Source organism: Panicum hallii, chromosome 8, assembly GCF_002211085.1.
Source record: "Panicum hallii strain FIL2 chromosome 8, PHallii_v3.1, whole genome shotgun sequence".
NCBI lineage: Eukaryota > Viridiplantae > Streptophyta > Magnoliopsida > Poales > Poaceae > Panicum > Panicum hallii.
Genome location: NC_038049.1, coordinates 9,679,225 through 9,823,403, shown reverse-complemented (window position 1 = coordinate 9,823,403; position 144,179 = coordinate 9,679,225). Strand labels below are relative to the sequence as shown.

The 144,179-nt window shown below is 47.2% G+C and overlaps 2 protein-coding genes and 1 pseudogene across 2 annotated transcripts; 1 reads left to right on the top strand and 2 right to left on the bottom strand.

Annotated features, from left to right (window-relative positions):
* Window positions 1-42,089: 42,089 nt before the first annotated feature.
* LOC112872437 lies at window positions 42,090-43,018 on the top strand. The gene is made up of 2 exons (XM_025935509.1): window positions 42,090-42,335; window positions 42,629-43,018. The coding sequence occupies exons 1-2, from the start codon at window positions 42,099-42,101 to the stop codon at window positions 43,016-43,018; spliced, it is 627 nt and encodes a 208-aa protein (XP_025791294.1). The 5' UTR covers window positions 42,090-42,098.
* A 9,524-nt stretch (window positions 43,019-52,542) lies between these two features.
* On the bottom strand, window positions 52,543-83,302 carry LOC112903603 (annotated as a pseudogene).
* Window positions 83,303-127,536: 44,234 nt separating this feature from the next.
* On the bottom strand, window positions 127,537-131,733 carry LOC112902993 (AP2-like ethylene-responsive transcription factor BBM2). The gene is made up of 8 exons (XM_025972198.1): window positions 131,226-131,733; window positions 129,719-129,801; window positions 129,607-129,615; window positions 129,424-129,512; window positions 129,251-129,324; window positions 129,117-129,167; window positions 128,771-128,847; window positions 127,537-128,611 (listed from the first exon to the last, which is right to left on the bottom strand). Exons 1-8 carry the CDS (start codon window positions 131,657-131,659, stop codon window positions 127,845-127,847), a joined length of 1,584 nt encoding a protein of 527 aa, XP_025827983.1. The 5' UTR covers window positions 131,660-131,733; the 3' UTR covers window positions 127,537-127,844.
* Window positions 131,734-144,179: the final 12,446 nt, after the last annotated feature.

The following is a 144,179-nucleotide window of genomic DNA, read 5'->3' as shown; positions in this document are numbered from 1 at the left end:
CTGCTGCTGCTGTGGACCTGCGAGGCTCCTGTGGCTGGTGGCCTCCTCGCGTCCTAGGTCCGGTGCGACGCTCGGTCGCAGGTGAGGTCTCCTCTGTGGGGACGTCTGCCGGGTGCGGCCAGAACGTCGTAGAGCTGGTGACTGAGGTGTAGCCTGCCCCTGAGACTGCTCAGACTGGTCTGTCGCTGACTCTGACTCGGACTCTGCCGCTGAGACTGACTGCTCTGACTCAGACTCTGCTGCTGCTGCTGTCACGGCTCTGGTGGCCCTGGCACCTCGGACTCTGCCCATCCCTCTGCCTCTGCCTCTGGCTCTACCTCTGGCTGGCGTGTCCCTGATCTCGAACGGACGAGCACGGCCAGACGCCTGCTCCTCGGCGGCCTTAGCCACCATCTCGGCCCTCTCGGCCTCTCTCGCTGCGCGAGTCCGCTTGCGCGCGGGCTCCTCAACCACTATCTCCTTCCCCTTCCTCTTGTCACGACCCATCTCCACAACAGAAGGAAACAAGAAACCGGCGCTGCACGCTCGGACAAACTGCAGAACACGTGGCGTGCGCGGCGTGAAAGAGTGAATGCGCGAGAGCGAAGCAATGTGCGTGTGCAAGGCACGTGGGCTGCGGCACGGTGGAGATGGTTGCAATGCAGGCGGCACAACGGGCGCGGCTGGGATGGCGCGAGCGGCGATGGTGCGGAAGTGGCGGCGCGGGGGCGCGCGTGAAGGCACGGGCACGGACGGACAACGGCGGCGTGGGCGCACGCGAGCTGCAGGCAGCGGCGCGGGTGCAAGCGGCGGCGGCGCGAGGCGGCGGTGCAGTGCGTGGACGCGAGCGGGCGCGGGCGCGGGAAGGCGGCGGCGCACGGACGGCGAGCGGCGGCGGCGCGCGGACGGCGAGCGGCGGCGGTGCACGGACGGCGAGTGGCGGCGGCGCACGGACGGCACGAAGGCGAGGGGTCGAGTGGAAACGAAAGCGCGAGCAAATGGGTCGTGAGCCGGCAAGAGAGAAATATGACATGTGGACCCGGCAGAAATTCTTATCGCCGGTTGAACCGATGCTTAGGTTTTGAGCACCGGTTGATTGCGTCGGTGTAGTTTACCAGAAACACTGCCAAATCTGTATCTGTACGCCGGTTGAACCGATGATCTGACAAATGAACTCGTCGGTTGAACGATGCAAATAACAGTCGATTTTCAGGTCAAAATTGTGTTCTGTTCATCGGTTGATCCGATGCTGCAAATTTTGTATACGCCGGTTGAACGCCTGAAATGACTGAGCTGTGGCTGACACTTAGTAACGCCGGTTAAACCGATGGGTATAGATCCATTGAGCGTCGGTTTAACCGGTGAACCCAAAAACCCTCTCTCAGCTCACTTTTCTATGCTAAGTCCAATGAACTTATAAGATTCAACCAAACTCAAGTTAATGGACTTGCATAGGCGACTTTACCCCTCAAAATAGGATAGCTTAATAACTTAAATAGTTTTTCTTTTCAAAATCAAGGGTAAGTCGCAAGAGAGACAAAGTGTCAATTTAAAATGTATGAGCCATGTCATAGGAATATTGAAGGAGGAAAGCTTCAAACTCACAATGACCTTGCTCACTAGGCAATAACGCACCTAACACTTTACTCTTTTCACTTCTCATGAATTAAGATCTGCACGTAAAACAAGTCTCATTTCATCAAGTGATCTCCTTTGTGACCTTTACGCATGCAATGATAATGCAAATTACAAACACATGCGAAAGAAAGGTAAACATGAGATGCACAACTATATGACAAGAAATGCATAACGAGAATTCAAGATCTACTTGTCAAATTTGATCCCATGGAAAGCTTCATCATGATGAGCCTTTCTACAAGCCTAGAGGAAAACAAGTGGACCACCACCTCTAGCTAAACCCTTGCTCATCACTATCTTGCCATGGTTAGACAAGTGTCCTATATGTATGCATTTTTCTATATGACATGGCAACTTACATGACGTTTGCCGCATCTAACACATTTAGCTCATTTCTTAGCCTAACAAAGGTACTCTCGTCTAAAGGTTTTGTGAAAATATCCGCCAATTGCTCCTCGGATCTCACACCTTGAAGGGAAATGTCCCCCTTGGCTTCGTGATCACGCAAGAAGTGATGGCGAATATCAATGTGCTTTGTGCGAGAGTGATGAACCGGATTCTTGGCAATTTTTACGGCACTTTCATTGTCACAAAGGAGTGGAATTCTTCCTAGTTTCACACCAAAGTCCAAAAGGGTTTGCTTCATATATAGAATTTGGGCACAACATGCACCGGCAGCTATATATTCCGCTTCCGCGGTGGACAAAGCCACGGAATTTTGCTTCTTACTCGACCAAGAAACTAGAGAACGCCCAAGCAATGGCAACCCCCGGAGGTACTCTTGCGATCCACACGGCTTCCGGCAAAATCCGAATCCGAGTATCCCAAGAGATCTAACTGCGCCTTTGGGGTACCACAAGCCTATGCTAGGAGTGTGCTTGAGATACCGAAGGATTCTATTCACAGCGAAAGATGTGATTCCTTAGGGTTAGCTTGAAAACGGGCACACAAGCACACACTAAACATTATATCGGGCCTAGATGCGGTAAGGTAAAGCAAAGACCCTATCATAGAGCGATAGAGGGATTGGTCAACCGGTTTACCGTCCACATCCAAGTCGAGATGCCCATTGGTTGCCATGGGTGTCTTGATTGGCTTACATTCATCCATCTTGAACTTCTTCAAGATATCTTTAGTATATTTTTCTTGATAAATGAATGTCCCTTCCTTCATTTGTTTGACTTGAAAACCAAGGAAGAAGGTCAATTCGCCAATCATGGACATCTCGAATTCCCTAGACATCATGGTAGCAAACTCATGGCTTAGTAAATCATTAGTTGAGCCAAAGATAATATCGTCAACATAAATTTGACAAATGAAAAGTCCCCGTTGACGTCTTTTGTGAACAAGGTGGTGTCCACCCTCCCGATCTTGAAGCCTTGCATGATTAGGAAGTCACGAAGCCTCTCATACCAAGCCCTTGGAGCTTGTTTGAGCCCATAGAGTGCCTTGTGCAACCTATAAACATAATTAGGATTCCTCGGATCTTCAAACCCGGGAGGTTGCTCAACATAAACAAGTTCGTTAATAAAGCCATTTAAGAACGCACTTTTCACATCCATTTGATATAACTTAATATTATGATGTGAAGAGTAAGCAAGAAGGATGCGGATAGCTTCAAGTCTTGCGACCGGAGCAAAAGTTTCGCCAAAATCCAAACCTTCGACTTGAGAAAACCCTTTTGCCACAAGTCTTGCTTTGTTGCGTACAACCACCCCATGCTCATCTTGCTTGTTTCGAAAGACCCACTTTGTGCCGATGATGTTCTTGTCTTTCGGAGGAGCTTCGAGGACCCATACTTCATTGCGGGTGAATTGTTCAACTCTTCTTGCATGGCCATCACCCAATCCGAGTCCTCAAGTGCTTCCTCTATGCTAGTGGGTTCAATACAAGAAACAAACGAGTGATGTTCGCAAAATGAAGCATGCTTAGAACGAGTTCTTACTCCTTTGGAAGGACTACCAATGATTTGACCAATTGGATGATCCTTGGAGATGCGACCATGCTTCACTAGCGGTATTTGCGTGGATGCTTGTTGGGGTGGATCATGAGTGACTTGTGCTTGTGGTGGAACATTTTGCTCTTCTTGTTCTTGGACTTGGGGTGTTGGCGTTGACACATTTTCTTGAGGTAGTGGATCAACTTTATCTTGATCTTCATCCACTAGGGGTGCCGTGGAGATGCTTGGTGTAGATGAGGAAGGTCCTCCCCCTTGATCATTGCCTTCATGCACCTCTTCCGGCTTGATATCCCCAATGGACATCTTCTTCAAAGCTTCTTCAATCTCTTCATCCCCTACATTCTCATAGCCAACAACCTCCTCTTGGGAGCCATTAGATTCATCAAACTCCACATCACATGTTTCTTCAACTAACCCGGAGGTTTGATTGAATACTCTATATGCTTTGGAGTTTGACGCATAACCAAGAAAGAAACCTTCATCACATCTACTTTCAAACTTACCGAGCCTTTTCTTCTTATAAATGAAGCATTTGCAACCAAAGACCCGAAAGTATGATATATTTGGTTTCTTCCCGGTAATGAGCTCATATGGAGTTTTCTTGAGGAGTCGGTGAGGATACACACGGTTGGATGCATGACACGCCGTGTTGATTGCTTCCGCCCAAAACTTCTCGGACGTGCCATAATCATCCAACATTGCTCTTGCTAGGGTGATGAGTGTCTTGTTCTTCCTTTCCACCACTCCATTTTGTTGAGGCGTGTAGGTGGCGGAAAACTCATGTTTGACTCCTTCTTCATCGCACCATTCTTCAATCTTCATATTTTTGAACTCGGTGCCGTTGTCACTCCGAATCTTCACGATTGGGGAATCATATTCCCTTTGAGCTTTTCTTGCAAATGTCTTGAAGATTTCCGGAGTTTCACCCTTATCGCCTAGAAACATGACCCAAGTGTAACGTGAAAAATCATCAACGATTACTAGGCAATAGAGGTTACCACCAATGCTCTTATATGAAGTTGGACCAAAGAGATCCATGTGTAGTAGCTCGAGCGGCTTGGAGGTAGACAACATCGTCTTGATGGGATGATGAGTTGCAACTTGCTTCCCGGCTTGACACGCTTTGCATAGCTTGTTCTTGTCAAAAGTGACGTCCTTAATGCCGGTGATCATCCCTCTCTTGTGGGCTTTCTTGAGGTTGCTCATGCCAATATGAGCAATTCTTCTATGCCAAAGCCACCCAAGAGACGACTTGGTGAAGAGGCAAGTCATGGTGCTTGTTTGCTTTGAAGAGAAATCCACCAAATAGATATTGCCATGCCTAAACCCCGTGAATACCAATGACTTGTCTTTTTCATGAGTCACTACAACACCATTCTTGTCAAAGGCACACGTTAGTCCAAGATCACACAATTGAGCAATAGAAATGAGGTTAAAACTAAGTGCTTCTACAAACAAAACATTTGAAATGGATAAATCTTTTGAGATTGCAATTCTACCCAAACCTAAGACTTTCCCCTTTGAGTTATCACCATAGGTGACGTGTTCATGATCGCCGGGGTCTTCAAGTGAGGTGAACATGCTATCATTGCCGGTCATATGTTGAGAGCAACCGCTATCAAGTACCCAATGTTTTCCACCGGCTTTGTAGTTCACCTACACACATGAGAATTTATTTTTGAGTTTTCGGAACCCAAACAAGCTTTGGGCCTTGCACATGTGTGACAAGAGCTTTTGGGACCCAAAGTTGCTTGGGGAGCTTCTTCTTCGACTCCTTAGCAATTTTGCCAATGAACTTGGCCTTCACCTTGCCCTTCACTTTACTCAAGAGAAAATGATTATTTTGAAACATTGATGAGTAATTCTTGGGTAATTTAGGAAGAGGACGTGATGGTAAAGTGCACTCCCTAGTGTGGTGCCCGGTGACTTGGCAATGTTGGCAATATGAACCAGCTTCCTTGATGAAGCTTGTCTTGATCTCCGGAGAAGGAGTTGTAGCCATGTTTGGCTCCGGAAATGAACCAAGACCTCTCTTACCATAGTCACGGGCATTGTTGAAGAGAATCTCCTTGTGGATGTATTCTCCCCTTGAGAGTTTCTCCACACTACTCTTGAGGCTTGCCACTTGATCCATCAATTCCTTTTCCCTAGAAGAGGCAAGCTTGGGCACAACATTAGTGGCATATGCATCAATGAGTAGGTCATCACATGAAGTAGAAGCATTGACCTTTTCATTAACAACTTTCTCAAGACTTGGGTCAATTACTTCATAAGCAAATTCAAGTTCTTGATACTTGTGAGCCAACTCCCTATGCTCTTGTTTGAGCTTTTTGTGGCTCTCTTCAACTTGCTTAGCAAGTACAAGTGACTCATCGTGCTTTTTGAGCAAGTCATTGTACTTACTAAGTAAGTCGGAGTGGGCACGCTCTAACTTAGCATGAGTGCTCTCAAGAACTTTAACTTTGCCCTTTTCCCTCTTGATGACGGATGTATACTCATTGATGAGGTTAGTAAATTCATTTGGATCAAGCTCTTCATCACTATCATCTTCACTATCTACCTCACATACCTTGGTGTTACCTTTTGCCATGAGGCACATAGGAGGCGGAGGTAGAGATGGTTCTTCATTGGTGAGGGCGATGGTGACAATGTCTTCTTCATCACTTGAGTCTTCGCTTGATGAGACATCGGTCACCCATTCTTGTTTCTCCACCAAGAAACTTTTCTTGGTATGCCCTTTCTTCTTTGGGAAGAGCTTGGTCTTCTTGTCATGGGTCTTCTTCTTCCCAAATCTCTTGTTTTTGTTCTTCCTCTCCTCTTCTTCATCATCGCTTGAATCATGGCGATGCTTACTTTTGTTGTCCTTGCTTCTTTTGTCCGGCTTGGGGCAATTTGGACGGATGTGTCCTTTTTCGCCACAATTGTAGCAAATCTTGTTTTTGACATCCATTGGCCGGAACATTCCCTTCTTGGAGTCAAAGTTGAAGCCCTTCTTGTTGATCTTCTCATTCAAGCGTGTGAACTTTCTCATCATGAGAGCCAGTTCTCCATCATCTTCAATATCGGATGAGCTCTCATGGTGATCATCTTCTTCATTGCTTGAGCTTGAGTCTTGTTTGACCATCTTGAGCTTGCGGGATTTGTTTGTCTTGGTCTTTAGAGCAATTGACTTGCTTGAAGTTGGCTCTTCGGTCATACCAAGAATGCTCATTTCATGAGCGCGAATTTCGCCCACAAGTTCTCCAACTTCCATAGCGGCGAGATCCTCCTTTTGAAGCATAGCATTGATAATGTTATACTTGGGCTTCGGGAGTAGCATGAGGATCTTGCGGTTGATGGATGCACTGTCAATTTTGGATATTTCAAGTGCGTTAATGTCCTTGACAATGACATTCAAGCGAGAATACATATCATTGCAATTTTCATGAGCTAGCATTTTGAAGGAATCATACTTAGCTCTAAACAAGTGATATTTTTGTTCACGAACTTTGGTGGAACCTTCATGTATTTCAATGAGTTCCTTCCAAATATCACTTGCTAGGTCCATGCCATTAACTCTAGCAAAGACCTCCTCACTAATAGCTTCGAAAATTGCATTTCTAGCTCTAGCATTCCATTTTAATTGGTCGGGGGTGGGTTCTCCGGTGAATCCGACTTTAGTTGCCAACCATACTTCGGGGGCAATCGCATCAAGGTATGCGGCCATGCGAACTTTCCAATAGGCAAAGTTCTTGCCCTCGAAGTGAGGCGGCGAACCACCCATCTTGGCCATAGCTCTAGGCGGTGAAGCCTAATGATCCAAATGAGCAACGAGGCTCTGATACCAATTGAAAGGATCGATGGACCAAGAGGGGGGGTGAATTGGGCCTTTTTCAATTTCTAAAACAAGATAAAGCAACCTTAACCTATGCAAAACTAGAAAGGCACCAATTCACCAACCGGATAACTAAACAACGTACACAAGCTAGATGAGAAAAAAGAGATAAAGCCTAGCAAGGTAGATCTAACTAGTGATCCCTAAATCAAGCACATGAAAGAATTGCATGAAAGATAATGCTTGAAATAAGTGAAGTGGACAAGGGACAACCGGATTTTTTTCCCGTGGTATCGATGTGTTGGCACACACCCCTAATCCACGTTGTGACACTCACAAAGAGTATTGTCACCTCCCAAGTCACCAAGACGAGGGCGCTCACTAAGAGTCTCCGTTCACCATCCCGGTGTGGTGGAGATCAAGCCACGTACAAATCTTTTCTCCGGGCTTCCACAATCCTTGGCAAGCTCCGCGAGAATCACCTCGATCACCAAGATCGCCTAGGTGATGCCAATCACCAAGAGTAACAAACTAAGGCCTTCACTTGAGCAAGAACCAATCACAAAGAATGGATGCACACAAGCTTCCCTCTACTCAAGTCCTTAATCTTGCTTCTTGAATGATTGAATGAACGAGTGTATGAAATGTTGAAGCTCAAGGTGGCTCTTGACTATAGTATGTGTGTTTGGATGTTGCCTGGTATCAAGAGTAGTAGAAAGACCCATTGGAGGGGTATATATAGGCAGCTCACACGAATAGAGCCGTTGGAGAAAAAGCTGCCAGAAAACTGCGTAGCGCCGGTTAATCCGACGTCCCTCCAATAGTCATCGTCGGTTTAACCGGTGAATGTAAACTGCCACTTCTGAAAACTAGCCGTTACAGCTTGGGCAGATTAACCGTCGTTGCATCGGTTTGACCGGTGAGTGTAATCATCCTTTGATCAACAGAAATACCAAGTCACTGGACAACTGCACCGACGTCCATTTTCAAATATCGTCGGTTTAACCGGTGAGTCTATTTGTCCACTGATCAACTGAAAACCGAGTCTCTGGACAACTGCACCGACGTCCCTTTTCAAATATCATCGGTTGAACCGGTGAATAGACTTGTCAAACTCTGCTGACCTTGTTTAACCGACGTATATAAAACTCGAAGCGTCGGTTAAACCGGTGAATAGGTTTTTTTCTGATTTTGCCTGTTCTGACTTGAGTCTTGAACGAAATCCAAATATTCTTGAGATATAAGTTGAGAACCACTTATTTGAGCTTCTAGAAACCTGAGTGACCATTGTGTGCATCCATTTTCAAATGACCATGTCCATGCTCAAGTTACTAAGCCTAAACCCCTCTTAATAGTGCGATCACTACAAAACTATAAAACCTATACTAACCTAAGTGTCCTTCTCAACCTTATGACACTTAGGACTAGAAAGATCCTTAGTCTTGACATGTTATAGAGTTGAATGCCGAGATCGCCTTTTTGAATAATGAAAATTAGGGGCCTCTTTTGACATATAACCAAATGAGCAATAATGATCTATAAAGCTGCACAAACTCATTAGTCACAATAATGGTTGTCATTAATCACCGAAACATACCTTAAGGGCCTAGATGCTTACACCTTCTCCACCCCCCGTCACTTCCCTCACTGGAATTTGGCCGGCGATGTTCCTCCCCTTCTTCCCCGATGAGCCAAGGGCCTGATTGAAAGGATTTGAAAAGTTCCAAGGGTATCCCTGCAAAATTACAGAGCCCCTCCACAATTCAAAAGCTGTGAACTTCAAAAATGTGTAGAAAATTGTAGAAAATTCAGAAAAATATCAACCTAGTTGGGTTTGAATCCTTGTGTTAAATACTACAACTTTTGTATTGTGATGATGAGATGAATATGTGTGTTTTGTACTGCAATTTAATTAGTAGATAATAGATACTTTAATTAGATCTTTTGATCCATAGCAATGCTGAGGCTCAAATTTGAAACATGAGATGTATGTGCCATAAGTAGAACTGTTAAATTTTGGAAGCTCAGAACAGCCCTCTAACTATGAGGTTTAAATAACTTTGCTTGATGTTGATACAAGTTTCATAATTTAATTCCAGATGCATCTCTTCATGTTTATGGCTGAAAATTTTACCTTAGCTTAGTTTCAGCATGCATAATCCACGATAAAAGTTTGAGAGTCAGAATCCTAGTGTAACTTCAGTAATGAATTTAAGCTTAGATTCAAAGGAAATTCATGAACAATAGCTCTAGTTCATGAAAAATTATGAAAATATTTTGAGGTGTTGCTCTTGAGTAGTGTGACATGTCCACAAATTTTCAACCTATGATCAGGTGTAGAACAACCAGAATAAGTTGAACTTGTTATGATAATGCTATATTCCTAACTTAGGGTTCATTTAATTAGTCAAAGTAAGTCCATAATTAAATAATAACCTAGCGTTATTAAAGATAATTAGCTAGTCAAATAAATAAAGTTGTTAAATGTAATTAGTTTAATTATTTAAGATAAACAAACATGCTATCTAATACAGTTAGTTTAAATGTTTAGGGTAAACAACTATGTTACTTAATGTAACTAGGTAATTTAGTTTATACTTGATAAATGACTGCCCAGTAGAAGAGTGAATGATATGTTTGATGAGTGAACTATGTTTTCGTTGGATTGCAACTTTATTGTGAAATAGATTAAAAGTCTACGCATCTTCTAAACTGCATCGTTGACATCACATGTAGACTCAACGCTTCTCGCCGATGGAGATTATCAGATCCTCCCGGAGCCTGAAGTGGAAATTTCTGGAGACCCCGAGAACATCGTCGAAGATTTAACTGAAGCCCCGAACCCGAGTTCGGAAGAATTTATTAACGTCTCTGACTACAGCCTCGCCAGTGAAGGCAAGCCCCGGTCATAAACCCACTACATTATAACACTGCAATTCATATATATATATCTACTTATATTTACTTGTGCATTTAAGTTCCTAGGAGTTATAATGAAACCCTAGTTGCACATTGTTAGGTACCTATGTATTGAATAGAATCTGAGTCTGACTATTGCTATGCTAATAGGACTGGTAGAAGTCGAGTGATTTCCTGTCACTCGCGCGATATAGGAATTGGTTGCTTACAATCCTGCAATCACTATAAGGATGACGGACGGGGTTACGTGCAATATCATGGAAAGGAATGATACCCCGTCTGTGTTGATGAATTTGGTTAAGGTCGCAGTGTGTGGTAATGGCGGTTAAGCATTTGAAAGTACTAGCCACATGCTGTGAAATATGGTAAGCGGTAAGCCTAGTAACCAATCGGCCCAGGAAGTGGACTCGTCCCCCACCACTCGACTTTTATTGTTTATTTACATGCACCAACATGTGGGAGTACGTTCTGTAGAGCAGACGGGAATACGATTATACAGTCACGCTATAGATGTATGTCCTGCACATTGGATGTGCATATGGTCCTCCAGTCGCATGTGGTGGCATTGTTCCACGATCCGGAATGAAAAGCAAATGGTTGCTTCGGAACAACCTGTTGGTGTTCCAAGCGTGTGAGTTAGGTTTACCTTGCAAGGGTTGAAATTCGATTCAGAATCGTCCGTTTCTCGTGGAGATTGAGACTGCTTAATATTTCTGCCACATAGAGTAATAAGAACAACTTAATGATGATGAAAGATGATGTTTGATGAGAAAGTTCTACCATGTTTGAGTAGTTATAGTTGCTTACTTAGAATGAATAATCAACTAGAACCTGAAAGCTAAAATTTGGAATTAAGGATCTACTCTTTGTTGCTTTTCAGCTGAAATTAAACCAGAACCATTATAAGCCTTCATAAGTCTAGTTACATGGCTAAGTATACCATGAGACGGGTAAGCCTTGCTGAATATTAGAGTACTCAGCCTTGCAATATGACTTTATTTCAGGTAATGTCTCTGAAGACCCTACTCTTACCATGCCATGGCCCTATGCTCTTCCTGATGGTTGGTCCGTGGAATGGGACCCGTCCCCGGCCAACACTGATCATACCGAGTGATGTCATGCCAGGGCTTAGCATGATGTCCGTACTAGCGACATGTATAGTTGTCGTATTTTAAATTCCACTGCCGTGAACTTGAAACTTTAAAACTGGTTTGTAATAATTTCTATCAGTTTTGGAACTTATGCTACTTTTGGAAACTCTTGTAATATAAATGCCTGTGATGTAAAATATGATGGCAATTGTATCTCTGAACTCGCCTTCGTGCGAGGCACCTTGTTTGATCCTGCTTTCGGTGGTTTATCGGGATATTACCCGACAAGCCAAGGGGTTACACCGTTTGAAGTACGATTGGAGCCCTTGAGAGAGGACTTGCGTATTTGAGCTGGTGTAATTCAGATTGGTTCTGCCACAGCTGGTATCAGAGCTGACAAGTGTACACCGGAGTTATGATTGACTTTAAAAGTGTTTTTAGTATAAAATTGGATCAACAAAGTATTTTACAAAACTACGTTGGTGCCGTTAAGAATTGTGCTTAGTGCGTAAAGCCCTAGGGTAATATTTCATATGGGAATTAGAGGTGGCTATAGTATATGTATATAACTCTGACTTCCAGCACTACTTTTCTGTTAAACCTTAAATTTATGCACAATCAACTTTACGTTCAGTAACGACGCCTTCGACGATGAGGTAAGAAGGTAAGGATCCTCAGCTAACTGGGGAGTTAGCCTTCCTGTCGGTGATGCGAACCGAACGCTGTTTCTCAATCAGTGGCCTACTTGAGATGCTGCCAATGTACCAACTTCGGTTGACTATATTGGGAGTATATGGTTAGGCGCAAGGTATGAACAGCAATACCCCCGCATTTTGCGGTATTCCGTGAATACGTTGTTTCGATAACGTATGTTAACATCGTCTGTACGGCAGTAATTGTACAGATACTATTTCTATAGTGAACAGTAATATTTGAGGATGCTTTCATGAGTGCTGGCATGAAAGGTTCATATATATTGTGGTTTTCTGCAGGTACGCTAACTACGGTTAAATAGGCTAAAACGAATAAGATTTATCGATTAGCTATTATAGGGAGAGACGAACATATTGTGCCACCGTAACTAATCATGTAAGTCCAAACATATTTGGCAATTATTTTAAGTTGTGAGGACGCGTCGCATGTGCATGCATATCCCTTGATTTGATTAAATGAGTGGCATGGTTTGTTGTTTTAGGGATGTCTAGAGTGTTGTTAGTCCCTAGTACAGCTTTGAAATGGTCATACCAACAGCCTTAGGGTTTAATCTTTCGACCTTTATCGTTTCATCCTCAAGATCTATAACAGCCCTCTGATTTTCAGACTTTGCTGTTATCAGAATAAGTTCTTTTGTTTCTTTTACCTTGTGAGTTTTTAGCCGGATAGCTGCATTCCAGTCATTCCATAAGTCTAACTCATATTTTTCCGCAGTCTTCTCAAGGTGTATGGTTGAAAACTTGTAATCTCACCATTTGAATCCTTGTTTCAGATGGCAGAGCTTTCAAGATTCTTTTGGGATTCCGCAGGACACGCTCATACCAATGCCTCGCATTGGGAGGGTTTTCCTCGTCTTTTGTGGGAGTCTCTTCAGATGTTTGGCTACACCGAGCCTCCACCTTATGATGGAATAGAGTATGATGAAGAAGGTGTTCCTCATTGCAGAGTGAAGATGACTATTCCTCCACATCCTACTTTATCTCTGTGGCAGCCCATTGAAGTTAATGTGGTCGGTCATCGCCTCGCCGACACTTTTGAAGCGGCAGCTATGGAAGCTATCCACGTCTTTTGCGATCTGCATCCTGAGGAAGTTGCAGGACATCCTATCGGCTTATTTCCTGCAATGGATTCTCATGACCCAGAATGGACTTTTAGGGTGACATACTGTGATCACTTACTGGGAAGTCTGGCCGGAGAGACTCTACGCACTGCAGTCAGATTTATGAATGCACATAACCGCTACCAGACACTTCAGCAGCATGGTATATATCGACTGACCAACATAGCCCAAGGGTATCATACTCAGATTGGCCGGCAGAATACGCAGATTGAGGAACTCCAAGCCACTGTCAGTGCCAAGGAAGAGATTATTACACAGCGGGATGAAACCATTCAGCATCGAGAGGATCAGATTGTAGAGAGCGATGCTCTTATTGTTCAGCGCGACACTGTCATTGATTTTCTCCAGGAGCAAGTTCATGAGCTCAATCTTAATCTTGGCCAAGCTATTGACCATATCAACATGCTTCATGAGCAACTAGTGCATCCTGATGTTGATGAGTTGGAGAGTGAAGAAGAAGAAGAAGAACCTGAAGAAGTTGAAGGAGTCTCTGAGATCGACTCTGAGCATGGAGACCCTGCTCTTAGTCCCCATCATTCCTCTTCAGGCAGTCAGTCATCCGTGGGCAACCTCGATGACTTCTAGTCCCGTTTGGGTTGACGACATCCTAGGTGTATATAATGTAACATAGTGTGACATAGGAGTGAGTAGTTAGATGACCTACGAGCCACTTGTTGTAGTATATGTGGCAAACCTGTGTACGGTTTGGTTTGTAGTAAGAAACAACATGATGTAAGATGGAATAAGTTTCAGTTGGTAATGTAAATCTGAGTTGTTGTTTGGATGGTTGAGTTAACACTTTGTGAATTGGATTTATTACCCGGCATTGTTTCAGTATATGTTATTTTGGTACCGTATGATTTCTGAAAATGGAAGCAAGTATTGGTAGATGCTAATGGACAACTTCTATATTTCAGATGGTAGGCGCTACGTGCGGAACCCCGGAGGGATTCAGACCAGACCAGGCTAGTGGTTCGCAACAACCACCTCCGCCACCACCAAATCTAGCGGAAGTGATGGCCCATCAGACCGAACTCTTGGACATGCTAGTGCAGGCCCAGCAACATCAGTTCCGTCCTCCTCAACGTGGACGTGAAGAACATCCATCGACTGGTTATCAGGATTTCTTCAGTACGCAGCCCCCGCTCTTCCATAAGACTGAAGAACCCCTTGATGCAGATGCATGGCTCCGTACCATCGAGTCCAAGTTTGCATTACTCTCTGCCCCATGTTCCAAGGCAAACAAGACTCTCTTCGCAGCCCAACAGCTCCGTGGTACTGCTCGCATTTGGTGGGACAACTACTATGCCATGCAACCGGATGGACATGTTGTCACCTGGGAAGAATTCAAGGCCGCCTTTAGGGCACACCATATCCCGGAAGGTCTCATTGAGCGAAGGCTCAATGAATTTTTGGCACTTACCCAAGGAAGCCGCACTGTACTTCAATACGCACAGACTTTTAATCACCTGTGCCAGTACGCGGGCTATCATGCTGACACGGACGCCAAGAAAAGAGATCGATTCCGTCGCGGACTGAACACCAAGCTAAAGGAACGCCTGAACCTGGTTAGGGATGACAACTTCAATGAATTGGTCAACATGGCCATTACCCAAGAAGATTGTATTTCAGCCCATCGTGCTGAGAAAAGGCAGAAAGTATCGCCTGGACCCTCAAAATTACAACCTTCGAGGTATCGGTTGATCCAGAACCCAGTTTCTCAAGCTCTGCCTAGAAATGTTCCAGCAGGTAGGTGGGTAGCTAGGCCTCCTCAGCAGCCCCGATTCAACAGGCCACCAGTGCCTCAACCTCTGCAGCAGCAATGACCATTCGGCCCAAGACCAAATCCCCCGCAGGTTAATCAAGGGAATAACATCAATCGATGTTTCAACTGTGGTAGTCTCATGCATTTTGTTAAAGACTGCCCCCAACCAAGAAAAACATTCCCCGGACAGGCCTCCAACTCCAACTCCAAGAACAAGGGCAAGAGGCAGGTTATGCAAGTCCGTCAAGGAAGAGTGAATTTCACTACTCTATCGGAACTTCCGGAAGGTGCACCAGTGATGATGGGTACATTTACTCTACACCATCACCCTGCTATTATACTTTTTGATTTTGGTGCAACCCATAGTTTTATCAGTACAAGATTTGGGACCAAAATAGGTTTGGATTTCTACCCCACTAATGGAACTTATATGATGACAACCCCTGGAGGTAGAATTGCATCAAATCAAATTTGTAGAGGTGTACCAATCCAGTTGGGTAGCACTCTAATAAGAACAGCCTTAATTTCATTAAACCTAGAAGGAATGGATATTCTCCTAGGTATGGATTGGATGACCAGACATCGGGTATCTCTAGATATCTTTTCTCGAGTAGTTGAGATAGATTCCCCGGAATATGGACATACCATTCTTCATCTTCCACAGCAGAAATATATCAGCTCTTGTGTGTATGCTATAGAAGGGATCAAGTTAGAGGACATCCCTGTTGTATGTGAGTACCCAGATGTTTTTCCGGATGAATTGCCCGGAATGCCTCCAGATAGAGATGTTGAGTTTGTTATAGAGTTACAACCTGGCACAGCCCCCATTTCTAAGAGACCCTATCGTATGCCACCTAATGAGCTGGCAGAGTTGAAACTTCAACTTCAGGAACTCCTTGATAAGGGTTATATTCGTCCAAGTGCTTCACCTTGGGGATGCCCTGCTTTGTTTGTTAACAAAAAAGATCATAGTCTTAGACTATGTGTTGATTATCGTCCCCTCAATGCGGTTACTATTAAGAATAAGTACCCTCTTCCCCGTATTGATATCCTGTTTGATCAGTTAGCTGGAGCCAAGATATTCTCCAAAATTGACCTTCACTCTGGGTATCATCAGATAAAGATTAGGCCAAGTGATATTCCAAAAACAGCTTTCTCTACCAGATATGGACTCTATGAATATCTGGTTATGTCCTTTGGTCTTACCAATGCACCGGCATATTTCATGTATCTCATGAACTCTGTCTTCATGCCAGAACTTGATAAATTCATCATGATTTTTATCGATGATATTCTGATCTATTCTAAAAATCCTGAAGATCATGCTAGACATCTTCACATTATTCTTCAGCTTTTACGAGATCATCATCTGTATGCCAAATTCTCTAAATGTGAATTCTGGCTTGATACTGTTAAATTTTTGGGTCATACCATCTCCAAGGACGGTATATCTATTGATCCGAGTAAAGTCCAAGAAGTGATGGATTGAAAGCCCCCTACTTCGGTCCATCAAATCCGCAGTTTTCTTGGTCTTGCTGGCTACTACCGTTGTTTTATTTTAGATTTCTCCTGGATAGCCAAGCCCATGACAGAACTACTGAAGAAAGGAGTTAAATTCTCCTGGAATGAGAAATGTGAAGAAGCTTTCCACACTTTAAGAGCACATCTTACTACTGCTCCAGTTTTGGCTCAGCCAGACAAATCCAGACCTTTTGATGTCTATTGTGATGCATCAGGCATCGGACTTGGGTGTGTACTTATGCAGGTTAACCGCGTGATTGCATATGCCTCTAGAGCACTTCAAACACATGAGCAGAACTATCTTACTCATGATCTTGAGCTTACAGCCATTATACATGCACTTAAACTTTGGAGACACCATCTTATAGGTACCAAGTGCAACATTTACATGGATCATAAGAGTCTAAAGTATATCTTTACGCAAGCGGATTTGAATATGAGACAAAGACGTTGGCTAGAGCTTATAAAGGATTATGATCTTAAAACCATCCAGGCAAAGCCAATGTGGTTGCGGATGCACTTAGCCGCAAATCCCATTGTCATTGCTTATCAGTAGAAGTTTTCAACAACACTCTCTGCTGGGAAATGAGAAAGCTTAATCTGGAGATCGTTCCTCAAGGCAGTCTGAATCATATAGCAGTTAAGCCTATACTCCAGGATAGTATCGTTATGGCACAACTACATGATAAGGGACTTAAAATTATCAAGCAACAATTAGCTCAAGGAGAAGAAAAGTATAAATGTTTCCAAGAGGATCCTAAGGGAATTCTACGGTTTAATTGATGTATGGTTGTACCCAAAAACCCTCAGCTTCGTAAACAAATAATGGATGAAGTACATTTGTCTAAGTTTACTATGCACCCTGGCAGTACGAAGATGTACCAGGATTTGAAACAAAATTTCTAGTGGACTCGTATGAGAAGAGAAGTAGCAAAGTATGTCTCTGAATGTGATATTTGCCAGAGAGTTAAGGCCAGTCACTTAAGGATTTCTGGTACGCTACAGCCTCTATCTATTCCTTCTTGGAAATGGGAAGCTATCAGTATGAATTTTATCGTAGGTTTACCCAATACTTCCCAGAGGCATGATTCCATTTGGGTGATTGTGGATAGATTAACCAAGACCGCTCATTTCCTTCCAGTGCATACCACTTACAATGCTAAGAAGTATGCTGAAATATATCTAGACCAAATCGTTCGTCTCCATGGGATACCTAAAACGATCATCTCTGATCGTGGAGCACAGTTTGTTGCTCATTTCTGGGAGCAACTTCAACAAACTCTTGGAACCAAGTTAATCCGAAGCTCCGCATATCATACGCAGACAGATGGGCAAACAGAGAGGATAAACCAAATCCTAGAAGATATGCTTTGAGCCTGTGTAATCCAGTACGACAAGCATTGGGACAAATGCTTAGCTCTAGCAGAATTTTCTTACAATAACAGTTATCAGTCGAGTCTTAAAATGGCTCCTTTTGAAGCATTATATGGTCGCCAATGCAGAACTCCTTTACATTGGTCTCAGACTGGTGAGCGCAAAATCTTTGGGCCTGATCTTGTCACCGAGGCAGAAGAAAAGGTAAAGATCATTTGGAACAATTTAAAAGCAGCTCAATTAAGACAAAAGAGCTACGCAGACAAAAGGAGGAAACCAATACAGTTTGAAGTAGGTGATTTTGTATACCTGCGAGTATCTCCTACTCGAGGTGTTCAACAATTTGGTATCAAAGGCAAACTCGCTCCTCGCTACATTGGTCCTTTTGAAATCCTTGAAATTTGTGGACCCGTAGCCTATCGACTTCAACTTCCTCCTCAGCTAGCAGCTATTCATAACATCTTCCATGTATCTCAGCTGAAGAAGTGTATCAGTATTCCTACTGAAATCATTGATACACAAACCATCGACATCGAACCCGATCTTTCGTATAAGGAGCATCCAATCAGACTCTTAGATACCAAGGAAAGAAGTACCAGAAGAGCGACAATCAAGATGTTCAAGATCCAGTGGAATCATCATACTGAAGAAGAAGCTACCTGGGAAACCGAATACTATCTTCAAAAGAATTTCCCAGACTTTCTCAAGATTTCTTAGGTATCTATCACCTTATTATATCATTCCTATAATCTCAGGACGAGATTCCTTTTAGGGAGGAATGCTGTTGTGACACTCAGGTAAATAGTGTTGTCACATTCTAAATTTTAGTATGATGTTATATGCAAAATGTGGTAAAAGTGTGTAGAAAAATTTAAATGCTAAAGGAAGAAGGGTTGTTTATATAATTATATTTTAATAAAGGTCCTTTAGTGCTAAATGGGTAAGCATGGAGGGTAGAATTTAAATGTATGAGGGTTGTTTTGCGAAAGTCAAAAACTTGTATTTAAATCGCAAATGTAGGTGAAACTACACATAGGATATATATGTAGTGTAGTTTTAAAATAGGATTTATGTAAAGTTTGGAAATCTTGTTAAGTTTCAAATTAATTACACATCCTTAGCTCTTCTGCAAATAAGCCTTAAAGCAAAGTTGTAGATTTTGGAAAACCATACACTTTTGCTTTTGGGCCCATCTCCATTTGAGCACTGGTTTAAAAGTTATTTATGCATTACAGTAGAGTCCCTGTAGTTTCTGCAATTTACATTTGGGTCCTCCTTCGTCTACCTCTCTCTCCCTCTCCTCTGTTTTCTCTGCCGCGCGCCGCCGCCGCTGTTCCAGCCATGTGCGCCGCCTCTGCCGCCTCAGCGCCGCTCTGTGCCTGTCCACGTGCCCTTCCCCGGTCCACCGCCGCCTTCCCCGACCTCGCGCTGGCCACCCCCTGCCCTCGCCACGTCATTCGCGGTCTGCCCGAGCTGTGCTTCACGCCGCTCGCCGTCGCAGCGACTCCAGCGCCACCTCCTGCTCCCGGCAGTTCCACGCATCACTACCCTGCCTTGCCGTCGCCCTCCCGAACCTGTGCTGGCCCGCCCTTGCGTCCTCCACGTCGCACTTCCTCTGCCCGAGCTCCGCCGCGGTCGCCACGCGCGCCGCCGATGCGCCAGCTCTTGCTTCTGCTCGGTCACATCTTCTTCTTGATCCCGAGCACGTCCTGGAGTCCCTAGCACCCTCGTTCTTGCGTTGCACAAACACTTTTCCACTCAATTTTCTTTGCTCCGATCACCTTCCTCTACCCGGCCTCCGCCGCCGTCCCTGGCCATCGTCGACAGCCGCCCACATCACCCCCAAACCCGATCCAGTGCAGCCAGAGCTCCGCCGTGATCCGCTAGTGCTCCTTAACCCTGCCAATTTCGGTTTCCTGCATCCCAGCACCACTCCCTGCAGCTCCGACGAGCTCCTTCCTCCGCTGCCGCTCGGCCTTCCGCCGACCAGCCGGTGCAGAGCCTCTCCACCCCGACCCAAGGCGTCAACAGCACCACATCATCCCCCTGAAGTGATCCCGCCCCTCCTTCACCACCCTCCATCACCCTAACCCACAGAACGCCGGTCACCATTGCCGCCGGTAAGAAACCGATGTCCACTCCATCGTCGAGCACCACCCTCCGCCTTATCTTCGACCAAATTAAGTTGGGGGAAAGCATCCCCGCACTCTCCCGGTGCTCATGCACGCCTGTTTCCCCTTGTTCGCCGGTCCCTCACCGGGAACAACGATGCCCCAACACGGCCGCTGCCAACCTTCGTCGCCGGCCGTGCTCCGTCGCTGATCTTGATGCACATCACCCACCCGTGGACACAGTAGGTCTGGTAGGTCACGTAGGACCAGATCATCTCCGGCCAGGACCTCGCCGCCGGCGAGAACGCCGTGGACAGAGATGCCGGACGCCATTGAGAGCCGGCAAAGGCATATCTGTGATATCTTTTTCAGTTCTAAGGGCCTGAGTGCTAAAACCCGAGGACCCTAGTGCAAAAGCCTTTGTTATTTTATGTGAGCAAGGCTGCTGGCTTGTAAAATCTATGGGAAATTGTAGGAAATTCCAAAAATTGTCAAACTAGTTTTGTTAAAAACTAGAAATCAAAATCTACAACTTTTACTAATGAAGTTTGGTTTGAAACTAAATACTTTTGAATTAATTTTAAATCTAAGAAAAAGGGGTATTTTATACATAACTCTTACATACAAGCTTAGCTTCTTAAGATTTTTGGTAAGTAGCATCTTTAGATCATGTGTAAGCTAGTGCAAAAGTTTCAAGCTTAGTATTATTTTGTAGTTTAAGTTCTTTTGAATTTGGGCAATTCAATTTGAAATGATCTGAATTTAGTTAAGCATATTTCTAAAGCTTATTTATTTAGATCTTTTTACCATAGTCTAATATATTGACACTTAGTTCATAATTAGAATTTCAAGACTTCATAATTCTATTTACCTAAGATTTGAAGATAAATTTGGAATTTGAATTCAAATTCAAATATTTTGGTTTCTGTTTTCAGTAATCCTAGTACTATAACCATAACTTGAGTGTAAACGGTAACTTGAGATTAAACCCCTTGTTTCAGGAGTTCATGTGTATTAATTATTGGATTGCAACTTTATCGTGAAATAGAATCTTAAACCCAAACACTATCTCACTTAAATTATTGCATATCATGTAGAATCAACGACACTCGACGACGAAGACTACGAGCTAGTCTTGGGACAAGACCAAGGGTTTTCTGAAGACCCGATAAATGTCTGCTCCGGCGCATTCTCGCCGGCGGCGAGGTCTCTGGAGGGGAAGATCTAGCCTAGCAGGGCCTACGGGACGCAAGGTGCTTGGCGGTGGGTGATGTGCTCGAAGAGCGGCGGCGGAGCATGGCCGTCGGCGAGGAATGGCGGTGGCCGTGTCGGGGTACCAGCGTTCCTGGCGAGGGATCGGTGAACACGGGCAAGTAAGGTGTGCACGAGCACCAGTGGGCTGCGAGGGTACGATCTGAGTACCTAGATGAGCTGGAGGTCGAGCGGAAGGGGGTTGTCGACGACGAGGCGGCGCGCGGGCGTCTCCGGCGAGGGGCGGCTCGGGGTTAAAGCAATTCCGGCGAAGGAGAGCCGGAAGCTGGACCAGATCAGGTCGGGGAGCTAGCAGAGGAGGTGAGGAAGTGGTGGGCAGCTGGAATTTGGGCGGAGTGGAGCGGTCGCGGTGAATTTCGGCGAGGAGCACGGGGTGAGCTTCGGTGTCGCGAGGAGGAAGAAGGGAATCAGGTGAGGATGCAGGGGTTTGGGTCGGGTTTCATAGCGACGGGGCGCTCAGTGGAGGAGGAAGGGAGGGGGAGCAGGCACATGGTCGGCTTCAAGACGACGGGCGGCGCTGGCATGCTCGACGGGGCTGCGTGGCAGCCGCTCGGGATCGACGGCCCGACATGGCTGAGCGGGGGACGGCCAGTGGGGGCAGCGCGGGCGGTGGGAGGAGTGGTGGGGCGATGCGTGGAGCAGGATAAGGGCGGCGCAGACCTGCAGGGGCTCGGGAGGCGGCCGGCGGCAGAGATCACGCGCGCGGCAGAGAGCAGAGGAGATCGGGGCCTGAGGAAGACGAAGGAGGACCTAGGTGCAATTTCATAGAAATGCAGGGACCGTACTGTAATGCTCTGATAACTTTCAAACCAGTGCTCAATTGGAGATGGGCCCAAAAGCAAAAATGCAGGATTTTTTAAAATGTACAACTTTTCTTCAAGGTGCATTCACAGAAGAGCTAAGGATTTGCAGTTAATATAAAATTTAGCAAAGTTTCTAAACTTTACATAAATCCTATTTAAAAATTGCACTACATTTACATCCCATGTGTAGTTTCACCTACATTTGCGATTTAAACACAAGTTCTTGACTTTTACAAAACAACCCTCACGCTTTTAAATTCTACCTCCCATGTTCATCCTTTTAACATTAAAGGACCTTTATTAATTTAGAATTATTTAAACAACCATTTTTCCTTAGCACTTAAATTTTTAAACATACTTTTACCACATTTTGCACATAACATCATACTAAAATTTAGGGTGTGACAACACTAATTACCTGAGTGTCACAGGGGTGCCGTCACCGGTCGCTATAAACGATTTATAGGGGCGGGTGATAGCGTCACCGGCCCCTACAAATCAATTTCAGAGTTACATTGAATGTGTAGTGTGGTGGAGACGAAGTTATGCGCGAGGCTTGATGTATGCGGTTCGAACCCCGGGTGACGATATTATGTATATTTCGTCAAAAAAATTGTAACTGAATAGTAACTAGGGGCTGCAATATTTTTTATTTTTTACTTTGCTATTTTCAATTTTTTGTTGATTTTTTATTTTCTGGAAATCGATTCGTAGAGGCGGGTCAAAAAGTTATTTTTAGGGGCGGGCGTGTTATTTACCACTAGAAATTGTATTTTTAGCTGCGAGAAGTAGAAGTGGGTACCGCACCCGCCGCTGAAAACCTTTTTCCTAGCAGTGAATCTATCGATCAATCCATAGTTAAACTTCTTTGTTACCTTCAACATTGACTGATTCGGTGCTCGACTTCTCTCCACATTGAATGGATGAGTCAATCCAAAACTGAAATCCCCTAAGCCTACGAGGATCGACTAAGCGGATTGATTGATTCGGTCAGGTACCTCTAACCTTTCTCTAAAAATATCGGCTGTCTCGTGCTTTTCATCCTGCTGCTAGAACAACCAGCTGATTTGGCGAACACACTGACATGGGTCAGTCGGTGTTCTTCATGTGCTTTGTTTCCTTTCTTCGTGGGTCTCTAGTTTTTTTATGATTTGGAATTCATCGTTGGAACCTATAAAACCAAGAAAGGTACATCTTCACACATATATTGGTCCCAATTGCTATGTTGTCAATGAAATCAACAAATTATAAACAATGGTCTGGGGTCATTTTGCTTACAATAAGGTGACACTTTGACAGCTAATATCAATAAAAAAATTGAATTCTCATACAAAGTTAATTAAATATTGTTGAAGCATTTCCATGTTGAATGTAGTAACATCTATCTCAAATAGTTAATCTATTTCACAAAGATCGAAAAGACTTTGCGATGGCAGGAAGAGAAGGGTTGGCGACTAGGATTTTAGTCATCTGACTAGGTCTTGTAAATGTTTGCACGCGAGCGGGCTTATTTGCCGCTGTTGCGCCTATAATCTATTCGAACTGACGGTTCGACCCATAACCCATATAATAGAAATACCAACGGATGTAACACCCTAAATTTTGAATTAGAAACCCTAATTAAATTTTCTAGGTTTTGAAAGATCCATAAAATTTTTATTCAATTCCTTTTGATTTTAGAACAATTACCGTTAATTATAAATAACTTACTTAGCCATAAAAAGAAATATAAGGAAAATAAGCTTTGTGCATTTTCACGCCTTTTATTCAATTTCTTTTGATTTTAGAACAATTACCGTGAATTATAAATAACTTACTTAGCCATAAAAAGAAATATAAGGAAAATAAGCCTTGTGCATTTTCACGCCGCACTGCATTATTTTATTGCTTATCTTTCATTTGAATTTAAATTTCAGATTTAAATTAAAATGCATTTGAGTGCACCTTTTTCTCTCCCTCTCTCTCTTTCTCCTCTTGGCCCAGCCGAGCTCCCACTTCCCTTTCCTTTTTCTCCTGTGCGGCCCAGCCGGCCCAACCCCTTTCCTCTTCCTTTCTCCCCAACGCGGCCCAGCGTGGCCGGCCTGCCCCGCCCCCTTCTCTCCCCCTCTGCCACCGACAGACGGGCCCTACCTATCGGGGTCATCCTCTTCCCCGACCGAGCCAGACTCGAGCTCGAGTCCGACCCGACCGCGCAGCCCAGCACCACATGGCCCACATGCCGAGGCTCCCTTGGCCGCCCCTATAAGCCCCCCTCCCCGTGCCACCTCAACATTCAGCTGGCGCCCCTCGCCCTCGCGAAACCCTAGCCCTAGCTGCCGCCGCCCTCGCCAAACTTCGAAGCATCGCCACGCTGCCATTCCACTGCCTTCCCTGAACGACAAGCCGCCGCTGGAGCTTCCCTACATGGTGGGCAACTCGGTAGCCCTCTTCCCCCCTCTCTCTCGCTTCCTCGCACCCGGGATTGCTTGCCGGAGTCCCGCGACCGCGCCCCACCGCCGAACGCCCTTCTCCGAGCCTTGGCTCGCCAACCTAAGCCCCTTGCCGCTTTCCCCTTCTCGCTCTCCCTCTCCCCGGGCTTTTGCCCGAGCAAAACCGAGCTGGAAACGCGAATTCGCGTTTCTCCGGCGATCCCGCTGCCACCCGCCGCCGCAAGCCGTGTTGCCGGCCATCCAGCGTTGCCACCCAAGCCGCCAGCCGCTCCCAGCCATCCGATCTAGATCGGATGCCCCAAATCCAATCTACCTCGAGTCAGTGCAACCCCGTACTGGTCAACCCTAGACCCTTTTGCAAGTTAGCCCCTGAGTTTTACCGAAATCAACCCACGCTCCACCTTAGTTCAAAAGTATTTATAAATAGATCCTTTTTCTTTTGTTTTAACCCCTAAGCTTTTCTGAAATAGAACCCGCCGTCCCAGTCTCTGTTTTTCAATCTAAACCTTAGATTTAGAGTTTATTTATATTTTAGCCCTTGTTTTCTTTGTTCAGAGCCCTTTTAGTTTTAAATCTTTTACAAATAAGCCCCTGGAACCATATTTTAGCCTTAACTTCTTCGTTTTAACTCTGTTTTCATCGATTCTTGCGCTCACGCGATCTTTGTGACGTGTACAGTAGCTTTATAAACTTATTTTTGCTCTGTTTACATTATTTGGTGTACTATTTCTTATTTATTATACTTGCTTGCTTGTATATACTTCTATGGTGCGATAGACAGTGCGCAGTTCGAGGGTCCGCAAGAGCAAGGCTTTGAAGACGCCCCCGAGTAGTAGCAGTGCTTTGAAGAAGGCAAGTGCTCCTTGATCATATTCTGGCCCTAATAATTTTCTAAATACACATATTTACTTTATATGCATGTATGTGTCTGTGATATGATGGATCCCAAACTAAGGATATGCCTAGTTTTGTGTTGAACTTTCTTGATTAAACTTGAATTGTTTACTTTATGTTGTAGCTACGCTAGTTGCTTCTACTTAATTTTTTGTTGGTTAACTTGGAAGCTATGCTACACTTGTTTTACTTCATGTTCTCGAATACTTTATGGTGATAATTATAAGATTTCATTGTATAATTGGGATATGGAGAACCACTCAGTAAAATAGTGTAACCATAATACTATAACTTGGCTAATTAATTAGAAACTTTAGCTTATGACAATCTTACCAAAAGGGCAAGAGGGGTTGCATCGTCGGGGTATAGCTCGGTCCTCTTAAGACTTTATGATATGTGTTCCTTGGCTAAGGCACTTCTTCATTAGGGAGAGTTACGACTGTTTTGACTTGAAAGCTTAGCGGATTGTTAGGGAATCTTTGTAAAGGCCTCATAGTGAATCCATGCCACTCACCTCGGAAGTGTTTAAGGGCCTTGCAAAACCGAGCATAAAGGGAAATATGAGTTGTGGGTAAAGTGTACAACTTCTGCAGAGTGTAAACCGATATATCAACCGTACTCACGGTTAAGAGCGGCTTGGACCCTCACATGATAATTGAATTTGAGGATGATCTAAATGGATGTTTTTCAATATGTTGTGGTTACTTATCTCTTTTATTTATATAAGGGTTGGTATATACTTACACTTAGTTAATGCTTGCTAATAAAATTTGGTCAACTAAAAATGCTTATCGCAGTCAAATCTTGTCAGTTTTTCCTTGCACTTTGGCCTTGCATGTCATATAGTTTACTCCACTTGCTGAGTCAACCGTAAGTGTAAACCAGTGCTACTCAGAATAAGGTAACTGTCCGAAGTACCCTAAAGATTTTGAGGAGTTCTAGTTGTATGTCTTCTAGTCATCTGCATGTGAAGTTGAAGTTCCGCTGCTAGTTATAAACGTTTATTTGTGTGCTTAAGAGTAAGACTTTCGGTCATGTAATAAAGTACTCTGATACTCTCTTGTTATGACATTATTTCGGATATATACTTGTATCGTCTATCACGTGTGTGAACTTGATCTTGACGCACATATGAGATGCATTCGGTTGCTTTCCAAAACCAGGTGTCACAACGGACCATCCAACGCTCAACATAAAAGAATATCAAATCATCAATTAATTAGAAAAAATATGATCTTAATTAATTTGAATTTTACGCGTTATGCATAAGAAAATTATTTTAAAGAAACTATTTGTGACGCCCTGAAAATTCACTTAATAAAATCATGCGCTAGAGTAATTCGTAAAAACGGTTCGACGTCAAAACCCTAACTCTAACCGGAGCGCTGTTCCGTTTCCGCATCGCTCGCCCACGCGCGACCGTCCACCGTGATTAACGCAGACGCGACCCCCTTCCCTTTTCCTTCCCTCCTCGCGCGAATACCGCGCGCATGGCCGACCGGCCGCGACCGTTGCCGCAAGTAGCGCCGGCGCTCCTCGTGCCGCGCGCGAACCCCCGCGTGCGCGTGGCCGACCGGCCGCGGTCGCCGCCGCGACCGGCGCCGACGCGTCCCTTTTTCCCTCTCTCTCTCTTTTTCTTTTCTCCCTCCCATTCTTTCTTTTCTTTTCTTTTTCCAACCTCTCTCTCTTTCTTTCTTTCCCCTCTCTCTTCTTCCTTTTTCTTTTTCCCTTTTTCCTTCCTTCTTTCTTTTTCCCTCCTCTCTTCTTCTCCCCTCTCTTTCCCCTGTCTCTGCTCCCGAACGACCACCCGGCCAAGCGCTGCCGTGCCGCGCGCACGCTCGCCCCCGCGTGCCCCGCGTGGCCGTGCGCCACCCGTGCGCCGCGCCGTGCCCGCGCCCCGCCCCGGCCCCGCGACACCGCGCCGCCCGACGCTGCCACGCCCGCGTGTGCCGCACCGCCCGTCGTCTGCCGTGCCGACCGGCCTCCGGCCCCTAGCCACGTCGCCCCGTTTCCCCGGCCGCGCACGCCGCCGTACGCGCACGCGCCGCTGAGCCGCGCACGCGCACGCGTCCGGCCCGCGCACACGCGCTGCACAGCGCCGCGCCGCACCGCCTGTCGCCACGCCCTCGCCCTGGCCCGCGCCGAGCCGCGCCGCACGCGCACGGACGCCGCGACACGCGCCGCCGCAGCCCTTTCCCCGCGCGCGCTCGCTGTGCCCCGCCGCTGACGCCGCACTGTGCCCACGCGTGCCGAGCCGTCGCGTCGTCCCGGCCTCGCCGCCCGCGCCGCCGCTCCACGACACGGGCACCATTAAGGTGCCCCGCACCGCCCGCCTGCCCCTCCTCACCGGCCACCGCCGCCACCCACCTTGGCCGCCTATAAAAGGGGCCGGGGAGCACCCCGGCACCCCCACGACCGCCACCGCCCGCCTAAGCCCTCGCCTCCCCCGCTCCAACGCCGCCCCGACGGGCCGCCCTGCGCTGCCGCTCCTGCCCCCGTGGGCACGCCCTCTCACCGCGCCCCAAGCCGAGGTAAGGACGGGGATGGGTCCCCCGCACCTCCCTCCCCTTTTTCCCCCACCCGCTGGGCCGCCATCGAGCCCGGGCCGCCGGGGACGGCTGGCGCCGGAGCTCCCCTCCCCTCTCCCCTGTTTCCAGTAAGGGGAGGAGGAAGAAGGCGGCTCTTTTATGCAAAACCCCCTGCCCTTCTCTGTTTTTCCGAAAAGAATTCCCTTTTATGTGGCAGGAGCCCCTGCTCTTGGTTATTTAGAAAATAACCCCCCCCCCCCGCCGTGTAAACCAATGTCAAATAAACCCCTACGCCTTCCTAACACACCCCAAATAGTCCAGGAAATTACAATCAAGTCCTTTCTATAGCAAAACTAATTACGAACGAGTCCCTGGACCCTGTTTAACCCCTGAAACCACCTTTAACCCGTCATTTTATGTGCGAAACGACCTCCGATCGACCCGAAACTTTACCACTCCGTTTCTAGTATAGTTTTAGCCACGTCATTAAGAAACCACCCAGAGATATTGCCCCGACCTCCGTAACTAAATTATTTCCGATTCAAGCTCAACGATAAAAACCTTTAGTTCTTGTGCTTGATTGTGTGCCTGTTTGTTTGCGTCGTAGGGCACGGAGTGAACGAGGAAGGTCCCGACTGTGACCAAGCGAACGAGGAGCAGTTCCGCGACTCCGAGCCCGAGGGACAGTGCTACGATCAGGACCTCCCGCAAGAGTTTGACGATGGCAAGTTCAATTCCGCCCTTTGATGCATGTTTCTGTCCTAGTTTTTATAAACACAACCCAGTGGCCTGTTTTATAAAATTGCATGGTTTTGCGTGCTGAAAACATGGTAGGATAGCCACCCTTGTTTGAGATAACCCTACCTTAACCACCTGATTTTATAAAGAAAATGTGTGTGTGTGGGAAGGGATACAATGTGGTTTTGAAAGACGAGTTAGACGGGATGGATGGCATTTCTGTGTGAATTGTCGTTGGTGTGCTCGTACCTGTGTGGTTGAGCGAGGAAGGGAGATATCCATCCTGTCACCCCTAAGGACCGAGTTGATGTGACATCTCACCTAGCTTCCTGTCGTGCAAACCACTTGACCGTTGTATGGGCAACGGCTTAGCATAAATCCCACTAGTTAGTCTGATAGCCATCAGGAGAGCTGAGAGCAACGGGTGATCAAGGAGAAGGGATAAGCTCTGTGTGACTTATGCCCCGGTTAAACCTCGGAGATAGGTCGAATGACCCCTTGATGGATCCCGTGATGGCTAGTCAGGTCTAGCTAAGGTGGGTAATGGCTTTGTTGGGATCTGCACCGGCACTAAGGTGTTCGTGCTGTGGTACCCCACCTGTGGGCAAAGTTGCACACCTCTGCAGAGTTAAAACCTATTCGAATAGCCGTGCCCACGGTATTGGGCAAGTTATGGTGTGGTCACATAACTAGTGATTCTCTCTGGGAATGAATGGGCTGGCGTGAGTTGTTTGGAAAGTGTCCGGCAGTTGTGCCGTGTGCTACGGCGGACGGGGAGTCCGGTAGCAGTTTAAAACTTGGATCCTGTGTGGATCAAAATCGTGTGTTTTTGGTGCCAGAAAACTCGTTTTGGAAATCGTTTTTAAACGAACCCTTGCATACAGTTGAGTTTTTCACAAATGAACCATAACCTATCCTTGGATTGTCCTGTGCATATGATTACTGTTATACCCCCTCCGTGGGTGTGATTGGACTTGCTGAGTACGTTTGTACTCACCCCTCTCTTACTTTTACAGTGGAAGACCCAGACTATATCCCCGAAGACAACGAGTAGGGTTTCGTCCTGCACCCAGTCTTGCCTGTGGTTGAGGCCACCGTTGGATTCCGCATGGCGCAAGACTCTGATGACCCTTTGTTCGTAGCTAGTGTAGTTGTGTGGGTTCTGGTTGTAATCCTCGCGATAGTGGCGCTTCACTGCCCATTACCGCGTAGAGTTGTACGGTGATGTACCATCTGATGTAATAAAAGTGTTATCAGCCTCCTGGGACTGATAAAACAACACTTTTAAGTCTTCCCTGATGGGGGGGGACGCTTCAGGTGGTATCAGAGCCGTAGGCTGGCCGTAGGACGTGACCCTAGGAGCGAGACCCCTTTTCAGGCCCTAGAATTTGTCCCGATTTGGAAACTTTCTGCACAAACACTCACCACTGGTCTTTTGCCTTGTTCCAGATGGCTGGCAATGGATGGGTTAGCGGAATCTGCCACGCAGAGCCCGGCCTCCCCAAGTTGCTATTGCTCAGCCTGGAACGCGTCGGGGTTATGGAACCACCGGAGTATGCCTACCGTGAGTACATCGCCGGAGGCACCCTTCGGTGCGACATAATGGTTTTTGTGGAGAAAAGCACCCGCTACCCTGATGTGGACCCTTGGTTCATCTCCACCACTGGCTTTCGCTTCCCCGACACCTATCGAAAGGCCGCCCGCAAAGCCCTGCGACGGCTGCGTGTACTCTACAGGCACCACCTTCAGCGGACTACTATGGGGTTTTTCCCACCCGCTGAGGGACAAGGACGCACTTGGATTGCCCGAATGAGGGGCCTTGGACGAGAAGAAGAGGATCTCGAAGATACGGTTTCCCACCTGTCCATCTACCTCACTGGCTTGGATGCACTCTACCGCGAACAGGCGGCACAACTGAAGCAGCTAATCCATGGGGTTGAAAAGTTAACCCAGGAGCTGGAGGAACAACGGACAAGAGCCGCAAGCGCCGAGTATTCCTTAGCCGCCCTCCAAGCCCAAATGCAAGAATACGAGAACCGCAACGGGATAGGTGGATGGATCGAAGAAGAAGAAGAAGAACCCATGGAAACCCACTGGGATAAGGGTACTCAGACCGAAAACGAGATGGATCGGTTCCTTCCAATAAAAAAACGCTCTATCAGAACCGAGAAAGAATCCCCATGATAGGATTAGCACCCCTAGCAAAAACCCTACCCTAGTGACCACGTATCCATGAAAACTGAACCACCCTTGTTGCAATAATAAATATCATCTACTCGCTTTTGCACCTGTACCAGGTTGTTTACCCTGTTTCTGTTTCAGATGGCTGAGGAAGGATGGACCCAGGGCGATTGCCAAGCTGCACCTGGATTCCCCAGCCTCTTGATCAACACCCTGGAGGACCTTGGCGTTACGGAGCGCCCAAGGTACTACAGCCGAGAGTACGAGCACCATGGTACCCTCCGCTGCAGGGTGATCCTGGTCATCGCCAGGAGCAACCGCTACCCCGACATCCAGCCCTGGCGGGCGACCGCCACAGGGTTTAGACACCAAGACGCCTACCCCTTGGCCATCAGAAAAGCACTCCGTTATTTGTGCCGGATTTTTGAAGAACACCTCGCCCCTTCACCAGCGAAGTTCTTTCCGCCGGCCATCAGAACCCCAGTCTGGGAGGCGCGCATGAGAAACCTGGAGCGACGTCACCACGAAGAAGGCCCCCTGTACCAAGAAGCTACTTACCTAGCCGCCCTGGACCAACTCTTTGACGAGCAAGCCAACCTTCTGAGGGAGCAGACCCATCGAGCCGAGCAGGCAGAGCTCGCGGTGAGGATACAGCAGATCCGAACCGCCCACGCCGAGGCGAGAGCCGCAGCCGCAGTTAGCAGCGAAGCGGTCGCCCAAGAGAGCCTCAGGCAAGCCCGAGACCGGCGTATGCAAGATTGGACCCAAAGCGGAACACCTGTCCCGGCGATTGGGGAAGACCATGTTTTACTCGGGACGCCCATCATAGGATGGGGACCCCTTTTTGGAAGCACACAAGCCCCACCCGGGAACCCTGAAAGCTCTGCTGCCGCCGTCGAAAGGGATGCTGAAGCGCAACCCCTGGCCGGTGGAAACCCAGAGGACGGCGAGCAAGGGTCACTCGCGCTCTCCGCCCCAGAAGAAGGCCTGCCCCGCGAGTAAAATGACCGGCGCCACCCTAGTGATGTGTCCCCAGCCACTTTTGTTATTGTGCCTGATCCCAGACGAGTAGTACGAGACCAGCCTTAGCCTAAGTTGTACCCCCTTGCAGTAATAAAATGGTTTGTGCTTGTTGTTTGTGATGTTGTGTGCTGGTTTGTTGTGTGCTGATTATTTATATGAGTACCGGCAGGAGGTAGATTCTGCCTTATATACGAATTAAACAACTTAAACATCACATAAACGTAATCCCAATCTACCCGATCAACAGGTGACCCCCCGGAATGTCGCGAGGGCCTCCCGTGGCCGGAACCCCGTAGCCGCTAGTGTCGGAGCACATCCCGTTGAACAAGATCTCCCCCAAGGAGAACAAGAAGTAAGCCAGAACCGAGGGGGAAGTCAAGAAGGAGAACAACTACCACCACCCCCACCCCTCGGAGACCTGGCGCAGATCATCCATAACCAGACCCTCATACTGGAGACTCTGGCCAATGCCCTCATTAACCGGCAGCCACGAGGGCAGAATATGAACGACAAGCTGACGGCCTTCCTAAGGACCAAGCCACCTACCTTCGCCGGATCCTGCAACCCGTTGGATGCAGATGACTGGTTGCGAGTGATTCAGAGGAAGCTCGAACCATTCGAATGCCAGGACCGGGATAAAGTCCTTCTGGCAGCCCACCAGCTCACCGGAACAGCATTATCTTGGTGGGAAAACTATTGTGCCACAGCCGAAGATGCCTCTACCATCACCTGGGGAGAATTCGTAAGGGAGTTCCGCCGCTACCACATCCCCTCGGCCACCATGAAGCGCAAGGCGGATGAATTCCGCGCACTACAACAAGGAGGCATGACGGTGGAAGAATACACCCACCGGTTCATAGAATTGGCCCGGTACGCGCCGGAAGAAGTGAACGACGACGATAAGAAGCAAGACATGTTCAAGAAGGGGTTAAGCCCAGAACTCCGGACCTTGCTTACTCCCCAGATCTATCCGGACTTCAACACCCTGATGAACAAGGCTATCCTCACAGAAAGGGCCAAAGCTGAAGAGAGAAAGGATAATAAACGCAAATTCCTGGAAAGTAAGGCCCGCCAACAGGACCGTTTCCAGAAGCCGAGAAACTCCAGCTACACTGCGCCAAGATCTCAGGCCCCGATGCAGTATAGAACCCAGTCTCAAGTGACAGGATCACAGGCCCCGCCTAGGAGCCAGAATACCACGAGGGCCCCGCAGAGCAATACAAGCCAGGTCGCCCCCGACAACAACAATGTTAGGGCCTGCTTCAACTGCCGCGAGGTAGGGCATTACATTGCCAATTGCCCTTATGCCAAGAACAAGCCGGCCACATCAGCCTTCTCCAACTCAGTGAATGGACCCAGACCAGCCCTGACCGGTGCCAACCGAGTGCCCGTCCGCAACAATGACAACAGTCAGCAGACGAAACAGCCTCAGCAGTCGTTTGGACGAGCCCGCGTCAACCACATCGACGCGCAGGAGGCTCAAGAAGCTCAGGGCGTAGTGCTCGGTGAGTACCTAGTCAACTCAGCTCTGGCAACAGTACTATTTGATTCAGGGGCATCGCACTCATTTATATCCTCAAGTTTTGTGGAAAAACACGAAATACCTACAGTACTACTAGCTACACCCCTATTAACCCGGACGCCTGGAGGCGACATCAATTGTCGGTTAGGCTGTCCATGGGTAAGGATCAATTTAAGTGGGGTAGAATTTCTAGCAGATTTGGTAGTACTTAAGTCTGGGGGAATAGACGTGATTCTTGGGATGGACTGGTTAAGCCGACACAATGGTCTCATAGGCTGTACCGACAAAGTGGTACACCTAACAAACCACGACGGAGTACAAGTAATCTGCCGTACCCGGGACAGCAAGTACGACCCAATGGTATTTAGCATGGTAGCCAAGCCTTTAGAAGGAGTCCCGGTAGTAAACGAATACCCAGATGTGTTCCCCGAAGAGCTTCCCGGTATGCCGCCAGATAGGGATATAGAGTTCGTCATAGACCTTATCCCCGGAACATCCCCTATAGCCAAGAGACCCTATAGGATGGCGGCCTCTGAGTTAACAGAATTAAAGAAACAACTGGAAGAACTGCAACGAATTGGCTTCATTAGACCAAGCTCGTCGCCGTGGGGAGCCCCAGTGCTGTTTGTCAAGAAGAAAGATGGAAGTATGAGGTTGTGTGTAGATTACCGAGCTCTGAATGAGGTTACCATTAAGAACAAGTACCCCCTCCCCAGGATTGATGACCTTTTCGATCAGCTAAAAGGAGCTAAGTACTTTTCCAAGATCGATCTGAGGTCAGGATATTTTCAGCTCAAGATTAAGGAAAGCGACATCCCTAAGACAGCCTTTGTCACCCGCTACGGACAATTTGAGTTCACCGTAATGTCCTTCGGATTAACCAATGCCCCTGCCTATTTTATGAATCTCATGAACAAGGTATTTATGGACGAGCTGGACAAGTTTGTCGTAGTCTTTATCGACGACATACTTATCTACTCTAAGAGTATTCAGGAGCATGAGCAACATCTGCGGGTAGTATTGGAAAAGCTGAGGACACACAGGCTCTATGCTAAGTTCAGCAAGTGCGAATTCTGGCTGGAAAGAGTAGCTTTCCTTGGTCACATCCTGACCACAGAAGGCGTAGCTGTGGACCCAGAGAAGGTCGAAGCAGTCTCCAATTGGCAGCAACCAACTAACGTTAGTGAAATTAGGAGCTTCCTTGGGTTAGCCGGGTACTATCGAAGATTTATTGAGGGATTCTCCAAGATAGCCCGACCCATGACGGAACTTCTTAAGAAGGAGAAGAAGTTCGCCTGGACGGAATCTTGTGAGAGAAGCTTTCAGGAACTAAAGCAAAGGTTGACAACCGCCCCAGTGTTAACCCTACCGGACATTCATCGGGATTTTGTCATTTATTGTGATGCATCCCGACAAGGATTAGGGTGTGTGCTGATGCAAGACGGGAAAGTCGTTGCATATGCCTCCCGCCAACTCAGGACTCACGAGCAGAATTATCCGACCCATGACTTGGAATTAGCAGCCGTAGTGCATGCCCTCAAAATTTGGAGGCATTACTTGATTGGGAATAAGTGTGAGATTTACACTGACCATAAGAGTCTGAAGTATATCTTCACCCAGCCAGATTTGAACTTAAGACAAAGGAGATGGTTAGAGCTAGTCAAGGACTATAATTTGGAAATTCATTATCACCCTGGAAAAGCGAACGTGGTAGCCGATGCCCTAAGCCGGAAAACTTATGGACCCAAAGATGACAATCTGCGCGAGGAAATGGCACGATTAAATGTGCACATTGTTCCTCGAGGATCCAGCCAAGTGCTAAGTGTCCAATCAACACTAGAGGATAGAATTAGAGAGGCTCAAAGCTCGGATCAGGAGTTAATGAAGATCCGCAAACAAACTGGAGAAAACAAAGCACCGGGCTTCAGAGTAGACGATAAAGGGACATTATGGTACGAGGATAGGATTTGTGTGCCCCAGAATGGAGACTTCCGGCAGATAATCATGGACGAAGCCCATAACTCGGCCTACTCCATCCACCCAGGATCCACTAAGATGTATAAGGACATAAAGCAAAAGTATTGGTGGAATGGGATGAAAGCGGATATTGCGCGATTTGTGGCACATTGTGATACCTGCCAAAGGATCAAGGCCGAACACCAAAAGCCGGCAGGACTATTGCAACCATTGCCCATCCCAGTCTGGAAATGGGATGAAATAGGAATGGACTTTGTAGTGGGACTGCCCAGAACACAAAAAGGACACGACTCCATATGGGTAATTGTGGATCGACTCACTAAATCGGCACATTTCGTACCCATAAGGACCACTTATGGTGGAGAAAAACTGGCAAAACTTTACGTGGAAAATATAGTAAAGTTACATGGAGTGCCTAGCAGAATTGTCTCGGATAGAGGGACCCAATTTACATCTAGGTTTTGGAAAAGCCTGCACAAAGCCATGGGCACGAAGTTAGATTTTAGCTCCGCATACCACCCACAGACGGATGGTCAAACCGAAAGGGTGAATCAGATCATGGAAGATATGCTGAGAGCATGTGTACTAACCTATGGGAATGATTGGGAACAGAGTCTGCCCTATGCGGAATTCTCGTACAACAATAGTTACCAGGCCAGCTTGGGCATGTCGCCATTCGAAGCCCTCTATGGAAGAAAGTGCAAAACTCCCTTGATGTGGTCGGAAGTTGGAGAACGTGCGCTAGTAGGGCCCGCACTAATAAAGGAAGCAGAAGAAAAAGTAGCGGAAATCCGCGAGAAGTTGAAGGCGGCTCAATCCCGACAAAAGAGCTACGCAGATAAGAGAAGGCGAGAAATAAGTTTCAATCCGGGAGAATTTGTCTATCTCAAAGTTTCACCCATTCGAGGAACACGAAGATTTCAGGTACAAGGGAAATTGGCCCCTCGATACATTGGACCGTATCGAGTTCTGAAGAAAGTCGGAGCAGTGGCATACCAACTAGAGTTACCAGAAGAAATGTCAGATATACACCCAGTATTTCATGTTTCGCAATTGAGAAGGTGTCTGAGGATACCCGAGGGAGAACATGTGCCGGTGGAAACAATAGACCTGCAGCCGGATTTGCGATACCAGGAAGTACCGGTCAAAATTCTGGACACAGTCATCAGAAGGACAAGAAACTCCGAAGTACGGATATGCAGAGTTCAATGGAGCAGACACGGAGAAGAGGAAGCCACCTGGGAACGCGAGGAGGCTCTAAAGAAAGAATTTCCCCATCTGTTTAGGAGCCAGCCGAATCTCGAGGACGAGATTCATTTAAGTGGGGTAGGTTTGTGACGCCCTAAAAATTCACTTAATAAAATCATGCGCTAGAGTAATTCGTAAAAACGGTTCGACGTCAAAACCCTAACTCTAACCGGAGCGCTGTTCCGTTTCCGCATCGCTCGCCCACGCGCGACCGTCCGCCGTGATTAACGCAGACGCGACCCCCTTCCCTTTTCCTTCCCTCCTCGCGCGAATACCGCGCGCATGGCCGACCGGCCGCGACCGTTGCCGCAAGTAGCGCCGGCGCTCCTCGTGCCACGCGCGAACCCCCGCGTGCGCGTGGCCGACCGGCCGCGGTCGCCGCCGCGACCGGCGCCGACGCGTCCCTTTTTCCCTCTCTCTCTCTTTTTCTTTTCTCCCTCCCATTCTTTCTTTTCTTTTCTTTTTCCAACCTCTCTCTCTTTCTTTCTTTCCCCTCTCTCTTCTTCCTTTTTCTTTTTCCCTTTTTCCTTCCTTCTTTCTTTTTCCCTCCTCTCTTCTTCTCCCCTCTCTTTCCCCTGTCTCTGCTCCCGAACGACCACCCGGCCACGCGCTGCCGTGCCGCGCGCACGCTCGCCCCCGCGTGCCCCGCGTGGCCGTGCGCCGCGCCGTGCCCGCGCCCCGCCCCGGCCCTGCGACGCCGCGCCGCCCGACGCTGCCACGCCCGCGTGTGCCGCACCGCCCGTCGTCCGCCGTGCCGACCGGCCTCCGGCCCCTAGCCACGTCGCCCCGTTTCCCCGGCCGCGCACGCCGCCGTACGCGCACGCGCCGCTGAGCCGCGCACGCGCACGCGTCCGGCCCGCGCACACGCGCTGCACAGCGCCGCGCCACACCGCCCGTCGCCACGCCCTCGCCCTGGCCCGCGCCGAGCCGCGCCGCACGCGCACGGACGCCGCGACACGCGCCGCCGCAGCCCTTTCCCCGCGCGCGCTCGCTGTGCCCCGCCACTGACGCCGCACTGTGCCCGCGCGTGCCGAGCCGTCGCGTCGTCCCGGCCTCGCCGCCCGCGCCGCCGCTCCACGACACGGGCACCATTAAGGTGCCCCGCACCGCCCGCCTGCCCCTCCTCACCGGCCACCGCCGCCACCCACCTTGGCCGCCTATAAAAGGGGCCGGGGAGCACCCCGGCACCCCCACGACCGCCACCGCCCGCCTAAGCCCTCGCCTCCCCCGCTCCAACGCCGCCCCGACGGGCCGCCCTGCGCCGCCGCTCCTGCCCCCGTGGGCACGCCCTCTCACCGCGCCCCAAGCCGAGGTAAGGACGGGGATGGGTCCCCCGCACCTCCCTCCCCTTTTTCCCCCACCCGCTGGGCCGCCATCGAGCCCGGGCCGCCGGGGACGGCTGGCGCCGGAGCTCCCCTCCCCTCTCCCCTGTTTCCAGTAAGGGGAGGAGGAAGAAGGCGGCTCTTTTATGCAAAACCCCCTGGCCTTCTCTGTTTTTCCGAAAAGAATTCCCTTTTATGTGGCAGGAGCCCCTGCTCTTGGTTATTTAGAAAATAACCCCCCCCCCCCCCCGCCGTGTAAACCAATGTCAAATAAACCCCTACGCCTTCCTAACACACCCCAAATAGTCCAGGAAATTACAATCAAGTCCTTTCTATAGCAAAACTAATTACGAACGAGTCCCTGGACCCTGTTTAACTCCTGAAACCACCTTTAACCCGTCATTTTATGTGCGAAACGACCTCCGATCGACCCGAAACTTTACCACTCCGTTTCTAGTATAGTTTTAGCCACGTCATTAAGAAACCACCCAGAGATATTGCCCCGACCTCCGTAACTAAATTATTTCCGATTCAAGCTCAACGATAAAAACCTTTAGTTCTTGTGCTTGATTGTGTGCCTGTTTGTTTGCGTCGTAGGGCACGGAGTGAACGAGGAAGGTCCCGACTGTGACCAAGCGAACGAGGAGCAGTTCCGCGACTCCGAGCCCGAGGGACAGTGCTACGATCAGGACCTCCCGCAAGAGTTTGACGATGGCAAGTTCAATTCCGCCCTTTGATGCATGTTTCTGTCCTAGTTTTTATAAACACAACCCAGTGGCCTGTTTTATAAAATTGCATGGTTTTGCGTGCTGAAAACATGGTAGGATAGCCACCCTTGTTTGAGATAACCCTACCTTAACCACCTGATTTTATAAAGAAAATGTGTGTGTGTGGGAAGGGATACAATGTGGTTTTGAAAGACGAGTTAGACGGGATGGATGGCATTTCTGTGTGAATTGCCGTTGGTGTGCTCGTACCTGTGTGGTTGAGCGAGGAAGGGAGATATCCATCCTGTCACCCCTAAGGACCAAGTTGATGTGACATCTCACCTAGCTTCCTGTCGTGCAAACCACTTGACCGTTGTATGGGCAACGGTTTAGCATAAATCCCACTAGTTAGTCTGATAGCCATCAGGAGAGCTGAGAGCAACGGGTGATCAAGGAGAAGGGATAAGCTCTGTGTGACTTATGCCCCGGTTAAACCTCGGAGATAGGTCGAATGACCCCTTGATGGATCCCGTGATGGCTAGTCAGGTCTAGCTAAGGTGGGTAATGGCTTTGTTGGGATCTGCACCGGCACTAAGGTGTTCGTGCTGTGGTACCCCACCTGTGGGCAAAGTTGCACACCTCTGCAGAGTTAAAACCTATTCGAATAGCCGTGCCCACGGTATTGGGCAAGTTATGGTGTGGTCACATAACTAGTGATTCTCTCTGGGAATGAATGGGCTGGCGTGAGTTGTTTGGAAAGTGTCCGGCAGTTGTGCCGTGTGCTACGGCGGACGGGGAGTCCGGTAGCAGTTTAAAACTTGGATCCTGTGTGGATCAAAATCGTGTGTTTTTGGTGCCAGAAAACTCGTTTTGGAAATCGTTTTTAAACGAACCCTTGCATACAGTTGAGTTTTTCACAAATGAACCATAACCTATCCTTGGATTGTCCTGTGCATATGATTACTGTTATACCCCCTCCGTGGGTGTGATTGGACTTGCTGAGTACGTTTGTACTCACCCCTCTCTTACTTTTACAGTGGAAGACCCAGACTATATCTCCGAAGACAACGAGTAGGGTTTCGTCCTGCACCCAGTCTTGCCTGTGGTTGAGGCCACCGTTGGATTCCGCATGGCGCAAGACTCTGATGACCCTTTGTTCGTAGCTAGTGTAGTTGTGTGGGTTCTGGTTGTAATCCTCGCGATAGTGGCGCTTCACTGCCCATTACCGCGTAGAGTTGTACGGTGATGTACCATCTGATGTAATAAAAGTGTTATCAGCCTCCTGGGACTGATAAAACAACACTTTTAAGTCTTCCCTGATGGGGGGACGCTTCACTATTCCTTTTGCTTCCCCATAATTGCCTTGCATACCCGTACCCAATAAATTCGAGATATTTCACGTAACCATCAGCAGTGGACCTAAATTGAATGCCTATCTAATTCAACTGCAACAGAACAGCACTCAGCCAGAACCATGCATCTACTCTCCCATCCACATCGGTATGACCGTCTTCAAAGCAGAGACGCAAAGATCCTGATGTTAACAAGTTAAAACACTTGCATGCAAGTGCAACACACAGCCTCCAAATCGCATCGCTCTGCGTTAAGGTAAGCAGGCATTGGCGGCCGATCGATGGACGATGGTCCTGTCAACGACGGAGGAAGAACTGACGACGGCACCGAATCAAGACGCTATCGTCCTGGGTAAATCAAAGGCGCATATCGGGCATTGAAGGGATCCATGCCCCAACGACCGAAGATAGAGGCGCCTCCATTTATTGCCACGGTTGGAGGAGAACACCGCAGGAGGAAGAAGAAGAAGAAGAAGAAGAAGAAGAAGAAGAAGAAGAAGAAGAAGAAGAAGAAGAAGAAGAAGAAGAAGAAGAAGAAGAAGAAGAAGAAGAAGAGAAGAAGTTCCAGCCCGAGAGGAGGAAGAGGAATCACGGAAGAAGGAGGAGGAGGAGGAGATCGGTTCCACCATCATCAGCCCAACGAAAGGGCCCTGCCGGCCGCTCCTAATGAACATTTACTTGCTGCGTTGGATGGGTTGGGGTGGTGATCTGATGACCGATGAAGTGATGAGACGTCTGCGGTTTTATGTTGCACCAGCGCTTCCTTTGTCTTTATGGCCAGGGATTAGGGCTACATCACCAATCTATAGTGGATCAATGTGACAAAATGTTAGCTTTTTAAATAACTCTTATTGTGTAAACATTGGGGGAAGGTAGTGCTATGTAATCTGTAATAGACATGTACATCATTAGAGATAGTACTATCTCTTACCATTAGAGATGTCCTTAGAGAGAAATTGTCTACCATGCTAGCTACCACTCAATGATAAGCCAATGACAAGGAGACATTAGAGCCGGTGACCAGCTATAATTGTCGGGGATGCTCTTCGGGCCGGCGGGGGCGCGTTCATGGGAGACGGCCATGAATACCCACAAGCAGCAGTTCATGATCGCTCCTACTGCCACGAACAGAGTTAATGGCGTAGGTACGCAATGGATAACGAGGTAGCAGCGCCGCTGTACGACGACGGAGGTCTGTCTTCAAGGCGCGAGAGGCGGCATGCATCTAAGTTCAACTCCTCTGTACCGCGCGGCATCGCCGTGAACCCATCTTGGGCGAGATGGATGCAATGCGAGCTCAGGGCTCAGGGGACGGACACGCACGAGCCCCGCGCCGGCGCCGTAAATTCCTCCCGCCACCCCCCGCCCCCCCCCCCCCCCCCCAGCAGATCGCCAAAGGCTGGAGATCGGGTGGAGAGTGACTGAATGCATTCATTTATTCGAATCCGCACAGCCGCAGCTGCCTGTCCGATGTGCCATTGCGTTCTACTCCTACTGGTATATATCTTCTCATCTTCTTCTTCGTCTTCTTCGAAGCCAAGCAAGCCAGGCAAAAGCTTCTGTGGGATCCGGGAAGCAGCGCGAGTACACCTGCTACACCGCAGGCGTGCTTTATTGCAGGCGCAGGGGGCTGGCAGCAGCAGGAGGGAGAGGAGATCGATCACACACTAGCACACATCAGAAGCCAACAGACTTGATGGCGGCTACCTCCGTAGCAGCCAGTAGCCGCGGCGGCCGGCGGGCGTAATGGCGCGCAGCAGCGGCCGGCCGGCCGGCCGGCCAGCCGCGCGCGGAGGGGGGAAGGGCCTTAAATGGGGGGCGAGGAGAGGGAGGTGGGAGGAGGGAAGAGGGGGTTCCGAGCTGAGCCCATTTAAGGGCACTCTACTCGCCACGCCTTAAATGCGCAGCACAGGCTGCACCCCCCCTCCGTCGCTGTAGCGTTGGATGCAGCTCATTAATGGCGGAAACCCCCCTCGATCACGGCCTCTATAAATCCATGGGTGCCCCGGCCCGGAGCGGGAGAGCCCGGCTGCTTGTGTTGCGCGAGCCATCCATGACCATTGCTAGGTTGTAGAGGGAGCTTGCAGTGTAAGGAGATGGAGGTGCAGCCGGAGCTGTCGCTGGGGCCAGGGGCGCTGGGGGTGCCGGCAGGCTTCGCGGCCGCCAAGAGCCCCAGGAGCTCGTCGTCGGACTCGGACGGCGGCGCCGGTGGCGGGAGGAAGAGGAAGCACTTCGCCTGGGAGTGGGAGGAGGCCGTGTCCCATGCCGGCGGCCTGGAGCTCCAGCTCGGCGACCCACTGCCGATGGACTGGGAGCAGTGCCTCGACCTGCATGTGAGCAACTATTTGATCAAACACACACTATTTGTTACTAGTATGTTGTTTGCTTTTAGTAGTAAACAAAATGTTTTGCTTTCCAAGGTGGAAAACTAGAAAGTAGCAGGCTACTGTGTTTTCAGAAAGCAGAGCATCATCTACGTGGCACAGTCTTCTGCTGAGCTGGCATAAGAAGCAGAGCAAAAAATTTTAGACAGTAGCAGTGTAGAACTGACAGCATCATCCTTTTAATCATGCCCAATGACAGTGTTAATTGAAGCTTAACAATTGTTTGTGCGCGCTTGTGGCAGTCCGGGAGGATGTACTACCTGAACAGGAAGACCATGAAAAAGAGCTGGGTGAGGCCGAGGTCCACCAAGGAGGAGCAGGGCGCCCTGAACCTGGAGCTCAACATCTCCACGGCCCCGTCCGCCTTCGACGGCAAGGCGAGCCGCGTCGCCGCTGCGGACGACGCCAGGAGCACGAGCAACTGCGGCATCGCCTCCGGCGGCCACATGGTGGCCGTGCCGTGCGCCAACTGCCACCTCCTCGTCATGCTCTGCAAGGCCTCCCCGGCCTGCCCCAACTGCAAGTTCGTGCAGCCGTCGTCGGTGCCGCCGCCGGCGATGCCGCGGCGGGCGGCGCCTCCCCGCCGGCTCGACGCCGTCAAGCCGCTGGAGACCCTGAGCCTCCTGCACTAGCCTGGGCCGTGCAAGGAGGTGGCTAGCTGTAGAAAGGGGAGAGCAAGTGAAAACCGAAACTGAAACTGGGTGACTCGAAACTCAATACTAGTGGTGATGATGAGATAGATGAGCTAGATGGGGGATGTGCGGGTATAACTGTAAGGGTGCTGCACATGCTACAATGCTTCAATGCAAGTGAGGCGATCAAGTAGTAATCAATCAAGCGAAAATCAATTTAAGCGTCCTCTCTTTTCGATCGACACTAAACAAATGAAAATGTGATGATGCTACTCTCTGCACTGACATAAAAAACTTCAGAAGCTGTTCATTCCTGTTCCTTTCTATGAATATGGTTGAACAGAACACTGACCCAAGTGAATCATCAGTGATTCCTTTGAGAGGCAGATGCAGGATCGGGGGGCGCTGCTGCACTTTCTGCTGATGTCTGCATTCAGGGCGTTGTGCGCCTCATCTCGCGATGTCATCGATCCTTGTCTCTGGCCATGGCCACCGATAGCACCGCCAAGGAAAAACCAAAGACCGATGATTCATGGGGTGTTGCATGGCTAACGAGTCAACAAGACTATTATGTGATGACCATGCAACACAACGACACGAAATGCGCCAACGGGCATGACGCAGCGATCGACCATGGATCAGTGGAAGGAGAAGGCTGCACGGCTTGTTCGGTGCGCTTCGCAGAATTTGTCACCCGGCCTGAAATTGGCCGTGTTTTTGGTAAGCAAATGAACATGGAAGCCAACAAAAACTGTACTATCTCAGTATCTCACGATAATTGTAGTGAAATGAACCAACTGTGTGCATGATTCAGATGCATGGGCGCTAAACCTTATACCGAATGCACAAGTCAGTCCGTGTGCTGATTGCCAAGAAAGTTTGGTGGTTTCACTTGCCGGCCCAAGCAGGTTCTTCCAGACCAAAAACCATACAACAGAGCACTCCAGTACATTCTGGATCCTGCACAAAGAGAGAAGCACAGCAATCAATGCATTCATTGTTGGGAAATGGATTAGCCCTAACTAATGAATGCCGGTTATAGGGCGTTAATTCTCTGTTGCTCAATGTAATGGTCCAGGTCAACCGAGGAGTTAGGAGTCATGTGGAACTGTCTTTTCCATGTAAAACCGCCCGTTTTTGCGCATTGATCATCATGCATGGCCACCGACGGCAACAGAACGAATTATCTGAAGTAGTACGAACCAAATTACAGAAAACAGCAGAAATCTCCTGCTGCCCCTCTGCACATTATCTTTAACAGAGTGTAGCAATGCATACTGGTCTATAAGGGATAGTAGTACAAAATTAAAAGTAGTGATGAACTCTATCATAGTTACTCTGCATTCTGGAAGCCAACTGAAATTTGTATGAGAATGGAGTATGAAGCATAGACACCTATTCAAATTTTGCATGTCTTGATCAAACATAAATCCTTGATGCATAAAACAGTTTGATAGATGGTAGTTTATACTAACATGGCCTTCGTAATAAAGAGTATTTATGGTTACTAAATACTCCTCAGTGCTCCACTGTACTAGCACATATTCAATGGATCCAACACAACACAACTGCTAGTTCTGTGCATTAATGCCTTCCATGCACTGGCTTTCTCAATGTATTTGTAAATAAATAATAATAGAGAGAATTCATAAATATCTTCTGTTGAATTATCAATATATGGAATAGAGTTTAGAGCAAGGTTAGGTTTCATCTAAAAGAGACGCAGCACAGAAGTACAAAATATAACACCAACAACTCTAAAGAGGAATATAATCACATAAACCACCACAACAACAAAAATAGTAAATAACAGAACATATTTTTTTATGCAAGAGAATAGGGAAATAAAACCATTAGCACGCAGCAAAGAGAGCCTTCACAAAAATAAAAATAAAAAATAAAAATGATTCTGAAACAATATAATGGTGTTTGGAGCTTATCACGGAGGCAACTATGAAATGATATACCAATTCACTAAGTATATTACTTTTTAAAGAAACTCATCGGACATACTCTCTTCATTTTCATTTACATGTCGTATTAGATTTGTCCTAAATTAAAATTAGCTAACTTTGACCAAATCTATAGAAAAATATAGCAACAAATATACTATCCATCATATGCACTATCAACGTATACTTCATGGTGGATTCAATGAAACAAGTTTGGTATTGTAAATATTATTATTTTCTCTACAAATTTAATCAAAGTTGGCTAAGTTTGATTTAGGCAAACTTAATACGACATGTAAATAAAAACAGAGAGAGTAAGTGTTTGTAAATGATTAATAATATCTATCATCTATCTACCTTTTTTATTATTTCTACTATAGCTAATATAGTTTTATATAAAATTTTACATAGTACCAACCCGCAATGTGCTTAATTGTTTTCTTTTTTTTTCAGAACAACTAATACTGATTTGACTAGCTAATCAGTGTAGTTTGCACTAGATATTTCCTAGATTCATCACAAGCAAACATACCTAGTGTCAGAAAACAAAAATGCCAATATACGGAAAATTTGACGTTAACAGCTTGTATAAACATGGAGGTAAAGAAAAGATGGTCTAGGAATATAACATGGACAGCCAGATATAATTTCTTATGGTTATATTTTTTTTGTCCTCTTCATAGGTCCTGATACAATTTTGTTTGGTTCTAAATATTCCCTTTTGCGCAGACATATATTATTATTCATTACGAACCATGGTATTCGCGAAAACAAAAAAACGAGGACAAGGGAAATAATAGATTGCACGTAAGGAACACATGACGAGGGAAATAATAGATTGCACGTAAGGAATACATGCGTATATTTGCGAGAACATATATTTCATTAATTTCGATCTTTTACAAAATTCATGAATATATTACTCGGGACACTTGTCTTCTTCTGTCTTCTGCGTCGATGCTCAAGGAGAGGACTGACATGTAGAGGTCGCGTAGTCCGCTAATTCCCAAGGCCTATTAGACGCGTCCGGTTAATTACATCTGTAGAGCGAGTCTACAGAACACCTCTGATTAAGCTGTGCTTTTATGGTCGTTATCAAATCATCTGCTTATCATCCATATGCAATATATGGCGTGGAAATAACATGCGTGAAGCACGCGTGAGATACGGGTGGCTTTGTTTTCGCCGAAATCCGGTCACGACAGTATTGTCGCCATATCATTAGTAAATAGAAAATGTTGATGAAGGGGTGACTTTTGCCTGGTCGGTGCCCAGTCATATAGCCCAACTTCATTCAACATGGATATATGTGTTGCCTTTATCTCGTCGGTACCCAGCAAAATAGTATCCAATCCCGTTATTTGGGATGTGCAAATGGAATCGTGGCCTCGGCTCATCGGCACTTGGCCAAAAGATTTGTTTAACCTCATCGGTACTAGACATGTATAGAACTCTAATACAATCGCAGTGTTAGTATTATGTTTGAACGATACTCGCGAGATGAATTGATTTGAATAGCCTTCTGGCGTCTCAAATTTTCTTTTCTTTTATTTATTTCAGCTGAACTCTTCTCGGTAGTTTCAGGCCTTAGCCAAAATAATTAGAGAGCAAACACTCAGTATGCGTAGAGGTGCCGCTCGGCTGGAGCTCAAGTAACTTCTCTGTACGGCTTGCATTGATGTCAAGCGAAAAGTATTCTTTTTGCTTTTCTCGCTGCCGTGTAATGGGGCGAGGAATGGCCTTCCGGCGTCACGAGGCTTCTTCTACTCTAGCCAATTATTTTCGGGCCAACTTAGCTCAAAGGAATTAACGGCGATTGCTCTTAGCACCTAACCGAACATCTTGCACGCATATGCTGTCTTGCGGCAAGAATTTATCTTTTTGTTTGCTTCAAATGTGTTCGCCAGGATGTAACCTGCCAGCCATCAGCTGCTTGCCGCTCGTCATCAACGAGAGGGGAGCCCCAAAGGTATCTGTGCCCATTCATAAAAAAATAATTGTAGCCATGTTATCTCGGGAAAATGGGTCATATAGGAAGTAACAGTTTCCTTCCGAGGACACGGTCGCGATGTAATCTGAAAATAGCCGTGTCATCTTGGGAAAAATGGTCATACAAGTTGTAGCTGTTTCCTTTTAAAGACACCGTCACAATGCAATCTGAATAGCCGTGTCATCTTGGAAAAATTAGTCGTACGAGCTGTAGCCATTTCCTTCCAAGGACACCTTCGCTATGCAATCTGAATATAGCCGTGTCACCTTGGGCAAATCGGTCATACGAGCCGTAACCGTTTTCTTCGGAGGACAACGTCACTGTGTAGACCGAACGTCTTGGGGAAATTAGTTGTATAGGTTGTAGCTGTTTCCTTCTAAAAAGACACCATCGCTGCTTAGATTGGATACAACCGCGTCGAATATTGTGATGCCATCATAGATGGAAAGAAATTTAAATATTTTTCTTAGCGTCGCTCACCGAGGTCGCAGCTGCCAACATGGCGTCGAGGTTGAACTGTTGGAGTAGATTCCATGAGATCGTGGCGATCTACACCTCGGTGTAGACCGGTTTGCTTGTTCGGCGGCGGTGGCTGCTTGCTTGTTGGCGAGAGCTTCTTATGCGGCATCTGGACGTGCGTGTATCCTCTGCAGCCTGCGGCGGCGTCTGGACGTGCGTGTATCCTCTGCCCCTCTCCTAGCCAGGGGTCTCCGTGGCCTTTGTATAGGCAGAGGAGGCTAGCGCTTGGACTCTCGGCCAAGCAAAAAAACAATTCTGTTTAAACTAACCAGGATTCTATCTCCAGACGTGCGCAGCCTTCTCTCTAACTCGCTACGGTTAATCAAATCTCAAGTATCTGTAACAGCCATCCTTCTAGAAACTAACTGGATAGTATGCGATACACCTTTTCTCTGGGAGCTCACGTAGCCAATGCCATGTGGGCCAGTTTGATTACGAAACAACCGGAGCTTAAATCAGCAATAATTCATTTATTTATACCGACGTATTCATCTCTATCTCCAAGAAGCTAACCTCCTCATGGGCAATCGGTTTCACGTAAGCAGCTTCGAGTGCACACGTTTTGTTCAAGGATATCTCCATGTCATGTGGGTCTTAGCCCCTTGCAATACGCACGCATATATGCAACTTCGATTACATTGAGCTGCGCAAGCTCCAGGGCAGCTTGCTTTTAGAAATATTAGCAGGCGGGCCTACATGTCATAGGCTTAACCATGGCTTATATAAAAATAAATTTCTATGTCACCAAGCACATATATTTCCATTTATGATATCTTGTTGTGTTTTCTTTTACCAAAATAATCATCAAAACACATGGCAGACACATTTCAGGACTGATCTGTGTTATTTATGTGTGATGCATATTCATAGATATATTCGAACTGTGATATTGTACAGAATCCAGACTTGATTACATGAGTGTCAGCGGATTGAAACTTAAAAGGCATCTCAAATCAATGGAATACCCTGCTGACCCTATTCATCTTGCACAAATAATTATTCTATTTTAGATATTACATATTAAATTTGCAAAACAGTTACAAAGCTTTGAAGAAGCATAACGTAGGCCATATGAATATATTTGCGTATAGATGATACTGTCCTCAACAACCACAAAGGCTCCTCCATTGCAAAAGTAGATTCTTTGGTTCTCTTCTCTCTCTGCAGGTTTTGTTCAACAGTTTAAAACAACAAGAGAACAACAAGAGTACCTGAGGTGCCTTGAGAATGCTCCATTCGCATGATAATTCAAAAGTGCTAAGATCAAATTCACTAAGGCGCCGTTTGGATCCTCTCATTTTGGAGGAATTGAAATCTATTTAATAAACTAGGCTATTTAGGTTAGAATTTGATATCCCACCACTTTCCAAAGTTTAGATATAAACCTATCCTAAATTCGTAGGATGAGAGATGGAAGTTGATTCTATACACCACCAAGCTATATTTCTATTCCGTAACTTATAGCACGCTTTTTGGCTCACTTCTCTATAGTAGAAATATAGCACATAAGTATCTCCCTCGTATGGCTAACAATAGTATATAAATATATTCTGTATATAATGATATTATCTTAATAGATTTATGTCTAAATTATGATTATTAGAATGGAATTGGATTCCAAGGTTCCAAACGGGACCTAAGAAATATGTGGATCTTACCTTCTAGATCATGTTGCCCCATAATTTGGACAAAGTATCTAATTAAAAAATAGTAAGAGTTGTACGAAGCTTCCCGAGTTGAGAATGATCACAGGATTCTACAGGACAAATATTGTACAATGCCTGGACAACAAAGAAAATGAATGAGGTCTATCCATATTCTGATTCTAGACATGAGGTACCCATGCTGTCCTGCTAAATTGTCCTATTCAATGGACTGGGAGAACCAATAATGTGGTTCGTGGCAGAGGATGAGAGGAATGAAGCATTCTTGAAACGTTTCTATCACATTGAAAATTGCATCCATCTAACTTCAAGTGCAAATAAATGTTCTCAAATATTTCTTCTATAGCTAATAGCTCTAGAATATAAATGAGAAATACATGACACAAAACTGTGGAACAATATGTTCTACTTCATTTGAATGTTATTACCAGAAAACATTTGACACATCTATGAATCCTCATGTAACTAAAAATACAATTCTTGCCAGCTATTACTGTCTACCTTCCAGTAACCCCATCTAAACCCCCTTACTTGCATAAATATGGTATAGGGGACCGTAAATTCTACTGGAAGAACCAATTATGAAGACTTCACAGCTTACCAGCCGAACGTGTATGATCTAAGTAATTGCCTATATCCACATAACCATGCACTTCACATATATGGGAAGAACAGTTCAATATGCAACTATCTCCATCAGGGTAAATATCCACAATAAGTGGTAAATGCCTCTTGGTAGAAGGCCATTGCTCTGAAATACGAAATCAACACATAACACGGTGCCCCAATTTCAATGCTGTAGATACCTTAGTTTCTTCAGAATGGTTTTTGTCCTTCTGAAAACTCATTGATCAAAACAGCCATGAGAACGACCATGAACACCTGGCACTTTTCTAGAGGGCCAAGTTGCTGCAATCTCCCTTTGCCATCTACTGCTATCAAAATTCGATAATTCATTGAAACAAGAACAGATGAATCAATAGTTTTAAAAAAATGTGTTGTTAATACCGCTAGTAAAAATGGTGAATAGGTTAGAGCAACTCCAACAGATACTCTAAACAAGACCCCTACTCTAAATTTGGAGACCAAGATCAAAGGTGAACTCCAGGAGGGCTCCTACTAGGGCCCTCATTTTGAGAAGGCCTCCAAATTTCATCCTAGAGTCCCCACTCCTAGGGGGTCTCTCCAGGGCCCCTATACTCTACATTTTTCTCATTTTCTTCCCCTCCTACCCTACGCAAACGGATAGAAGCTCCATGCCACCCACTGTTCCGCGCTAAGAGCTGCTAGCGCCACATCATCCACTGCTCCAACCAGCCGGGCCTTGCCCTTGAGTTCGGCCCTAACCCGCACCGCACCAACCTTCGCTCGACCGCCGCCTGTACCAGCCTTGGTGGATTAGCGATTGGAGTAGATTTGGGAGGAGGAGGCGGAAGTTATGAGGTGAGGGACGAAGAAGGGAGGTCAGCCGTGAATGACCAGAAGGGGGAGGTGCAGCATGGGGTGATGGAAGAAAAAAAAAGGAGAAACACTCATGAGCAGATCTCACCTGCCATATTAAAAGTAGGGGGTGAGAGTTACAGGTCGTTGCTGGAGTTGAGGTTAAAATAAGAACCCTAGAAAGTAGGAGAAGCCCCTATTCAAGAAGTAGGGGGAGCCTGATTTGAGAGATGCTGCTGAAAATGCTCTTAGACATTAACATGTCAAGATTCATGCTGCATCCATAGGGTGATTCCGTTCGCACCTGGTAGTACCACCTCTCATATGCGGCTCTAAGGTAGCGTTTGGTTAGAGAGCTAGTTAGGATGGAATGGCTCTCCATCCCTAAATTTAGGGATAAGATTGTTTCATGGTATGCGTTTGGTTGGTGGAATAGAATGGTTCCATTTCTCTTTTAATTTGGTTGGAGATACGTCTATGGAACGGTTATATGGTCCGTTAACCATCATCATATGGGTTCTGCTTGTTGGTCACCCCTCCTCTTCCCCTCATCCATTCATGCTCGCCTCTCAGGCTCAACACGGCATGACAGCTCCTCCCTTCCACCCTCTCCTCCTTCCTTCAACCCATGAGCTCGAGCGCCGCCCTCATCAGCGTCAGGCCTTGATCCATTCCACGCTGCCATGAGTCCGCCCTCCCTCGCATTGCCGGGCTTGGTCCCCTGCCCAGCCTCCGTTCCCTGCCGCTCGAGCTCCTTCCTCACCACCTAGGCTCCATCCGCGCTCTACTCAACATCCACCCTCCCTCCACCGCCGTGCTCGGTCCCCCGCTCTGCCGAGTTCCAATCCATCCATGTTGCTTGATCCACTGCTCACGCGCTATCCCAGCTTTGATCCACCAGTTCCGTGGCCCAAGCGAGTGTTGGCGTGGGAGGGGCAGGGATACGGGCGGAGGCTCTTGCGAGCTTCGGCACTTTGATGGAGGGGTGGTGGCGCTCAGCAAGCGGCCACGCGTGATGAGTGGTGGCCCCGCCGAGCCGCACTGCTCTCCCACGAGATAGAGCTAACAGCTATTCGAGTGGGTCGAACTCATCTCGGGATCTGGACGAATATCCTCCCCCTCCCCCCCCCCCCCCGCCCCCCCCCCACCAGCCACTCATTCCAGTTGCTCTCTTCAATGAACGGCGGGATGGGACATCTCCGTCCTAGGTCGCTCTTGAACCAAACCTTACCTAAGAGACTCAAAACAAGCACGCTTCCTCCCTAGTTAGGAGTTAGGCACACCAGCCAGCTGATACTCGAAGAAACATTTCATTGGACACCGGACCTGTGCGTGGGTAGTAATCGCACGACTTGATGGATGAGGCGATAGGTGATATTCAGCTGCCGCTGCTGCCGCTGGTAGGAGGCTATATGTACGTGTTGCCAAGTGGAGCCATGGAGGTAGACGAAGATGGTAGCAGAGGCCTAGGAAGTCGGTGCCGTCTGATTTTGGGCAGGGGACGGACAGATCATGCGGGGAGGCAGCATCGGATTCTCGAATGTTGACTGGGCTAAAAATTGCAGGAGGGACCCAGCTCTCAACGGCCAAACAGATGTTCGTATAATTGAATTTTCTGAAGGACGAGTAGACGACTTTACTTATCATTTAATCTTTTTTTCAAAGAATGTTTAAACCATTTCAACATAATATGTTCTTTTTCTCCACATGAGAGCTGTTGTTGTAGAAATATAAATAATGTTTTGACGACGTCATAACTTGTACCACGGTGGCACCATCGCAGCAGCATTTGTGATACGAGGCATTCTGAACTGTGATTGAATCCAGACATTCAATCTCCCATTGAGATGCCGAGTTAATCCTTCTCTAGTCCTCTAGACATCTGGCCGTGCCATATGACCAAACAAAGGTCTCATTGTGACTTTAACGGAATCCTTTCATTTGTGCAAAAGAAGCTTATAAAAATAAGAAAAGAATTTGCATTCACATTGTAGGCTAACAGGTGAAATCGCCCACTTCAACCCCTGTGCTCAACAAACAGAGATCTTGATGAAGCGATATTCATCTTCCATGCTTACAATTGGTCAAACCATTTAGCTCAGAAAGTACACAAATCCTCGGTAGTCACCGTCACGATTGATCAACTGTATTTTGCAACGATGTCGGCAATGCATTGCACGACGTCATCGGGCGTGGACAGCATCGCCATGTGATCAGCGCCGTCGATCTCCTTCACCTCATCCACCGGGTTGTTGGACACCATCCACCTCTGGAACTCCTCGGGCAGCGTCCAGTCTTGCTTGCAGACGATGTAGACCTTGCGCACGGAGCCGTAGCGATCCATGGAGAGGGGTTCCATGACTTGCAGGTCCTCGAGGAACACTGAGCCGATTCTCATGAGAGATTTCGCCAGCGTGATATCCTGAAAATAAGTAGTCAGTGCACGTGGCATTTGTACCAACATGTTTTCACCTATTACCACAGACTTCACATAGAGAACAGCCAAATTCGCATAGAAATTAGAAGGCTCATTTCATTTTGACGAGAAGTCTTTGACCATCAATTACATTATTATACGGAGGCAACTCCATGAAGAGGTATCTCCGATTAGCGTTAGTTGGAGAGCCTCCCGTACTTTTTATTTTTATCCAATTACGTCAAATTGAAATGGAAACAACTAGTGGAACCGAAGAGAAAATTAAAGGTGGGCCAGACAAATATATGGAATAGTCAATTTCGTCCTCAAACTTTCAACTTTCAATCGAAGCTCAGCTCCGTCCGCTTCTAAAATAACCATTTCAGTTCTTAAACTTCTCTATCCGGTTCAATTTAGTCCTTCGTCTTATGCAGCATGCTATGTTGGCATACCTCATCACATCTAGTCAACTGTAGTTATAAATAAATTAATATTTCTATAAATTTGATCATTATAAAAGTTTCACCTTGACGAAACTAAAATGATGTACAATTTTTAAGGCAGGGAGTTGATCCCGAACATATTTATTATACATGTACAAAAGTTTCTTTTTTTGAAAAAACTCATGTAGATACAAGTTAAAGTTTTGTTGTGTCATCTTTAAGTATGTGTGTACCAATATATGTCGCTGCTAAAAAATAGGAACGCTTGGATGCTGACATGGCATGCCAACGTGGCAAGGCATGTGGAACAAAGGACTAAATTGAGCTGCATGAAAAAAGTTGATAATTGAAACGGCCATTTTGAAAGTTTAGAGACGAAGTTGCCGTTGATTAAGAGTTCGAGACCGAAATCATCTATTCCGCCAATGAAAATATATCTTTCTTTTAATTTTGTATTGATTTCCTTAAAAATTGATCTACTTTTATCAACAAATCATATACTATACATTGATTTTTTAATTATTGAGAGGGGCATGGCCCTTGCCAGACCCCTGGATTCCGCCACTGGAAACAACCCAGGCTCCCCTCCCGCACAATGCGCACGCCTGCCCCGCGTAAAAAAAAATGTGCCTTTCTCCCACCATTCCCTATGTTGCACGATCACTCTTAACTTAAAAAAATTATAGTTCCATAATCGTATATCAAAATCCAAAATTCAATCATACCAGTATATTCATTTTAACAAGTGCTTCAAAATAAGATGCCATTTGAATATATTTTGCTCAAAGTAATGAAGTTACCTTTTCAAAATCAAATCTTACTTTCTTTACCATATAAAATAGTCACAAGTTACTTCATACCATGTATACTATTGATAAGTTACTTCTATCACGAAAAACTGAAAAGTTACTTTTTCTAAAATTCATATACTACAATGTTACTTTTTCTTAACTTTCACGAAGTATAAAGTTACTTTTTTAAAAAACAAATCTTACTTCATCGGCCATATAAACTAGTCACAAGTTACTATTGGTATTTTACTTTCTGTGACCAACCAAAGAAGTTACTTTTTTCTCAAATTCCTGTACTTAAATGTTACTTTTTCTTAACTTCCACAAAGTATAAAGTTACTTATTCGAAAATTTAGTTTTTCTAATATTAATCTACTACCAAGTTACTTTTTTGTAATTTTCACGGAGTACGAAGTTACTTTCTTAACACTCGATTGTAAAAGTATTTTTAAGGTTAAAATGATAACTTTCCTTTTTTTAAATCGGGTAGGATTAGACTTTCCATTTTAAGAAAGTTTGAGAGTTTTCCCTTTAAGACTAAATCGAAAAACCTCTCCATTTAGATGTATATAATAAATTTTTGTTGTTATTTGCAGTAATATTGACTTATAATTATTGTTGATCAAATCCTTGTGCTAATGAAATCAAACTCGCCGTGTAAAAAAAATGGAGGGAGTACTTTGAAGTCTGCGTACATATGAAACTAAACGCCAAGTGAATTATGGTAAATGGTAAAAATACTACACGTGCTTTATTTTTCTACGAAATAGGAACTAAAAACCTTGCACAATCGTAAGTTGTAAATGCACCTCTTTGGAGCAGAGTTGGTAGATGTTCTGTTCGGTGAACTGCGGGCCGAACATGAAGGAAGCAGGAAGCTTGCCGTCTCCATCTTGGGGTTTCGTCTCATTATCCATCTGGGACTCCCGGTTGGCGCCCTTGTGTATCCATCATTTATGTAAAAAAGGTAAACCGTTTGTTTTGCTAAATGCAAAATATGTGTACCAAATATTGCCACACTTTTGATTGTTTTACGGCCCCTCCCTCTACACCTTCTGCTATGACATGCCTAACAATAACGATATGTTATTTTGACTTTGAACAAACCCATGATATTTCGAAGTGAAAATTTATCACACCCTTTTATCCGCATGAGTTTTTTTAATTATTAAATGTTCTCCCATTATTCTAGATTTTATTTCCTTCAATAAAAAGTCAATTTCATAAAAATACAACTATTTCCACTACAAGTCATAGTTTTTTATACTTAGAGGCAAACAGTTGTTTTTTGGTTGCGAATGACTAATTGAGGTCACATAGCTCAGCATACAACCATTTTTTTCTATTTATAGATGTGTACCAGGATTTGAACCCTTTTGGTCCACTACCATCACACCAAAAGTGCCTTCATGTATACGGAGAAAATTACATTATTTTTAAACTAAAAATTTTGTTTATTGATCTTGGCGATTGTAAATCTCGACCCACATATAGGGATCCAAATCCAAAATGACCAAAGCGTGCACTTACCTGCAGGAGCACGTGCCCCGGCGGCGATGTGCAGTCCGGCATGAAGGCGCACAGGAACACCGCGGCGGCGACCTTGTCGGGGAACTCCTCCGCGGCGAGCCGACGCTGAGGCCCCCGAGGCTATGCCCCACGACGACCGCCCTATCCCCTTCGGAGAGCGACCGGAGCGCGTCAAGCAGCGGGGCAGTGTAGTCCCGGAACGTGGGCACCTTCGCAGCCGGCGGCCGTCGACGCCCGACGCTGCGAGGTCCGGCGCCACGACGCGGCCGGCAGCCGGCGGCCGCAGGCGCCGCAGCCGCGCCGCCACCTTGTACCAGCACCAGCTGCCGTGGCACACGCCGTGGACGAGGAAGATGTGCGTGGCGCCGGTGCAGCCGCCGGCTCGGCCATGGGTGCCTGGTGTGGAGCCGCACGCGGCACGCGCCGTTGTGACCTGTGAGCTCGCGCTCGCGAGACGATTTTATCCTGCGGCTGCGGGCACGTCCGTGGCCCTCCTCCAATTCGAATCCGACAACTCGTTACATCACACGCTCCGAGCCGGCATGTCTTTTCGCTGCTAGAAGGCTGAAAATAAAAGTGGAGGGGGCGGCTAACATGGAAAGCTCATGTATTAGTACAAAAATTAGGAAACAGGGCGAAGGATCCAAGAAGGTTGGTCTGCTCAGCGGCTGGCTGCTGGGATTAATTGCTATTTGTACCGTAATGATCACATTGCTTTTGTTGCGCTTGTTATATACTCTCTTCGTTCCCAAATTATTATTCATTTTGATTTTTCTATATTCATAAGTTTTGCTATGCACACTACAGGAAAATAGTATAATTTCGTCGGCCAAAAACCGACGAAAATAGCCCAAAAGCCGTCGAAAATAGCTATTTTCGTCGGCCGGCCGACGAAATTAGGCCGACGAAATAAAGTAGACGAAAATAAAGCTATTTTCGTCGGCCAGACAGGCCGACGAAAATATGTTCACATTTTCGTCGGCCGTGCTGGCCGACGAAAATAATGGTAATATTTTCGTCGGCATGCTACAGTATTTTCGTCGGCCTGGTGGCCGACGAAAATACTACGATCCTGTTTAAAAAAAAACAGCTGATACAAATACAGTAATTGAAGAATCTGTAAGAGAATCCAGAGTTTCTGACATGCATTCTCAAGAACAAATATGTATTCTGGCCATCGGCAAATGGTAACTTCATACTCTATCAATGTATTCTTCAGTAAATCATACATCTCATCCACAAAAGGTGTTGTCATATGCTGAGTCCTAACTCCTGACCATTTGACCTGATAATTGGCAAAGGTAGTGTGCAATGAGATCCAGAAGAGTAAATAATGAGAATTTGACCGCACTCTACACAATAATTGTTTTGGACACACTAAAATCTTTTGAAAATAAATTACGGAATCTATGAAAGAAGATCCTGCGCTTGTCTTCAACAATGTATAAATGGAACAACTCTTTTGCATAATACAATGCAAATTCTGTGAACAACCACTTCCAAGAGCCATGCATGACTCTCTAGTATTAAATCCAACAAAGTTTGCAGACTCTCTAGTTCCATTATTCTTTGCTAAGAGATATTTAAGAATAATATGATTTCACACTGAAGGTGCTCTTAGTATGTCAAAACTCAGAACTACAGATAGTGCCAAATTCAGTTCTGATTGTCTTAAGTCAAAATTGTTTAGCTTTGACCATCAATAGCTAAAAATACAAATAGTTCTCCAGCATAAGGTTCATGCTACTAGATTCATCATTTGAAATGATTTAGTAATATAGGTAACCTTTTATATTCAAAATAACATATTTTTACAGAAATTGGTGGTCAAAGTTGCACCTAGTAGACATTGTCGATGTCCTAAACTGCTTATATTTGTGATCGGAGGGAGTAAAATGTTTGGCAAGTAACAAGCCTTTTGAGAAAATCTAAGATAAATTTGATATAACCTTTCCAATAAAAAAACTATCATACACCATCAAGCCAGAGATGAGCTGATCCAGATACTGTTATTCTCAGGTTAATAAGAATCAAAACAGCAGCTTGCGAGCCTTCAACTACTGTGACATTTACATCTCTAGTAAATTAACCACCAATAAACGAATATAGTAATAGCATGTGAGCTGGTTACAGTCTACCATGAACTAAGGCCAACAAATTACATTAGATAAATGTGTAACATATTCAGAGAGCTGAATTGGCAGCATCTGTACCTTCATGTTGTTCTCATCAGCAGCAGTGGTATAGTGGATATATAGTTGTATGCGACCCACAAGTTCATGCTCAGGTTCTCGATATATTGACCACCAGCGCAGCTTGTCAGCCTACATAAAGAAATTTTGATGTTTTTAGAGGAGAATTAGTTTTATTGAGGCACAAAAGTTATATGACGCATTGAGAACAACAGGGTATGAACACAAACAAGATGACAGGCATACTTAGTTACTTACGCTCAGTGCTTCCAAATAAGTAAACTGTCTTCCCATATAGTTCTCCCCCTTCTTCTAGTGTTTTCTGCTCACCAACAACAATCAGATATCACTATGGAGAAGGTAAACATTCAAAAAAGAAAAAATCTAACAAGATTAATTTCTACCATCATACCTCTAAACTATCCTCTTCCTCTGCTCGGATAGAATTTGGAACTATTAGAGACGAACGGCTTAGTTTTGAACGAATTTGGAATTGGATTGGAGCACGGTGGTTTTCCCAGTTTTGGTTCTGTATAGGTGACCAGTCAGGAAGAGCTAGCGGAGAGCTCTAGTGCGGGAAGGGGGAGGGCGATGGGCGTACCGGAGACGGCGTCGGCGAAGTGGCCGTTGATGAAGAGCTTGGTGAACCTGACCTCCACCTTGGGCACCTCGAACCCCTTGCCGCAGCCGCCATGGTGCTGCCCTCCCGACGCAGGGCCGGAGTCCGCTGAGAGATGTGTCTTGTGGGCGCGTGGCGTGGGCGCGGTAGAGGAAGAGGATAGATGGAGCAGAGGTGGAGAAGGTGGGCGGCGCCGCGGGGCCGGCGGAGGGGGGGCCGCGCGGGGCGGCGGGGGCCCTCGAGGAGGCGGCGGGGCCCACGGGGCCGGCGGGGGCCCCCGGGGCGGCGGCAGGGGCCCGCGGGGCCGGCGGAGGGGGGGCAGCGCGGGGCGGCTGCAGGGGGGGGCGGCGGTGGCGGCGGGGCGCGGGGCTAGCCGGGGCGCGGGGGGCGCGCGGCGCGGCGGGCCGCGCGGACGGCGGGGGCAGCCGGGGCGCAGGGGCGGCGCGCGGCGGGGCGCACGGGCAGCGGGGGGCGGCGGCGGCGTGCGGGAGCGGCGGGTGGCCGGGGCGAGGGGGGCCGGGGGCGGGCTGGAGTGACAAGTGTGGCGGCTGGCGGCTGTGTTGCGTGCCGATTTAGGGCAGACTTACTTTCGTCGGTCCACTGGGCCGACGAAAATAAATATATTAATTTCGTGGATCTGAGTAGTCCGATGAAAATAAATAATTTAATTTCGTGGGTCTGAGCGGGCCGACGAAAATAGAATTTTATTTTCGTCGGCCTAGGATTAAGCCGACGAAAATAAGATGTTTGTTTCGTCGGCTCTTTTCAGGCCGACGAAAATAAGATGTTTGTTTCGTCGGCCCTTTTCAGGCCGACGAAAATAAGATAATTTCGTCGGTTCTACCAAACCGACAAAATAATTTACGTATTTTCGTCGGCTTTGCTCAGGCCGACGAAAATAAATCTGGCCGACGAAATTGACCTATTTTGGTGTAGTGGCACTTAGCCGTAAAATATATAGATGTAGAAAGGTCAAGACGACTAATAATTTGGGACAGGGAATACTAATAAGTAAAATGGAAAAGAGGTAGTACTCACTTTGTTTGTAAATATATATGACACTTAGGTAGTGTTACTAAATGATACATTTGAGATATTATTCTTAATTTTATATATGTGTGCATATTAATTTGGATGGTTGATACAACTGGACATCATTTGTGGCACCATAATGTTTTTTTTGTTTTGAATATTGAGGGACTAGTAGCAGTCTTTTTCTAGAGGAATTATATGTACAATTTGTCGGAACGTTCGTTCAGAAAATATACAATTGTCTGAAAGGTTTTACTTTCATTATAAATAATACAATTAGTGCGGTGATGGAATTAAATTATCTATGCTTGATGGGCAAGTACAATCTCAGCCCAATCCACAATCTCTGATATGATTCTATCGGGCCGAAGGAAATGGTCATTGAGACTGTCGGAGTTTTTCTCCAGCCGGGTGGCGGAGTGCACCCGCCTAATTCTAGTTTAGGATGAGTTTGGGGCAAGTCAAGGAATGCTTGATCTAGATGCGTATGAACATGGAAAGCACACAAGGGTTTATAGTGGTTCAAGCCACCAGAGCGTAAAATTCTACGTCCACTGTGAGATGTATTGTCTGTTTTGGTGAGGAACAAGTGACTCTGCGTGAGTGTCAACTTCCTTGTGTGTGTGTGAACTTGTGGAACTTCAGAGAGCTTTGTGTGTGAGTGTCCTTGTGTTCTAACGTGCGTGCTCTCCCTTTTATAGGCTAGAGGGGAGCGCGTACACTGAGCGGGGTCCCGACAGGTGGACCCGGCGACATATTAAATAACGTACACATTGGAGCCTTAAATGCCACAGATTCGGAAATCTTTCTCTTCGGCTCCCGTGCGTATCCTCCATCAGGGTATGGCCATACGCCGTCTTGCTAGCACAGGGTCTGCTGCCCGTCACATACGTAGAGGGAGTCATGCTGTCGCTGTTGTAACACCCTAAGGTATTTTCCTTAAATTTTAATGAATTTATTTGGGCTCAAATAAAATTTCCCAGAGTTTTCTCTAATTTCTCTTGCATTTAAAGTAATTTTAAAACGTAAAGAATTAAAATTTATTTTAGGTTCAACATGTTTGTGCATTCATGCTGGTGCATAAGTTTAATTTGGTTGAGTGCATAGGAGTTGAATTCAAATTTGAGTTGAATTCAAATAGGATTGAGTTGGGTTGATAAAGAAAAGGGAAGAAGCAGGAAAGTAGGTCAGTCATTCCTTTCCTCTCTCAGTAATTCCTTTCCTTTCTCAGTCATTCCTTTCCTTTCTCAGTAATTCCTTTCCTTTCTCAGTCATTCCTTTCCTCTCTCAGTAATTCCTTTCCTTTCTCAGTCATTCCTTTCCTTTCTCAGTAATTCCTTTCCTTTCTCAGTCATTCCTTTCCTTTCTCAGTAATTCCTTTTCTTTCTCAGTCATTCCTTTCCTTTCTCAGTAATTCCTTTCCTTTCTCAGTCATTCCTTTCTTTCCTCAGTCGTTCCTTTCCTTTCTCAGTCATTCCCTCAGCCTGACCCCACCTGTCGGCCCTTCCCCTTCTTCTTCTCTGGCGCTCAACTTCCCCCGAGATCTCCAGCGAGCTTCCTTATCCGGGCCCGCACGCCCAGGGTAGCGCCGCCGCCCTACAAGTAGCGGCCCCACGCCCCTCAGAACCCTAATCCCAGCCCTGCAACCCGAAGATCCCAGCACCGCCGCCCCTTTCTTCTTCCGCTCCGGTTACCTCGGCCTCACCGTGGTCCGGGCGCTCCGCCGTGCTTCAGACCGCCACATCCCCCGCAAAAGTTTCCTCTCGCCATACCGAAGCTCCCCGAGCTCAGTGCCGAAGCCCTACGCCTCGGTATCGACGGGAATTCGCGAAGAAGCCGCCGCCGGTGAGCCGCTCCGCCGTTCCAATTCGTCGCCGCCGGTGCCGTTCCGGCCCTGCTGATTCCCTTTGCACCTCCGCAGGACCCCCCGGAGCGTTTCCCGCCATCCAGAGGATCCGGCCACCCCTGCAGCGCCTGCCTCCGCGAGCGCCGCCCGCCCTGCCGCTCGGCCATCGTCGACAACCATCCTCCGTCGCGTCTCCGGTCCCCACGACGCCTCGGTGAGCAGCACATCATCCCCCTGGTCGTGTTGCGCTAGATCCCGTAGCATTTAGACCTCCGTAGCACCAGAACACCGCTCGCCGGCGTTGCCCATGGTTCCGGCGACCGTTCCGCCGTCCCCGCGAGCCAGCCAGATCGGACCAGTCCGATCCAGATCGGACCGTCCGGACCCCTCTATTCAGATCGGACCGTCCGAACCGGAATGCGTCCGAACCGTTCGATTTAGATCCAACCGCCCTTATTAGAAGGCGCGTACCGGTCAGCGCCGGTAGTTTTGCTAAAGAGCCCTCGGGTTTATAGGAAATCAACCCGCCATCCAACCCTAGCCCAAAATTATTTACAGATAGGTCTTTTTCTTCCCGTTTGACCCCCTGACTCTCTGGAAATCTAACCGCAGTCCGTGCCGCGTGTTTTCACGTGCTAGCCCCCGAGTCTATGCTTTATTTACATTTTAGTCCTCGGTTGTTGTCCAGAAGCCCCTGGAAGATCTGTTTTTCTCGCAATTAGGTCCCTGGATCCTGTTTTAAGCGCAGTTTTCACGTTTTAGCTCCGTTTTAGGTGTTCTTTATATGCACGTGATCGTTGTAACGCGTAGATTAGTTCTAGGCTAGTTTCATGTGCTGTTCTGTTGTATTGGTGTACTGTTTTCTTATAGTTTGTTCTTGCTATGCATGTGTGTATGTGTGGGCTATGTTTGATGATCGTGAGTAGACGCGGAGCCTTTGGAGCAGTACCAGGAGCAGCCGTCTTCCGAGCAGTTTGAGCAGCAGCCGGGAGAGTACGAGGAAGGCAAGTATAACATGAACCTCCTATCACTTTTAAATACAATTTCATACTGCATTTAAATTCTGTATGCCTATAAGGATTTCCTAGCCACTTTATATCCTAAATATATATCCTTTGGGTTGCATTGTGGTTAGTTGTGCTAGGTTGCTGCGCTATAACACACTTGGTCCTTTTTAATTAATTTGTTAATGGTTATATGCAACTTAATTCTGGAGCCGACCCTCTGTGCTGTGTGCTTGAGTGGTTTGTGCGTCCTTAAAAGATGTTTTTGTTAGAAACATGGTTTAGGGGGCCAGCACGGTGCTTAGTGCTTGGTTGGCCACTCTCCATAAGGACCGGTTCATAGAGCGACAACCTGGGACAACCGCACAACCACAAGACTGGTATGGGACGGTCTTGACTTATTAATTAGGTCATTTTGGTTCGGGAGTAACTTACCTGCGTGGGCAAGAGGGGTGGTAAGCTTCAATGGTCCCTGCTCCTCCGGCTTGGTCTGTGCTGTGTGTCTTGTACCCCCGGAGGTGGGCCCCATCGTCGCTGATCCAGAATCCTTAGCGGTTACACCTTACCAACGTGATCCTTTGTAACGGTCTCGTAGTGTGCTTGCTAGCCATCTCACCTAAGGAAGTGTGATGAACAACTAGCGTAGCCCACGACTTGTGGGTAAAGTTGTGCAACCTCTCGAGAGTGTAAAACTGATATATCAGCTGTGCTCACAGTCATGAGCGGCCCAGATCCTCCGTCTGATTAGTGGGGTTATCAACCTTTGACGAGGGAGATTCCCCGGGTGGTTTTGGTTTGGATGGTTCTCAGTAGTTCTCAATTAATATTGATTAATTCTTATGCAATTTGGGTTATGGTAAATCATCCACTTGTAGTAATTAGCTTTAATAAAATTTGCCAAGATTAAAAGCTAATGCAGTTGAGTCAGCTAACCTTAGAGCCTCATGCTCGTGTTATACTTGTTGAGTACTAGTTTTGTACTCACACTTGCCTCTCTACTCTTCTGTTCTATTTTGGATATGTTCGACTGCTGCTCAGTGCCCGGCAACGTGGAGGACTACGTCAGCGGCTTCGACGACTTCTAGGCGTTTGTCTCCCAGTCGACGTCCCTGTGGCGCCCAGCTCTTCATATATTCATTTTACGCTTCCGCATTCCTTGAGCTGATTCTTGATTCAGTTGTAATAAAGATATTCATTTATTAATTTATACGCTTTTATTCGTGACATGTGTTGTGATATCTTGATAATCTGTTGTATATATGCGTGACTTGATCCTGGCGCATATATGATTGCTCGATTTATGTTCTTATAAATCGGGTGTGACAGATTGGTATCAGAGCCGTGTCAACTGTAGGACGAAGCCTAGATAGAACTGGTCGAGTTTAGGGATTTCCTCTCGCTTGCTCTGCTTCCGCAAAACCCAAACATCCATTTTTTGCTTCTATTCCTTGAGTCTTAAGCCCTAGATTTGCTATTTTTTTCGGCCTTTTCTGAGAAATAGCTTGAGTTTTCTGTAGACGTTGGCCTGAGTCGCCTAATCCTGTAATTTATAGGTTTAGGTTGTCCCGATGAAAATACGCTAGAACGAGTGTGTTAGTCGAGTAGTGTGAAAAACTCGACTAAGTTGTGAATGTTGAATGTTTGTTATTGTGCAAATGCTTGATTTGGATTTTTGGTTGATTGCATAGGCTAGTAGTTAAACTTGTTCATGCAAATCGACCTAACCCAACTTGAACTAAATAATAAAATTGAGTTAGAACGTTGGGGGTAAAACCTATATTCCTTTCTTTCTGACATCTCCTTCCGAAGTTCATTTCCGCAGCTGCACGATATCTTATTCTCATAAATTTCATTTGTTGCAATCAGATGGTGAACACCAGGCGCACCGGTTCCGGTTCTGACCAGCAGGAGCAGAACAACCAGAGTACTGGTCAGCCGCTACCGATGCCTCCACCACTGACCCCGGAGCAGTTCTTCCAGCTCCAGATGCAGATGATGGCTACCCTGAACAACACCGTTCAGGCTCTGCAGCAGATCCATGCTCAGCCACCGCCTCCTCCGCCGCCTCAGCCCCGTGACAGGCGTGCGGATTTTCTGAGAGGTCACCCTCCGACCTTCTCTCACGCCACGGACCCACTCCAGGCGGACGACTGGCTTCGTTCGGTGGAGCGCCAGTTGGTTGTTGCGCAGTGCGACGACCGGGAGCGAGTTCTGTACGCCGCAGGGCAGCTGCGAGGCTCCGCTCTTGACTGGTGGGAGTCCTACCCAGCTCGGGATCGTGATGCTCTCACGTGGGACCAGTTCCGTGAGCGCTTCAGGAACCATCACATCCCTGAGGGCATTATGAAGATGAAGCAGAAGGAGTTCCGTGCCCTTAAGCAGGTAAAATTAAATGGAATTCCTTACAATTTCTTTTGAGCTTGATCTATCCTTGATTTCTTTCATAAAACCTGACCAATTGAACGATTTCTATCCTTGTTATCTGTGTTCGTTATTTCAGGGATCTATGACGGTGACGGAGTACCGTGACCGCTTCCTTCAGCTTGCCCGATATGCCCCTGCCGACGTCGCTCGTGATAGCGACAAGCAGGAGTACTTCAAGGAGGGACTGGATGATCACATCCAGTATGCGCTGCTGAACCACCGCTTCGACAACTTCAACCAGCTGGTTGATGCTGCCCTCAACACCGAGCGCAAGCGCCGGGAGATTGAGGACAAGAAGAGGAAGATGGCTCCATCCTCTTCGGGCAGCAACACTCGTCCCCGCTATCAGCATCCGTAGCAGCAGCAGCAGAGGCCGCCTCAGCAGTACCAGCAGCGGCAGCAGTACCCGCCTCGTCCTCAGCAGCAGCAGGCGGGACAGGATCAGAGGCTTCCGGCGCCTCCAGCTCCCCCAGCTCAGAGGCAGGGAGCGCCCACTCCTCCTCCTGGGCAGCAGGCTCCGGCACTCCCTCGAGTGTGCTTCCACTGCGGCGAGCCAGGGCACTACGCCAACGTCTGCCCTCGGAAGGCGCAGGCAGGGCAGCAGGGGCGTGCAGCACAGCCCAAGGCCCCAGCTCAGGGCAGGGTGAACCACGTGACGGCCGAGTCAGCGGCCGAGGCTCCTAACGTGGTTATTGGTACGTTCATGGTTAATGCCCATCCTGCTACAGTGCTTTTTGATACTGGTGCTACACATTCTTTCATCACCCAGTCTTTTGTTGAGCATCATGGCATTCCTACTAGCACATTAAAGAGGTGCATGTTAGTATCTTCACCGGGAGGACAGTTGAGGTCTCATGTCTTCTGTCCCAGAGTCAGTGTGGCCATAAGGGGGGTAGATTTCAGTGCAAATCTGATGGTGCTAGACTCGAAGGGCATTGATGTGATCCTAGGGATGGAGACTCTTGCTAAGTGGGGAGTCCGGATAGATTGTGCTCAGAGGACGGTTCTTCTGTCAGCACCCGATGGTCAGGAGGTCACGGTTGGTGCCACAGGGCCTTCTGGATTTCTTCATCAGATGGAGGCTAGACCCACGGATGGTATTCGCGTGGTGTCTGAATTCCCGGATGTCTTTCCGGATGATTTGCCAGGTATGCCGCCTGATCGCGACATTGAGTTTTCTATTGATCTCTTGCCTGGCACAGCTCCTATTGCTAAGAGGCCCTATCGTATGGCTCCTGTCGAGCATGAGGAGGTTAAGAAGACTGTCGACGAGTTGCTAGCTAAGGGTTATATCCATCGCAGTTTCTCTCCTTGGGCTTTTCCTGTATTGCTTGTAGAGAAGAAGGATGGTGCGAAGAGGATGTGCGTCGATTATCGGGATCTGAATGCAGTCACTATCAAGAACAAGCATCCATTGCCCCGTATTGAGGATCTCTTCGATCAACTTCAGGGTGCTTGTGTATTCTCGAAGATTGATCTGCGTTCGGGTTATCATCAGCTGAAGATTCGTCCTGAGGATATTCAGAAGACGGCATTCACCTGCAAGTATGGGTTATACGAGTATACGGTCATGTCCTTCGGCTTGACTAATGCTCCGGCTTTCTTCATGCATCTGATGAACAAGGTTTTCATGGATTATCTGGACACCTTTGTGGTGATATTTATTGATGATATCCTGATATATTCCAAGTCAGAAGCGGAGCATGAGAAGCATCTGGGGCTTGTGTTGCAGAGGCTCAGGGAGCACAAGCTGTATGCCAAGCTCAGCAAGTGCGAGTTCTGGATTGACGAGGTCCCTTTCCTCGGTCATGTTATCTCCAAGGGAGGTATTGCTGTGGACCCCGGGAAGGTGAGGGATGTGCTTGACTGGGTTGTACCGCAGACGGTGAAGGAAGTCCGCTCTTTTCTGGGCTTAGCAGGTTACTATCGGAGGTTCATTGAGAATTTCTCCAAGATTGCGAAGCCTTTGACTTCCTTGCTGGAGAAGGGTGTGGATTTCTCTTGGACTGATGAGCGTCAGAAGGCCTTCGAGGAGCTGAAGAAGAGGTTGACTACGGCGCCAGTCCTTACTCTGCCAGACCAGAGCAAGAGGTTCACAGTGTATTGTGATGCTTCGAGGGATGGTCTTGGTTGCGTTCTGATGCAGGAAGGCAGAGTGATAGCTTATGCTTCGCGGCAGTTGCGCCGGCACGAGCTGAATTATCCCACTCATGATCTGGAGTTAGCCGCAGTTGTGCATGCTCTGAAGATATGGAGGCATTACTTGTTTGGGCAAAGGTGTGATATTTACACCGATCACAAGAGCCTCAAGTATATTTTCACCCAGAGTGAGCTGAACATGCGATAGAGAAGATGGCTAGAGTTGGTCAAGGATTATGACTTGGAGATTCACTATCATCCGGGCAAGGCCAATGTTGTAGCAGATGCTCTGAGCAGGAAGAGCTATGTTAACATGGCCGTGGCTTTTCAGATGCCTCAGGAGTTATGCGAGGAGTTTGAGCAGTTGAGTCTGGGTTTCTTGCATCACACCTCGGGTACGTCGTTCGAGGCGGAACCCACTCTAGAGGCTGAGATCAGGCAGTATCAGAAGGAAGATCAGAAGCTGCAGGAGATTCGTGAGTTGCTCAAGATTGGCAAGGCTCCACATTTCAGGGAGGATGATCAGGGTACCTTGTGGTACAAGGGTCGTATATGTGTGCCGGATGTAGCAGATCTCAGGAAGTTGATTCTGAGTGAGGCTCATGATACAGCATATTCTATCCATCCAGGCAGTACGAAGATGTATTACGACCTGAAGGAACGATTCTGGTGGTCTGGAATGAAGCATTCTGTTGCGGAGTACGTGGCTATCTGCGACACTTGTCAGCGTGTCAAGGCAGAGCATCAGAGGCCAGCAGGGTTATTGCAGCCGTTGAAGATTCCAGAGTGGAAATGGGAGGAGATCACTATGGACTTCATCGTTGGCTTGCCTCGTACTCAGAAAGGGTACAACTCCATATGGGTAGTAGTGGACCGGTTGACGAAGGTTGCTCACTTCATCCCGGTGAACACTACTTACTCCGGTGCTAGACTCGCAGAGTTGTACATCTCCAGGATTGTCTGTCTGCATGGTGTTCCGAAGAAGATTATATCTGATCGAGGATCTCAGTTCACTTCACGGTTCTGGGAGCAGTTGCATGATTCGTTGGATACGAAGCTGCGCTTCAGTACTGCTTATCATCCTCAGACAGATGGGCAGACAGAGAGGACCAACCAAGTGTTGGAGGATATGCTTCGAGCCTGTGCTATTCAGTATGGTACCAGCTGGGATAAATGCCTGCCGTATGCAGAGTTTTCTTATAACAACAGTTATCAGGCCAGTCTGAAGAAGTCTCCTTTCGAGGCCCTGTATGGTCGGAAGTGCAGGACTCCGCTGTATTGGGATCAGATTGGTGAGAGGCAGGTGTTTGGTCCGGATATTGTTGGGGAGGCCGAACAGCTGGTACAGCAGGTGCGAGAAAATCTGAGGGTCGCTCAGACTCGTCAGAAGAGCTACGCGGATGTGCGTCGTCGAGATTTGACCTTTGCAGTGGGTGATCATGTATATCTGAAGGTCTCGCCGATGAGAGGAATCCGCAGGTTTAATGTAAGAGGGAAGCTAGCTCCTCGGTACATTGGTCCGTTCAAGGTGTTGGAACGGAAAGGTGAGGTGGCATATCGTTTAGAGTTGCCACTCAATCTCTCAGGAGTGCACGATGTGTTCCACGTGTCTCAGCTGAAGAAGTGCTTGAGGGTGCCAGAAGAGCAAGCACCGATAGAAGGGTTAGATGTGTAGGAGGACCTGACCTATATTGAGCATCCGGTGAAGATTCTGGAGATATCGGAGAGAGTTACTAGAAACAAGAAGATCAAAATGTGCCGAGTTCAGTGGAGTCATCACACGGAGGATGAGGCTACTTGGGAGCGAGAAGATGAGTTAAGGAAAACATATCCCGATCTCTTTGCTAGCTAGCCTATCCGAATCTCGGGACTAGATTCCTGTAAGGGGGTAGGTTTGTAACACCCTAAGGTATTTTCCTTAAATTTTAATGAATTTATTTGGGCTCAAATAAAATTTCCCAGAGTTTTCTCTAATTTCTCTTGCATTTAAAGTAATTTTAAAATGTAAAGAATTAAAATTTATTTTAGGTTCAACATGTTTGTGCATTCATGCTGGTGCATAAGTTTAATTTGGTTGAGTGCATAGGAGTTGAATTCAAATTTGAGTTGAATTCAAATAGGATTGAGTTGGGTTGATAAAGAAAAGGGAAGAAGCAGGAAAGTAGGTCAGTCATTCCTTTCCTCTCTCAGTAATTCCTTTCCTTTCTCAGTCATTCCTTTCCTTTCTCAGTAATTCCTTTCCTTTCTCAGTCATTCCTTTCCTCTCTCAGTAATTCCTTTCCTTTCTCAGTCATTCCTTTCCTTTCTCAGTAATTCCTTTCCTTTCTCAGTCATTCCTTTCCTTTCTCAGTAATTCCTTTTCTTTCTCAGTCATTCCTTTCCTTTCTCAGTAATTCCTTTCCTTTCTCAGTCATTCCTTTCTTTCCTCAGTCGTTCCTTTCCTTTCTCAGTCATTCCCTCAGCCGGACCCCACCTGTCGGCCCTTCCCCTTCTTCTTCTCTGGCGCTCAACTTCCCCCGAGATCTCCGGCGAGCTTCCTTATCCGGGCCCGCACGCCCAGGGTAGCGCCGCCGCCCTACAAGTAGCGGCCCCACGCCCCTCAGAACCCTAATCCCAGCCCTGCAACCCGAAGATCCCAGCACCGCCGCCCCTTTCTTCTTCCGCTCCGGTTACCTCGGCCTCACCGTGGTCCGGGCGCTCCGCCGTGCTTCAGACCGCCACATCCCCCGCAAAAGTTTCCTCTCGCCATACCGAAGCTCCCTGAGCTCAGTGCCGAAGCCCTACGCCTCGGTATCGACGGGAATTCGCGAAGAAGCCGCCGCCGGTGAGCCGCTCCGCCGTTCCAATTCGTCGCCGCCGGTGCCGTTCCGGCCCTGCTGATTCCCTTTGCACCTCCGCAGGACCCCCCGGAGCGTTTCCCGCCATCCAGAGGATCCGGCCACCCCTGCAGCGCGTGCCTCCGCGAGCGCCGCCCGCCCTGCCGCTCGGCCATCGTCGACAACCATCCTCCGTCGCGTCTCCGGTCCCCACGACGCCTCGGTGAGCAGCACATCATCCCCCTGGTCGTGTTGCGCTAGATCCCGTAGCATTTAGACCTCCGTAGCACCAGAACACCGCTCGCCGGCGTTGCCCATGGTTCCGGCGACCGTTCCGCCGTCCCCGCGAGCCAGCCAGATCGGACCAGTCCGATCCAGATCGGACCGTCCGGACCCCTCTATTCAGATCGGACCGTCCGAACCGGAATGCGTCCGAACCGTTCGATTTAGATCCAACCGCCCTTATTAGAAGGCGCGTACCGGTCAGCGCCGGTAGTTTTGCTAAAGAGCCCTCGGGTTTATAGGAAATCAACCCGCCATCCAACCCTAGCCCAAAATTATTTACAGATAGGTCTTTTTCTTCCCGTTTGACCCCCTGACTCTCTGGAAATCTAACCGCAGTCCGTGCCGCGTGTTTTCACGTGCTAGCCCCCGAGTCTATGCTTTATTTACATTTTAGTCCTCGGTTGTTGTCCAGAAGCCCCTGGAAGATCTGTTTTTCTCGCAATTAGGTCCCTGGATCCTGTTTTAAGCGCAGTTTTCACGTTTTAGCTCCGTTTTAGGTGTTCTTTATATGCACGCGATCGTTGTAACGCGTAGATTAGTTCTAGGCTAGTTTCATGTGCTGTTCTGTTGTATTGGTGTACTGTTTTCTTATAGTTTGTTCTTGCTATGCATGTGTGTATGTGTGGGCTATGTTTGATGATCGTGAGTAGACGCGGAGCCTTTGGAGCAGTACCACGAGCAGCCGTCTTCCGAGCAGTTTGAGCAGCAGCCGGGAGAGTACGAGGAAGGCAAGTATAACATGAACCTCCTATCACTTTTAAATACAATTTCATACTGCATTTAAATTCTGTATGCCTATAAGGATTTCCTAGCCACTTTATATCCTAAATATATATCCTTTGGGTTGCATTGTGGTTAGTTGTGCTAGGTTGCTGCGCTATAACACACTTGGTCCTTTTTAATTAATTTGTTAATGGTTATATGCAACTTAATTCTGGAGCCGACCCTCTGTGCTGTGTGCTTGAGTGGTTTGTGCGTCCTTAAAAGATGTTTTTGTTAGAAACATGGTTTAGGGGGCCAGCACGGTGCTTAGTGCTTGGTTGGCCACTCTCCATAAGGACCGGTTCATAGAGCGACAACCTGGGACAACCGCACAACCACAAGACTGGTATGGGACGGTCTTGACTTATTAATTAGGTCATTTTGGTTCGGGAGTAACTTACCTGCGTGGGCAAGAGGGGTGGTAAGCTTCAATGGTCCCTGCTCCTCCGGCTTGGTCTGTGCTGTGTGTCTTGTACCCCCGGAGGTGGGCCCCATCGTCGCTGATCCAGAATCCTTAGCGGTTACACCTTACCAACGTGATCCTTTGTAACGGTCTCGTAGTGTGCTTGCTAGCCATCTCACCTAAGGAAGTGTGATGAACAACTAGCGTAGCCCACGACTTGTGGGTAAAGTTGTGCAACCTCTCGAGAGTGTAAAACTGATATATCAGCTGTGCTCACAGTCATGAGCGGCCCAGATCCTCCATCTGATTAGTGGGGTTATCAACCTTTGACGAGGGAGATTCCCCGGGTGGTTTTGGTTTGGATGGTTCTCAGTAGTTCTCAATTAATATTGATTAATTCTTATGCAATTTGGGTTATGGTAAATCATCCACTTGTAGTAATTAGCTTTAATAAAATTTGCCAAGATTAAAAGCTAATGCAGTTGAGTCAGCTAACCTTAGAGCCTCATGCTCGTGTTATACTTGTTGAGTACTAGTTTTGTACTCACACTTGCCTCTCTACTCTTCTGTTCTATTTTGGATATGTTCGACTGCTGCTCAGTGCCCGGCAACGTGGAGGACTACGTCAGCGGCTTCGACGACTTCTAGGCGTTTGTCTCCCAGTCGACGTCCCTGTGGCGCCCAGCTCTTCATATATTCATTTTACGCTTCCGCATTCCTTGAGCTGATTCTTGATTCAGTTGTAATAAAGATATTCATTTATTAATTTATACGCTTTTATTCGTGACATGTGTTGTGATATCTTGATAATCTGTTGTATATATGCGTGACTTGATCCTGGCGCATATATGATTGCTCGATTTATGTTCTTATAAATCGGGTGTGACACCACCCCTGTCCAAGGGCTTTCTCCAGGTAATCGGCATGCTGCTCCGATCATGTCCTGCATGGTCGGAGCAGCGTCGCGTTTATCTGTTTATCCTTGTGTTGCTCGTACTGAAGCATTTTTGATGGCGAGTAGCACTAGTTATCTTAAACGATTATGATGTTGCAATGATTCTGAGTAATAAATCTATGCTTTGCTTGCTGCTTGTAATCGTTTAGCTGTCCTTGTGTTCGATCTCGGGCGCAGGGGCAGCGCCTTGCTCTGTTATTTCTTAGTAGATCTAATCTGTTATGGTAGTTCTTTATCTTATGAAGAATTAGTTTAATATCTGTATGATTAGGCCCTTCAAACGGGTTAAATGTTCCTGCATGTTTGATGCTTTATGATAACCTAACGAGGGATTGTTCCGGGAATCGACTTGTTAGTTGGTTTTTAGGCCTCTTTTTTGGGTTAGCGTATGGTAATCTTTCATGTACGTTAGGCTTAACCACGCGTAGGATGTTCCGGTTATACAGTGAAAGCTTTTACCGTCGAAGATTGAATTAGCTTAGTAATTGCAGAGCATGTTTCTATGTTTTCCATCGGATTTGTGCAAATGATCATATGTTTAGTAGATCCGATCTGTTAAGCGTGGCAATCGGCTTTTCCTAGCCGATTCTGATAAGTACCCGAAGGTTCGACTTGTTGCCGAAATAGGTCCGACCTAGTACAATGACTCCATCGGCTTCTTTAGCTGATCCTGGGAGTCGTTGTAAGAGCCGATCACGGCTCGGACTAATGTTTAACGTGTCTGTGCATGCAGGAAGATAGCTAATAAACGACTTCTACACCTTCCTGATCAGGTATAGGTCAGGTGGCACGCCTAGCACTTCACCAAGCCAGGGCGTGTGCCGGACTCTTGGGCCGTTGATCGAGGGACCGGGGCCCACCAGCAGTCCCGGAAGCCTCTCAGCTCCTCGTGTTGCCTGTCGCTACTCGCCGGTGGGTTTTGACCGATAACAGGTAGTACGATAACATGCTCAAAACCGAGGTCATCCACGGATGGTCCTTAACCGATTCAAGCGGACTAGCCTATGAGACTCCTTTCTCGAGGCCCTACATTCCGCCCAAACCACGAAACCCTTTCTTTTCCAACTAGACCGATACAAACTTTCAACATTCCAAACCCGGACAACCACGAGCAAGGAAAAAAGTTGTGAAATGTGCAAGTGATCCTATTCCCAACAATTTCCTTCCAAGTTACGGATCAATTCTAATATGGCTAAGCATTTATTCAATTATTTAGTTACTAACTATAAGTATCCAGACATGGGTATATAAAAGCAAGGCAGGTCAATGTATAAAAATAGGATCGAAGATGCAATAGACAATATTTAGCATAAACATATATACCCGAGTGAGATAACTAAATCCAAATCAAGTTAAATGGGTCAAGGAATCATGCTTAGCTGCTTGCCTTGGTCATCTTCCGGCTCGACAACAAATTCAACTCCCGGCTCGATTTCGACGATCTCGGCGGGCTCAACGGGCTCGTCCTCCCGCGTTTCGGTCACTATAATGCATGAATGACATGTATGCATTAGCATGATGTTGATGGTATGAAAATGATATGATGAAATGAAGATTGAGCATCACAGTAAATAAAGAAACACACGAACGCTAGACAAAGGGGCTCGCCGATTATGTTCGCAAACATTAGGACCAAAACGAGGATTGCTCAAAACAATTTATATAGCAAGCATAAATCAAGAGTTAATGTTTTCATATAGAGGACATTACAAGGAACTCGTGGGAGTCGGATTTCCAACAAAATTATTTTATTAGAATTATTTATGAAATCCACAAATTTTAGCTACTTTAAACAAGTTAAATCTTAAAAGGTATGTTAAACATTTCCAGAAATTCTCAGGAAATTAACAGGGAAACTAAACATGAATACAAAGCTAACAGAAGTAGTTTGGACATTTTATCGCCTTTCAAACAAAAGTTATAAAGTAAACAAACTTGCAGGCAGAAAATCATTTAACACACCAAAATCCTATTAAACAGCATAAATTCATTTGCACAAGTGGTACCCCTAGATAGAACATTTCACCAAGATTCCAACAAGATTTAATTTGACATTTATAGAGCATCCCAACATTTATCAAGCAATTTATTCACTTTGGCAAAAATAAATCATAACAAAGTGTACAGGACATTAACGTGCACAACAACAATTTTGCTAAACAGAGTTATCAGCTAGGAATCAAACAAATCAAGTTTCACAATTTTTGGAAGCCTACACAAATTATTATGCAATTTACAAGTTCACAGCCTAATAAAACAAAAACTAAAAAAAATCCCTGAAAATAGCTAAGGTCACCCGGATCTGGCGCTCCCAGGCGCCGACATGTGGGCCCAGGAGGCCAGACCGGCCCAGGCCGAGTCAAGGCCGGCCGCTGGCCTTGACTCGTCGCGAGGTGTGGCCAGAGTACGCCCACGACGCGGCCCTCGCGCGCAAACGCGCACGTGCGATGCGACGTGGTGGGGGTGCTCACCCGCGGCACAGACGGGTGGCATAGGGCGGTGGGTGGCGGCGCAACGGAGAGCGGTGGCGGCGGACGGGGGCGAGCATCGGGAAATGGCTACGAGGGAGGAGGGAGGCGGTTGAGGGCTGGGGCTGAGCGAGGAGGTGCAGGGGGTGCTACACGCCCATGGGATTGGGTGGAGGTTCGCCAATGGTGACGAATCGTGGCGGCGGGTGGCGGGGTCGGGCGGTGCTAGGGTTTCGCGGGGAGGTAAAAGAAATGCGCCCGAGAGAGAGAGAGGAGGGGAAGAAGGGCGGGTGCCGTGGTGGCGTCGCCCCGCGGCCACGCTGGCCCAGCCAGCGGACGACGGCATGGTGACGCCGCCATGGTTGGCCAACAGGCGATGCCGAGACCCGTCACGGCGGGGGGATAGGGGCTGACGAGTGGGCCCGGGTGAGTGAAGGAAAAAGAAAAACGATAATTCAAATTCTAAATTCAAAATCTTGTACTTCCCGGGCTCCAAAAATTTACTGGAGCAAGATTAAATCACCAAGAACACAATGCCACAACAAAAACTGAAAAAGCTATTAAGGATGGCTCACAAAAATTCGAGCAAAACTGCAGTTTTCAAATTTTCCAAGAATTTTATGGCTCGGGTTAAACATCAAAAAATTTTGTAAAAATATTCAAAATTCACCATTTGAATCTAGTATTTGAATAAAATTTTTGGAAGCATAGTTACTTAGCAAAATTTAAACTTTCTTCACAACCCTCTCTTAATCAAGGCAAGAATTTCAATTAACTAAAACAATCACATGCGCATGATGCTCCATTATGCTTGTATGATGCTCATGATGATGTTGTTAAATTTTTCTTATCATGTTCATTAGTTTTGGGTCGTCACATCCTCACTCTGCCGCTGCCGCTGGACCCTGCTTCACCCTTCTTGCGCGTGCAACTGTGAGCCCTGGAGCTCATGTACATGACGCCGCTCCGCCCAGCTTCGCTTGATGCGCGCCACGCGCCCCAGCCGGCACAAACGCCGAAGATCGCCACAGCATGTCGCATCCATGCTGTGCTGTCAGACCCGGGAGTACGGGACTGTGTACATAACATAGTTCATACAGGAATAGGGGATATGACCTGTCCTATACCTTATCTATGTTGTACTCTACTCGCATGCGAAGTAGGACTAGCCGATACAGAAGGAAGCTACTCGAGTTGTACTCGAGTACAGTTCCTAGGCTAGTGTCGGACTAGGATTCATGTAACCCTGTCCTCCCGGATATATAAGGGCGGGTAGGGACCCCCTCAAAACATCAATCAACACCCAAGGCAATACAAACCACCAAACAGGACATAGGGTATTACGCACATCGCTGCCCGAACCTGTCTAAACCTTGTGTTGCTAGCACCTTCGAGTTCCTGATCTTGGCATCACCCTACCTAAAACTTACCACCTCGGGTATACCCCTCGGTGGGCAGGCGGTAAAACACCGACAGCTGGCGCACCAGGTAGGGGTGCACATCGAAGATCCACCGGCGCACTCGATGGCATCGTTCAAGTTCACCAGTGCTGTGCCCCCTCAGGGCACGACGTTCGTTTTCGGCTCGTGGGTTTGCGTCGTAGATGGTGCGGGCAATTTTCGTCGATTCATCATCGACATGAAGCTGAAAACTCTTGTAGCGAGTTTTCATAGCGACCTCGACGAGTTCATCGACAATCTCAACAACTTGCCGACCCATGGTTCCGCCAGGAAGACCGTGAAGGAGTCCGTTGTCAATGCGACTCCGCCCAGCGCTGACAACAACCTCCCTCGGATCGCACCCGCTCCAATCTGAGGCCTTGTGTAACCGATCACGACTCGGTCTACGCAATTCGGCCGCTGAACATCAAGAGGCCAACAACTCCGAGTCCCTCTCTGCATTGGAAAAGGATTTGGACTACCTACTCTGAATCAGAAAGCCCGAAGCCACCGCACATCGAGTGGCTGCGGGTTGTCTTGGTGATAACGGTCTGATGATCACCTCCACTCCAGAGGTCCGTTTCGTGTATTGGAAGGGCATGAAACCCTCTGATCTACTCGAGGATGAAGACCGACTTGTGGCACACCTTGAGCCCTTGCCTTTTCAGGAGGGCAGGCCATTAACCACCGTGGCAGAGGAGTCGACCGAGCTAGTCGAAGCGAGCTCTGATGAGCTCATATCACGCCAGGTGCTCATGGCGAAGGAGGGCGAGGATGATGGCATCGCACCCAATGACACACTTGACATGATATCCGAAGATGAGGCCACAGCCAATGCCGGCAACGAAAATGACGCCAATCGTGAGGCACGGAGGGCCAGGAACAGAGCCCGCGTAGTCCGGTGAAGGAGGGTCAACAAGCGCATGCGATCTATGCATCGTGAGCTAGACACCGAATTCGCCGCCGTCAGCGAGCGGGGCTTCAGAACTCCCATGGCCAACATCACCAGGGTAACCGCTATACTCGAGCGCAGTAACGATCCAAACCTGCGTCAAGCACTTCTCTACGCGCAGAGGGCGTGGATTCAGCTCGATCAACAAAACCCCACGTCCACCATCAGAGAAGAACACGTGGGCGAAAGCCGCAGCCAGGCTCATAGTCGAACGGCAGGCGGCTACCCTCAACCTCAGCACACCAATAACAACAACAACGCTCGCGGGAGTCAAGCTACTAGCAGGAGGCAGCAGCCACCACCAGGAGGCAACCCGCGACAGGCCAATCATTGGAATCCTCCTGAAGACCTGTGCCAGAAAATCAATGAAGGACGCGATGTGTGATCCATAATTGGTTCCAGGCGCAGAGAGCAGGAAGTAGCCGAGACAGAGGGTACCGACTGCAGCAATAATTTTCCAGCGTTCAATGCACGGTTCAGCAGTTACAAGAGCCAGTGGGACTACTCGGGTCCAGCCCGAAAGTGCAAGCCAGACGACCTCATCGTGGCTGTGGATCATCCTTCACGAGGCAGGAAGACAACGACGTGGGAGGAGTTCAAAAAGCTCCTGCAGAAGAAATGCCCATGGCATCCAGGTGCCAATCATACGGCAATTGATTGCTACCACCTTCGGAGGACATTCAGGAATCCTGTGGTGGCAAGAAGAACAAGCCAGCGGACAAAGAACCCGAAGAGGATGACCAAGGGGACAAATTGCACAACGCGAAGTTCCAGGATGCCTCGAAAACTGTCAACATCATCTTCGAGGGAGATGAGGACTTCAATTCCAGGTGGGAACAAAAACTGCTCCTCTGAGAGATCATGTCTGTCGAGCCGGCGGTACCACGACCACTTCGTTGGTCGGAGGTCCCCATCTCGTTCTCATGCGATGATCAGTGGACAAGCTTCTTGGAGCCAGGCAAGTTCCCCTGGTCTTAGACCCGGTGGTGGCAGAAGTCAAGCTCACCAGAGTACTCATCGACGGTGGAAGTGGTCTCAACCTCATCTTCGCCAGCACTTTGAGAAAGATGGGTTTGGACTTAACGGACATGCTCATTCCAAGCAAGTCTCCTTTCTACGGCATTATCCCAGGTAATGCAGCGCACCCACTTGGCACGGTGGTTCTTCCAGTCACCTTCGGCACGAGGGAAAACTACCGCATCGAGTTCATCAAATTTGAAGTTGCCAACTTTGAATCTTCTTATCATGCCATACTGGGCAGACCGGCACTGGCCAAATTCATGGCAGTGCCGCATTATGTTTATTTGCTTCTCAAGATGCCAGGATGAAGCGGGGTACTCACTCTCCGGGGTGACTTGAAGAAGTCGTATGACTGCAACCAGGAGGCCATCCAATATGCTTTGACTACACGTGTGCCAGATGCTTCAGGAGAAGTACTCGCGGCCACGCAACAGCTCTCCCAAGCCGAGCTGGAAATCCCTATGAGGAAGGCCAGGACTTCGCAAATTCTTGGAACATTCAGAAACTGCGCAAGTTCTACCCATAAGAAGACGTGCAGGGATAGCTGTTCTTCGAGCGCCTAGGCGGTTTTCTTCCGATTCAATTTGGAGGCTATGTGCCACAGAATCTAGAATGTAAACTTTCTGTTAAATACGGAGGCTATAGCCACATTCATGTTTTATATGAATCGACTTCTTGCCATGAGCTTTGACGGTCGTTAAATACGGAGGCTACAGCCACGTTCATGTTTTATATGAATCAACTTCTTGCCATGAGCATGACAATCGTTGCGATGATGATCGCGTTTTTTCCTAACAGGTTAGATCCGCTCGATCAGATTCTATCTAACTTGTTGGACGGGCTCACATGAGGAGCTATATTGACTACGCCAGAGTCGCTGCACTCGGGGTAGTTTCGACTTCTTGCCATGAGCATGACAGTTGTTGCGATGATGATCGCATTTTTTCCTAATAGGTTAGATCCGCTCGATCGGATTCTATCTAACTTGTTGGACAAGCTCACATGAGGAGCTATATCGACTACGCCCAGTGTCGCTGCACTCGGGGGTAGTTTCGACTTGCCATGAGCATGACAGTCGTTGCGATGATGATCACTTCTTCCTAACAGGTTGGATCCGCTCGATCGGATTTTATCTAACTTGTTGGACGGGCTCACATGAGGAGCTATATCGACTACACCAAGAGTCGTTTTACTTGGGGTAGTTTCGACTTCTTGCCATAGGCATGACAGTCGTTGCGATGATGATCACATTTTTTTCCTAACAGGTTAGATCCGCTCGATCGGATTCTATCTAACTTGTTGGACGGGCTCACATGAGGAGCTATATCGACTACTCCCAGAGTCACTGCACTCAGGGTAGTTTTGACTTCTTCCATGAGCATGACAGTCGTTGCGATGATGATCGCGTTTTTCCTAACAGGTTAGATCCGCTCAATCAGATTATATCTAACTTGTTGGACGGGCTCGCATGAGGAGCTATTTCGACTACGCCCAGAGTCGTTGCACTCAGGGTAGTTTCGACTTCTTGCCGTAGGCACAACAATCATGCGACGATGCTCGCGTTCTTTCCTAACTGGTTAGATCCGCTCGATCGGGTTATATCTAACTTGTTGGCTGGGTTCCTATGAGTAGCTACTTTGACTACTTCCAGGTTTGTTGCACCCGGGGTGGTGTCTACTACTTAGCCTATGAACATGGATGACAATCCAGAAGTTACAAGGCAAATACAAGTAGAGACGTCAATGACAGATATATTACAAGGAGAAGAGTACTTGTTTTTACATCTCAATCCTGTATTGCACTTTCTACCATTTTTTCAGCTACAGGCTGGGCTTCTAGGAGGTACTCGCTGAACTGCTCTTCGGAGCAGTCTGCAGCTGCACCCTATGTGAATACCTCTAGTAGAGCCTGAGGCCAAAAGGACTTTACAAAATTAAGCGCGTGGCTAACACATGTGGTGGGGGCTTCGGCAATGAAACTGAGGACCTTCTGCGGTGCTCCGAGGAGTCGCTCCAGCAGGGATCGCCCGTCTGTTTTGCCACCTTCCTGCAGATCCACCATGTCAATAAGCTGTTGGGCGGCCCCTCAGGTCCTCCAACTCTTTCTGGCGCTGCTCCTTTTCCTCGCCCAGCGTCTTGATCTGCTGAAGGCAGTCGACGAACTGTTGTTCCATGTCGGCGATCACCTTCTGCGGCCTCTCGACGTCATTTGTATGGTGATACAGCATATTCTTGTGGCAGAACCAACCTGAATTACACTGGCTCAAGTGCGCTGATCCTTTCTCAGAAGGCAATAAGGACTCAACCGCACTTCAAACGGTGTAACCCTGTGATCTGTCAGGTAAAGTCCCGATAAAACCACCTAACTCAGGATCAAAACAAGGTACCTCGCATGAAGGCGAGTCCAGATATACAAACACCAACTATTTTTACATTACAGGTATAATATTACGGTGGTATTCAACCATATTATAAAGACTTAACTAGTTTGAATTTATACAAGACTTTTCCAACGTTATAGTATCTGCAGTGGAAAACAAACGCGACACTACAGACATTGCACAACGGATGTTTGAGCTAAGCCTATGCTCAACATTACTCGGAGGAACCTGTGTTGGCCGGGGTGGATCCCACTCCACGGACCAACCATCGGGAAGAGCATAGGGCCATGGCACGGGTAGAGTAGAGTCCTTAGGGGGATTACCTGGAACAAAAATCACATTGCAAGGCTGAGTATTCTAATACTCAGCAAGGCTTACCCGTTTCATGGTATACTTAGCCATGTAACTAGACTATGAAGGCTTGTAATGGTTCTAGGTTTAATTTCAGCTGAAAAGCAACAAAGAGTAGATCCTTAATTGCGACTTTTAGCTTTCAGGTTCTAGTTGATTATCCATTCTAGGTAAGCAACTATAACTATTCAAGCATGGTAGAATCCTTTAAACAAACATCATCTTTGACCATCATAAGGTTGCTCTTGTTACTGTATGTGGCAAAGGGATCAAGCAGTCTCAATCTCCGTGAGAAATGGACAATTCTGAATCGAATTTCACAACCTCGCAAGGGTAAACCTAATTCACACGCTTGGAACATCCAATGATTGATGTTTGCCTTTCATTCTGACTCATGGATCAGGGCCACCACAAGCGACTGTAGGACCATACGCACATCCAATGTGCAGGACATATGTCTGTAGCGCAACTACATGAACATACTCCTGTCCGCCTGTGCGAAACATACTCCTACAGTGTGCGTGACTGTAGGATGTACTCTCATCCGCTGCGGAACGTATTCCCGCACGTTGGTGCGTGTGCGAAAAACCAAATTACGAGTGGTGGGAGGTATGTCCACTCCTCGGGCCGATCGGTTACTAGGCTTACCGCTTACCATATTTCGCGGCATGTGGCTAGTACTTTCAAACGCTTAACCACCGCTACCACACACTGTGACCTTTGCAACTTTTATCAACACAGACGAGGTTTTTACCAAGGTCATGAATCGCAATCACAACCCCGTTCGTCATCCTTGTAGTGGTTGCAGGAATGTAAATATTGCAACTCCTATAAAGCTCACGAGTGACAGGCAATCACTCAACTTCTACCTGTGCTATTAGCTTAGCAGCTAGTCGGACTCAAGTTCTAGTATTCAATACATAGGTTTCTAGGAATATGCAACTAGGGTTTCAAACACAATTCCTAGAAACTTAAATGCACAAGTAGATATACATGAATATATAGATTGCAGTGCAATAAAAATAGCGGTTTATGTCTAGGGCTTGCCTTCGTTGGTGGGGCTGGGGTCAGAGATGTCAATACTAAAATTTTCCGAACCGGGGTTCGGGGCTTCAGTTATATCTCCGATGATATTCCCAGTGTCTTCAGAATTATCCCCTTCTGGTTCCGGGATCAGCTGGTAGTCTCCGTCAGCGAGAGTTGTCGAGTCTATATGATATGCAAATATTACAGTTACGGAAATGCATATGTTTTATTTCATTTCACGATAAAGTTGCAATCCAATAATTCAATAGTCAAAGAATCACAAAGCAAGGACTTGAATTCTAAGGTTTCTAATCTACTTCTTGTAAATTAACTTATGGTAACAAGTTTGATTTTTATTTTGAAATCCACAAAGGCCATGGCCTTCAATTTTAGTGGGTAAGCTTACTTCTAACAGATAAGCTTACTATGAATTTTCATAATTTTCTGAAAATAGAAACTAAAGCATTTGAATTAAGTTCAAATTTTAAATTTAAATTCAAATTTTAGACAAAGCAGTGCTATAATTTCTTGAAAAATTTACTATGAACTACTCAATTACAAATAATCCTATGTTAAAAAGATCTAAGTATGAAAACCTTGGTAACATGCTTGAATAAATTTAAACCATTCCAAGCTTGATTTGCATAAGTTTAATTTAGTTTAAGCTAGGGTTCAGTATTGTAAGAGAATTTTGCACATAAGCTCACTCATACCATAAACAGACTACCCACCAAAAATCACAAGTAATAGAGCTAGCATGCAAAAGTTACACATAAGATATCCTTCTTGTTAAACTTTAAAATAGTTCAAAAAGCATTTGGTTTCAAACCAGACTCTAATAACCAAAGTTGTAGAATTTACTTCAAGGATTCAAACAAAGCTGGTTTGATATTTTTCTGAATTCCTACAAATTTCTACAAAATTTTAAAGATCACTGATTTTGAATTTAGGGGAGGGACTGGAATCTTGCACCCAGGCCCTCAGAAAGAATTGAATCAAAGCAATTGGGTCCTTGGCTCATCGGGGAAGAGAAGCCGAGGTGCGCCGGCCAAATTCCGGCGATGGTGGTTGCCGGCGGCGAGGGGGAGCTGACCAGGAAGGTTCAGGGGACTAGGGCGAACCTTGCTGGGGGTGATGTGCAAGTCGAAGCTGACCGGAGGGGGTAGAACGGCGGCGACCCGAAATGGCGGCTGTAGAGCTTGATCACGGCGGTGGTGTTCCGGCGTGACGGCTCACCGGCGGTGGATCGGAGGTAGGGGAAAAGCTTCAGGGGGTCAAGGCGGTCCTCCCAAGTTACTTGTCGGGAGCTAAGATAGCTGGAAGAGCAGGTCCCCACGGTGACCCGGAACGATAGCGAGGGGAGGAGCTCGTCGGCGAGGTAGATGCGGTTCTTAAGGGTGGCGATGGAGGGGCTGGTGAGCTTCATAGGATCACGGCGAAGCTACTGGAGGTGACAGGTGGCTTGAGAAGGGGCGGAGCGAGCTGACGATGGCGCGGTGGTTGGCGGCAGAAGGTGAGCGCGGCAGTGATCCAGTGGAGAAGAAGTCGAGAAAAGCAAACGACGGACGTGTGAGTAGATATAAGTAGTCGAAGGGGAGCTCCTGGTCATACTGTGGGATTAAGAAGAGGCACGGCAAGCGGTAGCTGCTGCTGGCAGTCGACGGCGTGGCATGGTGGCCGGGCGGAGCTCGGGCAGAGACCGGGCGGCGTGGCGCGCGCGGAAGAAGGCTAGAGGGGAGGAGCTAGAGCGGCGGCCGGCCTGGAGGTGACGCATGGGAGCTACCAGAGCAGGAGGTGCCACCGGCAGGACTGCAGTGACGGTGAGCAGCGGCGGTCTGCGGCGGCAGAGAGGGAGCAACTCGGGCGGATGGCAGAGCGTCGTGGCGTGCTCGGGGAGGGCCAGTAGGAGGGAGGTGAGGCGGTGGGCGAGCTCGAGGGCGACACGTGGAGCGGCGCTGGAGGAGTAGTTGGCCTCGGGCGGCGCGGCAACGGTAGCTGGCGGCGGCACTGTCGCACAGGCAGAGGAGGGGGACAGAGGAAGAAGAACGGGGGGGGGGGGGGCCAGGGACAGTTGTGAGATTTCAAAAACTCTAGGGACCTCACTGTAAAGCTAGGTTTTCTCACTGTTTTATACTTCAAATGAGAAAATGGTCAAAATAAAGGTTGTAGAATTTTTCAAACCCTACAACTTCTATTTAGGGTTCAACTTCAAAAGCTCAAGGGATGGAGTTTTATTTTAAAACTTTAGACTCAATTCAAACTTTTCAAAGTTTTTGTCCTTAGTTAGGTAAATTCCATATACTTTTGGACTGAATTGCAAGTTTAGGTAATGTAATGATGACTATCACTTTTACACTTTGAACCCTAGTCAAAATTGGAAGTTAAATGTGTAATTCAAATATTTTGCCTGAAGGACTCCTACTTTTGAAAAATTACACATAAGTCCTTATATTCACTCAATTTCACTCAATTCCATTACACACATTATACACATTACACATTTTTTTCCTAGTGTGTTACAATTTTGACACCTAGGGTGTCACAATTCTTCATGTCAGTAAGCAACTCTTCTTTATATGTTAAGATTTTCCTAAGCTCTGCGGTGAAGACAGTTTTCGGAACTCAAGATAAATTGCTAAGAGAAAGTACTCGAGTGAAGAAAGGGCTTGCCTTGGTGCGCCCTTTTCTGCTCTTTGAGCTGTTCTTGGAGCTCTGAGTTGGACTTCTCAAGGTTGCGGAGATCGTTCTTGAGGAGCCATGTTTCTCGCGTCCGCTCCAGCTTCAGCTTATCGAGCTCTCTCTGAAGATACATGTTCTTCTTATGCTCTTCTGATATGCATTGATCCTTTGCTCGCAGTTCCTGGAGGCCACTCACGACTGCTTTCAGCTTTTCGGATTTTTATTGTAAGAGTTTGGCCACATCCTACATAAGGAGAAAAGACTAAGACAAGCATGCCTTTTGTATCCCGGAGGCAACACAAGGCGCAACTCGACAAAGTATAATGGCAGAAGAGTAATCATGCCTTACCAGGGTAAATTGGTACATCTCCTTGGAGATCTTCTGGAAGTATCACATGTTGTCGACCGTCAGGAGCGGATCATCCACTAGAACTGTGGTGATGATATTCTGGTATCCACTTCCAGACACTAGCAGATCTTCAGGGTTTCTTGAGGTACCCGCAGCTTCTTCAGCTGATGGTTGTGGGGCACCTGCAAGTCAAAACGCATTCAGTACATGAAGTTTGTGGTCTAAGCAGTTGTTGTCGATCGAAATCCACCGGCGAACAATGACAGGCAACACGAGGAGCCGGGAGGCTTCCGGGACGGTTGGTGGGCCCCGGTCCCTCGGTCAACGGCCCAGCGATCTGGCGCACACCCTGGCTTGGAGTTGCTAGGCGTGCCACCTGATCCTGTACCTGATCAGGAAGGTGTGATTCGTGAAATTCCTGTAAGCACAGACACTTGTAAAGATTAGTCCGAGCCGTGATCGGCTCATCACTCCTCCCCGGTATCGGCTGTAAAGAGCCGATTGCATCGGTACCGGATCGGATCTTCGGGACAGATAATATATGTATATAATAAAGAGAAAAAGCTTGCTTTAAAGATATTAATCTAATCCAATCCACGACAACTAAGCCCTCATTACACAATCGGAACATCCTACACGTGATTGAGCCTAACGAATATGCAAAACATCAGAACAAACAACCTAAACAGAGACCCTAAAAGCAGCTAAAGAGCCGATTCCTAGGGAGACCTCTACCCAGGCTGAGATCCGATACTAACATACTGCCGGAACTTTCAACTCGTTTGCAAGGCCTAATCATGCACATATTGAGCTAAATCCCTAATAAATAGAAACTAGCCGTAACAGATCGGATCCATCAATATAAACAAAGCAAGACGCGGTCATTGCATCCATAAACGGATACAATGATCGCGGAGCACGCAAGAACAATGAACAGAGCAAGATCATGATACGAAAATAACATTACTCTATGCGCGCTATGATAACTAATGCTACTCGCCATCTACAAGGCTTCAGAACGAGAAACACATAAAGTAACAAGCAAGAGCAATGCGCCCCCGATCACGCGAAGCGTGATCAGGGGGCTACATGGCACTTACCCAATGAAAAACCCTGGAACAGGGGAGGCGATGCGCCGTGAGTTGTTGATGAATGAATCTCTCTTTCTTGTTTATTCATGGTACATATTTATAGTCCGTAAACTTGCCCTCTTTAACTAACCCTAATCAAACACAACACGAATCCTAACTACCTAAACCTCAGTTTACACGGCCTTACTGTTCCCAAACACTTGTACGGGAACCAACCTGTAATCGCGCCGAAACCTTCTCCTAGGCCCATCTTGCTCCTTGGCCCACTTCTGGCCCGTCCAGAATATGGCGATAACACATGCCCCCTTGGTTTCGGCGATGGTAATTCTGAAATCATTTATTTTAAAACCACCTTGACCCTTCGGCTTCTGATCCGTATATGCCTTTTCGACTTCCAACCGATATGACTGCCCTGTACCAATCTCCTCGGGAACTGTCACGATGCCGATTCACCTTACACCTTTATAAACTTACTCACGACAACTTCCCCAATCATCTTTCTCTCACAGCCATCGCCAATTACGCTTCTCCCCTTCTTCCACCATGGCTTCTTCTTCCTCTGCCTCTTCCACCATTTCTTATGAATCCAAGTCCTCTCGAGAGCCAACCCCAGAGTACGACCCAATCGCCGCTTACGAGGTCCGTGCCCCCCTGCATTGGGACACAGAGGAGTGGGACTTCCGTTACCAGTCAGAGGATGATGAATCCCTGACCGATGGCGAGGATCTCGCACTCCTCCTCGGGGCCGAGCTGGAGGAAGATGAAGACGACGTGTCTTGGGGGGAGAACCTTTCTTCCTCGGAGGAAAGAGCCGATTCCTTCTCCTCCGAAGAAGATCCGATGGCAGGTACCTTCCTTCTTGGCAGGTCATCGGACGACGCTTCCGATAGCAGCACGGGAGCCGAAGACGACGACAGCTTCACTAGTGACGGCAGCGGAGACGATGACGACAGCAACGACAGTGGCGACAGTGGCCCTAGCATTGCTCCGTCCCCCAAGCGCCGCAAGACCTCCGGCATGTACTGGTGGTAGATCGTAGTATCCCCATTAGGTCACCTTTAGGAGTAATTAGTTCCCCCTTTTGTATTCACTGTCTTGCTATGAATGGAATTTTACTTTTGTATCGGCAACTCTGCTTGTGTGCAATTATCTGTTTTAAGAGCCGATGGCAACGCATCGGCCTCAGAATATACCGATCTGGATCTGAAATAACCCTTCAATTTACTTTACCCTTCCGCTGGTCTTTCACCCAACGCAAATCTCTAAAGATTCTGGGATCCAGATCAACTCCGATCCCCTCTGTTTTCAAACCCTAGCCGCAAGATCTTCCCCGGTCCTTGAGACACATATCCGATCTTGCGCCACCAAACCTAGATCCGTCCTCCAGGATCTCGATTCAGGATTCCCGATGGCAGAGTCTTCGCGCACCGCCGCCGCCGTCTTCGGTCTGAAGGTGAACTCCGACCCCCATTAATTTAACACAGCATCTGCAAGATTTACTGCGCGGTTAATTAATTCCTCCCTCGGCAATCTTGTTTTTCTTGGGGTTTTTTCAGGCTTCCGATATCTTCTTGCCACACCCTTCTTCCCCCAACTCTTTCTGCCTTGGGCCTCGTTCTTATGAGAAACCCGTAGATTTGATTTCTTGTGAAGCCAATCGAATCCCCCTTGTGAGTCAGGATATAGACCTAGAATCATGGTCGGACAGCCTCCGCGCTTGGCCAAATCCACCTGAAAACTGGATAGTTTGGTACAACAGAGTAGCGAGCGCTTACCAGCCCTTATGGGAATCCATCGGGATAGCCGATGCTCTGTCTCTGTCCCTCTCCCCCCTTGAGAAAGATGAGAACCTTCTGAAGACCATCGGCTATTTCTGGTCTGATGCCTTGAATTGCTTTCTCTTCGGGCACAGCCCGTTAACACCAACACTGCTGGACGTTATGATGATCACCGGCCTGGACATATCATCAGCCTGCCCTTCTGCTTACAGCCTCCCTGTGGTCCCTTACAAACTGTCTTCCAAAACTGAGTGCACTAACTGGAGCACATACCTGAGCCAACACCAAAAAAGCAAGGGCCCTGTATCGGAAAAGGAGCACACTGCTTTTCTGAACCTATGGCTCGAACATTTCCTCTTCTGTGGCCCTTCCCTCGCCCCAACCAAGAACTACCTCTCCTTGGCTTATGAGCTGGCCAGGGGTCAAACTGTTGGCCTTGGTAGACTATTTCTTGGAGAACTTTACAGATATCTCCATCTGATGACTTCTAGCCTTCTTACTCAGAAGAAAATCAGAACTGGTGGCCCATGGTGGTTCATCCAGTTGTGGGCTCGTCTTTATTTCCAAAGTTCTGACCCCGATTTCCCTTCCTTAGTCGGCAATTCCTTCCCTGATCTGAGTGGGAGACAGATTAGGTGCACTAGTTTTGGGCAGGCCTTGTACAGTCTCCCTGGCGGCAAACTGAATCCCCTAGATGCTTCCCGCTGGTTTAAGATTTTCTACAAAGGCCTTGACAACCCAGACTTCCTTCCTTATGCCGATTCTGAGCTCTTCGAGAACCCGGCTACCTTCCGATTAGCCGATATTGCCTATGATGCCGACACTAGGCACCTTTACTCCATCATGGTTCGGCCCTGTCTTCTTCCAGTTGGCATGAGTACCTCTAACCGGATCCTCAAGCCTGGTTATGAGTTTTACTAGCCGGTCGTAGCAGCCCGGCAGTTTGGTCTTGCCCAGGTGCCTCCACACTTCCTTCTCCACCTGTTGACATCAAACAGGGTGGACCTTCCTGATGCTTTGACCACCCAAAGGTGCTACAGCCTATTTACAGACCTTCCCTTGTCTGTTCCTGCCAATATTTCCTTTACTTCTTCGGCTGTCGACTTTGAAGGATGGTGGTCGATGTGGAAAATTCACATTTTCCGAAGAGCTCTGGGCCCGATGCTGCAGCGAATCCATCCTGAGTATGATATTCCCGCCGGAGAGGTACTACCTTTGATTGGCATTTCTTCTTTTAACTTTTACTGGACCCCTTCTGAATCCATTTTCTGTTTCTGCAGCAAGAAGACGGCCCAGAGCCGATGAACGATGATGGATCCCCCTTCTATTTCCTGGCGGTTGCTCCTGTGGTTCTCTTCGGCAAGAATGCGCCTCCTCCTTCAAAAGGCGTAATGCGGATTCAGCCGAGCACCGTTCAGCTGACCCCCAAGCGAAAACGGCTTTCGGAAGCTGTTGCCCCCCGGGCTCACGCCAAGACGAGGAAGATTCTTGTCAGAAAGGTCCGGAAGGAAGCTACGCCGTCTTCTCCTATTCCGTCATCTCCAGTCGCCAACCAGGTTCGGCCCCTCCTCCCGCTTTGCAATCGGGCTTTTGTTCATGTTTCCTTTAACGGCGCTCTCTTTTCTTGTAGCCTGCCGTTGTAGAAGTCTCCAGCGGGGAGGAGCCCCCACGCCAGAAAGGTTCATCTTCAGAGGTGCCAGAGGACGTGAATGCGCCTATCAGGGCCTTGATCACTCTCCGTGATCCTGGCGCAACAACCTTGGAGGATCCTTCCGCGTTGGCTATTGTCCCAACTGCCTCGCCAAGCCCGCAGGCGCCGATCGTGACTTCATCCCCTGCCGGCCCCTGTTTGGAAGGACCCTCTACTGCCTCAGCCACTGCCGATTCCCCTGCGCGAGAGGTACGTCCCGCGAAGCCATCTGCCATCTCATCGGCTTCTCCTCTCGCAGAGCCGACTGTTGCCGCATCGGCTGTCGCCTCTTCTTCCGGAGGTGCGGCTCATACGGCCCCTGCCGCCGTCGTTCCCCCTTCGGAAAGGATGCACCCCCGGGAGCCGATCGTCCCTTCGTTGGCCATCGCTACTTCCTTCTCAGGACAGGTATGGCTTTTTCTCCGTACCTACTTTGGTCTTTTCCCGCGATGCCTTGCTTACCCTCTTTTCCTCCAGAGCCTAGATCTTTCAGAACTCCTTGCGTTTGATCCTGCCACGATTGGGTCCACCATATTGGAAGTCGATGACTCTCCTTTGGGCCTGACCAGCATTGCCGATCGGCTCCTCCGCGTAAAGGATCTTCTGTCGGGTCCGATCTCCGCCCTGATTCAAGATTCCAGTGCAGTTAAACAGATCCTTGACGAGGTCAGTTCCCAGCTCCCTGTGAGCCTCCAGGCCAAACTCTTGCCGGCCGGGTACCTTTCTTCCTTCCAGGCGAAAGTGGCAGAAGCTCGCCGCAGGATCGAGACTCGGCGTTCCCAATCACACCTAAGGACCATCATCGCTGAGATGTGTCAGTCGATCAACAAGAAGAAGGCCGCACTCGACGCAAAGGTCGACACGTCTGCTTCTGCCCGTCGGCTTCGCCTCTTGGAAGAAGAGCTGGAAGATCTTGAAGCCAAAGTCCGGGCCACCAAGCAGCGCATCCAGGCGGAGAAGGATCTCATTGCGGGTTCTAAGCAGGAGGCAGAAGCTTTGACTTCCGAGCTCAAAGCGGACTTGGCCGAGCTGAGCAACTTGAGCAAACAAGTGGTGCCGGGGGCGGACGACGAGGATGAAGCAGTACTTGCTGAGGTCGACCGTGTCCGCCTTGACGCTATCGCTGCTATTGACGCTTTCCTTCAGTAGTCCTGTTCACGATAAACTTTGTACCTTTATGTAGTGATCCCACTGTGTTTCCATGTGGTGAACCTATTGTGTCTCCATGTAGTGATCCTAGAGTCGATGGTGACACATCGGCTGTCTGATAATTTGTGATGCTTGGTTGCCATAAGCAAAACTTCTAAAGTCGATGGCAACGCGTCGGCTGCTCTATTCCTTTCCATTAACGTACGGGCCGATCAGCGCTCATCGCCCCTTTTCCCGCTTCCTGTCTTGCCAGCGCTAGCGTCGTCGATTCAGCCTTTGCCTCCCCTTCTTAGCTTGCTGGTTGCATCGGCTTCTTGCCTGATGGGTGCCATCGGCTTCATTGTTCGTCAGCCCACATGCTTGGGAAGTATTTCTTAAGGTGTTGGCCGTTGACTGCTACTGGAAATTTGACGCCGTCCAACTCTTCAAGCATGTATGCATTCCCAGGTAGGACCTGGTCAACCCTGTACGGTCCGTGCCAGTTTGGGGACCACTTGCCATATGTTGCGTCTTTGGTTCCCAACGGTAATACTGCTTCCCAAACCAAGTCTCCTTCCTGAAATTCTTTTGGCTTGACCTTTTTATTATATGCACGGGCTACTTTAGCCTTATTCTCCTTAATCTTCTCTAGCGACCATAGCCTGAGTTCCGTGAGGTCCTCCACATTATCACTCATCAGAGTAGCATATTCTTCAGCGGATAGGTCGTTCTGGAATTCTATGCGCCTGGACCTGGCTGTAACCTCCCACGGTAACACGGCTTCCTGCTCGTAGACCAAGTGATAAGGGGAAGTTTTTGTCACCCCATGACAAGATATGCGGTATGCCCATAATGTCTCTGACAAAACTTCGTGCCAGCGTCTGGGATATTCATCGATCTTCCTCTTAATCAATTTAATAAGGCTCTGATTGGATGCTTCAGCTTGCCCATTTGCCTGGGCGTAATAAGGAGATGACCTAATCAGCTTGATACCCATATCAGCAGCAAACTTCTTGAATTCTTCTGAAATAAAAACTGAGCCACCGTGAGTCTGTGGGATCCCAAATCTGTGAATAACATGTTCCTTGACGAACTGAATCACATCTTTGGATGCTACTGACTTCATTGGGACAGCTTCCACCCATTTGGTAAAATAATCTGTGATAGCTAAAATGAACTGATGACCCTTGCTAGATGGAGGATTAATTTTGCCGATCATATCCATGCCCCAGCCTCTGAACGGCCACGGTTTAACAATGGGATTCATTACGGACGCTGGCACCATCTGGATTTTCCCGAACCTCTGGCATGTTTGGCATCCCTTATAATACTTGAAGCAATCTTCAAGCATAGTAGGCCAGTAGTATCCTGATCGCCTGATTAGCCACTTCATTTTGTGAGCTGACTGATGAGTCCCGCACGTTCCTTCATGAACTTCATGCAGGAGCCGATTGGACTCGGTCGGCCCTAAACACTTGAGCAACAACCCCTCCAAGGTCCTGTAAAACATATCATCTCCTATCAGGACGTACCTCATGGCTTTATATCGTATCTTCCTGGGTGCCCCCCGAGCCGAATCCTTCAAGTAGTTGAAGATATCAGCTCTCCAATCTCCCTGGTCCAGGAAGTACACCTGGTGTCTGGGCCCATCGGCTTTGTATCCTGAAGCCAGCTGCGCGAGATCATTGGCCTCTGCATTCTGAGCTCTAGGTATCCAATAAAAATTTATATACCTGAACTGGGCTATCAGTTCCTGGCATTGCACCCACAACGGAAATAATAGCTCACTTTCACACCTGTAGTCCTCGGTGAGTTGGGAAATTACCAATTTGGAGTCTCCGAAGATCTCTACAACTTCAGCTCCGGCCTCCAGAAGCAATTCCATGCCTTTATGCACCGCCTCATACTCTGCAAGGTTATTAGTACAAATGGCAGGTGACCTGATTGAGAAAGAGTATGTTGCCCCCCGAGGCGACACCAGCAAGATGCCGATTCCACATCCATCTCCACAGACGGATCCATCGAAATACATGGCCCAGGCTCGTACGGAAAGCGCTGCTATGTTGGTATTAACCCTCTCAGCAATGAGGTCTGCTAATGCTTGCCCTTTAACCGCCTTCGCAGGCTGATATCGGATGTCGAATTCGGATAATGCAAACATCCACTTTCCTAATCGGCCTTTCAACACAGGAGCTGATAGCATATGCTTTATGACATCCGATTTGTAGATGATGATAGCAGGATGTGGCGAAGCTTGGTGCATGTAAAAAATAAACAAAGGCAAAGTTTTTCCATGTCAGAGTACCATGTTTCGGCGTCCAACATCCTTCTGCTGAGATAAAATACCACCCTCTCCTTGCCATCGTATAATTGTACTACCACCGAAGCAATTGAGGTGTCACCGACCGATAAATATATATAAAATGGCCTGTCTTGCTGAGGCGGCACCAACACAGGTGGTCTCGACAAATACTCTTTGATTTCTTCGAATGCCCGTTGTTGTTCTGCCCCCCATCGGAACTCTTCATTGGTTTTGATTTTCACCAATTCCATAAAGGGTTCGATCCGCCCAGACAAGTTAGAAATAAACCTCCTGACGAAGTTAATCTTGCCGATGAGTTGCTGGAGCTCCTTCTTGGTAGTGGGTGGCACCATAGTACGTACGGCTTCCTGGCTTTTTAGGCCAATCTCTATTCCTCTTTCATGAACCAGGAAACCCAAAAACTGCCCATCTGTCACACCAAAGGTGCATTTTTTCGGATTCATCCTGAGCCTGAATTTTCTGGTTCGTTCCAGGACTTGCCGTAGATCATCTAGGTGCCCTTCGACCGATGCCGACTTAACCACGACATCATCGATGTAAATTTCTACCAGATTGCCGATTAGGTCATGGAAGATGTGGTTCATGGCACGCTGATATGTTGCACCGGCATTTTTCAATCCGAAGGTCATAACCACGTACTCAAACAGTCCCACCGCTCCGGGTACTCTGAACGCCGTTTTGTGTATATCTTCAGGAGCCATGAAAATCTGATTGTACCCAGCATTACCATCCATGAAGCTCAAAATCTTGTGGCCAGCAGCCGCATTGATTAATATTTCTGCAACAGGCATTGGATATTCATCCTTCGGAGTGGCCCTATTAAGATCTCTGAAATCCACGCAAACCCGCCACCGGCCATCTTTCTTTTGCACGGGTACGACACTTGAAATCCACTCAGCATATCTGCAAGCCCTGATAAATCCGGCTTCTATCATTTTCTCTATTTCCTTTTTTACTTCGACCAAGACATCGGCTTTCATCTGACGTATCCGCTGTTGGAACGGTCAAAATCCACTTTTGAGAGGGAGCCGATGCTCTACTATGCTCCTATCGAGCCCAGGCATCTCCGTATAATCCCAGGCGAAGCAATCGGCATATTCCTTCAACAGAGTTATCATCGGCTCTCGTAATGACGGATGCAATTTCTTACTAATGAACGTTGGTCGCGGCTTATCCCCGGGACCAATATCAATTTCTTCAAGTTCATCAGCCGATGTGAAGCCGTATCCTAACTTCCCGTCCTCCGTTAGATCAATGCTGCAGATAGGAAAAGAAGATAACCAAACGATTTCCAGCCGATCGTTAGTATCGGCCAATACACATATTTCATTACTTTCCAAGTTTTTAAGAAAAGAATCAGGCCGGCTGTCAAAGCTGGCCATCTCATAACAGCTACATAAAACACCTGTCACCAAAAATTCATTTTTTGGGGGCCGATTGCGCGAATCGGCCTCAATGGGTACATTATTGCGACTTTCTTCATGCAACTTTTCTATTTTGTAAGGCCAGTGGATAAGACCAGCCTTACTCCATTTTTTGTAGCCTCGATGCGATCACACCCTTCTAAGCTTATCCCTGAAATCGGCTCTTGGTCCTCCGCATCCCAGATGCTCATGGCAGCATGTGAAATCTCGATTGAGTCATTTGCCTGGACTACCTCCACCTCGTCTCCATCCCACTGGATCAAACATTGATGCATTGTTGAGGGGATACAACAGTTGGTGTGAATCCAGTCCCTGCCGAGTAAGATATTGTAGGTGCTTTTGCTGTTGACGACGAAGAAGGAAGTTGGGACGGTCTTGCTCCCGACGGTGAGATCCACACTGAGGACACCCTGAGCTTCTGAAGTCTGCCTGTTAAAGTCACTTAACGTGACATTGGTCTTGATCAAGTCTCCGGTGGATCGCCCCAATCGGCGCAGAACTGAATATGGCATAATGTTGACTGCCGCTCCTGTATCCACCAGCATTTTATTAACAGGCTGACCATTGATGTATCCTTTGAGATACAATGCCTTCAAGTGCTTGTAATTCCTAGCTTGCGGCTTCTCGAATATCACTGGTCGTGGTCCCAAATCAAGCTGGGCTACGGATGGCTCCTCGTAGGTCCGAGCCTGGAACTCTGCGGGAAGCACAAAAACCATGTGTGTATCAGCCGATACCTTCTTATCGGCTCTTGTCGACTTAGGCCGCCATTCTTTCCTTGAGGCGTGCGGCTTCTTTTCCTGTTCATAATGAACTTGCTCTGCCAGATCCGGTTGCGCTTTTCTCAATGTCTCGATGTATCTGGCCTCGGCCTCCTCCAAACTCCGTAGCCTCTGAACCCGACGTTTTTGTGAACGGTTCAGTCCATCTGGGCACCAACGTGGGCGATGATACCTATCCTCCTCTTCATCTTCCCTTCGTGGTGATCGAACCCGCTCCTGCTGAGCTGGCACAGGTCCTAATCGCCCGAAAACCGATTCTCTTGCCTCTGTCTTCATAGATGCACATTCTGGGCAGTCCCTAACAGTAGGCAGTCGGCTCATACCGGAATCCCAACAATACCTGAAGAATGGATAGTGCCAATGATCACGAGCATCCTCATGCTTCTTCAAACGCTTCCCGGTGCGACGCTCATATTCCTCATCTTCAGATTCCCGCCGGAGGCGCTGCTGGTACTGGTACTCATATTTCCTGAGAAGGTCAGAAGAAGTTGGACGTTGATTCCTTACATACCGTACTCGCTCTTCCGTGACATATCCTTTTTCCTCCTTTTGGGGCCGATTGCTGGAATCAGCCTCTTTACTATTAGCCTGGTGTCGCGATGCCATCCCTGCCATATTGATGCTGAGCGCGAAATCCAGTTGTCGTCTTGCAGACCGGTCACGATGTTCCACCATATTTACACCAGGAAAAGGCTGAGTGTCTACCTTCATGGCAGTCTGTCCCAAGATCAATCGGCCCTGTTCAATAGCCGATTGGATTTGTCGACGAAGCTCCTTGCAATCACTCGTGCCGTGAGTAAAGGAATCATGCCATTTACAATATGATCTTCCTTTTAGCTCCTGTGCTGTGGGAAGTTTGTGTCCCTCTGGAAACTTCAACTGTTTTTCTTTTAGTAACAAGTCGAAGATTTGTTTGACCTTACTCACATCAAAGTCAAACCCTTTTGCAGGACCAGTTTGCTTCAGCCACTTACAAGGCACAGGATTTGCACCACGAGCCCACTCAGCAACCGATACCTCTAGTTCCTCCTCAGAGTCATCGGCTTCTTCGGTGTCAGCTACCGCTATTTGACGCTTAAATTTATCTTGGTATAACTCAGGATGACGCTGTTCATACGTCGATAGTTTCTGGACCAAATGCGCCAAAGAGGTGAATTCCAGTTGAAAAGCCAGATCCCTGATCGGCTTTAATAATCCCACCGATGCTAATTCGACAGCTTCTTTTTCTGAGATCCGCGTTGAATAGCACCTGTTCTTCATCTCTCTGAAGCGTCGAATGAACTCCGCTACAGTCTCTCCACGCTTCTGTCGGAGCCGCGCCAGATCGGCAATTCCTGCTTCCGCGGCTTCTGAATGATACTGAATATGAAATTGCTCTTCCAGTTGTTTCCAGGTACGGATGGAGTCAGGACCCAGTGACGTGTACCATCCAAAGGCTGGTCCTGTAAGCGACTGTGAGAAGAACCTTACTCGCAACGAATCTGATACAGAAATCATACCCAGCTGAGCTAAATATCGGCTCACATGCTCGATGGAGCTGGATCCTTCTGCCCCACTGAATTTGGTGAACTCGGGGAGCCGATACTTGGGTGGTAATGGAATTAAATCATAATCTCCTGGATACGGCTTAGCATAGCCGATCGCTCTCCTCTTTGGTAATATGCTGAACTGATCCCTTAGGATAGTGCTGATTTGTTCCGCTGTCTGTGACCCAGGGGACGAGCGCATACTGTCGTGACTCGGCCCGGTAGCATAAGTTGCTAGCCACGCTTGTTTGTCTGCATCAGCTCCAGAAACCCCTCCAATTGTCTTCTGTACAGGGTGTACCGGATTGCTACTGTCCGGTATATACGCACACACATAACCGTGTGGGATCTCCTTGGGTGGCTCGCTGAAAAACTGGTGATCCATGGGATCACCACCTTCTTTGTAAACTACGTAAGCTGGAGCACCATGGGATTCTGCAGCTGCAAGTGTATAGTCGGAGAATGTTGATGCTTCATAATCTCCTGGACCACACGTAGAGCCACACGTTCAAAAGCATTAACTAAACTTTCCGAGTGTCGGTGCAATGAATGAGCCACCGCATAATTCACTTCTTGACGCAGCGCCCTAGTACGATCTTCAGATGGAATAGATAAATCTACCCCATCAAGAGCACCTTCAGGTGAAAATCCCTTCCACCTGACACCATGGCTGCGAGTCCTTTCGAAAGAGCCGATGAGATCGGCTTCAAACTGAGTCTTGATTTCATCGTACTTCTGCTTATGTTCAGCAGAGAGTTCCTCGTAAGTGATCGGATCATCCCTTGACATCCTGCTGACCACTACTGACCGAGCCGACGAAGACGGCGAAGTCGATGAAGATGATGCAAACGTCGATGACGAAGTCGATGAAGAAGATGCAAACGCCGATGATGAAGTCGATGAAGAAAGTCCCACTGGGCGTGCCAGAATGTGTTGTCGATCGAAATCCACCGGCGAACAACGACAGGCAACACGAGGAGCCGGGAGGCTTCCGGGACGGCTGGTGGGCCCCGGTCCCTCGGTCAACGGCCCAGCGATCTGGCGCACACATTGGCTTGGAGTTGCTAGGCGTGCCACCTGATCCTGTACCTGATCAGGAAGGTGTGATTCGTGAAATTCCTGTAAGCACAGACACTTGTAAAGATTAGTCCGAGCCGTGATCGGCTCATCACTCCTCCCCGGTATCGGCTGTAAAGAGCCGATTGCATCGGTACCGGATCGGATCTTCGGGACAGATAATATATGTATATAATAAAGAGAAAAAGCTTGCTTTAAAGATATTAATCTAATCCAATCCACGACAACTAAGCCCTCATTACACAATCGGAACATCCTACACGTGATTGAGCCTAACGAATACGCAAAACATCAAAACAAACAACCTAAACAGAGACCCTAAAAGCAGCTAAAGAGCCGATTCCTAGGGAGACCTCTACCCAGGCTGAGATCCGATACTAACATACTGCCGGAACTTTCAACTCGTTTGCAAGGCCTAATCATGCACATATTGAGCTAAATCCCTAATAAATAGAAACTAGCCGTAACAGATCGGATCCATCAATATAAACAAAGCAAGACGCGGTCATTGCATCCATAAACGGATACAATGATCGCGGAGCACGCAAGAACAATGAACAGAGCAAGATCATGATACGAAAATAACATTACTCTATGCGCGCTATGATAACTAATGCTACTCGCCATCTACAAGGCTTCAGAAGGAGCAACACATAAAGTAACAAGCAAGAGCAATGCGCCCCCGATCACGCGAAGCGTGATCAGGGGGCTACATGGCACTTACCCGATGAAAAACCCTGGAACAGGGGAGGCGATGCGCCGTGAGTTGTTGATGAATGAATCTCTCTTTCTTGTTTATTCATGGTACATATTTATAGTCCGTAGACTTGCCCTCTTTAACTAACCCTAATCAAACACAACACGAATCCTAACTACCTAAACCTGAGTTTACACGGCCTTACTGTTCCCAAACACTTGTACGGGAACCAACCTGTAATCGCTCCGAAACCTTCTCCTAGGCCCATCTTGCTCCTTGGCCCACTTCTGGCCCGTCCAGAATATGGCGATAACAGCAGTTAGCCACTCCCATGCATATTCTACATTATAGCCTGCAACTAATTTTGCTTCCGCTTCTGGGCGGTCATACACTTACTTGTGCCATCTGCAGGAGGGGCATTAGTGGTCTCGACTTGTTCTTCATCACCGGCACTGGCTTCGGGTTGCTGGGGCTCAGGGGGTGGTGAGTCGGGCAGTGTCGTGTCCTCCTCGGGGGCTGGCGGCTCGGGGGCTGGAGTAGCCGAGACAGGCTCTGGCTTAAACCCCAAGGCACACGCAGTCCTAATGAAGCAGAATGAGTTATATCATTAAACAAGTCGAAAAGAATAGAATATGAATTATGAAAAAGGATCTACACTTACAGCGAAGATTTCTTCATGGCGGATTTCTTTAGTCTTAGGGCCCGTGGTTTTATAACCACGGTACTCGTTGCCGGTGGTGGGGTCACACCAGCCGATTGCGAGGTACCTGCCACGGCTTACCATCCCTGCTGAGGTAGTCGATGGGTCTGTCCCAGCAATTTCTGCGGCGCCACCTACAGGAACATCATCCCCAGCGAATTCGGTCCCGATCACCTTTTAGAGCTTGGGGTCGGGTGGAGAAGCAGAAGGACTACAAAATAGACAATGTAAGCATGCAACAACTCCGATATTTGACAATTCTACAGGACAGCAACTTCACACCTAGGGGGTTCGACTGCATGCGCTTTGTGTCTGCGCACTACCCGACGACCCCGAGGGACTAATGGCAAGGCTTCGGCCAACTCCACGGATGATCCGGGGGAGTTGTTTTGCTTCGCCTTCCCTTCGGTTATCCTTTCCGCCAGGGGGCTCCCGCTTTCGGTCATCTCGCTACCGGGCAGAGCATCAGATGCTTGAGCTTTTTTCGCTTTAGCCGCGGCGCTGGGAAGAAGGTGGTCTGGTCGAGGGATGTCGGGTTGTGGTGGATAACTCCGGTATAACTCTGTGTGTCCCTGCAGAGGATTTTTCAGTCAGAGGTTACAGAAAAACAGAACTTTCAAAGAAGTCGAACACTTACCGGCTTTGGAGGATTTTGTGCAGAAAACAACTCCGAGATGTAGGGAACTGCGTTCACATCCAGCAGCACTCGCTTGACCCGAATGAGCGCGGCATCGTCAATCAACTCCTCTACGCACATGTGAGATGGGTCTTTAACACCTATGTACTCGAAACCTAGCGTATGGCGATGTTGGATTGGCTGGATCCAGCGTTTGAAGAAGGAAAACATTACGGATGCGCCAGTCACTCCTATTTCTTTATGGGCTGCTATGATGGCTAGCAACTCATCGACTTGATCCATGTCTCCTCTGGAGAGTTTGGTGTTCTACTCCGGCCTCATGACAGGGGGTTTCCCAGATCTCTCAGGAAGTTGGGGGACATGGTTTCCGATGTTGAACCAATGGCTCTTCCATCCAGAAATATTGGAGGGGCATTTGTAGGAAAGGTATCTATCACCGGCTTGTTGTCTAAGCTGGATGCCAGTGCCCCCTACAATGGATGCATTTTTGGAGGTGGGTTGCGGCTTTACTTGGAAAAGATAGCGGAAAAGATCCCAATGGGGTTCAATTCCAAGGAAAGCTTCACAAAAATGGATGAAGATAGCAATATGGCAGATCGAATTCAGGTTGAGGTGCTGGAGCTCAAGCCCGTAGAAATAAAGAAGGCCACGAAAGAAAGAGCAAGAGGGGAGAGCCAAACCCCGTTCAGAAAAATGGTAAAATGAGATGATTTCGTCCACGTTTTCCATGGTAAGAAGTTCGCGAAAAGAGGGGCATCAGTTGATAAGACTTTTCTCCTGAAGCAAACCCTCGGAAACAAGATTCATGAGTTCGTTGTTGGAGCACTTACTGTAGTCCACTCCCTAGATGGCGGCTGCGACTCTTTCCCCTTCCCATCCTTCTCGTTCGATCTCTTGGGCGCCATTTCCAGATCTGTTTGCCACGAGTTGCTCGGGGGCTACAGAGAAAGGGTGGAGGGATTCGGCTAGTTTGGGGGGCTTGACAAAGGGGGTGAAGGTGGAGCACAGGTCTGATTTGGGGATTCGGAAATTTCTCGACGGATTGAAGATTGGAAGCATGGATTTTACCTTAAGTTACTGCGGGGTTAAATAACTAGCGGCCGAACTTGAAGAGTCGTCTCAGGGAATATTCCGAAGATGAGGGGTCATTTGGTGGATTTTTTAGATAACTTATTCGATTAATCATTTCTTCAGGGTTAATTGTCCCGAAAAAAGGGGTTTTTCGAATTCCAAATCTAACTTCCATCGTCTGTATCATCATACCAATTATCTCCCAAGGGATTTTTTCACTGCATGCCACGACTTTTGGATCCTTTTTTCCAAACCTGAGAGATTTGGATTCAAGGCTCGGGGGCTGCGGGATACGTGGCATCGACTATTTATTTTTCGAATTTATTCGAAAAGTAAGTGAGGAAGATTCAAGACTACTGTGACCCTCAGCCTGATTCTTCGATTCAACCTAAGGCTCGGGGGCTACTCCATATGGAGTGCGATTTTCCATCACACACCATACCAAAGAAGTAATTCGGGGCATGAGCACCTCATAGATTCGATGCAGCCAAGGAAGTACTCGAAGAAGAACTTCAAGATGGAGCTTCAAAAGAAGCCGAAGACTACTTCGGAAGTACTCGAGCCTGTAGTACTCAGCTACGAAGAGCTCGGGGGCTTGTCAGACCCGGGACTACGGGACTGTGTACATAACGTAGTTCATACAGGAATAGGGGATAGGACATGTCCTGTACCTTATCTATGTTGTACTCTACTCGCATGCGAAGTAGGACTAGCCGATACAGAAGGAAGCTACTCAAGTTGTACTCGAGTATGGTTCCTAGGCTAGTGTCGGACTAGGATTCATGTAACCCTGTCCTCCCGGATATATAAGGGCGGACAGGGACCCCCTCAAAACATCAATCAACACCCAAGGCAATACAAACCACCAAACAGGACGTAGGGTATTACGCACATCGCAGCCCGAACCTGTCTAAACCTCGTGTTGCTTACAACTTTGAGTTCTTGATCTCAGCATCACCCTACCTAAACCTTACCACCTCGGGTATACCGCTCGGTGGGCAGACGGTAAAACACCAACATGCGCCCCGAAGCCCTAGCTGCTCGGTATAAAATCCCCACGGCCGCAGCCGCTCACCAAGACCTTGTTAGTACTCCTGACACATTAGCTAGTTAGTTATGCATGCCGTTTATTTCTACTTACATGCGCACAAGCTCCGACTTATGGTGACCGTGCGCTAGGAGGACATGGACCAGGAATAGCTCGTTCACGATGCCTGGGATTGCGGACGTGAGCGCACCTGCAGGCGTGGGGATGGACACGCGATAAATCCGCAAGGAGCAGTGGCACGATCCTCATCTCTGCTGTTTTCCCTTTCGATAAGAAGAGAAGAGAAAGAACAAAAAAGCTGCTTGTTGCACGCAGCACCAAAACCACTGTGTGTTCCGTTGTGTGAGCTGTTCTTCCGTCGAGCTTTCATCCTCGTCGCCGGCGTACATCATCGGGTCAAGGCCTGACAATTGGTATTAGAGCCAAGAAGCTGGGACCTGCATCATGATGGCGTCGCCGAAGCCCCGAGGTCGATCGCCGCCAGCGACGGACAAGGTCGGAACATCGGGCGGTGACAAGACATCATCGCGCTCGCCAAAAGGGAAGCCGTCGAAGCACACACCGTCAGCAAGGCGCTCACCCTCGTGTCGGTCACGCACCCGCGATGCCAGGGGCCAGCGAGGGCCGCGCTGCTCCCAAGAGGTCATCGTCGAGCGCGTCATCCGCGAGACCGGCGGCTCCAGCAACTGGCCGCAGCTTACGAAGACGAATTACGATTCGTGGTCGCTGCTAATGAAGCTGAAGCTCCAGGCGCGTCACCTATGGTAGGCCATCGTGGATGAACGCGTCGACTTCCACGACGACCGCACTGCACTAGAGGCAATCTGTAGCGGCGTCCCGCCAGAGATGGTTCCCACCCTAGCGACCAAGCCGTCAGCCAAGGCGGCATGGGAGGCCGTCCAGACGATGCGCATCGGGGGCGAACGGGTCCGAAAGTCAACGGCGCAAAGCCTCCACGCCGAGTACGAGCAAATTGCCTTCCGCGACGGTGAGTCAGTTGAGGATTTCTCCCTCCGCCTATCCAACATCGTCAAGAGGCTAGCGATCCTCGGTGACCCGGAGTCGGAATCAAAGGTCATGGCCAAGTATCTCCGCGTCGCGCGACCCCGGTACCGGCAGCTTGTTGTCTCCATCGAGACCCTCCTCAACATCGACACACTCTCGATTGAGGAGGTCATCGGCAGGCTCAAGGCGGCCACCAACGACGAACCAACACCGCCCCAGACCGTCGGCGGCAAGCTGCTCCTCATGGAGGAGCAGTGGTTGGAGAAGTACAAGAAGCCAGAGTACAGCCGTGGCAGATCGAGCTCCGGTAGCCGTGGCAAGCGTCACGCCAGAGGACGTGGACGCAGCGGTGGCGGCAGCAATGACACGCAGGCTGGCACAAATGCCGGCGACATCTGCAAGAATTGTGGCAAAAAAGGCCATTGGGCCAAAGACTACCGAGGTAAGCCCAGGCATGAGCAGGCCCACGTGGCCCAAGATGACGAGCCCACTCTCCTCCTTGCGGTGAGCTGTGAGCAGGAGGGGATTTTTCCCCAAATCGAGCCACCGCCGGAGTAGAGTCCGGCGATCCAGCCGGTGATTCACCATGGCGGCCACCTCCACCTCACCGAGAACAAGGTGTTCGCCACCTTCAATGAGTCCGAGGACCGGGACCCGAAGCGATGGGTCCTAGACACGAGTGCCTCCAACCACATGTCGGGCTCACGAGCAGCATTCTCCAACCTCGACGCCGACGTCACCGGCTCTGTGCGGTTCGGTGATGGCTCCATCGCCACCATCGACGGGATCGGCACCGTGCTACTATCCTACAGGACCGGCAAGCACCGCACGCTCTCCAACATCTACTACCTGCCACGACTCACCGTAAACATCATCTCTTTCGGACAGCTCGACGAGAGTGGCTACCAGGTGTTGGTTGAGGATGGGGTGATGCGGATTCGTGACGAGGAGCGTCGCCTACTCGCCAAGATCCACCGCAACCCAGGCTGGCTCTACGTGCTCGACGTCAAAATCGTAGGGTCGGTCTGTCTGGCGGCACGAGGAGAAGAAGAAGCCTAGGTCTAGCACGCCTGTTTCAGCCATCTGCACTTCGCCGCGCTACGTAAGATGGGCAGGGATGGCCTCGTTTGTGGTATGCCTCTGCTCACCCAAGTGGAGCAGGTGTGTGAAGCCTGTCTTGCTGGCAAGCACCGGCGAGCACCGTTTCCAGAACGCACTCTATGGCGATCGTCGGAGGTGCTGGAACTGCTTCATGGCGACCTATGTGGCCCCATCTCGCCGCCGACACCAAGCGCTAACCAGTACTTCCTTCTGCTCGTTGATGATCACTCACGTTACATGTGGATCTCCCTGCTGCCCACCAAGGATGGCGCCGCCGCGGCGTTCAAGCGCGTTCAAGCGGCAGCCGAGCGGAAGAGCGGCAAGAAGATGTTGGCCTTGCGCACTGACCGTGGCGGCGAATTCGCCGCATCGGACTTCATCGAGTACTGCGCCGAGCTTGGGGTACATCGACAACTCACGGCACTGTACTCACCACAACGGAATGGTGTTGTGGAGCAGAGAAACCAGTCCGTCGTTGGGACTGTGTGAAGCATGCTGAAGGCAAAGGGTCTCCCAGGCATGTTTTGGGGGCAGGCCGTCTCGACGGTGGTCTACCTCCTCAACCGCTCATCGTCAAAGAGCATCGGCGGCAAGACGCCGTACGAGCTCTGGACCGGGAGCCCACCTGGTGTCCAGCACCTTCGAACATTCGAGTGCATCGCACACGTCAAGGCGACCACATTGAACCTGAAGAAGCTCGATGACCGTAGCTGCCGGATGATCTTTGTCGGCTATGAGCCCGGCTCCAAGGCTTACCGGACTTATGATCCCACGACGAGGCTCGTCCATATCAGCAGAGATGTCGTGTTCGAGGGAGCGGCCCAGTGGAACTGGAACAGCGAGGCACGGGCCAGTGAGGCACAGGACTTTGTCATTGATGATTCCCCCTAGCCCTCGCTGGAGATCATCACCACACCGGGGCCCACATCTCCGTTCACGCCAACCTCGATGACATCCGCACCAGCAATCACTCCCAGGAACGCCATGCTAAGCCTGCCAGCACACCAGGGAGTGACGCCGCCGGAGTTCGTGTCACCACCGGGCGCTAGCGCATCCGAGATGTTGGATGCAGACCATGACGATGAAGTGCTGCTCCGGTTCCGCACCGTCGACAACGTGTTGGGGCCGGCTACACCACCTGGACTTGCAGCACGTGAGCTGGAGGAGCAACTTCTACTCACCAGCGAGGCTGAACCGGCATCGTTTACGGAGGCAGAGCTACACGAGAACTAGCGCCATGCAATGCTCGATGAGATGACATTGATTGAAGCCAATGGTACCTGGGAACTCATCGATCTGCCTGTGCACACGCGCCCGATCGGTCTAAAATGGGTCTACAAGACCAAAAGAGATGAGGCCGGACTGATCTCCAAGTACAAGGCCAGACTCATCGCAAAGGGCTACGTATTGCGCCAGGGCATCGACTTCGATGGAGTCTTCGCCCCAGTGGCACGCCTGGAGTCCATGAGGCTCCTGTTGGCGGTTGCCGCGAGCCAGGAATGGGCTGTGCACCATATGGATGTGAAGCCCGCCTTCCTGACGGAGAGCTCCTGGAAGATGTGTACGTCGAGCAGCCACCTGGGTTCGTGATGAAGGGACAAGAAAAGAAGGTACTTCACCTGATCAAGGCCCTGTACGGACTGCGTCAAGCGCCGCGCGCCTGGTACTCCAAGCCGGACGAGTCCCTGATCAAGCTCGGTTTCCGGTGTAGCACGTCAGAGCATGCTGTCTACCTCCATGGCGTGGGCACACGCCGGCTCATCGTGGGTGTCTATGTGGATGACCTAGTGATCACCGGAGGGGAGCAGGGCGGCATCAACACCTTCAAGGAGGAGATGAAGGCGACGTTCAAGATGAGTGATCTGGGGCTCCTACGCTACTACCTCGGTCTAGAAGTGATGCAAAACGACAGTGGCATCACCGTCATCCAGAGCACCTATGCTGCAAAGATCCTAGAAGGTGCCGGGCTAATAGGATGCAACCCAAGTCGAACTCCCATGGAGTCCCGGCTAAAGCTCAGTAAGTCCAGCGCTGCTCCTACAGTTGATGTCACAAAATACAGGAGCATTGTGGGTTCCCTTCGGTACCTAGTAAATTCAAGGCCGGACCTAGCATACTTTGTGGGGTACATCAGTCGGTTCATGGAGAGCCGAACTACAGAGCACATGGTGGCTGTGAAGAAGGTGCTGAGGTACATTGCTGGGACACTGCACTATGGCTGCCATTACCAGAGGAAGAAGGAGGCATAGCTCACGGGTTACAGTGACAGTGATCTGGCCGGAGATGTTGATACAAGGAAAAGCTCCATAGGTGTTCCTTCTTCCTCGGCAACAACATCATTACTTGGCAGTCTCAGAAGCAAAAGGTGGAGGCATTATCTTCCTGCGAAGCTGAGTACATCGCCGCCACTACTGCAGCCTGCCAGGGAATTTGGTTGGCTCAACTTCTAGCTGAGTTCAAGGGCGAGAAGATCAGAGCCTTCACATTGAAGATGGACAGCGAGTCTGCTATTCAACAGAGTAAGAACCCTATTTTCCATGATCGCGGCAAACACATAGATGTGAGATACCACTACATTCGAGAATGCGTTGAGGAGAGCAGGGTTAAGCTTGAGTCTGTTGGGACAGTTGAAGAGCTGGCAGACATTCTGACAAAGGCCTTGGCGCGAGATCGCTTCTGTAAGCTGCGTTCCAAGATCGGCGTCATTGATGTACAGACCATGCGTAAGGATTAGGAGGAGAATTTGTTAGTACTCCTTATGTGAGAACCGCCCAATTTAATATCATTTTAAGCGAAACCGTCGGTCCTTATCATGAAGATGAGAGTTCACTCGCGCTCGCACTGATGGTGCGCCACAGGTTAACCCACATCTAAATTACCAAGAACCAACTTAACTTTTCGCTGAAAATAATATTAAACCCGGTAGTCCCGGTATGTGCTCCAACATATGCCCAAGATCACACACATGCACATACCGTCACAAGCTCACACATCACCAATGATCCACAAGTGCCAAATTTTAATACAAAGTTAAGCCAATAACTATTACAACATTGACATAAGGGGAGGTTCCAAATCTAAAATTTAAGGTTCAAATTAAGGATACAATTCTCGGGCTCACAATAACATGGAAGAGATAAAAACCATAGAGTTCAATGTTTATCATGATAACCCCAAGTACGATACGCAGCGGAAAATATAACGATAGATAATATTAATGGTCTCTTGCTCAAGGACACCATTGACCATATTGGCCTATTCCTCGCCCGCGCTAGGTTCGGCGGGGTAGAAATGGCCAAACACCACTTCCGGCTCACCTGCAACTTAGCATAATAAAGCAACATGAGTACAAAGGTACTCGCAAGACTTACGCGAATAAATAGATCAAGGAAAATGCATATGAAGTCTCACAAAAAGGCTTTAGGGTTTAGTAAATTAAATAAGCATGAGCTCACTAATTCCACCATCTAGCCTCCTAGCATTTTAATTAACTTGCCCAACCAACCTCAAATTTTAGTTAATTAGATAACTCAATTCCTAGGTATCAACAGGAGGGAACATGCAACCAACCACTTGACCAAAACTTCTACGAAGATTTCGTAGGATAAAGAGCTTGCTCATAACCGAGAGCGCGGCAATTCGAATTGATTCATTAACCTTGCAAGGGTGTACATCTTTACCCACACGACACAAATACCATGCGACTCACCCAACCGATCACGTGGGGTGAGGGGGTACTCGCATCAACCTTTCCTAACAAGTTGTAACCGTTGAACATCACGCCTAGCTTGCGCGGAGAGTTACCTAGGTCCACCGGGGACACCCCTAAGCCTCTCTACAAAGCCCTACGGCCACGCATCTAGGACCGTGCATCAACGATTAGAACTAGAGGGTATTCATTTTATCCACCCCATGAATGGATATGTGGTAGTACGATAAGTGCTCAATTTCCAAGGTCATCCACGGGCGGTCCTTAATCGGTTCAAGCGGACTAAACCTCCGAGACTCCTTTCTCTAGGCCCTACCTTCCTCTCAAACCTCAAAACCACACTTCCAACTAGACCGACCCAAACCAACAACCCGACTGACACACAGGACCCTACTAACGGACCCGTGACCCGACTGACACACAGGACCCACCACAAGTGGGTGGACTAGTTTGATTGGTGACTACGCTGACAAGTAGGACCACTTGTTAGGTTGACCGATGATCGACCCTGACCGTTGATTTAGTCAACACAGACGCCACGACTACCTACAGTTCTATCCTGACCCGTGGGGTCCACATGCTGACACGTGGATCCTAGCTGACCTAGTTGACTCTATTGACTAGGCAACTCTAATAGCTGATTTGGTCAACGATGACATCAGTAGGACCTCTATTGATGTCATCAACCATACGTGGCCCAAGCCAAAACTTAACCCAAGTGGCCCCTAACCTGCTGAATACTTTGTGTTCCTAATTTGTTGTTATTGGATCTTAGTTGCTTCTTTATTTGGAGTTTATTTGCAAGTAGAATATCATTATTTATTTATATCTGTAAATTAGGATTACGGAAGATCCGGACGACTTCATCGACCTCGACTTGGAAGCTGAAGAAGAAGATACAGACATTGCTCCAGGTTCATGCCCATCTATGAATTGAATACTTATTAGGCATTACTTGCTAGTATGCTATTGCTTTACTTCATGTTATAATGGAATGAACCTGCATAGCCTATTTGTTCACCTGAACTCCTTGTAATCTCATACACTTGATAAATATATGAGATGCTTTTCCCTTGCTTCGCTTGCATGTGTATGTGTGGGATGAATGGATAGGACTCTTGGCGTGTGTGGAGACACTTTTGAGGAGTTGGTGATTAGGGCTTTTAGTGGGAGCGAGCAACTTAACCCAATTCTCGGATCCAAGGCTTGGGGTGTGTGTTTGGGCACACCCTACGGAGTACCTGTTGTGGGTACACTTTTCTTAGTGGATACTTGAGGTGTTTGGGGGCCATATCTGTAATGGGTGCCACTGCGGACCATTGCGATGGATACGCTTGTGACAGAGATGCTCACTTCGGCAAGTAAGGACCGGTTTAGCGGATCTAGTGATGGAACTATGTTAAGTGTGCACACCACTTACCCATTATGCGGGTGGGTCCGGTCCAGGGCTAGCAAGTGTGGCACCAAGCCTGTAGGAGGATAGAGTATCGATGCAGGGGGAGGAGGTGTTGACCTCACGTCCCCCGAGATGCAGAACCTTACATGGTTTAGTAGGGAGGCTTCACAGTCCCGGGGTCTTGCGGGAGGATGCGCCCAAAACTGGGAAAGTAGGATGGTGCCATGGCTACTAGTTTCCGTTCTCAGTAAACCGGTGTCTCATCGTTCAGGTGGTCAATGGACCGCCTGACTTCGATTCGAGTGGATCCAGCTGTACAACCCCTGCAGGGTGAAAACTATACGTATAGCCGCGTCCTCGGTCATGGACATCTCTTGATCCGGCTTCACTGATTAGATTAGTGTTACTTGATTTCTACCTCCCTCTAGTGGTTACTTTCTGTCTTTGGACGACTGAGATGTGAGGGGAGGGAGCTCTCACATCTACTTGGGATGGGAATGGAAGGTGTGTGTGATCGGGAACTTGGCATGACAGGGTAGCCCGAGTCGAGGAGATGATGATGTGGATACTGCCTTATATTTGCTGCTTGTGCATAGGAAACCCAAGCCTTTCCTTGATAATTTTGTATACTAGTATAGTCCACTTTAAAGCTTGCATATTGCGGATGGTGACGTGGACCTGGGGGCAAATCATAGTTGCAGGTTCGAACTCGAAGCTCAATTCAAGACCGATCATGAAGATGCTATGTGAGATGGGTTGCGTCGCTTCGTTCAAGGCTGCCTGTGTAAAGGCCGGAGATGAAGACTTGACGCCCTAGTTACCGCTTCGCGGGATTTCTACTTGTAGTCTAGCCCAAGGGGCTTGTACTTATTGTGTTCCGAATTGTTTCGGATGTAAGTATTCTATATTGTACTCTGATATCGTTGTATGGTTATGATATTATGCTGAAATGAGTTCTGTATGTGATAGCTATTGATCCATGGACCACCAAAATGGTACAGGGAGTCGGATTCCTAGAAATAAGAATCCAGGTCATTTGACCACCTCTAGCAACCAAACATTTGTCACGGCAATAGATAGTTTCACCGATAGCAACCACAATGTTTAGTGTGGCAATAGAGAGGTCACTTGTAGCAACCAAATATTTGTCATGGCAATAGAGGGTTCCACCTATAGCAACCATAGAGATAGTGTGGCAATAGAGGGTCCATCTATTGCAATGCTACTGATGCGTGGCAATAGGATCTATTGCAACAACCATTGTCATTGCTAGTGCACCTATTGCCACTCTTTGGGTACGTGGCAATACGTATCTCTAGAAATGCTAGTGGTTGCTTATGCTATAGCTTGCAACACTCCATGGTGTTGCAACAACACTCCATTGTGTTGCAATAGGGAAAACCTATTGCAACATCTAAATAAACCGTTGCGCAAACCTATTGCTACGGCATCAGTGGCAACGCCTCCCAACCAAATTTTTGTGTTGTAATTTTGTCTATTGCAATTGGCAGATTGCAACACTTTTAGGTTATTGCATCAAGGTGAAACCTTGTAGTGGCCGACGCCGTGCTGATAGATCCACCGCGTTGCTGCAAAAACAATGAAAATAGGAGGACGGAAAAGAAAAAAATAGTGACAATAATTGACGCAAAGGACTTAAAAGCCCCTTAGCTGAAACAGACAACCGATGGACAAACAATGGCAACGGTTGGAATTCGAGGGCAAAGATGTCCTTCTGCACTGTCGTTGCGCTGGCTTGCCAAATATAAGCGCCACCCCCCATCACTTTCCTTACGCCTTCTCACGCTTTCATGCTCTACTTCACAGCTCTCGCTAGAGCCCCCTTTGTTGTTTGCTCGCTCAAGTCTTCGATCTCCTCTCTCTTCGGCAGTGATGGCGCCTAAGGCTGACCATGCAAAGCCCCCTCGACCCGGTCTCTTGGGGTCACCGGCGTCACCGAATTCGCTGTGCTCGCCGACATGGTCCACTGAGGGCTGGTCGCTGCTGATGCTGCTCGTGCCCCTAAGGAGGGTGAGACTTTGGCCCACCTGGAGAAGGATGAGGTCATTGTGTTCCATGACCTGTTCATCGCAGGGCTCCGTTTTACATTAGACCCCATGTTCGTGCGACCCTTCAGTCGTTTGACATGTTCCTGCACCAACTTATGCCGAACTCGATTGCCCGCCTCAATTTATACTTCTGGCTAGTGAAGACTTGCCGCTTCAAACCTTCGGCCGAGGACTTCGCTTTTGTGCACCGGGTTCACTACCAGTGGAAGATCATTGCCGTGACGAGGGTTGATAGCACAAAGGTGAAGTCGAAGCTCAGTACGGCTGCTACAATTTCAGATACCAGGAACTTGTTTCGAGCCCCGTTACTGCTTATAAGAACAAGTGGCCTGCAGACTGGACTTCATTTTGATTCTACCGCAAGGTTCCTTTGGACGCTGCCACCCATAGCCATCCCTTGGTTACCGACAAAATTCGGAACCTGGGTGAAACTCCCCGGGTCAATGTCGAAGACATGGAGGACTGTCTGGCCTTTGTTGCTATGGTCCGGGAGATGTTGAAGCTATTCAGCACCCGTGACATCACCGAAGAATATGTTGCCTACCGTTGCTAGCCATTGAAGGCTGGATGGTCCATCAAGGGTTGGCTGCCGGAGGCGCAGTGGGCCAAAGGAATTCCCATGCCTGACTTCGCCACCTCCTTCAATCTTAAGAAACATCGTACGTCTTTTTCCTGACTCTGCACTTCGGTTTTTCTACTTCATTTTGTATTGTGACAACAATTCCTTTTGTGCAGATATTGATGCAAACTCCTTGGAGAGTTGGGCTGATGACATTCTGGGGGCTGAGTCCATCGACGAATACAAAGCTATTTTCAAAAACTAGGTGGGACTCACACCAACCATGTGTTCCAAGCCATGGGGATCAAGGCCCCACCTTGTGATGCCGCTCTTTGGCACCAAGCAGTCGAAGAGAAGAAGAAGTTGAAGAAGTAAAAGGCCCAAGGGGTGAAGGTTGTCAGTGGTACCTCAGCCACCGTGCATCTTGAGAAAAAGAAGAGGAAACTTGGCCCAAAGGCAGGTGGTCCGCCCAAGCGATCCTGTGCCGAAGTGCTTTTGTTTGGCTCCCCGCCCATGAAGGCTAGGGACTATGAGGACGTCACCGAAGTTGAAAGAAGCCCTCTTGCCGCTTTGCTGGTGACATCCGTGCTGCTTGCTTCGGTTGAGCCACAAGCATCCGCTTCTGGCTCTGGTGGGCTCCTTGGCGTGGATGTTAGTGACCAAGAGGCTGAGAGCGATGAAGATGGTGGCAGACACGTTGATATCGAGGGCTCGCCGGTGGAAGGCGCAGAGTCTTGCGACATTGTTCCGAGCCCCTGCCGGGTGTCGAGCGGCTCGCATGGATCCTCGAGTTCATCATTGTCATCCGGCGATAGCGGGAGGGCATCCTTCGCAAAAGATGACGATCAGGTGAAGGTCGTGCCTGCTCCAGCGAAGGCTAGCCACAGCTCTTCCAGCTCCTCTGAGAGCAAAAACTACTTCATCAGCTAGGAGGACCCTGTTGGCGTTGCTGCCGAGCTTGGGGCTTTGGGATCCAAATTAATTGGTGGTAACATCATCAGCAGCCTACGCTTCGAGAGTCAGGACCGGGAGCACAGCTTCTTGTCCGAAGCCAAGGCTTCATTCTGTTTTCAGTTAATGGAGAAGAAATTAATGAAGACTGGTGTGTCTAACGTGCTTCAATGCGCTCAAGATCTGGCGCTAAAGTCTTTCGTTGCTACCCGATATCCTGCTCGCCTGCTTGAGACCGAAGCCCCAGCTAGTTCTTGTGTGTCGGAACTAGAGGAGAGAATTGCCGCTCTGGAGTGAGAGAAAGCAGAGCTCCAAGAAGCTTGCAAAGCTAAAGACACACAGCCAGTAATGCGTTGAAGCTAAAGGACAAATATACTGATGATTTGGCCGAAAAATAGGTGCGCCTCGAATTGGTCGAAGTCTGCGCGGAGAAAATTGTGAACAAGCTCAACAAGTCCCAGGACTGCTTCCATCGCTACCGAAAGGCCGTGATGACCTGCATCGGGTACCTTTGAGATGAAGTGCTTCGCTTGCTGTCTTCTCATGGTTTGACTACCACAGAGCTGCCCGGACACAAAGATGTGGAAATTATGCAGTTCTTTATGTGGCTTCGGTCCTGTCTGGCCATGGTGGAATCCAGGAGCCATCTTCACGGGTATCTGTGCGCGATGGTTGCGGCATGCACTTTGGCTGCCTCTATTTGCGGCCTTCTGCCAGGTGACTCGAGTTCTTCGGCCAGCATCATGAAGTCCCAGCTTCATCAATTGCGCGAGCGCACCTTCGTATGGCCTTCGGAAGAAAATGTGTTACCGGAGAAGCTTCCCCCTACACCAAGAACTTCATCAAAACTTTTTACAAGGAGAAAGGCGTTGCCCTCATGGACCGTGAGAGGCACGACTCGTCCTTGACCTCTTGTCGATTCTGGGCTTCGCTTTTTATTCCCTTCCCTTGATGGAGTTGCAACTGAAAGCGGAGTTGTCCATAGTTGAGCTATTCTTGACTCTTCAGTGATGAAGAGGAGAGGCCATTACATCTCCTGACTCGATGTTGTCCTAGGCTGCAGGGATGCCTTCGGAAGACACTCTTCGATGGATGGCTGAAGATATCATTGTTGTTGTTGTCCGAGAGAAGATTGATGAGATTGACCGCGCTATTTTCAATGAAGAATGATGACCATCTGTGCTTCTCCAAATATGATGTTTCTCATAGCTTCGTTTGTGTAACTACAAGGCCTTTGTAATGAAATGTCGCAACTGTGTAATATTCGTTCACCCTGAAGGGTTTGTAATAAACATTGTGACTATGCTTCTATTTTCATATGTACGTGTGTTGTCTGTAGGGGTGGATAACGAGCCAGCTCGGCTCGGCTCGGCTCGGCTCAGCTCGGTCTAGTTCGCTACATTAATGAGCTGGCTCGGCTCGACTCGTTTCTCCAACGAGCAGAAACAGCAGCTCAGCTCGGATCGTTACGATCTTGAGCCAGCTCATTTTGCTCGCGAGTTAGATCTAGATGAACAAGCAAATCTTAGATTTCAAATCGGAGTATGCATGTAACCATGAATTGAAGTAAGAAGAAACTTTGATTTCCAAAGAACACCTACACATCTATGAGGTTAATTGTTGTAAACCGGAAACTCTCGAATCACACGCCACAAAATCCAAGATCCTAAGAGGCAATAGAAAGGAAAGGAGATATTACGCACACAAAAAATAGCAAACATGAGGGAACTTGTCAGCAACGAGACGTGCTTGCTTGCACTTGCTTCTTGTTCTACATGACCTAGGATCGGCTGGCGGACGGGGTTGAGGCTCCATCTTTGGGTGCCGCACTAGCGCATCACCACGCGTTAAGGGAGTATGAGACAGGAACGGACCACACCAAGGACTCGAGATGGCTGCTTGCAGGCTGGAATAAGGGAGGGGATGGAGCAAGAGGAGAAGGGTGGCGGCGCAGCTGCATGCCTGCATCTTGCATCCGTGGTGGTGCAAGAGGGAGGGGAAGTAGAGATCGCGGATAGGGTTAGAGAGTTGGATTGGGCTGTTTCTCCATCATCGCATGCTGGGCTCAGCTTGTTAGGCTTGCGAGAGGCTCACGAGCAGCTCGAGCCAGCTCGTTATAACAACAAGCAAAACTCTTAGCTCGGCTCGGCTCGTTAACTAACGAGCCAAGCCAAGCCGAGTCGAGTTAGTCATGAACCAAGCGAGCTAACAAGCTACGAGTATTTTGTCTAGCCCTAGTTGTATGCGTAAGAGTGTGTACACTTTGTGCTTCAATGCAAAGGGACATGCTATTTTCGACGACACAATGCCCTGATTAAGTATAGAATTGTCGCGAAGCACCACCCCCCTTGCTTGATCAGGGCATCAGGGTTAGGTGTGCTTTGTTCATTTCTATGAATGCCTTTGGCCTTTCGCTCGAGAGGGCTTCAATTTTAACTTTCACGAATGCCTTCGGCCTTTCGCTCGAGAGGGCTTCGATTTTCATTTTCACGAATGCCTTTGGCCTTTCGCTTGAGAGGGCTTCGAATTTCATTTTAACGAATGCCTTTGGCCTTTCGCTCGAGAGGGATTTGATTTTCATTTTCATGATTGTCTTCGCCCTTCGCTCGAGAGGGCTTGGATTTTCATTTTCTGTGCAGTGAAGCTAAGGGATGCCGAGCCTATCTAGCATCAGCATCCTGTGCTTACTTATTTCCTAGCATTTCCTGAATGCTACGTGCCGATGAAAATCCCCTTCGATCGAAGTGGGCAATTGCTTCGACACCTTCTCTCCCCTTTCGGGTGCACGTCTCTTGGGGGATCCTTGTTTATATTTCACAAGGGGTTACACAGGAAGCCCGCCTCGTTAAAAACCTCACACCTTCGGTGACCATGGTGATCGCCCCGAAGGCTTCCCCCGTGAGGAAAAGAGTACGGCTCATTGGTTACATTTTTGGTACATACTGGGTGAAAAGAAAAGAAAATACAAAAAAGAAAAGCATCTACGAGCCCCTTCGATTATTTTCCCTCCGGTGGCCCTTACATTTTTCCTATGCAAAATATTTCTTCAGCATGTCTTTGTTCCATGAATATGGGTCATCGACCCCTTCGAGCGTTCGAAGCCTGTAGGCCTCCGGTCATGACAGCTCCGTTATTAGGAACGGTCCTTCCCACTTACTATTCATCTTGCCTTTCATCTTCCCCTTCTGCACATGCTGCAAAATGAGATCTCCTTCTCTGATCTCCCTTGGCTTCACCTTGTTATTCTTCCACCTTCGGGTCTCATCTTGGTACTTGTTCAAGTTCGCAGCTGCCTGCATCTTCACAGTTTCAATAGTGTCGATAGTTTCCGCCATGTCTTCGTTCAAATTTTCCTTCGTTCTCCAGGAGCGACACTTTATTTCTTTGGGGGTCATTGCTTCTTCACCATATAGTAGCTTGAATGGTGAAAATTTTGTTGTTCTTGATGCAACTGTGTTGTGTGACAAGATGACCTTCGGCAATTCATCTACCCATTTGCCCTTCGGCTGGTATGTGATGTTCTTCTTAATGCCGATGAATATGATGATGTTGGCTCTTTCAACTAATCCGTTGGATTATGGATGATAGACCGAAGCGAAACATAGCTTTGTTCCTAGCTATTCGCAGAATGTCCTGAAGGTCGCGCAATCAAACTGCTTGCCGTTATCAATAGTTAATTCCCTTGGTACGCCAAAGCGGCACACGATGTTTTGCCAGAAGAACTTTTGCAAGGCTCCGGCTATGATGTCCCGAAGGGGCTTTGCTTCCACCCACTTGGTGAAGTATTCTAATGCAACGGCTGTGTACTTGTAATTACCCGGAGCTATTGGCAGAGGGCCAACAATATCGATTCCTATCGTGCCAGTGGCCAGACCGGGGGTATGAGATTCACTTCGTCTGGGGAGAATTTGCTATAGTGAACGCACTTTTGACAGTTGGAGCATGTCTTGACCACTTCGAGCGCCTTTGCCACCGCCAAAGGCCAATAAAAACCTTCTCTGAATGCTTTGCCTACCAGAGCTCTTGTGCTAATATGGCATGAACACATCCCTGAATGGATTTCATTGAGGAGCTATTTGCCTTCTTCTCTAGATATGCATTTGAGGAGCGGTGCACACAACCCCCCTTCGGTATAGGTCTTCGTTAATGATTGTATAGTTCCTGGCTCGAGGGGCCATCCTTTTTTCTTCCTTCCCATCCTTCGGAACGAAGTGTCCTTGGAGGAATGCCATTATAGTTGCCCTCCAATCTTCACTAGTGATTGCATTCACAAATTTTACCGGGGCTTCGTCACTGTGTATCAAGCCATGCTTCAATGTTTCAAAGAAAATGTCCGGAGGCAACAGGTTTTCTGCGCTGCTGCCTTGGCCAATTCATCTGCCTCCTTGTTGAGAGCCCTCAGGAAACTCCTAACACCAAAGCCCAAGAAATACTTTTCCATGCCCCTGACCGCAGCCAAATATTTGACCAGCTCTGGGTGTTCTGCCTTGTAAGATTTGACCACGTGCCCTGTGATCAGGTCTGACTCGGATTTGACGACCAACCTTGGAACCCCCAGTGCCCTTGCTTTTCGAAGGACCAATAACAACCCTTCGTACTCTGCTACATTGTTTGTGCACCCCTCGAAATCCAATCTGATAGCATATTTCAGCTTGACACCTGAAGGGACCACCAATACTGCCGAAGCCCCTGCGCCTTTCTCACAATAAGCCCCATCACATGCCATGTGCCAAATGACTTTGGTTGTTGGTTGTTCTTGACCCGAAGATGATGGTGTGCAGTCTTCTATGAAATCTGCTAGCACTTGAGACTTGATTGCACTACGTGAAGTGAAGTTGATTGTGTGCTCTGCTAATTGCGCTGCCCATTTTCTGATTCTGCTGGAGGATTCCCCATTTTCAAACATGTCACGAATGGGGTACGAGGTTGGGACTATTATTTTGTGGCTCTGAAAATAATACCGAAGCTTCCTTGCTGCCATGACCACCACATAAGCCATTTTCTCCATCTTTGAATACAAAAGCTTAGAACCACTGAGGGCTTCGGGCACAAAGTATATAGGAGCTTGCTTTAGAATCCCTTCAATCTTGCACTCCTCTTCCAGCGCTGCACTGACTGCCACTCATGCTGAAGCAATATACAAAAGGAGTTCCACCTTCGAAGACGGGCTAGACATGACTGCCAAATTCTCAATGTAAATTTTCAAATCTTCAAAAGCCTGCTGCTACTCTGATACCCACTGGAAATTACCGGAGCCCTTCAGCACCTTGAAGACTAGAAGGCTTTGTTTTGCAGACTTTGATATGAACCTATTCAATGAGGCCAATCTACCTGCTAGCTTCTGGACCTCCCTTCGAGTTCTAGGAGTTTTCATGCAACTGATAGCTTTGATTTTCTTTGGGTTCGCTTCAACCAAGCAATTTTCCTCTTCTGACACTGAAGACAGACTTCTCTGGGTTCAACTTCATGCCATGCTGCCGAAGGTTGACGAAAATTTCCCGAAGGTCTTGAATATGATCACCCTTTTATTGGCTACGCACCACTACATCATCCACATATGCAGAGACATTCCTATCCAACTTTGCCCTGAGGAGTGCTTGCACTGTTCTATTGAAGGTGCACCCTGCGTTCCTGAGCCCCTCCAGCATTCTAACAAAGCAATTCATGCCGAAGGGCATAATGAATCAGGTCTTGTCTTCATCCGTCTTCCTCATCCAGATCTAGTGATATCCAGAGAAACAATCAAGCATGCTCATCATTTGACCCTGCGGCTTCATCCACGAGGGTATCAATTTGAGGGAGTGGGCAGTCATCCTTCGGGCATGCCTTGTTTAGATTCGTAAAATATATGCTCATTCGCCATTTGCCATTCTTCTTTGGCACCATCACAACATTGGCGGGCCAATTAGAGAACTGCACCTCCCGAATCACTCCTGCAGCCTTCTTCCCTTTTTCAGACATGGTTCGCAGATGCTGCCTTACTAGCTTGAACTTCGGGTCAACGTTGAGTACATGCTCCATGACATCGCTGCTGACACCTGTCAATCAGCCAAAGACCAGGCAAAAACATCTTGGTTGTTTCTAAGAAACTGTATTAGCCGTTCCTCTTCGGCCTGCTCGAGGCCCTTGCCAGGGATCACTATGCGACCTGGGATGTCATCGCACAAGGGAACCTTCTTTGTGTGCTCCGCTAGCTTCACCCCTGCATCTGCTTCTTGGGCTTCGGCTACCGCCACCCCTTCAGTTTCTTCTTGGTCTTCTCTAATGATGTGGACATTCTTCGAAGCCTGAGATGTGTTATCTCCACACCTTCAGGCCTCCTCCTGGCTGCCGAAGACAGATAAGACCCCCCAGCTGTTAGGATCTTCATGCACAGATATGGCTGGTGGATAACTGCCACAAACTTATTGATGATGTTCCTTCCAAAAAAAGCATTGTAGGGATACTGAATATCAACAATGTCAAAACTTATGACTTCGTTTCGCATGGTTGCACCTTGGCCAAAGGTCACATTTGTGTCAGCTTTGCTGACACCTTCAATTTTCTTTCCGCTGAAGCCAATGAGAGGGTACACTAACTTCTTTAAATCCATCTGGATGAAACACCGCCATGTAATGACATCCACGGAGCTTCCCATGTCCACCAAAATTCTTCCCACGTCATTCTCGAAGAAGTGCACTGAGTTCTTGCCAATGTTTGCTCTGATGACTAGGGGATCATTGTGTGGGAAATGCTTCAACTTCAAGTCTGCTTCAATGAAAGTTATGGGGATATGAGACCATGTTGTCCTGAAGTGCTTGCCTTCGCACACATCATTCACTACCCTAAGGTAGTTCTTCGTTTCGTGTACTGGCTCATTGGACCCTCCGGATTTTGCATTAATTACATTCACCATTGGGCCATTTTTGGGGCTTAGCCTGGCTCAACCTTCAGAGCTGGCAGAAGATGGTAGTTTACTGGGTCATAACCATGAGTGGACACGCTTCGTGCCCAGCCATGATGATACGCCGAAGAAGCTTGGGACTGCGATGCAATTGGAGCTGGCAGTAGCAAGTACTGTGAAATGTATGGCAGGGGGTTGTAGTTGAGTGCTGGGTGGTTGGTGGACCATTGGGGAACTGACACCGAAGGCCCGGCTCTGTCTCCCCCAGAAGTGTAGTTCACAGACTTCGGTGGCTCCAGCAGTTTCTTTTCCAGCTCATCCTTGTTTTCCTTGGCGAAAGGGCACCAATTTGTCCAGTGGTCTTGATCTCTGCCGTGAAAGTAGCGGACTGGCACCTTCGGTCGTTGACCTCCTCGGCCTCCTCTTCCGCTCGACCTCCTCCATTCGATGGACCTTGGAAATCATATTTTTGTTGGCCTCCTGAGACAGTGTTTATAGCTGCTTCGGCTGGTCCGCGTGCTAGGGCTTCAGCTGCAACCACTAATTTGATCTTGCCTTCTTTTCTTGGTTCATGGCTTCGATCCTTCTCCTCCTCCCTCGATCTGATTTGCAATATTCTTGCATGACGTCGAAGAGCTCTCCAACAATGTGTGGCTTGCACCTGTCTAGGTAGTCTTGGCAAGACCTACTCGCAACCCACTCGTTGCAGCTTCAATGACGGTTAGGTCCGCCACATTCGAAGCCTTGGCTTGCATCTTGATGATGTGCTGCATGTATTCCTGCAGTGTCTCCTCCCCTTGCTTGTAGTTGTAGAAATCGCATGATGTCAACTCTTCTGTCTTCAGCCCTCGAAAACTGGTCAACAGCTTGGATCGCAACTGGCTCCATGAGTAGAGCCCTTTACGGCCATGACGAAGGCTTTTGCCTTGATTGTTGAGCCCCCTCCATTGGATTCCACAGTGGCTTCGTACTTGAGTAAGAACTCCCTCGCATCTGTCTCCCCATCATATTGCGGTAGGCTCACTACGTTGAAATGGGGTGGCCATGGTGCCCGTTCAAGCTCAACTGCCAATGGCGTCCATGGTTCTTCACGTCTCCTCGACCTCCGGTGATGATCCCTTCGGTCTCTATAGTACTCATCCTCAGAGCCTTCATCGAGATCATCTTCGATGCAAAAGGGTCTCTCCCTTGGCCTTACAACTTCAGAGCGCACTCGCTCCTGAGGCTGCCTTCCGGATGGGTTCTCCGTTTGGATTGGGTCCTCATCCTCCGGATGACATAGCTCCAGTAGCCTTCTCTTCTCTTCTATCTACTGTTGCAGTATTTGGCAGCACAACTCGTCTTCTTGTAGCTGCCAGTACTAATTCATGGCTTTGACTTCCGCCCCTTCGGGTGCTTTACCCTTCAATTTTGTTTGTATTTGCGATGTTGACGGCTAAGCTGCTCGAGTAGCCTAACGCATTCTTGTTCTTGCTTCAGCTAGTCTTGTCTCGATCCTTCGGTATGCCGTGATGTCCTCCGCCGGCACTCCCATTTGCTCAAGTTGGGCTTCGAACTGTCCGTTCACCACATCTTAGACTTCCACCTCTTCATTGCTTGTTTGGTTTTGCTCCTGCACGAGGGCGAGGGCCCGAGTGTCCTCTGTCTGCCTAGCCAAAGCGCTGGAACCCTTCCTCCTCGATGCCATGCGGTGTGTTGGGATGAACCACGGTGAGCACCAAAATTGTTGGTGGGGGGTACCCTTCAGAAGGAAGAAGCACGACAATAGCCTGCAGAACGAACGCAATCGGCACAACGCAAGAAAGGAACGCATTCGATTGGGACAAGTGGCTCTCTATTCAACCGGGATCCGTCCCATCAGTTATAGTTACAGGGGTATTTATAGGGGGCGGTTCACCTACCCTCCCTTGTTATTACACCTTTTTACCCCTCCACAACTATATTCCATGAATTATTCTAGGGGCATACAGTAATTTCCTATCTAATCTCCCTTTACAGCTCATCACGCCCTTCGGGTTTAACTCAACGCGACTGTCTCCTTCGTATTAGGCCTTAGGTGCTCAAGCCTTGCCACGCCCTCGGCCGTCTCATCTAGGGCTGATTTAGCCTCGCTCAACCTTCGGAACAACTTCATTTTCATGACCCTTTGGCTCAGACCGAAGATCTTCAATCAACTCGCAAAGCTGATTCATACCAGGTCATCGCCCTTTGGCTTGATCCGAAGGTGGCGCTCCTCAACATCCGCCTACTTCACCACAACATTCTTCATCTCCATCATGTCCTGGGCAGCCGTCGTCTCCTACTTCACCTCCTCCTAGGCAAGCGTCTCCTCCTTCACCTCATCCGTCGTCAGCAAAGAAGCAAAAGCAACTGCCGAAGAAGCAATCATCAGTTAAAGAGCCTCCAAAGAAGAAAGCTAAGGAGGCTCCTATGAAACCGTGGGACCTTTCTTATGAAGAATGCAAAAGGCAGAACATGATCGAGGTTAAAGAGCACTTCAAACTGAAAGAGCCAGAGAAGAAGAAATCTATAGATCCAAGCAAGTCGGCCTTGTTTATTGGAATGGCCAAAGTAAATAGGGTCAAATTTATTCCACCTTCATACTACGACCGCTCGATTACCAAGTCATTCGAGAAGAAGAAATCTGCTAGGTCATCGTATGATGTTCCACAGCTCGGAGCCTAAAAGAAGCAATCAATACCACCGCTCGTGGTGCTACCCGCAGATCAACAAAGGCTAGTTGATTTTCTTGGCAGCTCGGGTCTCTCGACAGTTAAGGTTGCAGGGTGTAAAGAAATTGCAATACACTCCGGAGTTGCTAAATGGAAATATGAGTTTGGCAAGAGCCTTACTCCCATTGCACTCGTGGCTGAGACTCCAATGCAAATGCGCAGGCTACATGATTACTACATGCTCACGTCGTCCAGTGGTGTGGTCATGCTGGGTGTAAGGATTAAAGATGAAGATTACTTTCATGGCGAGGATGCGATATGGTTGAATTTCATAGAATTATACCAACTATACCGTCAAGACGCTCTTGACATCTCTTTTGTCAGTACCTAGCTTCTCTAAGTGGTGTTATTTAATTTTCATTTACATAATTAGCGTATCTTATTTACATGCCCTCAATCTATTTCTTGTTTCTTTTGTATCTTGTAGAATGGAGATTCAAACTTGCAGAAAGAAAGGGTACTTTCACTTGGGCTTCCTCGACTTAGTGGTTATGAATTGCGTTATTATAAAGGACAACCCTTAAGAAACATTTAATAACTTATACAAGTTCTTATCCATTCAGCATTATAAGCAGAATATAATATTTTCTTACAACTTTCAGTGAGTGTTTTCTGCTGTGTAACCCTTTTACCTTTGTATAATTGAATTTTTTTAACCCTAATAAGAAGAGGCTCTGTATAATCTTGCAGAAATCATTGGATACTAATTACGATAATTCTTGACATGAGCTTAGCGATAGTTATGGACTCACTGAGAAAAGATCTAGAAGATTACAAAAGCATGAACAACATGTTGGAAAGGTAATTCCGGTCATACCGCCTCAATCACCAGTACTTTGAAATCATGCGATAAATACATTTATTCATCCTCGACCATGCGCAGAGTTTGGAAAAAGTTACATGAAAAACATCCAGGTAATTTTAGAAGCGATGAACTTAAATTGAAGACAAACTTTCCGGTACGTACTGGATGCTACTTTGCACGTTTTATTGTTTTATTATATATTCATATGGATACCCAATGACTTATTTTCTCTTAAAGTTTTTGAGGGAGGCACAGGGCAAGAATTTATGCGCATACTATGTGTGCAAGTTCATTCATGGTCTAGTAGGTCCTTAAAAGATATATACTTCTTGGCAAGCGGAAGTAAGTAATAAACAACATTTTGCAATGTTTCAACTAATTTTGAAAATTGACATAATTTGTATTTTCACTTTTTTATAAATCGATAGGATGCGGGATCAGCTCCTTCCACTGAAAAGAGTTTTGGCGATTCAAGAAACCCTGGCAGGATTTATTTATGAGCAAGTCATCAACAAGGATGGTGAATTCCACTATGATGGACACAATCTTGATACAAGTAGTAAATATAGCATAGATGCTATATAAAACTTTGTTGCACTTTGCATGTATGTATATATTTATATATATGTATGTTACATTTTGTATGTATATGTATATATCTATGTTTAACTTTGTTGCACTTTAGTGGTGAATCCCACTAAATGAATGTATATGTAGGAACGTATAGCTATACTATAGAAGAATACGTAAATTTTGAATATGAAAAAATAACTGAAATGAAAAAGTTGAATGGAAAGGAACACAGAAAAATAAAAAAAGGAACCATTAGTCCCGATTGGTAACACAACCCGGGACCAGAGGGCCTCCCCGCCTGTTATCAGCTGGGACTAAAGGAGCCCTTTAGTCCCGGTTGTCTGACCTGAGACTAAAGGTCCAGGCCTTTAGCCCCGGATTGGTGGTCCCAGTTGGGAAATTGGGCAACAGAGGTGTTGCTGCAAAAATCGGACTGTAAATCTTACGGAGCATGACACGCTAAGTCTTGGGAGTTGTGCTTATATCCAGTGCAGGTCCTGCGAATCAGGTTCGGAGCGTACCAGTCAATTTGACCTGCAATTGACAAGGGAAAAGAAATTTAATAGTAAAATAACAAGAAATTTATCGGCTGGGATTCCGAACAGTTCCAACAAATGCATTGGCTAGGACGTCCGAAGCACAATACCGAATATCGGCTATAAAGCCGATTTTGTGATGACATAGGATTAAGGATAAAGACTTCATAACTAAAACACATGCGTTTAATTAAGCTAAAAATATTATCGCCATTAGTCGGATCGGACCTAACCGAGGCAGCGCTAATAGCAGGGCAACAAGTCGAGCATAATTAACCGATGCATCTAACTATTCAGAATTTACAGTTATCGTTAAGCTCAGAATCGGCCAAGAAAGCCGATTGATACTCCAGAACCATCACCATCATGCCATGGTTAGTTAGCAGACAGATCCAGCCGATAAGACTTGACTTAGCATCATTACTCAAGGATCGGACTTAACTGAGACAGCCTGAGATAATGACGATAAGGCAAGCGAATTGTCCGATCGGACTACATGCAATGAAGTGCAAGATCATTGATAGTTTGATAGTAGAAGCGATAATCAACAAGTGGATCGGCTTTAAGACAACTGCGTGAAAAGATTAGCTGAAGCCGATAACTCAATGACTACCACTTGATAAATCATGAAATCTACTAGGAACTAGTAAGAGATCGAACGATGCAGCCTTACAAGAACTTGATAGAAAAACTTGTAGATTAAACTAAACGAAACTACAGCGATGCGTCTGTAGCTAAAGCCCAGAGAATCTGATAAATATGAACTTACCAACAAGCCGGAGATCAATCTGATGCAGCTCTACTTGTTGAAGAATTTGCCAAGAAAGTACTCTACTCCTACTCCTAGGATTTTGGCAAAGTGCTGAGAAAAGTTGTATTGATTGATGTATATCCCTTCGCAAAACCCTTAAGTCTACTATTTATAGCCTGATGCTAAAACTCCTAACTTAACACGATTTCAACAAACTTGGGTGAAAAGGAACAACCAAAACTACCATATTCACCAAACCGGACTTCTGCAAGATCTTTTGCTGATATTTTCTTTTGGTCCGACTTGGACTGCTCCTAACCACGTCTCTAACCAAGTCTGCGTTGCCCTTTAACCAATCCTCGACTGCACCTCGACTCTACCGGCCATAACTTTTGAACAGATCCTCCAGCATCTTAAACTGACCGAACCATTGGCTTCCTAAAATTTTTCATCGGCTCTATTTTCACTTCCCAAAATTATACTTACAAAATTTTAGCATCAACAAGAAGTTTTCCAACCGAAACTACAGAGCCCTTTCTATACCGGTGCACCACCTCAATCTCGCTTGTTGGACAGCACCGCCTCCTCTCTTTTCATCTCGTTCCTGCCCCCAGCTGCTATGCTCTCCTGCGTGGAGGACGAGATCCTAGCATCTGTATTCCACTCCCACAACACCACCTCTGCGCTGCCATCCAGTTCTGCCCCCTACGCGTCAATCTATACCACAATAAAAAGAACGAAGTTGAATTTACCTCTCCCGTGGCTCTGCTTCCCCGTGGTTCTGCCTCCTAATTCTTTTCCCCGCTATCCCGGCACCAGCTCACACCAGCGGTTCCCTCCCGTCTCGCCCCTTGCGAGCAGTTTTATCTACCGAGGACCTCGTCTCTGCCCCCCCCCCCCCGATATCCAGCGCCCGCGCCCCATCTCTCCGCCCGCTTGCCGCCGCCGCTCTCACCCCACCTATCTCCCCCGCTCGCTGGGTTCGTCGCTCGTGCATCCTCCCCTCCCCCGTGGCCATCGCTCACGCATCTCCCCCTCACGCGCTCGCCGCCGCCGTCATCCCCCCCCCCACCCCACCACCACCACCACCAAACCACACTCTCCACCCCCAACCCGCGGGTCATCCTCGCCGGCATCTTGCGGGTCCGCGGACGCGGCCGCCTCCAGCCTCCCAGGATCGCCGCAAAGCCGCCCGACTCCTCGACAGCATCGCACAGAGAGCAAGTTTAATAGGTTTTACTAAGTAGTTTTGCCATTCAAAGTTTAATACAAGACAAAGGGATCGAACAGAGAGCAGCTGCAGCCTCAGCCGCTCAGGGCACTTGCATTCAGTGTCATACTGAGAGTGTGAGACGGAGCCTACACAGGTAGCGAACGAATCGAGTTATAAGAAAAATAGTTAATCCTTGTGTTTGTGTATCGTCATCGGTCAACAGAAACCTAGAGAATCTGATGAGTTACCGTGAGAACATTTGGAGAATCGTAAAAAGACATCGTAAGAATAAAAGTAGAAGACACTCGGTAGTCTGCAGAGATCAATTTGACAACTACCGCCCTGAACGACGACACCCTTGACAGTCCGTTCGAGTAAATTACCAGCCCGGATCGACGTACTGACAAATCTTACTAGGTGGTTAATGTATTCTCCATGGAACGAGGATCAAGGAGATACTACCGTGCACCACAGGCAAAGCAACCAGGTTCAATTGACTTGCAAGAAAGGGACCACGCACTCGCATGGTTTGACATCAACAGGCCAACAGCCAACAGGAGTTGAATATAATAATATGCCCGGCAGTCTAACCCCAGCTTGTTGACCAGTCATGTTTACACAATACTCTCAATCAAAAATTTAGCAAAAGAATAAATTAGTACTTTTCAAGACAAATTTAGCAATAGCATTTCAAAAATTTTCACCTGAAATATTGGGAAGCATAAGAATTTCAACGTGTTGGCTACAAACAGCTATCCCATGATGAGATTTTCCTTTTGTCACGGAAGGAAATATATATACACATGGTCATAAGGTAACGACTTCGCAAAATTGTAACCCATGCTTTTTTGTAGCAAACAAGTGTCACGTGCAAATGGAATGGCCACGCAGGCCAAGTCAAAGAATACAAGCCTAGAGATTGGGGTTGCGAGCAAGGTTTGTAGTTTAGATTCGATCACGACTCTCGCTATGTGCATATTCTTCTCAATGCACATCCATGCATGGTTGGAATGACTGGACTATTGAGTGCCATATCACCCTTTCTGAATGGAACTAATTCGAATCTAAAAATACTAAAATAGTTCAGAAACTATATTCAGTTACTAATCTCATTGGTGCCAGCTCAGTAAACCTGGACAACACAAATAATGGATATTGCTCATGCCAATGCACGTTTCTTTCACTGATCATAAATGTTTAATTGGCTAGATACGGGGAGCATTCAGAAACTTTGTTGAACGTACTGTATGCATGATTTTCTAGCTTAAGGTTATCTATGCTAGAAAAAGAATATGTACCATGGATCTAGCTTTGGAGAGAACATGAAAAACATATAATGGCAGACGCCAGTATTAAAACACCAAAGCTCTTCTGCCATTACCAAAGAATTAGCATGTTAACATTATTATTAGCCAAGATAAACGTAAAATGACATTTCTCATAGCTCCCAGACTCCTAAAGGAGCTAATTTGTGGCTGAAGCAGAAAAACTCGTTTCATAAGAGAACTTAAAAGTCAAAAGCTAGACTTTTGTATACCTAAAATTTAATCTTTCCCTCCCAGAAACTGTTAATATCACTACTTGATGATGGCCTAAAACTAGGTTTTCATCTAAGCATCATCACTTCCAAACTGAGAATAGAGGCGTGCCATGGCAAACCGTCACATTGGCGTCCTTCTGCCATATCACCGCACAGATGGAACCCAGCTTTCATACCCAACACCTTGCTGTTCATAAGCATCTGCCTTTCCAGTATTGGTGCCTGGGGAAGCTTGGGAGAGATAATACAAATTCCGACCACTATATAAGTCAGATGTGCCTTCCTCAACTCCATAGCCACTGGCCGCATGGTTGCTATCAACTAGTGTGGCAACAGGCATGGCATAACCACCACCCATGGCACCATGGTAACCAACATCTCCACTGTACAAGAATGAATTAGAGTCCACTGATGGTGATGAAACATTGGTGACACCGGTCACGTCCTGACCAGGCGATGGATGGAAAAAATTGTGAGTGCCACCTGGGTCAGGGAAGTGCTGGAGGTGGTGCAGGTTGTGTGCTGCCGCAACAACCGCACTGTCATGCTCTGGCTTGCACCACAGCCTGGAGTGGTCATGGCAATTGCTGAATTGCAGGGGGATTGGCGTCATGGCAGAGGCCGACCAGCCACTGTAACCATAATTCTCATGGCCATAGCTGCCAATGCCATCAGTAAGAAGCTTTGTAGCAGTCATATGGCCAGCAGAGTCTGCAACGTTGCTGTTCATGCCCATATCTGATTGATCAGGCACATCCTTGAGACGCTTTGTGGTGCCACCAACTGGTAGGGCGCTGCTCTCCATGATGCTCTTGACGTTATACCGGCTCATGTCAAAGTTTGTAACCGCATTAAGGCCTCGGAATTTGATCGCGGCAATGTCGTAAGCCTCTGCTGCTTCCTCCTGGGTACCTACACAGGTCAGCCACACGATAAATGATATCATATTCGAGAGGGAAAATTAAAGAAAAAGGCGCTCCTGCTAGCAGTATTAGCTTTATGCTTTTCATTCTTGCCTCCATTTCCCATGATAAAAGGTGTTGGATTAAAATATATTAGGCTGCGACTTACTGAATGTGCCCAAATACAGATCCTTGTTTCCTGCCACCCTTCCTATTCTTGCTTGCCACCTTCCATGCTGATGGTGCCTGTTTTACAGGTACGCTTGAAAGTTAGAAAAACAATCACATGTCAACATTGCAAGAAAACTATAATATATAGTATCGAAGATCGTAGTCATCAACAGCGGTCAAAAGAGTACACAGAGCGAATAGTGAACAGGACATTGAGATTAGTAGTACAGATGTATTCATGATCCACATGCAACATAAAGATTCCCATAGATAGAAACGACATACAATGGATTTAGCTAATTAACTAAAACAAGATAATAAATAGGAAAAACAATATGTTCTACCTTGTAACCCCTCGGTAAATCGACGCACCACGAGAAAATCCGCTGCTTTTCCTGTACCACAGGACATATTCCATGTGAATCCATTTGCAATCTACTTGATTTCAAGTTCGAGATTACCTTTTGACCACACTTGCCTTCTAAGGGATGCAACATATTCTTGTCGTGACATATGCTTCATCTCTTCTAACTCATTCTCGTAGTTGCTCATCTAGACATAAAATGAAAAATCTTACATTATCCGTGTTCATTATGCCGTGAGATGTAAGATCAATTCTGGAGAACTAACACATAGACCAATAAGTAGTACCGGAAAATTTGTAGTCGTTGTAGTGCCCCAGTACTTGAGAGCAGCTAGATCATAAGCCCTGGCTGCTTTCTCTTCTTTATCATATCCACCTTCAATGCATAAACCACATACATTCTCAACATGTGAACAAAAACAGAAACAGATCTATTCAATTTATTGAAATTATAAATAAATATTACTTACCAAGATACACTGAATTAATGGATTCAAGGGAGGGCAACAACAGAAAACACACAAGGTTAGCATGAAATATTCATGGAATAACATGACGTAACTTAGAAATTTAAATTATTACCTTGTCTGCCCTTGCGAGTTTGACCTTCTCTTCTGCAGCTGTTGTCCCAAAGATGGGCTTCATACCTTCCTGTCCATCTATGCCTATTGAGAAAAAATAAACAAAACCAGAACTTTAGTAAAAATATCTGCTAACAAGAAAGATTACGATAACAGTGGAAAGATATATATATATATATATATATATATGTGAAGCAGATTGGATTTTCTGGATAAAGAAACAAGCTCGAAGAAGTGATGGCAAAGAATAGCAAGCAAAAATTACAAACGCTGTTAAAGCACCTCCAGCAGTTTCCTAATAAACTTTTTCCAATAACCATCTAATAGGAATGTCCTAATAATTCTTTGATGGTTATTTGGAGTTGCTTTTGCAGTTCCCAATAACCCCATCCCAAGCCAACTACCATACTGGGAGAGCTTCAACTCTTCCTCTATTTGGAGAGAGTTCAGGACTCGAGGTGGATTATTGGTTTGTCCCGATAATTATTGAGAAAAGGGAAAGATAAAGGGAATCTGCTAGAGCACAAATTTTACCCAAACTCTTAGGGCCTGTTTGGATCCTTTGGCAAAAGGGCAAATAGCAAAAAATTTGCTCTTTTTTTTCCATTTGGACCCAAACACCCTATGGCAAAAAGGAAACAGAAAAACAGATAGCAAAAGGAAACAGCAAAAAATTTGCTCTTTTTTTTCCATTTGGACCCAAACACCTTATGGCAAAAAGGAGAAAAGAGGTTTAAATAAGCTTTTGCCAAAACTTTTGCCATTTGGATCAAACATCCCTAATGGCAAAAATTTTGCCATTTTGCCCTTTTGCACTTTGGATCCAAACACTGCCTTAGTTGGATTGGGGAATGGGGATCCGCTGGAGATGGTCTTACCATCTGCAACTAGTAAATTTTGCTACTAAAGTAAATAAATGCACAAGTCCTGGATAAAATGACTTCATGCAATGAAATGACAAACACATTTGCAATAAAGGATTTATTGATCCAATCGAATCAAAAGATGAAAAATACTCGGTTACAGGTGGTAAAAATATAAATGGCATAGCACTTATGAATAAAAGACAGATGCAATAATCAAGCAATATAAAAATCTCATGGAATCATTCATCACAATATGCCAGGGAAATCAAATTGAGGGAAGAGCGCAGGCTTCGGTCCATCCGAAGCTGTGAGAAAAATTATTATTTCAAACAGCACATGAACTGTTCAATAAGTTCGCATTAACAAGAACAAGAGCAAACATCAACTTAAGATGACATCCTACAACGAAACATCTAAGAAGAAAAACATTCCTAAAGCAAGAACACTAAAATCGAAACTACTGGCCAGTGGGCCGTAAAGGGGAAAAGTGACTTCTTGTCTCCAAATGACCCAAAGCAACAAGAACATGCGACTGTATGCATCTAGGCACAAATCAAACACAATACCATCTAAAAGACACCACCGCCATCTCACGAAAATCAAGAAGAGAATATGTAAAACACAATGAAACCAAGAACCTACTTCGTGACGCCGCGGTATATGGAGGTCCGCTGCCCGAACGTGTCCACCGCCGCCGCCGCCTTCCTCTGCTGCGCCGCGTCCACCACGGCGGCGTCGCTCACCGCGCCGTCGGCCACCTTCCCGCTCCCGTCCGTCGACGCCGCTTCCACCGCCGCCAGAGCCATCGAATCTGCCCCCGTAGGTCCCGGCGCCGGCTGGCTGCGCAGCCAGTTCTTGATCATGGACAGCCCGATGGAGCTCGCGCCGCCGCCGCTCCCCGCGAACGGCCGTCCGGCCACTGCTGCGGCCGGCCCCTGCAGGCCGAGGAAGTCCTCGAGCTTCGGCTCAGCGTCCGCCTCATCGCCTCGGGGCGGCGGCAGCGGGGGCAGGATATCGTCGGCTGCGGCGGCGCCGGAGAACGAGGCGAAGCCCAGCCAGTTGTTCGTGGAACCCATCTCGGAACGCGGCAGCACTAGTGCTGATCCTAGTCCTAGGGAAGAGAAATGCAGAGAGAGAGAGAGAGAGAGAGAGAGAGTGAGGGGGGGTGGGGGGCGGCTCTTGTCGCCTTTATGGACTGCAAGCCCTAGATAGACTCTTCCTGTCTAGTCTCGCAGGCGTAGGAAGATGGAGCCGCTTGCTGCCGTGCTCTTGTCACGGCTAGAAGATAGAGATAGAGAGAGAGGAAGGGAGGCTAGGGAAACGGGATCAATAAATCCCTACTTGGTGCGTGAAGCCTTGGGGTTCTCACAGGAGAGGGAGAGAGAGAGGGAGAGCGTGAAGCCTCGTCGGAAGGCGCGACGTGAGCATGCGTATGAACGGGACGCACGTACGAGCGGGCGTGTGTAATTATGACGCGCTGCTTCGATTAGATTGCACTGCATGTGCGCTTTGACCGGGGGTAACCCCGGGTTAATCCACCGGTTAACCGCTCCGGTTAGGCCGTTAGGAGACTAACCAGTGGCCACAGTTAGGTTAACACGCTCGACCGAGCTGTGTGCGTTTCAAGGGGCCCCGCCGGACGGCCGGCCGGCCGGCGCGCAGTCCGCGGGGGCGCACACCTGGCTGCCACCGCTCCCGCCGGCGTATGAGCGAGCAGCGTCCAAAAGGTGCGGTGGCGCAGCCCGACTTGGCTTTTGCCGCCCGGGATTTCCTCGTTCGTTCTATGTTTGTTTTTTTTGTGGTTTTACACCTTTTTTATTATAGTATATTTATGCATGCATGCCTCTTTTTGGTCTAGTGTTGACCGCTTGCGCGTATTGCTGCTGGACTGAATATGGATAGACGTTTGCATTTTTGTCACGTCAAAAGCAGACCTACATAGTACACTTTAGTACTTGACGTACAGTATCTATGAAAGTAAGTAGGAGTAAACATATATTTTCGGTACGTTTCACCGAGATAAAGGAAGGAAAAGGCACCCTACTCTTTGGATGAGTGAATTTGTATTTTTTTTCTGAAATACAACATTCGATCGCAATCCTATATAAGTGCTAATTTTCATCAAAAACATACAAACAAGATTGGGCATGAGATGGAAGAATTGGCGGTGTGATGCGGTACCCCATCACCACCGAGCCTAATCCAACGGGTGGTCGAGCCAGTGATGATATCGGTTCCAACCCCAATGTAACGGGATAGGTGTACTAGTGTAATAGGATAGGTGTATTAGTGGACCATTAAAAATAGTTTCAAGAAAAAATCTAAAAGAAATAGTTGTGTTAACGATACACTTAAGGTGTCATCATTTCTAGGATTTTCTCCCTCGTAGGTAGGAGTACCTCTTTGGTCTTCGTTATGAAAATCCAAATTTGTAATTCAAATAATAAAATCCACTCACATTAAAACAAAACCATTTATAATAAATTACCAACTTAGCTTTGGGTAGAATGTAGAATTTGGTAGAGCTCTGGCACCTCTAGAAATGGTTTTAGTATGTCTAGCGAAGCAATTTTCTAAAGGAGCTGAAGCACATAAGAAATTGTTTGGCAAAATGATCTTTTTCAGCTTTGGATAGGTACAGGTAGGGGGAATAGGAATGGGAGACAAGTCATTTTTTTCTTCGTGTTCCTAGTTTATTTCTACCAACGGCTTCGGGTGGTGATGAAGCCCTTACACAAAGGCCCTAATAAACATTTTCCAAAATTTAGCAGAATACACCGTACAAAAACGGTTTGTAGGCACATCTCGTTTTTTCTAGAAGCAGGTCAAAACATAATCCGCGTCTATAAATGTAGCGCGGTTACTGTAACATTCGATCCGCCTCTAGAAAAGCATTTTTAGGAGCGGTTAACGCCATCAACCGCCCCAGGCATCATTTTCAGAGGCGGGTGATGGCATCACCCGCCCCTAAAAATAGTATTTCTAGAGGCGTGTGATGGCATGACCCACCACTAAAAATAATTTTCAAGTGCGGGTGGTGGTATAACCCGCCACTACAAATGGTCTGACACAAAAAAATTATAATATTTTCATATGATGTCGAATGAAGTTAAACTTTATATTTAAAACTTTGCAGTTGATAACTTTCTCATTTAAGATCATGTAATGGTCTAAAAAATTATTATAATAGTTGTACCTTATATATGGCTATGACTATATATTATCTTATACAACTCAAGTCATACTTTGAAGTTTTCACAATCTTAACCTTTATATACACTAAAATATATTTGGTATATTTTTTTATCTATAGTTTACAATAATCATAGTGTAGAAGTTTCACTTTTTAAATTTATTTTGCTATATGTAAAGATTTAAATGAATTTTCATAATAAAATTGAAAAATATATTTAGGGATGGGTGGTGCCATCACCCGCGCCATCAACCGCCTTTACAAATCAATTTTAGAGTTAATATAAAAGAGTAGCATACCGTATAGAGTTACAACTGACTGTGTAGTGTGGTGATGGTGAAGGTACATGCGAGGCTTGAGGTATGCTGTTCGAACCTTGGGTGATGCAAGTGTGCATATTTCATAAAAAAATTGTACCTAGTGGCTAGTTGGCTAGAATATTTTTTCTTTTTATTTTGCTATTTTTGATTTTTTTTCAATTTTCTTATTTTCTGGAAATGGATTTGTAGAGGTTGGTCATAGCATGATCCGCTCCTAAAATTCAATTTCTAGCGGCGGGTCACGATGACCCGTCCTTGGAAATAGATTTTTAAGAGCGGGCGCGTTACCCATCCTTAAAAATAATATTTCTATATGCGAGAAGTAGAGGCAGGTACCGCATCCGGCTCTAAAAGTACAATTTTACCCGCTCCTAGAGATCTTTTTGTAGTAGTGATAAAAAACTTGTTACCACCCTCTTGGAAAAAAAGAAAGGAAAAGTAAAGCCAATTTGGTTGGGCTACTTTGTCAATATTGAGCTCTCGACAAGACATCAATGGACAAAACACTGCACAATGCATCCTGAAACAAGACACGAGACCATGTTTTATGCATTCGTGCCCTCACTTGTACCGTGAAGCCAGTACATTCGCACACATGTACAGTGTATCACCTATAGTATGTTTTCCGCATTCGTTCCCTTCCAAACAAAGGCAGTAACTCATATGTCAACACCATGCAAAGTTACTTCATGTTGTTTCTATACCAATATATCCAATATATATGTGACAATATCTAGATAAATTGGAACATTGCAATCATCGTGAGATGCATCCATAATATTATATATATTAAAATTAATTAAGGTTCTGTTTGGACCAAATAACTAAAAATATTGACTAAAAGTAACTAAAACGTTGGGGAGAGAGTATTAAATGAGGGGCAGACCCACATGACTCCTCCTTTTAGCTACTTTTGGGGGCAAATGCGATTAAGGGGTTTTTGGTTTCTGAGGACTAAACTTTAGCCATGTCATGTAAAAAAATCTTATCATTTAAAAATATTAAATAAAGTTATTTAAAAATACTAAATATCAGTAATGCAAATTTGCTGATATAGCATGATATTTAATGTTCATAAAACTCCTCATAAAACCTCCACCGAGACATCTAATGCAACTATTGGTGGCCTTACGGGTTGCTAGGCTCCTGTTCTTTTTCCCGTTGCATCTCCATCCTCGGTCATAAAGGTGCCATGGGTTCTCTTCTTTTGTTGTATCCCCTGCAGCTATTGATCATGGGCTACATTGTCTGAACTTATTCCTAATTGAAGACCAACACACCTTATTTTTCAGGGACATGCTTTGTATCAACATCGTTACACCTGACAGAGCATCCACCCTTTCTATTGCTGCAAAATGGGATAGCATTGGCTGCATTTACTTCGTTAATTATGAAGCGGAAACAAATATGTTACATTATATTGTCTTTTTTTCACTAACTTAAACATACCAATCCATCGAATGGTCTTACCTCCCTTTTTGCTCTTAATACATACCACTATTTCTATGTTTTTGCTTTTTTCCTTTCTTCATTCGACACCAACATCATTACTCGATTCAACATTACACTTTGTGGCATCCTTAGCATCAACATCCTCCATCCCTTGTTAATTGCATTGCCCAGAAAGAATAGGTCAAATTGCCTCATTATTTGAGTAGAGTAGCGTACACTTGTTTTCCTTGTAAAGTCAGAATCGATTAGTCATCCTCTTGTAATGGGTTGTATCATCTTCTCTTTCTACTTACATCTAGCTATACGTTTCTATTTTAGGACACCTGCAGTACTGTGCCAACTTTTGAGTCTAGCTCCTTGCTTTTTTCCTCTCTTTTTTTCACTTTGCATCGGTGCCCTCCATTTTCCAGAATCAACATACATTTACCCCTAGTTTGTGTTTTCCAGTATCAATATGCAGTTACCCCCGGTTTGAGTTACTATTTAAGGTTTGTGAGATTAAAGGAATTTTAAAAATAAAATAGACTGAAAATGGAAGGAGAACTACAAAAGACCAAAATGACCTAAACCTCAATCTGTACTCATTCCCCGTGCCATGAACCCTAGGCGGCAGCGGAGCCACTACGGGTCGGAGTGACAGCTAGTAGTGAACCTAGTCAAAGCATGCTGAGCACACAATGGTGGAGCGGAGCCTCACAAGCCATAGAACATGTGTGGGCTTTAGTCAGAGTTGAGCGAGCTGCCGTCACCCGTTCTAGTCTGATGTAGAGGGTCCTGGGGTGGGTGTCTTGTTCCACCAAACCGATCAGTTCGGTTCTTCAATTGTTGAGAAAATTTGGTTATAAAAAAATATGAACCGATAGGTTCTTAGAAAAACTCAAGATTGAGCATTTCAAGTTCGGTTAATTCAGTTCGATCTTTGTTCATAACCGAACTAACCGATCCAACACTAAAACATGTAAAAAAAATCAACGGATCCCATCATTTATACACTGAGTTGAAACAAGATGTACCAGAAACCCAACATCAATCCAATAAATTTACAAATCCAAAGAAGAGAATTAGCTATTGGGTCCCACAGATTCATGCCATTTCAACATTCACCGGGCACCGGTTTTCTAGACTTGAGATGCTGAGCAAGGTACTGGCGGTGGCTCAGCCTAGTGGTTGTCTAAGTCGTAGAGGATAGATGATTGGGGAGGGACCATCGACGGATCGACGGACTTTTGCTGCGGCACGGCTAGGCTCGTTGGAGAGGAGCGGGTGAAGGACTGCCAAACAGGACCAAGAGGGGAGAGGTAGTGGCTGCGATTAGGTGAGAGGAGGTGCTGGCCATGAGGGGCAGCAGGTAGGGTTAAAGAGTGAAGGAGGAGTGAACTGGGTGGGGTGGCCAGTTATATACGTAGGGTTAGGGGTGGCTATTGCACTTAGGGGGTTAGTGGTATTGGACCTCTTTGCATACATCGGTTATATATATTGATTTTTGTGTTTACACGAGGCTGAAAACTGAATTAACCGAGATTATTTCGGTTCATATGAACCAGAGCCAAACTACTAATCTATTTTTTTAATTTTGGATAATTTAGTTCGATTATCTGTCGTTAGTTAATTATGAGCACCTTAGAAGGTCTTGCTTGGCTTCGTGGTTGTGGGTTAGGGAAACATGGTGGCTCTCAACAGAGATTACATTGCCGCTGCTGCTTCACTTGCTTGCCCTGTTGAATGGAGACATATCATGCCCTCGCCACACTTGAACACCTCGTGTGCAATCTTGGATTGGACGTTCTAACTAGGAATTGGAAGTTCATATGTGAACATGAAGTTCAGGTTCAATCCGCAATAGATTGCATACCGTACAGATAACCATTGCACTTATGTGACAATGCAGAACCACCTTTCGTTCAAACTAACAAATGTTGACGAACAAATTTTGCAAGCAGGGGATTAGGCTTGGTGGGTCTATCCCAACATATTTTGAAGACAGTGCATTTTTTTTCTTTACCTACATTGGCCTCACCACCAGAACTATACGGCCAGTCTTACTGGAGTTTCATGAGAAGTTGCATGGGTATTAAATTCTATACCACGTACATCAGCAATTTTTGCTGACTTGGTAAGGTCTTTATGAAGAGTGCGGAGGTGAGTGTCATCAGATGTTTGAGGAGTTTTATCCACATGACACCAGTAGCACAGTTACCAAATCTGCAATATTGGTAACATTGCAATAAAATTGTACATAGAGACTGGCCCAATGCCTTATATTGAAATGAGTCTACAATAGTTGCAACACATACACAAGTTATTACTAACAATCTAAACGTGTTTGAAGATACTGTGTGGAATATCACACTTCGCTTTTGAAGAATATAATTTCCTTCTCATGAGCTCAGACCTGAGTGCTCAAATGCAAAGTTTAATAGGTTTTACTAAGTAGTTTTGCCATTCAAAGTTTAATACAAGACAAAGGGACGCATGGCTCCTCCTCCTTGATTATAGGGTATTTAGCTAAATAAAAATTACTTTTTTCTAATTGCGTCCCGTTCACACAAGCTGCAGCAAAGCTAGTGATGTCCTCTCCCTCCCCACAGTCCTCACAATAGCCCACGGGCTACTAATTATTGGGGTCACATAGATCCTAGCTCGGACGTGTTGCCTTGGTGCAGTGCTTGCTCTCTCGTGGGCTGCTGGGTTTCTTCTCGTGTTTGGCGTAGTTCTATAAGAACTTTAGGTGCCACGGAGGCTAAAACATAAGTTCTATAGGTCGGCGATTCGCCCGGCGATGCTATACGGTGCTGAATATTGGCCTACAAAAAGGCGATATGTCCAGCAACTGAGTGTAGCAGAGATGCGTATGCTGCGTTGGTTCTGCGGGCATATAAGAAGGGATAGAGTCCGGAACGAAGAGATTCGAGATAGGGTCGAAGTGGCACCTATCGAGGAGAAGTTGATTCAACATCGGTTGAGATGGTTTGGACATGTTCAACGGAGGCCTCCCGAGGCGCCGGTGCGTAGTGGAATTTTAAAGCGGGGCGATAATGTAAGGAGAGGTAGAGGTAGACCTAGACTAACTTGGGACGAGACGGTCAAGAGAGATGTTAAGGAGTGGAATATCGCTAAGGAAGTAGCTATGGATAGGAGCGCTTGGAGATTAACAATTAACATACCTGAACCGTGATCTTTGTTACTTTTTATTTAACCGCTAACTCTTCCTTTGGCTTGTACTCTTTTTGTGTTTCTTATTCTTGTTTTTTGTGGGTTTCATCTCTAGCCTACCCAACTTGCTTGGGACAAGAGGCTAAGCTGCTGTTGTTGTTGTTTGGCGTAGTTAATACATGTGCTAAGTGTTGGGGATCGCCACCTGATATGAACGGAGGTCTTCAGCAAAGCGAGGCAATACAATTTAATTAAATCAGAGCATTTTATGTGAGAACCAATATATATGAACTCTAACGAGTTTAATTAATGCGTTCTGCTGTTCTTATGAGCAAATTATTAAGTTTGAGCTTGCTAGCTCACGCAATGTGTGGGGTTTCATGCTATAGTTTTTCCCACCTTAAATGTGGTTTTGTGGAGGTATGCTGCGTGGCTTTGTGCATTACGTCATGTTAAATATTATGTTCAGTTATGCTACAAAGTTATGTAAAACTATTTGATTCATATGGCGGCTGGTAGATTAGATATAATTTTTTTATCATTTCTATTATTTTGGTTGTGCTAGGGCGCGCAACGCACGCGGTATGTTCTAGTAATAGGAAAAAGAACATTTACAGCGTGGAGTAAAATAATTAATTGGTGCTCCCGGGCTCGTGGCTGCTTGCTATCCTATTTGCTAATGGAATTGTCCAACGTGCTGTCAAGCTAGCCCACTAGCTACGTGTAGCAGCCCTCCTGACCCAAAAGCAAAACAGGTTAACCTAAATCCTTTAAAGTACTGCATCGTTCGGAATGACACTGATGTGGCCTAGCTAAAAGAGAATTTAATCTATCTATTCTTATAAAAAGACGTAATGGCAGCCAGCTACTGCCCGCCGACCTACAACAAAGCCGGAACCAAGCTTTACTGGGCCTGTAAGTTGGTCCATATATTGGTAGAGTGGATATCGTAGCCCACAATCATTTGCAGAATGGGCCTTGCAAGTGAAGTTCCACTAGTGACAAAACTTTACCCCTCAAAAAAATAGCGATAAAACTTCACGTTCCCAGAAATAATGGACTGAGTCGAAGTTGCTTCTTTCATTTTTTTTCTACTTAAAATAGCATAAAAATTAAAAGAAGCTATACGGTTTCTTATCACCGATGGTGGCGCGCCACCGGATGATCTTCTTGGGCCGAAGGAGGCCCTCATCTACAAGTGCCTTGAGGTGAGTCTCAAAACACTTACTTGCTCTCCATCCGTCGTCTGCGGTAGTAGCGGCTTTGGAATCCTTTCCCTTCGCCTTGGCAGAGCCCTTCTTGCCAGCCATTCTTGGAGTCACGAGTCGCTTCTCTCGCATACGCTCGGAAGCTCAAGGAGAAGGTACAGAATGCGAGCAAGGAGGGTGCAGATGCGAATGCGACTACACGGTAGGAGGAAGGAGAAGATGAAATTGGGCTAGACCTAGTTCTGGATCAGCGGTGGTGGCGGTGTCTATAAGAGAGGGGAGGACGAAGGGTTCTCACAGTATGAGAGTGACTGAAAGGCTAAGTTAACCCTAAACTACCGCGCAGTTAAATAACCAACAGAAAACCACTATGCAAAAGTTGAAGAGTTTTTATAGAAAATAATTTGTTTTGAGAGGTAATTTAGGATAGTTTTGGAAAAATTATTTGATTAACCATTTTTCCAGGGATTTTATCCAAAAAGTGGTTTTTTGAATTTTGAACAAATTTTTCTATTTTTACCATCATTGCAAATATATAAAATACACTACAACATATGCCACGTTCATTTGGATCCTTCTTTTTTAATTTTTTGAGATTTGGATTCGAGGCTCGAGGGCTGCGGGATACGTATCATCGATGGCTTATTTTTCAAATTCTTTGAAAGATAAGAAAAGAAGATTCAAAACTAATTGGACTCTCAGCCTGATTCTTCGATTTAACCTAAGACTCGGGGGTTACTCCATATGGAGTGCAATTTTCATCGCACCCATATAAAAGAAGGCTTAAAACTACTCGGGGCATGAGCACCTCACAGCCTCAAAACAGCCAAGGAAGTACTCGGAGGACACCTCTAAGTCGAAGTTTTAAAAGAAATTGAGGATGACTTCAGAAATACATGGAAACTTGTTAGATTCAGGGCTACGGGACTGCGCACATAGCATAGAATATTCTGGAATAAGAGATGGGGCATATCCATACCTTATATCTGTTGTAACTACTCGCATGCGAGTAGAACTAGTCGAAACAGAATACCCGAGTCTCCTAAGCTAGTATTGGTCTAGAATTCCATATAACCCTATTCCCCTATAGTATATAAGGGCGGGTAGAAATCCCCTCCAAAATATAACACATCCAAGGCAATACAAACTACCATACAAGACGTAGGGTATTATGCACATCACGGTCCGAACCTATCTAAACCTTATGTTGTTTGTATCTTCGAGTTTCTAATCTCGACAACAACCTACCCATAAATCTAGTACCTTAAGGTAACTTTGCCGGTAAAACACCAAAATTTTCATTTGAAGCTTGTCTAACGATTTCTTTTGTCGTGGCCAGCTTAACGCTAAGGAGAAGGCTGATGTTGTCGACAGCTCCAAGGTGAGCGACGCTGAAGCTGCTGATGCGGGTTGTGTCGAAGGTTCTCGTGATGGCGACAAGTCTCAAGAGTAGGTGCAGAGCGTACCTTGGTTGGGGAAGATAGTTTATGATCTTTTGTTTGGTGAACAAGAACACTGATGTAAATATTCCTACCTGTTGGTCTGTAAGGCGATCGTTACTATGGAAACCGTGCTTGATATACTTCCGGTGCGCATGGCGTGCGACGGGTTTGTAGTTCCAGGATCTGCTTGGGGGAAATATCGAAGCGTTCATCCTAGGGTTAGTTTCCGTGATTTTTGGTTGTTAAGCACATGCGTGTGCTCAGATGATGAATGATTTACGAATATTGTTGACGTGTGGTGTACTGTTCGTGACAGTTGATGCTTAGGTTGTAATGTATGTGATTCCTATTGTTGACGCTCGTTATGGACCAATTTCGACCGTCAATTTGATAAAATTGGGAAGATAAATACGCATGTTTATCTAGAATAATATCATTTCCACATGTTTCTTGAAAATTAGTGCTATGCAAGAATTTGAGCAGAAAGCCGTTCAGCCTCACATGGATCAAAGGGTCCACCAGAATATGCAACCGTCTTAGGATAGCACCAAGCCGTGCACCAAAGACCCCATGGTCCACCTGCCAGCCACTCAGCAAACGCTGAGGTCAGTTGGGGCCAAGCCTAGTTCGGCCGAATCAGGTGGTTCGGCTGAACCAAGGCCAGCTCCACCGACTTAAAGCTTCCACGTGGCGCCTCCCCATTGCTCCTCCATATTGGTTCCAGGTGATAGCACCTCATTTGTCTGCCGAGACACCCCATGAGACATCATAAATATGAGGGGGACGGCTCCTAAAGAAGACACACCTCAAGTTGCTCTCTCTCAAATTTTTCTCTTGCTTAGTCCATAGGATAGTGGAGTTTAGGCTGAAGTAGCTCTTCTTCGGGTTCCCGAGGTTGCCTAGGAGTATTCGGTATGGGTTTAGCTCTTACTCTCCTTTGTAATTCTCGGATATCTTTAATACAGTTATCTTCTAGATTTATATATTCGCATAGTTTATATTCTGCGGTGTTAGACATGTATGCTATGATTAGTTTATACTTGTACCTTATAACTTCCATGATTAGAAGAGTAAATCTAGTGCCACGACAACGGTTCTGGTATTCGTATGTTCGCTCTAGTGTGATGTTTAGGAGGATGGGGGCTCCGTGCGGGGCACTGTATAGCTAATTAATGCAGACCTGGTGTCTGGTTTAGTTAGTGTTGCTGGATGCGGCTCTATCCCATGGTTAGATGAGGTAGACGACAGGTGTGCCAGCCCTGTCCATCCAGCGTAATCCTTCATGCTCTGGTAGTTGCTGTAGGAGGTCCATAAAGTAGCCGAGTTGGCTAGCGGCTCCTCTGCCAGTCATGTGCGGTTCTCCCGGTAGTGCTTGGGAGCCTAGAGCTAAGGATAATTATGTGTATGTGTATGAGTGTATAGTATGAGCTGTATATCTAGATAGAAGTACATAAGTCCCGTGTAGCTAGCTTTCTTCTTCCTTTCGCCCTGCCTATGTCTTTGCTTGAGTTTGAGCTTGAGTAACTTGTGTGTCACACTATCTCATTATCCATATATTATCTTAACCAAATTTATGCAATTGAATATTCAACCAAGATTTGATCATCAACTTACCTATTCCATAACTGCCGCCTTCCCTGCGGAAATATAAATACGACACCCGAGATTACTCATGGGTAAAATACTACATCGGTCGGTATTCCGTGCGCTTGCGGTTTTATCTGTGATATAAGAAATACCACACGATGTTTCCGGCACCATTGCTACGGAATGATGATCCTAGTGATGATGCTAAGAAACACCAACACCCGTGTAATTGTTTGCTTCGAGCCATAAAGACTTTGTTGTTTTTGTTTAAAACGTCTCCCCCATCTCAAGTATTTGTGGCGCTAAGGTTCTTTTGCTTGGAGGGGTTATATGCTGGTGACTTTTGATGCAATAGAGACTAGATAGTTTTTTGTTTTTTGTTGGAAAAATGTCTCCCCCCTCCCTAGTCTTCGTTGCGTGAAAAGGGTTAGCCGAAGGTATTTTTGGCTTGAAGTCCCATAGGTTCGACAGCTCCTTGGTGTTCGAGTACGCGTTGCACTTTTATTTTTAAGCCGAAGGTGTTTTGGCTTCGATACCCCCTTAGGTTGACAGCCCCTTGGCTTTCAAGTGCTTATTTGAAGTGCCCCCCCCATCAGGGAAGACTTAAAAGTGTTAATTTATCAGTCCCAGGAGGCTGATAACACTTTTATTACAATAGATGGTACATCACCGTACAACTCTTCGCGGTAATGGGCAGTGAAGCGCCACTATTGCGAGGATTACAACTAAAACCCACACCACTACACTAGTTACGAAAAGAGGATCATCAGAGTCTTGCACCATGCGGAATCCAACGGTGGCCTCAACCACAGGCAAGACTGGGTGCAGGACGAAACCCTACTCGTTGTCTTCGGGGACGTAGTCTGGGTCTTCCACTGTAAAAGTAAGAATGGGGTGAGTACAAACGTACTCAGCAAGTCCAATCATACCCACGGAGGGGTTATAACAGAATTTAATGCATAGGGTAGTCCAAGGATAAGGTTACGGTTCATTTGCGGAAAACACAGTTGTATGCAGGGGTTCGTTTTAAAAGCACTTTTCAAAACAAGTTTTCCCATCACCAAGGGGCACACGATGTTGATCCACATGGATCCAAATTTTAAACCGCTACTGGACTCCCCGTCCGCCGTAGCATACGGCACAACTGCCGAACACTTTCCAAACGACTCACACCTGCCCATTCATTCCCAAGAGAAACACTAGTTATGTGACCACACCATAACTTGCCCAATACCGTGGGC

Bases quoted from the DNA above. Each gene is read 5' to 3' on its own strand.
- LOC112872437 (XM_025935509.1), top strand. From the start codon at position 42,099: ATGGAGGTGCAGCCGGAGCTGTCGCTGGGGCCAGGGGCGCTGGGGGTG. The intron at 42,336-42,628 runs GTGAGCAACTAT...CGCTTGTGGCAG, and splicing joins AGCAGTGCCTCGACCTGCAT to TCCGGGAGGATGTACTACCT.
- LOC112902993 (XM_025972198.1), bottom strand. From the start codon at position 131,659: ATGGGTTCCACGAACAACTGGCTGGGCTTCGCCTCGTTCTCCGGCGCC. The intron at 129,802-131,225 runs GTAGGTTCTTGG...TTTTCTCAATAG, and splicing joins ATATACCGCGGCGTCACGAA to GCATAGATGGACAGGAAGGT. The intron at 129,325-129,423 runs GTACTACTTATT...TTTTATGTCTAG, and splicing joins CAACGACTACAAATTTTCCG to ATGAGCAACTACGAGAATGA.